Source organism: Natrix helvetica (genome assembly GCF_964273705.1).
Source record: "Natrix helvetica genome assembly, chromosome: 1".
Classification (NCBI taxonomy): domain Eukaryota; kingdom Metazoa; phylum Chordata; class Lepidosauria; order Squamata; family Natricidae; genus Natrix; species Natrix helvetica.
The window spans coordinates 270,881,413-271,025,591 of record NC_138548.1 but is presented as its reverse complement, the minus strand read 5'-3'; the positions used below and the strand labels follow the sequence as shown (position 1 = coordinate 271,025,591).

The window sequence follows — 144,179 nt, the reverse complement described above, 5'->3', positions numbered from 1 at the left end:
TATCCTGAGATGAGTAGAAATATAACCTCTTAGACCAGCTCTTTGGTAAAAACGGTACAAAGCTGTTATGGACTAATTTCTCTCTGGTGTATATTCTTGTCATCTGTGCCCAATATGGGCTAGTATTTGTTGATGGATATAAGCTGTGAGCAGGTATAGTGCAAGCTAAAGTGCAGTGCATTTGAACTGGCGCCTCTCATCCTCTAAAGTGTTAAGAAGCCAGGAGCAATGTCAACAAGACCATTTTCTCTGCTAGTTCTGCAGTTAAGAAAGGGGGAGGAAGCCCAGGCAGAGGAAGCAGGAGGAAATCTGCAAAGATTTACTCAAGGAACTGCTAATAGCCTGTTGCTGGAATCCTAGCTCTTAATACACCCACAACACTTGAAGTGCTAGTGCTCAATTAGTGCTAAGGTATCAGAAACTCAAAGTTTATAAACAGAGACCTTGGGCAGATTGCTCATGGTTCCAGAACATAGCTAGCAATCTTTCTCCCATGGGGAATTAAATCAATCATCTGAAAACAAAGTGTAGTTTTAAGTTTTCCTTTTCAAGAAAAAAAAATCTTTTAAATAATGTTTTAAGTATTGCATTCAATCTGCAATATCTATGTATATTCAAGTATATTCCGCATAAATCAGCGCAAGTTAGTTTATTTTACTAAATCTGCCTAGGACTAAATTGCTGCAGTTGTCCATAACTTTTGCTAAGGTTCATAAACATATTTTAAAAGTAATTAATCATGATCTTATAATTTATTTATATTTATATATAGCAAATATTTCTGGCACCAATAGTTGTTTAAGAACATCACTTTATAAACAATAGTGTAAATAGTACTTAATAGCTTCAGTTGTTACAGGCAGTCATACATATTTACAAATAAATATATAAATCTGCTACTGAATTAATTAGGGAATCTTCAAATGAAACCATTTCATCTTTTAATCTATTATTAAATGTTGCAATAAATTTGACAAAAACTCAACCTATTGTCATTTGAACTTTAAATACAAATTAATATGAATCTTGACATAATTTTCAGTTTTTCAAAAACCTATCAATAAGTTCATGCATGTTTCAATATTGAATAAGTTTTAGAAATAAATTTAAAACAACTGATCTTGTTTTTGCCTATAAAATACAAAATACTTCCCAAAGCTACTTAAAGTAGACATGTCTACTTAAACATGCCTAGCACTTGTGGGAAAGCTAAATTAGAGTGTTTATAGATCCTCTGATTACTTAAGAAAAGCATCAGTGTATAAATTAGCACAGAAATAAAAGCTAGAAAATCAGATTTTAAAAGTTTTCTTCTGCATTCTATTCCCTATCTTAAATCAAAGAGATGTTTAAGTTTTTTTTCCTCCCCATGGGCTCCTATAAAAGAGCAAAAAAGAGTAACTAAATTCTTTAAAGTTAAAACGGTTAAATTCTTTAAAATTGATAACCAATATAAATTGGTCCATTGTAGGTATAGTTCCTTCCCCCACCCCTCCACCATAATTCTGAGATGCGCTGCTAGAGAGCTTAGAGAGCATTCTATCTATTATCATACCACTTCGTTATTTTCCTTAACGATTAGTTATCCCAATTGTTTCCCCTCACTTTCTCTCTCCTCACACAACTATATCTACAGCATCTTTAGAAGATCCTTAAAGAGGCCTGTTCTTCCATTCTCGCCACATTTTTAAAATATTATATTTGTAAGGACACTAGGAATGGCAACTCCAATCCAGCCCAACCAGTCTTTACTATCTTCCAGTTGCAGTATCTGCTTTTTTCATTTCCCCCGTTTTCCACTGTTGTTTTTTGATTTCGTGAGGAGACAGAAAACGCTCCCCCCCTTTTTTTTTGCGCAGATTAGGAGGGGGGGGGGTGAAATAGTGCTGGAAAGAAAGCCTGCGTGTTCCGCAAAAAAACGGGAGTAGGAAAAAGATGGCAGACTGGGGGCGGATGGCTGGAGGGCAAAGGCCTTGTGGATACGTATTTGACAGACTGCCTCCCCGCCCATCTGCCTCCCCTGCACCCTCACGGGGAGGGCCCAAGCGCGAAGACGTCCTGCCACTTTCCAGCGCCCCCCACCCCGAGACTCCGTCTCCCAGCCCGAAGCAGCCAAACGGCCGGCGGTCCCCTTCTCCGTCTTTCCACCGCCCTGCGGTGCGCCGTGCAAGGCCAGGCCCCGAGCTGCAGCCTGTCAGGCTTGGCTCATCCATCAGGCGGACACAGAGCAGACGCGCTCGATCTGGCCGGCCGAGTGTTTGCTTTTCCCGCCATTATTGCAGCCCGGCAGTTCCTTTTTGTTGATACAGGAGTGCGAAAAAGTGCTAATGTCAATTCATCAGGGGGGCGTCCGCCGAAGCGGGCTGTAAACAGGGCGAGGCGAAAGCGGCCATTTGGAGTATTAGCAGAGGGAGCTCAATGGGAGATAAAGCGCCGGATAACGAGCGGTGGCTCCCGGCTGCATTAAACGGAGGCCGGCAGGAACAGCTTCGCCTTAGCGGCCCATTAATCATCGGCGCTCCGCTCCCGCCTGCATGCCCCCCCCCCCCGCCACCACCACCCCGGACTGAGCGGGGATTCCCGTCGACGCCGCGGAGCATTAATAATGGCTTTATGGGCGCGAGCTCGGGCAGATTCAGCGACACGCCCCGGACCAAAGGGGAGGGAAATCCGTGGCAGCCATCCGCCGGCCGCCCAAATGGCCTTTGGGTGCAGCAGCTCCCACATTGTTGTTGTTAATCCGCGCTGGAGGTGCCTGGTGTTATATAAATAAATGTGCTGTGTAGAGACGCTTGTTCAATTCCTGGCCTTATGGACGTTTCTTACGCTGAGTTTTGCTATGCTGTGAAGCGTTGGCCCGTCCAACAGCAGAGCCAGCGCCGCCGAAAGCAGCAGCGCCCAACTTCTGAGCACAGTAGATCAGATTACACGCATCTCCCGGTCATTTGAAGAATCGAGGCTCGTCTCTCTGGGTGGTTCTTTTTATTTTCCACTCTCCCTAAACAGTGACTGCTTGGAAATCACAACACGGTGGCTTAATTGAAGTTGTAATTAAGCAATTACCACAGTGTCTTAGAGGATGGCTTGGCAAGAAATAATGAAGGGAGCCAGAATTATATACAAAGGCAATCCTTTGTCAGGCAATCCTCTATTATATTACAAAGAGCTAATAATGTTTTCTGAGGTTCCTGAGCATTTTCATAGGAGTTACATTAAACAGAAGTGAACAAAATTCAGACTAGTGTAGCGGGGTTTAAAGTTGTGGCCTCAGCCTCCAGATAGTGTGTCTTTAAATCAGGGGTGTCCAAACTTGGCAACTTTAAGACTTGTGGACTTCAACTCCCAGAATTTCCCAGCCAGCAATTGAAGTTGAAGTCCACAAGTCTTAAAGTTGCCAAGTTTGGACACCCCTGCTTTAAATCTAGGAGTCAACTTTTGGAAGTATGTCAGGTGCAGCTTGCTTCTGAGAAATGATTTGTTGTTATAAATAATACATAACGCAGCATTGATTTGCTAATAAAAACCAAAAGCTATAGAACACATAATGGGGGTGGTCTGAGTTAAAATCCATTCTCAGAATGGGATAATTATGACAATTTTTCCAATTTCATTTCCAGATCAATTTTCAAATAATTTAAATTATTGTACGACATCCTGCCTTTCATTTTGTGAGAACAAGTATGTTAACTATTACAAAGTTTACTGTACAAAATATAATTATATTATCATAATCAACAACAACCATTTCTTAACACAGGCCTATCATTGGATACAAGGATAGGTCTTTCTATCATTTTTTCACTTAGGTGTAATTAATAGTTTCAGACCATCATTAAAGTTGATTCCCACCTTGGACTATTACTATACTCTTGCTTTTCTCTCCTTGCAATTAATCCACAGCAGATGACACTTTCAAGTTTAAACTGCACTCAGGGAGAAGCAGGGATTGGAATATGAAACAGGCAAACTTGGGAATGCTGAAATAAATGGATCTCCTAGATATGCCACCCACCTATTTAAATGGATGTTAATTTTAAAAAATGCCCATTCATGTGCCAGTTTTGCCCGACTGTTGTACAACCAACTTTTCCATTTTGAAAGCACAAAAGGCTCCTTACCTTCTAAAACTTTGATATCAAACCACATTTCAGGTAATTATTTCATTCTTGAACACTACAACTGAGGAATAGGTTGCTTCAAGTAAGCAAAATATCACACTTAACTTTCTTCAGCACGAGGTGGGGGGAGGGGAGAAGTGGCACAGATCCTGACCACAGGGTGTGCTTTGGCTACCAGCAAAAATAGATCTTTTTGCTCAGTCTTTTAGTGTCTGACATTCCTAGGATTCACATCTGATTACACATAAATATACAAAAATACCACTATTTGCATTATCTCAGAAAGAGAGGTTCACCCAATTAAACACATTTTATTAAAGGCATAGATTTTAGCCAAAAATTGATTATTGCATTCTGCTTATATAAATTGGGATATAGATTAACATGATACTTTGGAAGCAAAAATAACTTCTTGTTATTAGAGGCCCAAAGATATCACAGCAAATGCATTAAAACAAGCATTCAGAGAAAAAAAATTCTAAGATACCAAAATATTTTATATTCATTGTCCCAATAAAAGCTGTTTCTGCCCATATTTGGCTTGGAATACAGTAAAAATGCTATTGAATTTGCTCTACTTGGGATCTAATCTGACACAAGAAAATAGTTAATAGTTAGTTTCAATAATTAAATTATTGAAATACAATGTCAAAGGAAGAAAGGGAGCTCAAACAGTAAAGAGGCTGATCCACTAATTCCCCTCCTCTTCTTTTTTTGCCTCAGCTTTATATTTTGGGTTTCTGTATACAGACTAATCTCTCAAACTGTCATCACGGAGTTTGGATCTGATATACCATCCCCAAAAACCTTCCTAGGGCAAGAATTTTAATTGAATCGGATGTTGCCACTTCCATTTTCTTGTGAGATAAAATGAATTCCATACTTAGGGAGGTGAGGTTGGGGAGAGGACAGGAGAGAGAGAGATATTTGACTAGACCACCTACAACCTAACTGGTCAAAGTTTCCTTCCTTCCTTCCTTCCTTCCTTCCTTCCTTCCCCAGAGAATCACTTTTCGGCAGGGACTTATACATTGCAGATCAAAAACCAGTCTTTATATACAACTGGGAGTCATGGATGGCTGTGGGGGAGGTGGGGACTGGGGCAGGAGAAATGGATAGAGAGGAAGGAGGAGTGAGATAATGTCCAAAGCCATAACCCTTCTGGAAACAATTAGTCTCAGATAAGGCTGAGGATCCCTGCTCAATTGCTCCTGTTGCATGTCTAAGGGAGAAGGTCAAATAGCAACAACAGAATAAACAAGCAAAAAGGTGGGATGATTTACACAGCACGAAGGTCCCCCAAGATGGAGAGATGGTCAATTTAGTTCTAGGAGAAAAATAATCTTACCCTGCTTCATAATTTTATCTGCTTATTAATGCCCCTGGAATTTGAGTAAACTTTCACCACCCTCTTCAGTTCCTTATATTCCTGGCCCTGTGTCTTTCCCAAATTTCTGAAATAATAGTTTTTAAAAACAATAGAACCTGCAATCGGTTAAAAGGTATTGTAATCATCAAGGTGCGCCCCCATCACCTTGTGAAGAGACCGGCAGCAAATAAATTTAATAAATAAATAATCATATAGAACTGAAGGATATACATTAGTGAAGTGAGGCACAGATACACACTTAGGATCAAGGTGTTTATTGAAATAAACAGAACCTGCAGCTACAGATATTATCTACAAGACTGCAGAGTGCTCAATTGTGTTCAATCAATAGAATGTGGAGGGAAAAGTGTCTGGACAGCCACATTAAGAAAAAAGGGGACTATAAAGCAGAAGGCTGGCCCTGCCCTCCGTTGCACCCCAGCTTTCATCTGTGTATGTGGGGGTGGCTAAAGAGGGTCCAGCCTAGTTAGTACCAGGAAATCCCAGTGCTGTAAACTACAATAGGACATGGTGTGTGTGTGTGTGTGTAGTCACAAGGCACCAATAATCAGTACTTTCTGTACTGCTACAAAAAAAAGAGCCCTCAGCAAGAACATGATCTAGAAACTAGGACCTAAGACTGACTGAAAGGAGAATGAACTTCACCTACCATTGCACAATATATTTTTTTCCAGGCAACTGAGATGCACCCCTTTTACAATGTGCTACATGGAAGTTTGAGACATAGAAAACTAGCATACTTTATAAAACTAGAGGCAATATATGCCCAATATATTAAATCTAGTTAGTTTTAATCTAATTTCATGTGTGTTAATTGTTAACTGGTTAAGTGTATAAGTGTGTGCATGTGAGGGGGAGAGAGCGGGGAGGGATGTGGATCCAGGTGTGTTATGCCTCCAGAATATTTGTTGAAATAGAAGATTTACTTCTACTTCAATCCCACTTCTGAAGTAGTCGTGTGATTTACTTCGAAATTAGAGTGCAAATATAACTCAGTAAGCCGGAAGACATTTTCTTCCAACCAAAGGCATCAGCGGTCTTCCACCTTGTTCAGGGAGAATAATCTTGAAATGTGCAAAGAAGCTGCGCTCAGTTGGCGGCGGCTGAAGGCTCCAGGGTAACTGCGAAGTCGAGAGATGCCAGGAAGAGCGTGGGAGCTGCATCACGCCGGATCGCTGCCCACCCGGCCGCTTTAGCTGTCGCGAAAAGACCAGCCTCTCCCCACCCCGCGGCCTTAGCATGAGAACCGGCAAGTCCCGGGTCTTCCTTCCCAAAAGAAGCAGGCGCCCGGGGGAAACGGTCTAGCGGGCGGCACGAGTTATTGGTCCCTCTGAGAGAGAGACCCTTGAAAAGAAAGAAGCCTCTTTCCACCTGGGGAAGAGGCTCTTAAGGGAACGTTGAGCGAAAATCTCCCCCACCCAAAAGATGCGCCCGCGCTGACCCTCGACCGTCTGGATGGAGTCTGCTCCGGCCCCCCTGCTTCCCCTCCGCTAGAAGGACCGGGAGCATGCAGCTCTCTTCCACCGCTGGCCGGCCCTGCTCTTATCAGGGCTCCCCGCGTTAAGGAGGGAATGGAAGACCCGGCCTCCCCCCAGCCCCTGGATGGCGCTGGTCCATCTCCCTTCTCTCAATTGGTCCAGTCCGGATTGAGGACTAGGGAGGCGAGGTTTTCCATGGCCCTGCTTTCTTTCCAGCAAAAACCCGACTTCAGCCAGAGCCCGACCAAGTGGGGCGGGCGGGTGGGGGGCTGCAGCAGTCTTATTGTTGGGGTTCTTGAGTGTCCAAGCTTTACTGTTCTTAGTTGCGAAGTCGTGTCCGATCCCTCGGGACCCCATGGACAATGTTCTTCCAGGCCTTCCTGTCCTCTACCATCCTCTGGAGTCCATTTAAGTTCACGCTGACTGCTTAGGTGACTCCATTCAGCCACCTCATTCTCTGTTGTCCCCTTCTTCTTTTGCCCTCAATCTTTCCCAGCATTAGGCTCTTCTCCAGTGAGTCCTTCCTTCCCATTAGGTGGCCAGAGTACTTGAGTTTCCTCTTCAGGATCTGGCCTTCCAAAGAGCAGCCAGGGTTGATCTCCTCCAGGACTGACCGGTTTAGTTCAAGCTTAGCGGGACCAATTTTTCTGTCTGTCCTAAGTCAAAACTCCAACTCTACGCGGCTCAGAGATTTAGCCTGCGTCTTTTTCGGTAAGCGACAGGGTGTCCTCGAGAAAGAGCGGACCCAGACCCTGGGCGAGCCGGATTGCTTCAGCTAAGAGGAGTCTGGCCTAAGGCTTCCTGAAGGGCTTAGCTGAGTTGAAGTTGAACGCACCGGCCAAGTCGTGCGCCCCGAGCGAGGAAGCGCTTGTGAGCTTCGAGGGTGCGGGAGTGTCTGTGTTTCCGAGGCTGATGAACAGAATTGGTACCGCGCCTTCCCATTTGACGTTCAAGGAGGCTAATCGTAAATACAAATCTTTTTAAAAATAAATAAAGGGACTGATTACTATGTTGATGATGATGAACGTAAAGGAAAATGCAGCCTTTCCAAAGCCTTCCTCCTCGGAGAAACTTAAGTCACCTCACGGAGTGGGCCCAGTGGCGGATTAAGGCTCACTGGGTGCCCTAAGCACTGACAAATCTAGGTGCCCCCCTCCTTTGTACAAACTGTACAAATCTTCATTGTTTTTTTTCTTTCTCAACTTTGCTGTGCCCCCTTTCGGCCTAGTGCCCTAAGCACGTGCTTAGTCTGCTTAATGGTTAATACACCACTGAGCTGGCCTTCTCGGCACAGCCGGCTTCCTTCCAGCTCTTCCGCAGAGGAAGAGAAAGGCGGCAAAGCTTGCAGGGCAGGGCAGGGCAGGCCACCTCCGGAGGCTGCTTTGGGGCGAGGGGCGAGTGAGAGGAGCTGGTCCTAGAGGCTCCGGCCAGCCTCCGCCCTCCAGAATCTCTCTTGACATTCGGGCCACCGCCTTCGCCTGAGGCTTGTTTATCCAGCCTGACGGCGTGATGGATGGCGGAACGCGGAGTTTTCGTACACAAGAGGCCTCTCCATCGACAGAAGACGCGACCAAGGCCGGCGCTCCTGCCTTTTCCCTTCGGCGGCGCTTCGCGGAGCTCCATGCCTATATTAGGTGGGTCGGGCAAGCTGCCCCTCGCCGGCCGTGGCGCCCGGGCTGACCAATGAGAAGGTTCCCCAAGGGCAGGGTCCCTCCTCCTCCTCGGGGTCCCGCCTCCCTACCTGCCTCCAGACCACAAGCCAAGGCTGGGCGCTTGGCCGGCGCGGCGCCCTTCGGAAGCCGGCGCTTGCGGGGGGCACCGGCCGCAGCTCCGCTGCAGCGCCCACCATGTTCCCGAGCCCTGTGACCAGCACGCCTTTCTCCGTTAAGGATATCTTGAGTCTGGAGCAGCATCCCAGCGGCCTGGCGTCCCTGGAGCTCTCGGCCTTGGGCTCGCCTTCCTCCTGCATGCTGGCCACCTTCAAGCAAGAGTCCTACCCGGCAGAGGACGCCCCTCTCGCCGAGGCCCCGGCCGGCCTGGCCAAAGGCCCCGGCAGCACTTTCCCCGGCCCTTTCTTCGCCAAGAGCTACGTGGAGATAGAACCGAGCAAGGAGCCGAAAGAGAGTAAAAAAGGTAACCGCGGGGGGGTGGTATTGGTCAGCGCGGGTCCTCCGCCCGTGTTGCGGGGCCGAAGCATCCTCTGCCAAGCCGGATCCCTGGGCAAGAAGGGCTCTTCCGAGGAGGGCATGTCCGAGGAGGTGTCTACGGGCTAGGCAAGCAAGTGGGTGGGAGCCCTGAACCCGCCTCTGCCTTCGTGGGCCGTTCCGTGTTGCCGCTCTGGACGAGGAGAGACTATAGGAAGGTTAGGAGGGAACAGTAATCCAACGTGGATGGCAGTCGACTTCTGGTGACTGGGAGGGATTTAAGTGGAGCATTGAAGAAGACGCCTCGATTGTGTTCGGTCCTGTATAGTCTGTTTAGTGGGGTCATGGCAACCTCTTACCCCTCTTAGAGAAGATACCCCCCCCCCCATATCAATATCCTTAGATTCCTATGTGGGTGACTTGCTGTTTTTGTGACAAGTAACTGGTGACAATCCAAGTAGACAGTTAATCCCGCTGATGCGGAAAAAATATACTTAATTAGGACAGTACCTAATACTACCATAGCTCTTGAAAATGGCTTTCATCTCTCTCCTTTGTTGCAGTCCTTACAACAACCCTTAAGAGTAGCTCAGTCTTACCATATTTACTTGAAAGGAAGATTATCCGGAATTTGGAATGACTGCCCAAGAAAATTTTAGACAGAAAAAAATCTCTTCTGACATTATTTTAATCTCAGTGGAACTAAGATAAACTCCTTCCCCCATTTTAAAGGTTAATTATCCAAGAATAAATTAGTCTTTCATTCCCTTGAAGTCAGAATATTTGGAGACAAAATGTCTTCCCTTAAATTACCTTCTTGAGTCCTTCCTGAGTCCTTGTTCATAAATTCTGATCCTACTACAACAACATCTACTCAGTTACAATGGGACGGGCATTCAAAGATGTGTAGGCAAAGCCCAAGTATTTAGAAACTACAGGGACACCTCACCACCTCCAGATCCCTTCATCTCATTTTAGGCAAGGCCCCCACAAATAGTTGAAGGGCTAATATTAATATTTTAAGCAACTGTGATTTTTCATTCTTCAAAATTCAATGAAAGCTACTTTTTGTTTTGATTAAGCATGAACCAATTTAAACAGCTGAGTTTAGTTATGATGTTAGTTACTAAATGTTTACTGCTAAGCTCTCCTTTCAGAGTAGGATATACAGTATACTCAGGGTTCACAATAGATCCATCAAAACAGTTGTAGTACAAAACTGGTTATTTCTACTGAGAAGCAAATCTATTGAATTATTTGGATTCACTCAAGACTGAAAATGTCTTAAGTTTGTATCCTAAAACTGTTGAGAATATGCTCTATTTTCTAACCTGGGGAAAGTCCCATTGATCCCAATGGGGTTTGCTTCTGAATACACAGAAATGGGTTTGCAAATTGAACCACTGCCTTGCTTTGATCATGGTTCCCACTTTGTTCTCTGGCCTCTAAAGACATCTTGAGACTTTGGAGACAGATTTTCTCTCCCCACTGCTACAATAAATACAAGAGAGGGAGAAAGAATTTTCATGAACTAGATTTTCCTGGAACAGATTCCTGGGTAAATATGTTAAGTACCTCCACCTGAGATGCTGTGAAATTTTGAGGTCATCAAGCCAGGAGAATGACAGTACATACAATGTTAAGTTCTTTTGGAGCACTTCTTTTCTGGCATTAATCTTGCTCCCAAGGTTATTGGAGTCAAGCTGAACTTCGATCCCATTTTTTGATCTCTTAAACCACCACCTTCTACACACTCACTTGGGACCCCAACCTCTCCCCAAGTAAGTTGGGGAGAGACCAGTAGCATTCCAATGGAATGTACGGAGGTGGGTGTCAACCTCCCAGAATTACTAGGGATGTTCATTTAAACTCTATTGGAAAATGAATCAAGGATTCTTCCTATTGGACATTTCAGGGTGTTTAACCTTTCCAAATTGAGAATATTCAACCATCAGAGCATTGCCTTGTTCTGTTGGCAGGAGATAATTTGTTCAGGAGGAATTAGAGCTGGTCCGATCTTTCAATGATGGCCCCAAACACCTAGCTAGAATGCCCCTTTTCAGTGACCCTTAAACAAATCAACTGAATTGTCTATGAACTTTTTAATTAGCAATCTCCTGTACCATGGAGTACAATAGAAAAAAGACTACATGACATTCAGGGTCCTCAGTCTGCACTCCTCTATTTCCAGTTTAAGGTAGTTACCAACTTTCTCTTCACTAATTTACTTGCAGTCTGCATTGAAATAGCACCCATTGAGCTGATAGATGGTGAAAGGAATATCCTTGTTCAGGTGACCTATCTCTTGGTTGGAAGGAAGGAAATTCTTAATTCCTTCACTCTCATTTCATTTCTCAGGAAGGAATCAGAATGCAATTAATGGTGTGACTTTGCTTCTGGAAAACACCCAGCATCTTGACTTTGTATATTTATCTGGATATAAACCCTAGGTTTTGGCAAACATAAACCTAGGTGGGTCCCATTATACATATACTTTAAACTACAGAAATTAACAAAACAGGAAAAAACCCATGATGGGCCTATATACAATTAAAAATAATTTAATATTTAGTAGTCCTTTATTTGCATTGTTTTCAAACCATTTTACTCTCAAGTAAATGCTCACAAGACTGGGGATTGAAAGGTCCTTAGATCTACCCCCCCCCCATTATCTGTAATTTCATTTCATTTATATCTGAAGTGGAAAAAAGTTCTGCTAATTTCAGTTTGTTTGGGGGGGGGGGGAGAGAATGCAAATTACAATCCATGCCTATGTCCAATTCACATATTGGACAAAGTGAGTTGGATAGTTTAATTTTAGCTAATTATTTGTTAGCTACAATTGGCTGGATACACACAGCATGGAGCAAAAGTATCCTTCAAGTATAAATATTAATAGGGAAATGGAATCCTGGTCTTTTTCATTGACTAAATTATTTAATGGAGCTGGTTGAATTTGATAGGGTTTGTTACTTATAATCACAATAACAACTAATGGTTGTAGTTGCAAATAACCTTAGGCATCTATGGTCTGGAAGGAATTACAAATATTTCAGTTCTCAGCCTTGCTTCGAAGAGGGAACAAATCATTTTTCTCCCTTATTTTTGCTCAAATCATTTTTATTTGGTTGAATAAATCCTAGGGATTTCCATAGAGGTTGTTTCCAGAATTTTTCTAGATTGAAGGGTTATTTTCCTGACCCACACAGGCCAGTTTCTGTGGGAGCAAACCAGCCAAAGTTAGGCACTTGAAACTCTCAGTTTTCTTCAGCTGGGAAAGTTAGAAATTATCTCTCACTTCATTTACTCTCTTACTTTGTTTGATCTGTGGCTCTCATATTAAATAGACCTCTTATCGGTAGGATTACATAGTGCAATTTCTATTGAACTTCCAAGGATGTTGGTACTTTCCAGGCACACATGCCTCAATATTTCTGTGTTAATTGAATTGGCTCCAAAACACATCTAAGGGACACCTATAGCCAAAGGGGGAACGTGTGGAGGGGAAGGGAGGAGGTCTCCTTTCTGTTTTAACCAACCCTATCGACTCAAATCAGGCTAGCTTTATTGACTTATAATTGTCTTTGGAGCTGCAATCTTAGGGGAGGAATGTATGCCATTTATTTTGGAGTCGTACTGGAATAATTTAGACTTCCTTTTAAACATCTCTAGTTTCGACAGCTCAGGGGAGATAGAACAGAACAAAAGCGATCAAAGCAAAGGGAGAAATCGTCAGAGTTCCGTAAGGAAGGTTAGACTAGGAATGCTCAGTGATGGGTGGCGGCCACGGCGAGCCTGAGATGTAAGATTAGGGTCTCTTGGTGCCGATTATTATCCATCCAGAGAGCGTTAAATGCCATCAAACCAAAGCCTCACCGGGCCCGGCAGGGGACAAAAGCGGCCGCGGGCCGGCGAAGGTTGCTTCCTAAAGCTACTGTCGCCTCCACCCTCTGATCGCCGGTTCGGTGTCTCTGTTTTTGCCTCCCCGCAGAGCTCTGCGTCCTCTCGAAGTCGCTGGAGCAGGAGAAGCGGGACGCCGAAGAGGCGGAGCGGCCCCGGCAGAGGAAGAGGCGGAAACCCCGCGTGCTTTTCTCGCAAGCGCAAGTCTACGAGCTGGAGCGCCGCTTCAAGCAGCAGAAATACCTCTCGGCACCGGAGAGGGACCACTTGGCCAACGTGCTGAAGCTTACCTCCACCCAGGTGAAAATCTGGTTCCAGAACCGCCGCTACAAGTGCAAGAGGCAAAGGCAGGATCAGAGCCTGGAGCTGGTGGGCAGCATCCCGCCGCCTCGCCGGATAGCCGTGCCGGTCCTGGTCCGCGACGGGAAGCCCTGCCTGGGAGACTCATCCCCCTACAGCTCGCCCTACAACGTCAGCCTCAACCCCTACAGCTACAACTCCTACCCGGCCTACGGCAGCTACGGCGGCGGCGGCGGCGGCGGCACCGGGGCCTGCAACGCCAGCTATAGCTGCAGTTATCCGGCCGTGCAGAGCGTCCAGCCTTCGGCTGCCGCCGCCAACTTCATGAACTTCAGCGTGGGGGACTTGAACCCGGTGCAGACGTCCATCCCGCAAGGGAACGGCGGCCTTTCCGCGTTGCATGGCATCCGAGCTTGGTAGAGTCAGAGGGCCAAAGGCCTCCCGGGGATAGACACGGCTGCAGCTCGGCGCCTCTTTCGGAGAAGCGCCCCGCACGATTGTCCCGGACATCAGAAGCCGAGAGAGAGCGCGCCCTTTTCCGGGCTAGGTGGGGCCGAGGAGGTTCCACAGGTCTTTGGACGCGGAGGGGAGGTAGGGCCGCCAACTACCAGCTTTCGACAGGTCACTTCGGGTTTCCGTAGAACCGAAGCATCATGGAGGCCCGGGTTCTGGATAGATCGCACCTCGGTCCAAAGACAGGAGGTGGCCGGACCTGTGTCCCTTCGCTCCCGCTTCGCAGTTACGTCTACAAAGACTCCCGTAGCCGCAGAGCGCTTGGCGTTAACAGGGAAAGAGTTTCGTTTACCAATCTGCCCCTATTTCCCACTTTTAAAAATAAAACAGCTAAATCTGCCTATAAACCGCGAAGGACCTTTGTCGCATCGACTTCCTTTTCTTTTCGATACCAGCAGAGAACACGGGCGCACTCCACTTCTTTTCACCGTTTCTTCAAAAACCCAGGTTGCCAGTAGGCTTTTGCCTTGCGGGAACTATTCCTGGTTGGTTGAGTTTTCTTTGAAAGGCGGCCCTACTTGCTTTCAGATGCGGTGCGAAGCCGAAGGTCGGCCCACCCAGGAGAAGGCACAGGCTGTTGTGATCCCCGTAGAATTCTGCACTAAATCGGTTTGCTGAGAGTATGAAATGCACTGCCCGGCCGTGGCGTTGATATAGGTGACTTCTTTCGGGATGGGGGAGGGGATGTTGGTTTCTGTACCCCAACAAAAAAAGAACTGATGTCTTGTCATTAAAAAGAGTGGCTTGAATTTGGGCTGCTTTATGTGTTTCCTTGCGCTCTTTTGCAAATCAGTTTGCTTTTAGTTGGAAGGAAAGTGGGAGAAACCCCCGCTTCGGGAGATGCCGCGATGGAAGGACGATTCCCACGAGTCTACTATCCCACCCTCCAGTTCGAAGGGTAGTTCTTGTAACTCGCAAAGCCTGTGAAGTCCCGCTGAATTTCTTGGGATGCAATTACTCCTTTTGCTTACTGTAGATAGGTAGACCCGCAAGGCCTCCCGCTGCTGGAATTTCCAAAGAATTTGCAATGAAATAGAGTCAAAACAACAGTAGCACAGAGGCTTAAGCCGCGCGGGTGGCCGTGTGTCCTCTATCTGAAACCGCAGGCATAAAAGCATTGACTGCATTAATGTAGAAGTAGGCCCTAAATATCAGTATGCGGAGAGACCTATTTGCATGGTCGATGGCACTCTGCTCGAAAGGCCTGTACACAAAAGTGATTTTAGTCCTATACTTGCGTATATAAGCAGGGCCTTGGAATGGGGATTGCAATCCGATGCACTTTTTCTCGAAAATTATTCAGACTTTTATTAACCAACGGCTAGTTTAATGCAATCAGCACCTTAATCACCATAATATGCGGAGCACGGCCATCCTAAGCGAAACAATGGCCTCAACTGGCACATTTTGAGCGAAACCACCCAAAGCCCATAGGGCCGCCCTGACAGGTACAGACAGGCAACAAGCCTCCCTCCCCTTGTTAGAGCACCAACAATGATCCTTAGATCATTAGTGATGAAATAACTCGGATGACACTATTCAGACGTGATCTACTCTTTGGGCTACTAACCCATTTTAATGTGTAGTAGTTTTAATGTTTGTAAGCCAAACCAGAGTCGTCTCTGGACAAGACGGGCGGCACATAAATTTAATAAATAACCCACCCAGAAGCTCAGGCCCCGCCTGAGGAGCGACGGGAAGGATGACGCTGTTTCGAGGCGGCCTTTGCAGATCAGGACCCTTCCAAAAGAATCGAGATTTTTGCTCCAATCGCAGCATTTCCAATTAACCCAATCGTGTTCGCTGAGCATGCTGGGAGCTGCAGTCCCAAGGCAACCGACGAGAAGCTAGCGAGAGAACGTCGCCTGTCCGTGAAGGACGCTCTGTTCTGTAATTTAAGGCAAGTCATACCCCCCCCCCCATGTCTCTTGGGTCTCTCTTATATCCGACGAGCCAAAGGAACTGATTGCTCCGCCCCATTCTTCCTTTTAGAACAGGGGTGTCCAAACTTGGGAACTTTAAGACTTGTGGATTTCAACTCCCAGAATTCCCCAGCCAGCATGGCTGGCTGGGGAATTCTGGGAGTTGAAGTCCACAAGTCTTACAGTTCCCAAGTTTGGACACCCCTGTTTTAGAACAAGACAATAAAGTCAAACTTCTTGTAATCACACTCGCCTTCCGGGATTTGTCATATAGCCCTGAGATTTCCTGGTGGCGTTTCATCCACGTTTTAGCCAGATCTGGTTGTGTTTGATTCCTGACAGCAGAAAAGCTGGCGAGCTGCTGTCCCCCTGTCAAGTTGCTTTTACCATCCAGTAGTATCTTTATGACTTACTGTGACTCTTAAACAGCTGCCTTCGAGAGGTATCGAATTAGTTTCCATGCTTTATGGCCACTGAGGAAGTGGATGATGGGACAGGTAAGCCCTGAAGGGTACTAACTTTAGTGAAATTTGTATGATATTCTGAGGAAGCGAAACTGGGCGATCAACCGGCTTCTTTAAGGCTGTTCTCCTAATACTGGCTGCCCGAGACTGGCGGGGACAACCCCATTTCCTTGGAATACTAAGCAAGCATTGCAACATTAACAGCCAAAAACCAAGATTGGCAGCTTTGACCCTACGACTCCAGAGTTCCTGCGGGAGACAGTCCCATCGGCTTCAAGGACCTTCCGCACCACGGTACGCGGGGAAAAGGCGAAGCGGGGTTAGTCAAGCACGTTTAATCTTCCCAATGAAAGAGGATGGCCGCCACGGAGCGTACAAAGCAATGCCGGTCACCGCAGGCAGGCGCTGTCCCCACGCCGGAGCAGGACCCATGTACTACGCCTGGGAAGCGCCGCGCCTTAAATTCACGCAGCGGTGCCACCGGCCGCACAGTTCTCGAAAAGTTCTCTCGAAAGAAGACTCCACGAGAGGAACCGGACGCCTCCCCACAGTTGTGCGGGTGAGCCCCCAACCATCTCCTGTCCCTTCCGGCTTTGGCTTCGGGAGGCGGCTGCAGCAGTCGAGAAGGCGATGGGAGATTCTTGGCGGCTTTCTTTTCCGAGAAGAGCTCCAGGAACAGCCGAAAGAGGCTATGGTAGGAGCTGTCTTCCATACACAGGTAGTCCTCGACCTACGACCACAATTGAACCCCAAATTTCTTTTGTTGAGTGAAACGTTTGTTAAGTGACCTTTACGACCTTTCTTGCCAAAGTTGTTAAATGAATGACTGCAGTTAATAAGTTAATAACCGGATTGTTAAATGAATCTGCCTTCCCCATTGACTTTGCTTGTCAGAATATCGCAAAGGGGGATCACATGATCTTGGGACACAGCAACAGGCATAAGTATGAAACAGTTGCCAAGCGTCTGAATTTTGATCACATGATCCGGGGGGGGGGTGCTACATGGGTTGTAAGTGTGAAAAATGGTCATAATTCACTTTTTTCAGTGAGTGTGTAGTCAAGGACTACCTCTTCTTGGAAGGCATTAAGTGGATTTTTTGAGAGGGAGGGGGGGATAGGGGATATTTGGGTGGACCAGTTGAGCAGTAGCAAGGGGGAAGTTGCTACAGTCCAGTGGAGGGTCTCCTTCGGAGAGTAGCCCTCCCTTCCGATTCCCATCCAACTCCTTCTTGGCTGTGCGTCTCCATCCTTGTTTACTGATGGGTTCGATAGCAAGCAGGATCCCCTCTCCTCCTAATGGCGCTCTGAAGTGCCGACACAATGCGCCTCGGAGCCCCCCAGGATGTTTTGACTGCCTCGGATTGTTCTGTTTGTTGTTGGTGTACTCTCTCGTTCCTATCCCTGACATCCGAGAAGGGGATTTGGTCATCAGCAACCCCACGCTCAGGACTGCCATCCAGATTTTTTATCTCTCCCACCGCTCCCTCTTCCCCACCCTGCCATTCTAGCAAGTTTTATGAGATTGAGGCTGCAAAACAAGGAAAACTCATTTGGATTGTTTTCAGTTTTGGCAAGTTTTCCCAAATAAGCAATTTGCCCCAACTAGGCATTTCTCTGTTCTTCCTTATATTAAGGTGACCTTTTCTTTTAAAAAAGGAAGGAAGGAAGGAAAGATAAGATAAGATGGTAGAAGAAGTGAATTAAATCAGCCCTAGAATGGAGAAAGTGGGTAAAGTTATCTTCCCTGGAACTATCTTTTGAAGATAAACTTGGAGCAGGCAAAAGATCCTATTTATTCAAACAGCATATCTGGAGTGGAATTCAGTACCTCAGAATGAAGCAATAGCTTAGATAGAATCTTGGTCACTGAGAAGAGCACAATAGTTTTTCAAGAGAGTCAAATTCCTATGGCCCGGTTAAAAAACAGTGAAAAGTGCTGGTCTACAACTGATCAAATGTCTCTCTGCCTAACTTTGTATTCTTATTTTCACTTGTGATTCCCCAACATCTGCAACTGAAAGGCAGATGGTCACAAGTACAGGGAAATAATATAGATGGAGTAGCCATTGAGATCTTCTCTATGAATTCATCTGTAAGGGTGAAGGTGAAGGAAGAAACCTTGCCACTGAATACAGTTTGCCTAATTGTTTCACGCAAAATATGGTAATTGGAGGCTGGTCTTTTGTATCTCAAGGAAGAATTCTGGATTGATTTGTTCTATGATGTGTTTTCTTGACTGTCCCTGGTATTCTCCAGAGTCTTCTCTGATATCCAAGTTCAAAAGCACGAATACTTTCCCTACCCTGCTTCTTCCTACTCCATCTTTCACTCCCACTCTATGTCCCAGGGAAAAGAATTGCCTCCACAATTCTTATTAGATATAAACATATCACAGTATTGGGTATCTTTTCCAAGACCCTCATTGCCAAGACCCTCAGATCAAGTGTTTGTCTGTGATGTATTTCATGATAGTAGATGATTTACTCATGATAGTTGATCTTGAAAGGAAGAAGGTATCTACCACTTCGGTACTGTATCCTCATTGTCAGATCTGAGATGGATTTCCACCGTCTGTTATCATTGGTTTTGGTATCTGTTATAATTACATACTCTGATCTTTATACTTAGCTTAGTCCCTTTGCCTTCATTGCTAGAGCTTGCAAATCATTTTTATATATCAGAGCAGTGACATCAGCATAACACATGTTACTGATGCTTTTTCTTCCAATTTTAAAATCATGCTTGTCTTTCAATTCAGCCACTCTCAAAATATATTCAACACACAGGTTGACTAAATAAGGGGATAGTATAAAGCATTATCTCACTCCTTTGCTGATCTGGGGGCTGGTCTGTTTTGCCATGGTCTATCTAGATTGTGGTCTCCTTCTCCTATACATATAAGTTTTACATGTAAACCAAACAGAGTTTTTGCTAGTCAGAGAATCACATAATGGCTTCTTTTTGTGTTCTTTGGCTCTTTTGATTATTCAGAGTGCATCAGCAATAATATTTCCCATTCACCAACCTTTATTAAAATCAGCTTGAACACCTGGCATCTCCCAATTTTCTGATTTAATTTGATTAGAACTTTACTTTTTCATCTTCTATTGCTTGCCATGTTTCTATAATATTCTATCAATTCCTGAAGCTTCTGACTTTGCAATGATTGGGGTGCTTCATCCTTGAACACTAGATGTTCTTATAAATATGGCATATAGACTAAAATATCTTGGTTTTGACATCCCTATGGTACAGAATTTTAAAACAGTTTTTTTAGCTCGGTTCAATCTTCTTTGGAAGATCTTTTGGAAGACTTTTTATTTTTTTTTATATCAGTTTCTATTTTCAGTGTCTTATAGATATTGTTGTAATACTGTTCCTTATCTCTTCTAACAGCTCACTGAAGTTTCTGGTTACGTTTCTTTTTGACATCTTTGTGTGTCCTAGGTTTGGCTCCCCCCCCCCCAACAATTTCTACCATTTCACTGACATCCTGTTTGTTTTCTTCTCTTTCTCAATCTTTTCCATATTAATTCCTAACAAATTCTTTGATTTTATTCTACAGTTCCTATGGTTTCTTGCTAATGAGATCCAGATCTTCAAAGCAATTCTTGATGTGCTTCTTGAAAATTGTGGTTATATATTAAGAACGTATCATGGAAACTAACTGGCTTTCTTTTTCCAATTTAGCTTCGCTTCAAACTTACACACAAGTATGATTTCTTTCATAATTGACTCCTGGTCACAACCTTATCATAAAGTTGAGCTCTTTCACTTTCTTGTTCCACTAATATAGTCTATATGGCTTCTGTATGTCCCATCTAGTGTTGTCCATGTACACAGGCAACAGTCTGGTTGTTTGAAGAATGTTTTAGAACTGAAGAATTCATCAGCAGAAACTGATAAGTCATTCTCCAATTCTGTTTTCTAGCCTGTAAAGTGCATCTACATTTTCTTCTTTGCTCTTTCCAGCTTTGGCATTCTAGTTTCATGATTTTTACTTGTGTGCTCTATTTATTTTAAATTGTAGTTGATCGTAAAATATTTATATTTAAAAATATTTAATATTTTTATTTATTCCTACCAGTGAGAACAATTAACCAGTGGAAAAAGAGGTTGCCTTCATAAGTTGTGGATGCTTCATCACTGGAGGTTTTTAAGAAGAGACTGAACAGCCTCTTGTCTGAAATGGTATAGGGTCTCCTGTTTGAGCAGGAGATTGGAATAGAAGACCTCCAATATCCTTTCCAGCTCTATTCTGATAAAATTTCCTCTTAAAAATAAACTATGCTTTAAATGGCCAAGCTCCATGGTGGTTGGAGCTTAAAGTTGGATAACTATGATAATTCATGGCTGGGGGGGGGGGGCAAAATTGAGCAAAAATGTTCTGACTGAGTGTCCAATTCCAGTCCACTCGAATTCAATGATGACTATGATATCAATGTGCAGTCAACTATTTCATCTTTCACTTGAACTGTTGATCTATCCCACATTCATGCTTCATGTATTCCATACTCCCATTGTAATTCTTCCTTTGTACATTTGGATTGGTTTTTTTTTTCCTGCACAGCAACAGTAACTGGATTTCCCAAAGGTTTTAATTTATGTCATATATAACACATTTCATACAAAAATCCTCAGCTGTTCCTCGGTATTTCTGGACATATCTAGTGTTGGAAAAACCAAAAGGAAAGAGAAAAGAATGACCAGCTGCAAGGTGGATGGACTGAGTTACCTACTTTACTGGTCAGCAAGGTGTTACTGAGTATCTATTGGAAGACCTGAAAGACCAGGTGAGAGACACGGATCACGATCCAGCTGTGTAGTCACTGAGAGTCAACAATAATTCAATGGCATATATTCAGCCAATCAATTGACTTTCCCAGTAGCACGTTGAATGTCATCTGATCTGAGGGGACCAATCTGAATGCCATCTGATCTGAGTGATCCATATTGTCAATCATTTTCTTGAGGCAGGACAGCAAGACTTGTGGGGAGGGGTGTCCTCACTAATAAAAGGGTATAAAGCTCTAGAAAAAATTCAGATTCCCTAATTTTTCATTTAAAAAAAGATCCAGATAATCCCATGTTATTTTATCCAAAGTATTTGTGATTATTATTTATTTAAATGTTGAAATTACCTGCTACAGAGAGAAGCTAATAACATATTTATGCCCCGCTCAGCATAATGGTCTAGATCACCTAATACAGGAAGCCATTAGCTACATGACAATTTTGAATTAAAAAAAAAGAAATGAGTAATTCACAATTATCTGGCATCATGGAACACATTGAATTATGGTAGACAAATCACAGTAGCAAGCTTCATATCAATCCATTACCCCAAAGTGACATATGAACCCAAACAGGCTAGCTTAGTGCCAAGTTAATATGCCAAAGATATAGTAGCTCTGTATGAAATCCGCAGTGTCCTGGAGGGAAATGGGATTGGATGGAAGGCTTCTTACCTATTCCTAGAGATTCTTAAGGGAAATGTCTTTTCCTCCCTACCCCAAAATATTTTACTTCCCATCACAGCAGGGTTGGGTATTGGAGTCTCCTTAGATAATGACTGGAGGTGAGATCTGCAGCTGACAAACTGATAAGAACAACTTCAGCCTAGCAGTGGGTCACGGAGGAGGAGACCTCAGCAGGACTTTGTCTGCAAGGCTTAGGTAGAGGACACAAGCAAGGGGGGATTGCAGCGAGCCTCAGAACAAGGTGGGCATTTGTTCAGGAGCTGGCATTTAATTCACTTTATCTATTCACATCTTCAAACGATCCATGAGAAGATGGATGAGCATAGGTTCTACAGTTCTGGTACTGTTGTGGTCTGCTGGCGGCCTACGGAGCTAGCAACAGAGTCGGACAGCGAGGGAGTTGGGGAGGAACATGGGCCAGTCCTGGAGTCTGGGGAAGGCTCTGCGTCAGAGGCAGAGATGGAGCCACGCAAGGGCCATCTGGGAGTTATGTGCTGCCAGTTATGTGCTGCCTCCAACTCCAGAGTTGGACAGCAGCAAAGCAGAGGAATAGGCTCCCCCTGTTCCCAGTGCATGCATGCGCAGAGTTGCCAGAACAGTTAAGACTGAAGGGACGACTCGGGAGTAAGGCTTGGAGGTGATTGGCCCCAATTAGCCTTGCCAAGCTAATTGCCAATTAAGTCTTTGGCAGTGTTCCAAGGTGGGTGATTGTCAGTTTTATCCCAAAGGACTTTGGCAGCCTACTGTAGGACTCTTTACAACTATTTGGGACTCATTACGGGCTGTGAATGAACATAATTCACAGCCTTCGAAATAAAAAGAGAGGTTTTGGGACTAAGCATGTGCTTTTTACTGTATCAGGAAGCCTAGGTCAGAACAGGTAGATCTTCAGGTGGTTCTAAGTAGAATAAAATTTGGAAATAATTAAAAACAAAAGAGAAACATTTTTAATGCTCTCTGCCTCTCTAAAAAGATGCGGCAAGAACTCTTGGATGGGAATGGAAACCAAGTGAGAATTTTGCAGACACTTTATTCCTCGATTCTAACTCCTTTCTAAACTCCTTTAGTTTACTTTATTGTCATTGCATATTGTACAAACGAAATTATAACTATAAAAATAAAAACACAACCACACATCCTTCACATGCTATATAATTGAAATCGAAAACCCGATATTGCATGAATATTGCACTATACCATAGAATTCAATATACACTATATTGCCAAAAGTATTTGCTCACAACTGATACTGATTATGTGGATGGGTGAGCGAATACTTTTGGCAATATAGTGTAGTTACTGCCCTGGGATAGAAGCTGCTTTTCAGCCTATTTGTCCTTGCTTTTATTATCCTGTACCATCTGCCATATGGTAATAGTTATTGTTTTCCATAACTCTCTTTCTTGGTTAGTCAGTACAGATTGTAAACCATAGGCGTCCGACCTTGGCAGTTTTAAGACTTGTGGACTTCAACTCCCAGAATTCCCCAGCTAGTTACACTGGCTGGGGAATTCTGGGAGTTGAAATCCGCAAATCTTAAAAGTTGCCAGGATTGGACACCTCTGCTCTAGACAGTATAACCCATGGTTCTCACAGAGACATGGGTGCTTGTATGAAAGTTTCTGAAGGCTCTTCAGATATTAGTTGGAAAGAAGGAACGATCACAGCTAGGAACAGACAAAAGACTGAAAAAGCAATGTAACAAAGGACAACACTCACCAGGAAATCCACAGAAGGTGCTTGAGCAGTGGATCCTGCTAGAAATAGTTTATTGTCAGGATTTTTTTTTTCTTTTGCTGAAGAAAACACCTATATAGGCCTATCGTATCATATAAGGCAGTGATGGCAAACCTTTTCAGCACTGAGTGCCCAAACCGGAATGCACATGCATGCACACCAGAGCACCGGGCAGTAGAAGACCAGCTGACCGGTGCACGCATGCCTGGTTTTTGGCTGGGGTTTTGTTTTTTTTTGGCTGTTTCCAGGATATTTTTTGGTCCAAAAACTTTCATGCCTGAAAAAAAGCCTGAAAAACAGCCTGAAAATGTCCTGAAGAACCACCTGAAACTGCCCTGAAAAATGCCCTGTTTTGGGGGGCTTTTTCAGGCTGTTTTCTGACACTCCAGTGCCCATGAAGACCAGCTGGCCGGCGCTCATGTGCATACCGGAAAGCAGAAGAGCAGCTGGCGACAGCGCACGTGCCCACAGACGGGGCTCTGCGTGCCACCTCTGGCGTGTATGCTATAGGTTCGCCATCACGAATATAAGGCATACCTCCTAGGCCTGATACAGTTTGAAATGGCATGGCATTTATTTTCTACTTCCAGAATGTTATTATTTTATTAAATTATTTGTTTAGCTCTAATTTCTCCTATTTGTATGCTTTTAATTGTTCCTTCTTCATGGTTTGTTGGTTATGTTTTATTTATAATCCATCTTGGATATTCCTGATGGCAACTCACAAAATTCTTGTAATATAATTAAGAAGTTCCTTGACATATTTCCTTGCATCCAATTATAATTATTGTATCCCAATATGCATTGATCCAACAGCTGTCCAACAGCCGTCATTTCTATTTCTATTATTCTGAAAGAAGATACAAAATAGTAATACAGTACCAGGCCACAGAGGGATCCTGAATTTGTAGAAGTAGTTTATTATAATGTTCTTCTGATGAATCTTGAACCTTATAAAGCACCAGCACCAGCAACTGCATGAAATTGAAATTAAATCAAAATACATTAGGCCACCCTCAATCCATGCAATTACTTATGCATGTTTTTCAATTGCCTTTCATCTCTATTATAAGATACATTATACACGATCTCAGATTTAAGACACCCAAGGCATTACTTCAGGCTGTAAAAATGGATGCAGAGATTTTGTAAATGTTTGACAAATGAATGGAAGTTCCAAACCAGATTTGCTCATTGATTAACAATGAATCCTGAAACAATCACATGGCATATGCATGTTTGGCTAATACCAACATTTGTTGGCATATATATTCTTATGAGACATGAACTTTATATCATGGGATATTACTTCTACAGTTACTAGAGTTGCATATTCAGCTTCTCTAAGTGTTAAATTTCTGTGTGGAAATTTGCACAAGCCTCATACAGCACCTGGCAACATCTGTTGACACATCAAGGAACAGCTGAGCTTTTGAAACACTCTTGTTTTGAAATATAACCAGCTGGCAGACTTCATTCTTCTTTTTATTCCTCTATGCTTCCTTCTGCTCTCCTTCCCTTGCTTGGTTTATTTTAAGGCAGCATTTTTCTTCTGAAGCATCTCCTGGCTTTCAAAGTCCAGTCCTGGGAACCAGAAACGCAACATGTTCTCCACAAAAGCTAAAGGACTTTGGCTTCCTTTTTTTTGGCTTGCACTTTCCTTTTTTCCTCTATGGCTCTTTCTTTGGAAGCAGATAGAATTAGAAAACTAGAATATACTATATCTTTCTTCCTACTAAGATCTTCACGCCCAAGATCTGTTTCTTCCAACTCTCTTATGGACAGCTGTTTCCAACAATGCATTGGGATCAAGTTTAGAATTTTGTTGTGCAGAGATCAAGGTCACGTTTAACAGAGGGACAGATGTCAAGGGCTGGAGAGAATGCAAACAATTAGCTCCCACTTATATCATCATGTTCATTTTAGATTCATCTAAAGCATTTATAGCAGACACACCACAGATTTCCTTGCCATCCAAAAGCAAGTATGGGCTTTGTCACAGGTGCAAAGGGCAGGGATGTGTCTATACTTACTACTGATACCATCAGAATGGTGGGAAATTAAGCTGGAAGATGATACTTTGGCCACAAATCCGTCAAGTCAGACCAATATTTCATCATTTGCTGTTATGCAAAATCATTGGGTGCTCATGAATGATTCTACCTTTGGGTAGTTTTGTGCAGGTTCCAGCAGAAGCAACCTACTCAAAGGTAATCATTAAATCCCCGCAGAACAAGTACGAAAAGGTACGGCTACCATGTGGTTGCCTCTACTTTTACACTGCAATCCATGGTTGCCCTTTGCCACAGGGTCCCTTGGAAAGCTTTGACAAATAAAAATAGTAATTATAAGGCATCCATCTACACAGCTTTTGAAACAATGGCAAATCCACAATTCCCTTTATTGGCAGTTAATCCTTTCCCCAGCAAGAAGATGATATGATTCTAGCATAGACTATGCGATGGATCACAAAATTTTTAAAAAGACCAAACCATTAAAAAAAAAAAACAACCTCAAATAGAACAAATCATGACAGAATTATCATCGGAAGCACATATGACCAGACTCAAATTATAATATTGTGGACACATAAAGAAAATACCCAGCTCTCTTGAGGAGTTCATGATGCTGGGAATGGTGGAAGAAAAAAGAGGACAACCACAATAAGGTGGGTGAAACCAAGTGCACCATTGGAAGATCCAGATTGGAAACTAATCACCCTGAACCATATGGATGATTTATCTTGGGATCATTAAGCATTATAATCAATCACTCAAAAAGGAATGAATCTCATTATTCTTATCGAGCTATTGATCATACCGCTAATGTTTCTTTTCTAGAAAGTAAGTCTTGTAGTTTAGTGATGAGGTAGGCTGCTGCTGTACACAGACTTGTTCACCTCAAAAAACAGGACAATGACACCTCTCCTGCATCCCCGTTTTGTGACAACCTGGACACGACTGGAATGAACATGAATGCCTCAGTTGCTCTGAGCCACAGGAGACCATTGTTAGAGCAGTGGGTGAATGAGACCAAAGTTGCTATCTTTGTCCTCATCTGAAGGAGCTGATGAACAGGCAGAGCCACTTGGTAGAACGATTCTCCCACAAATCCAGTGGAAGAAGGACCTGTAGATTTATATGAAGTCCCCCACTTGCCACATAAGCCAAAAGCAGCTTGGTACTTTCAAACACAGATCCGCAGTCTGTGTGTTCTGACTCATAATTTGGTGCTCCTGCAGGGTTGCAAGGATTCAGTCCTTAGTCTGATTCATTGTCTCCTCTACAATGAAGCCTGTGCACCTTGTCTGAGGAGTCCCAAGCATCAATCTCTACCTTTGGTGACAGATCACCCACAGCATCAGGTCACATGCTCGACAGCCCTAGAGGAGCCAGGCCACATTGGAGCTCTTTGAGGTATGAAAAAGCAGCATCTCCAAATACTCACCAGCTTTCTTCTGCTGGTGAGGGATCCTCATATAGGGGATCCTATAGTTTGACAATCCAGTCTCCACCCACTGCACTCACATGCAGTTAATAGAAATAACAATGGCATTTAGACTTATATACCGCTTCACAGTGCTTTACAGCCCTCTCTATGCAGTTTACAGAGTCAGCCTATTAACCCCCAACAATCTGGGTCCTCATTTTACCCTCCTTGGAAAAGTGGAAGGCTGAGCCAACCTTGAGCCTGGTGAGGTTCGATCTGCCAAACTGCAGGCAGCTGGTGATCAGCAGTAGCCGCCTGCAGTACTGCATTCTAACCACTGCACCACCATGGCTATAATTCCCCCATTGGCCTAATTCAGGTAATAGCAATGTTACAGCCCTCTGAGAATTGGTGCATTCATTAATAGTTTCAAACAGAATCAAAAGCACTCATATCCAAAACCATCTTTATGTTGTGCAGCAGGGCAATAATAGAGGAAGGCTAAATGAATGAGGGCAGGTTCACCAGCTCCAGAGCATATCCCTCATATCTCTAGTGTGTCACATCAGGACTTCCCTCTGGAGAACATAGATGCCTGTTCTCTGAAACAGTACACATGTCCCATTTTCATTATAATTGGTTTAATTCATTCATGCACACAGATGAATGAAAGCAGATGAGGGGGATCATCAACCCTGGATTTGCCCCTTCAGGTCTTAGCCTATAAAAATAGGCCAGAAGCATGTTTTCCAGTTTGCTAAATGAAGGTAAGTAGACAACAGTACTTTCATGTCAAAAGCAATGAGGCAACGAAAGGGAAGGGGTAGTGGGAAACAAATATCAGTCCTCTGGGAAGGCATGAGATGAAAAGACATGACAAGAGTTACAGGCACGACACATTAAGAGGCCTCAAGTTTGGGAAGATGAAAAGAATCATCAAAGGCTGACATAACAATAGGACACTACATCTTTAATCTGAGAAGATTGGACTTTGAGCATCCTGCAAAGTAACATGTTGCAAAATATGTAGATAAATAGGTAAGTTTTATTAGAGGCTGTCCTTATTCAGGTTTAATTCGTCAGATTTCAGAAGTCTAACAGTCTGTGCTATTTGTGTGGAGTGTGAGTTAGTCAAAACTGCATAGGAAACACTCATGAAGCATTCAAGAACAGAATAGAATTAGAATAGAATTCTTCATTGGCCAAGTGTGATTGGACACACAAGGAAGCTCTCAGTGTACATACAAGCAATAAGTGATCAATCATGATCATAGTCACCGTAAAAATATTTTCATCATAAATCATTAGATACAACACTTAGTGATAGTCATAGGATATAACATACATAAGCAATATATATAACACATACATGAAATTCCAAATTAAATTACCAAAGTTAGCAATGGGTGATGTGACTTCTCATTTTGCTTTTTCTCCACAGTGAGAGTTACATGCTGGTCCCTAGAGGTACAAATCTAGAGACTCTGCGTTTTAGTGGAAAGCCACAGAAGACCAATTTACTCTAACCAGGACCACCCACTTTTTTCTCTGAAGAAAAATAACATGTACTTCTATTCACTTATCTATCAGAAATGATTTCAAAACATCAGGAAAGAAAACCTCTTATCTTCTCATTCATAAGTAGAATCACTTGAATTCCCTTTGTATAGGATTACACAACATCCCAGAAGTCAGTATATAGGGGAAAAGGCATACGGGTTACTTTCAATGAATGGCAGATTGAACACATTAAGTTCTTACTTTGCATTTAACAAAACATTGCTAGGTGAAATACGTGTTCCCACTAAAAACAGTGAGCCTCTGCCATTCAAATCAATAATAACAACTTTACACTTAAGAACCAATGATTCAAAGCAGATGGTTATGTTATCGTACCACTCCGAAATGACTACTTAGCTACCTCCAGAATGACTACCATTTCCTTGTCCTTCAAAGAACTCCTTCTGGTGATGGATCAGCTGGGAATAGAGGTCAAGTTTAGGTCTAGTTCCAGGTGCTGGTGGTTTATTGATGTAAGCCAGTTGACGGTCCTCAGGGATCTTCAGGGAGGTACTAACTTCCAGCAGATGTTATACAAATAACCAGGTTAAAGTGAGTGCTTGTAAAAGTAGGTGTGAACTGATGCTAGTACTCTAGAGCAGCAAATAATGCTATAGTGGTCTAATTCAGAGACAATTTCAAGGATCCTTGTTCATGGCCACACTCAGCAACAGGTAAATACCAGATTTATCACATTTTAAAGTGAAAAAAATAAAAGAGACCATCCCTTCCTTAAGCCAATTAAGTCCAAAGATACAGCGATAGATCTGCACCTTTGATTATCAAAATATAATCTGTACATTGTTTTAAGGTAACAAAGCAAGCTCTGTTGGATTTAAATTTGAAAACCTGAACAGACAAAGAATGTAAAGGCATGAGATAAGGTTCAGACTACATCCTACTGAGACATCAGCTGAGTTCCTAAGGCTGTAAAACTCCAGAGCTGCAATTGGTAGGTTCCATATGTCTCCGCTGTCATCTAGTGTCAGTATAGAGATTTACAATCCAGATCTGGTCACTTTAGAAATCTGTCCTATGTATTTAGAGAAATAAATGGGATTTAGGATGAATTAAAAGCAAGATTTTACCCAAACAGGGAAATACTTTTCTGAGTTATTAAGTGATCTCCTATTGTACTATATTACAGAATTTAGTACAATAGGAAATCAGTCAAGAATTACAGAAACCAAGAAATCTTTTTTTCCCAAGACCCCAGGAAATTCCAAGAGTTCTGTTTGGAGAGTCCAATCTGGCTCTCAACCCCCATTTAAGGTGTATTATCCACCTCAGTGGGAATCAGCATCTTGGCCATTGACCTTTAATTCAACCATCCAAATTCAGCTGTAATGCCAGGTATTGCAACCTCATTTCCTTCATACCTGAGAAAAGTTGCAGTTAATGTTCAATATTAGTAGTTTTTCACCTTAATTTTGTTAGCTACTCTGAATGCTCATCAATGTAGAAAGAAGAGTATAAGTCAAATAGATAAATAAGCAAACCAATATTTTCTGTCCAGTATCTGTTCTTAAAACAAGACAGGATATCAAGAAGGTCAGATTTTAACAGTGTTTCCTTCTTTGAAAAGTCTCTGTGGATTTTCTGCATTCTCTTTATACAACATCTTAAGAGACACAGTGAGTTGCCAGTCAACACAGGGACTATAAACTTAAATCAAACTCTTTCAAAGAACCCTTCTGTTGTAGCAGGGGATCCTGAACTGGTATCCTAATTAGTTGTCCAAAGTAAAGGGAATTAAACTCATAACATTAAATTGCATTCTACGTTTTATACTTCCTAAGATTATTGTTTGTGAACACCCCCCACCCCCACCCCCCTACATTTTGATCCAAGGAACTTCACTAGCATGGATATAGCCAGATGAGAAGCCCCAAGGAGATTTGTAAGTTTGGATCATTTTATCCTCTCATGGCAACAGGAAACTTTGCAAATGAGACCCTCACCTGATGAGCCTACAAGTTTACTCAAAAATCAAAAATTGCATTGAATTACATGGAAGTTGTAAAAGGACTCAGAAGGAACTGTGCCACCAAAAAACATAAAACACTAACCCCAGCTCGCTTTGAACAAGAACAGGCTTGATTTGAAGGTTATATTGCCCTGCCACCTAGTGATGGAAAGTTTCTGAGTCAGATCTCATAAATGTATGCAATATTGTACTGCAACAAGCATCGGAACCCTCTTCAAGGAGCCACAAGGCAAGATCTAACAAAGGTTGGTACTTCCTTCAGATATTGTCAAACTATGCAACTTGAACAGTTCCAACAAATTCCAGGAGTTGTAATCCAGGCAAAGTGCCGATTGTCACCCTACTGTGATATGACCACCTTCCCCCACTTCACCTAGCACATTTATAGGCAGCACCAAATTAGGAAAATCTGGGATGCAGAATCAGACAAAAGCTGAACAATTCCAATGTCCACATGGCCAATATGGACTACTGGTGATGGGAGGAGAAATTGCACACATAACATTTTGCTGTGCCTAAATGAAGGTGAAGGGAAATGGTAATAAAGATATACCAGAATATATATATATATATACTGCAATTCTAGAATTAGTAGAAACTTGTTGTTTCCTGTAACTAACATTACGCCTTTGGATTTGTAACCCAAATATGCTACATCAGATTTGTAACTTCCTGCAACAACATGGGCATAGAACATATCTCTCGGAATGGAGCTGGAAAAACCCACCCCTTTGATCTGTGAGAATTCCCTTCCTTGCAACACAAAGAAGATGATCAGGAAGAGATAACACTAATGATGCTAATTAAGAGGTTCTATCTTATTCCAGGGGATACACAAATCAAAGATGCCAGAATTGGAGATTTAACGGATGGTTTATAACCGTTACATCTTCTCTGAAGTTTGTAGTTCTTCCCTGCCTATCCTTGGTTACAGAAGTGGGTTGCTCCTGGTTCCACCCGGTTCAACTGAACCAGTAGTGGAATTGTGATCTGGGTCACAGAACCGGCAGCAACCCAGGGTGGCCACGCCCCCAAACCAGTTCCTCAATTTCTTATGCTGTTGCTGGCATGTTTCTGCGCATGTGTAGAAAAATATTTAATCAACTGCACATGCGCCAGCAACGCGTGGCCGGTGCGTGTGCAGCTAACTGGTACCGACCGGTATAGGAACCTATCCCTGCTTGGGTAAGTTTGGAACAACTGACCATCATGTCTTTAAACTTTGATCAAAGATTAAATGCTGATTGTTATTCAAGCCTCTGTTTAAGTCGTCTTCTTTTTGGGCTCACTGTGGCTTAAGAGTTTCATGGAATCTAGCAAAGGTACAATGCTTGTCTTTTCCACCATTCTGTATTCCACAGTTGTACTGCAATCCCCCCCACCTCAGATGACTTCCTTGGAAAAAAATGGAATCTTGAGCCAGGAAAGCAGAGTGAAGGATTCACCCATTTCGTCTGCAAAAGTACTGCCTTCTTTCATGGAACTGCACTTGGGAGCTTGGAGTGTTGTGTTGCTGCCTTCCATGATTTCCTGTTATCATACATGGAGTGGTTTAGCATCTTTGACTAGAATCATCATCAATCAGCCCTACTTAGCATAGGGCCTGGTTACTTGAGGGACCAGCTGTATCTGCCTGACCAATTCAACTTGGCAGGGTAGGCCCACTCCAGGTTCCTTTGACTTACAATGCCATTCTGGAAGTGCATATTTTCTTTAGCAGCACCTGCCCGCTTGAACGAGGTTGTTCCTGAGATCCAAACAGCCGCCACTCTGCTAATGTTTTGAAGACCTTGAAGACCTGGCTCTTAACTCAGGAATATGGTAATGGTGGTTGAGGGCCCCTCTAACTATGTAGAAGATATTCCTTTCTTCTCTGCCATCCTGCCACCTTTGCCCTTCTTACCGCTAGTTATTCTTCTTATTTTAATATTTTAAACACTTTGTAAATCAGAGAGGTAAGAGTCAGCTGGCATATAAATCATCATCATCACCACCACCACCACCAGTTCTGATAGCCCCCAGAGAATGGAATCTGGTGCATGTTCTTAGTTGCAAGCATGTTCTTTCCATTTTCTGCCATTCTTCAGCATTTCTGAGAAAGGAATCTCCTTTCTTAGACAAAATAATTCTTCCCCTTTAACTTCAATGGTCAGAATGTAACTATCCTCAAGCAAAGTCCAGATGGCCCACTGGCAGGGACTCTTGGGAAAAGCAATGCGGTAGCTCAAGCAAATAAATCAAACAACACACACTCATACCCCACAGGTCACTTTCCCTTCTAACTCACATTGTGCTAACAGCCTAAGTAAATAAACTAGGAAATAACATTTCTTTCCTTCTTTTCCTAAGGGCACGGATTCAGAAGCAGTGTGGGCAAAATGAAGAGGAAGGCTACTCTTTCTTTCAATAATGTAATAATTTAGCCTTTTTAAAGAAAGTTGCAACTGCGATCCTAACTATTGAAGAAGTCATCTCACCCATTTACTTTTGTGGGACTGATGTACAGTTCTAGATGGGGAAAGTATTGGTGGGTTGGACTTCTACCTGTGTTTCTGCAGTTGAGACTGTTCAGTGGGCAGCATGATCTTGTCTTGGCCTCTCCAAATGGTGGGGTACACCCACCTTCCTGCTGCCAAGCACATCTGGAGCCCAGGCTAGCCAGTAAATGGAAGAAAGCTTCTCATGTCTGGAGTGCACGGAGCTTAGGCCAAGTAGAGAGCCTCTTTGTTTATTTAGAGGAACGTTCTTCCCCTTTTGAGTCCCAGACAAGGTATCTCCACGGAGGGAGAGGAGCTGCATTCCCATATTTCAATGGGCAATAAACATGTCTGGTTATTGTTAGACCGACACTTGAAAAATAACCAATATGTCAAGATGGAGGATTGTGGGTCTATGGCAAAAGGGTTGTTAATGTCTACTGGCTTTTGGCTGCACAAGAGGAAAAAAAAAATCCCTAAGCTCCTTTCTTTGGCCTCCACAGTGACAGGGGCTCATTAAAAAAAAAAAGCACCATTTTGCTGAGTGTTTTCTGCCTATTGTCCCTCTGTTGCTTCTCTTGTGCTATTTTGGAAGAAGCCTTCTCAATCTAAATCAGGCTTTAGAAGAAGCCAGGACTCAGAGGATGGCCCAGTCTGGGGAGAATTCTTAGGGGGAGCGATTCAATGAAAAGGGAAAGAAACTGCTTGCGATGGCCTTACTGTGGAAAGGAGGATCCCTTCTGCAGACTGGCAGGGCACGCTTGCACTTCTATAATGGTCAATAGTAATGCCATTTTTGGCGTCATGAATAAGGGTGGTTGCTGAATATCCAGGGCTAATGTGGTAACTCTAGGATTTCAATGGACCTGTAAAGACCACTGGATCTTATTAGTGAAAGGAGAAAAAAAGGTCTTCAAGGCATATGTTAGAACCATGAGTAAGCTCTTCATATTGCCATCCATATGCTATAACTGGGCCCTATCTGTTGGTTTGCTATTCACCGCGCTTTGACTCGTTTCACACACTCATAGACACAGACTCTCCGAAATATGCTGTTCCTTTAGCCAATCTCCATCCTTCCCTCTCCAGAATGTTCTAAGTCAGTGTGGTATGGAATCTTCCTGGTGTATGGGTTTGGCCACATGAAAAAAAAAGCAAAGGATTGGTCTTCTTCTTTGGCTGTCAAGCATCAGGGGAATCAGGAGATTTAGGCAGTTCATATGGATATAAAGATTTACTGCAAGCTTAAGCTCTCTACAAGAATCTGAACTACTAATGGCCCAAGCAATTTGACGGTAGATAAGAGTCACAGGAATTCAAGGTAGCCTGGACTTAGATCTCATGTGGACTTCAAGGAACTCATGACTGATGATGCATTTGACTCCTCCTTTGGGCTCAGCCTAGTCATCTCCTACATTGGCTTTGTTACCATTCCCTTTACAAAGTCATCAGCCAGGAGGAAACATCAACCAGGTAACTCTGGGTTCTCTAGGGCAGTAGTCCTCAACCTTTTGGACATATTCCGTGCCCACAGACCACAGCGGGCGTGGTTTTGCATGCTACTTGCATCCCGCGGATGGGGCTTTGCTTGTTTGTGCAGCCCAGTTGATGGCATGCCATGTCCCAGTGCCGGTCGACAGACTGGGGGTTGGGGACCTCTGCTCTAGGGGCTTCTCTAGATGGCTTTGGTTGCCCTTCTTCCCACACCCAACCTGGGGTTCTCTCAATTAGATCAATCCTATATAGCATGAAACCTGAAACAGACTAGCTGCTGAGCAATCACCTCTTGCTTTTTGGGAAGGGGAAAGCAGGGTGTGACTGAATCCAGTAAATATAAACTGACAAAGAAGAAACAATCCACCCACCCCCAACCTCCATTTTGACATTCGTTATTATTTTCAAGACACTGCAGTGTGGGGGAAAATGGGAATATTGCCCAAAATTTGACTTTAAGCATACACTCTGGAAGGCTCGGATAACTAAATCATCTATGCGCAAGGCTAAATCCACTACTAATCCCACATTTTCATAGTGAAAGCTAAGAGTTACATTAATTCTGATCTGAAGAAACCAGCAGCACACTAAAGTCCAGAGAGAAAAAGGGGAATGCCATAGGTTCTGAAGAAGAGACATTGAGCATCATCAGTTCTGTACGAAAAGCAGGAGAAAGTTTTTAAAGACTTTCCTTATGGAGAGGAGGACCTCCATAGACAAGAAAGTCTTCAATAAATAAAACCGAGCAATCTAAAGAAGAAAGGCTGCTAGCTGTAAGGCTTTCCCCCCAAACCCAGTAAAAGTGCTGTTTACTTGTTCTTGTACCAACAGAACTGGCATAGCATTTGCTGAACCCACTGCTGATTCCTATCCTGACTGTGCTTTGGATTGCTCTCAAGTAATGATGTTCTGGTTTTGTGTATGCAATGCATGTTCTGCAAGGCCAGTTTGTTTGGAGTGTCACAGCAGAGGGAATTCTTCTGCCAATCATGGCACTGTTGATGCATAGGATTGCTACCTAGCACCAGCAAGGGTAGCAAAAATTTCAGCAAAAATTTCACCAAAATGTTGGAAATGTGAATTAACACACGGAATATATTATCACATATGGTGGACGTGTGAGGAAGCCAAAAATCCCTCTGCTGTGGCTCCCTGTCACCAGTCTGCTCCACAACTGATAGGGCTTTCAATTAGGACAGGTAGAGGAAAAAGGATGCCCCGCTAGGAGGAGACTCTATGGTGGAGGAACCAGTCTTCCGGTTGGCTCCAGAATTGAACGGGTGGCTTCTGGTAAGGACTTTTGTGGCTCTTTGAGTTTTTAAGGTTGCTGACTCCTGGTATAGGTGGATGGAGGAAAGAAACAAGGAGCAATGAAAGAAGCCAATAAAGCCCAAAAATAAAAGTTAAGGAGAATTAACATACATATATGCACTCAAGAGATTTTAAACTTATTAGAGGCAATCACCCAATATATCAGATAGAGGAGTAAAATAAGGGGGTTAAAAATGGTGAAATTCAAATGAAATATATTAGAAGGGGAAATAACATAAGGAGAATTTGAAACTCCTATTAGAAGGAACAGGAAGTTCCAAAGTACTGTGTAAATGTAGTGTTCTGTGTGTATGCATTTTGTATGTTTGTAAATTATCTATCTATCATCTATCATCTATCATCTATCTATCTATCTATCATCTATCAATCTATCTATCTATCTATCATCTATCTATCTATCATCTATCTATCTATCTATCTATCTATCTATCTATCATCATCTATCATCATCTATCTATCATCTATCTATCATCTATCTATCTATCTATCTATCTATCTATCTATCTATCATCTATCTATCATCTATCATCTATCTATCTATCTATCTATCTATCTATCTATCTATCTATCTATCTATTATCTATCTATCATCTATCTATCTATCTATCTATCTATCTATCTATCATCTATCTATCTATCTATCATCTATCTATCTATCTATCTATCTATCTATCTATCATCTATCAATCAATCAATCAATCAATCAATCTATCTATCTATCTATCATCTATCTATCATCTATCTATCTATCTATCTATCTATCTATCTATCTATCTATCTATCATCTATCTATCTATCATCTATCTATCTATCTATCATCTATCTATCATCATCTATCATCATCTATCTATCATCTATCTATCTATCTATCTATCTATCTATCTATCTATCATCTATCTATCTATCTATCTATCTATCTATCTATCTATCATCTATCGCTATTTGTATTAGGAAATGTGGGTGTATTTGCTCCACTAATATTGCTCTACTTTGCCTGTACAAGCCTGCAGATGGATCTAACCATCTTTGAAAATTGGGCAGTTCGCTTATAACAGCTGATAAGAGATTGAGAGGTATGGGTCTTGTCATCTTTCAGAAGAGCCACCCAGCTGAGAACAGCTGATGAACATGGGATCCCTCTGTCAAAGCCAGGTTTCTAAGCTTAGGATCAACTAGTCCACAGGATCTGAGACCAGGCAACTAAAGAGTCAGGTGTCTCCCTTTAGCTACCAGGTCTCCAAGCCCGAGGAACAGCTGATCAGTGGGACTGAAGAGATAAGTCTTTCAAAGTGCCTTGGAAAATAGCTTGATCCCTTCTCTGTGGCAGACCCTCAATATTGGAACACTGCTGTCATGTCTCCCCTATCATGTCCTTCTCTTCACTAGACTAACCAGGAACTGGGCATAGCTAGTCTAGTGAGAGAAGGACCAAGGGAGACATGATAGCAGTGTTCCAATATTTGAGGAGGAGGCCAAGCTATTTTCCAAGGCATTCGAAGGATAGACAAGAAATAATGGATGGAAACTGATCAAGAACAGATTCAACCTAGAAATAAGGAGAAATTTTCTGACAGTGACAGTAATCAACCAATGGAACAGCGTGCTTCATCTTCAGAAGTTGTGGGAGCTGCATCACTGGAATCTTTCAAGAGACCGGACTGCCATTTGTCAGAAATGGTGTAGGGGCTCCTGCTTGGCCATGGGGTTGGACTAGATGACCTACAGGATCTCTTCTGTTAATCTGTTAATGTCTGTTAAAGCCACATCTCTGGTCCCAAAGATCAGCTGATCCCTGCGAGGAGTCTTGACTAACAAATCTGGCTAACACATCTACAGATATATATATATGAGCCTGGATTAAAAGGGATGGTCCCTCCCACTGCCTAAACCAGAACAGCTCTAAAAATCAGAGGCAGGGAACCAGAAGGGAGGGTATGTATCCAGGTTAGCCTAAAGTAGCTAATAGGTGCCTATCTGATTTCATTCTTACAAATCTCTTGAAGGGTCACCACTAGAATGAGTGAATTTAATTTACACCACTTGATAAATAACACAGACTGCTCTTTGCTTCATATAAGAGAATCCCACTGAAACAAGGCTCCTTCAAATATGTATGTTGGGGAAAATGAAGGCAACACCATGGAGCATAGGAGAAAAAGAAAAGAAATGGTGGTGCCAGGAAGCAGAGGCCACATGGGTCAGAAACACTAAGAGTCATGCAGTGCATGAGGAGCAGGAGGAAGCCTAAGGATGCATTTCAAGGACTTCAGATCAAGGATTCTAACTACCCAGCTGTGATGAGGATATTGAAAACAATCCAGTAAATTATTGGTAAGTAAAGCTCCTATTCTAAATAGGAGAACTGATGTCCTCTCTGTGTAATGGTTTGTGGTCATCTGCACAATTGCCACGTTTAAACAAACACAGTTGATCAGCAAAGGCAACCCAGGTTGATTTTATCCATCACACTAAATATACTTTTTTGTGATATACGTGAACCTGATTATTATAAACTATATTGCTTAGAAGATTATATGAACCATGGTAATTGGGATTTCCTCAGTAAACCATGGTTAAAATTAATGTTGGCTTAGTGTCATGTCCAGACTAGAACTGGATCTCCTGGTCTTTCATGTCATTAAAAGCATAGCTGCCCTGGTACTTCTGGCTAAGTGAGGAAATTACAGGAAACTTACCTACTGCCATTTATCTCTCCTTTGTGGCTGAAGCCCTTTTATCATCACTATAAACTAATCCCAATTGCTACACGTGTCCATGTCACTTACATGATTTCCTCAGTCTGGATTAGCATGCCGAGTGGCAAAGATTGAGGGCAAGAAAAGATAAAATCCCTGAAAAAGCGTCCCTATTTGTGATGTGCCTGAAAAGAGAAAGGCAGCCTGCTTTCATCTTACTTAAGAGATTTATCCCCGTGGATCGATCGGAGGGGGCTGGTGTGTCCTGATTCCTTCAGGACCTGTCTCCCTGCTTTCCCTCTGGGCCCTTATCGCAGGGAATACACCAAGCAGGAGCATTATCGCCCTGAAAAGCTCTGAATGGCATTTGCCTTTCATGTAGAAAGTGACAACAAACATGGAGCAAATCACAAGGTGGAGGCAGCCATTTGGATCTGGCAGGGTCGGAAAGGTGGAGATAACAGGGATGGGAATGGGCCTTTCGTTGGCCATTAGAAAAGCCGACAGCAATCCTACTTGATCAACCTCACAGTCAGCAGCTAAAAATGTGTGTGTGTGTGTGTGTGTACACACACACACACACACACACACACACACACATAAAGGACAGACTGAGTGGCTGAACACATCTCACCTGCACTGTTTAGACATTGTACACATTCACTCTACCCCCTTTCCCCCTCCCTGTGTGTGTGTGTGTGTGTGAGAGAGAGAGAGAGAGAGAGAGACAGACAGACAGACAGACAGACAGACAGACAGACAGAGACAGAGAAATATTCATCCTGAACAGCACAACATGCTGATTAGAGATAATAATGTTAGTTACAATCTAACGTGCATAGGAGAAAACAAAGAAGTTTTTAACACAAACTTTTAGGTCCATAGTTTAGGGTCTAGGACCGTGATGGCGAACCTATGGCACACGTTCTGCAGACATGTCAGCCGTTGCCCCAGCCCAGCTCCACCACGCATATATGTGCGCCTCCCGCTGGCTAGCTGGTCTTTGGTCTCTGCCATGCAAGCACAGGGAGCGGGGAGCATGCGGAGGACACACGTGCGCATGCACAGAGGCCGGGGCTCATACATGGGGGCACTCGTATTGTATTTTGGGCCTTGTGCAGTGTCCCCATACCCCATTTTGGCTTCCAGGTTGGTGCAGAAGGCCTTCCAGGCCCAAAATGGAGTGCAAGGGCACCACACAAGGTGTGTCCCCCCCCCCCACCGTGCCCTGTTTTGGGGCTGGAAAGCCTCCTGCATCAACCTGAAAGCCAAAAATGGGTGAAAGGGGGGGCACATGTGCGGGGCGCAGGGCACAGGGTGGTTGCACGTGCATTGCATTATGTATGCTGGCACGTGCAGGTGCTTTCGGCACGCGACAACAAAAAGATTAGCTATTACTGGTCTAGATTTCCACAAATAAGGAACTGCGGGTCAACAATAACCAAATTCAGCACTGTATTTTCATTGATGTTCTCGTAGCATGCCTCATTAACTTGCTTCTCCTAAATTAAGGGAAGTAATTGACTATCTCTCCCTCCTGCCACACCAGCTCCTCCATCCCATAAAGGTATTCAGAGCAAAACCACAACTGAAGAAGTTAAAATGTAAATAATAGGCCTGGGATCACAAGAATTATTATTCTTTATTATTCAGAGTTAGTATTCACCACACTCCAAGCGTCTGGGTTTGGTCCCTCTTAGCCGCAAACCTCAGTAAGGAATGGGGCTGTCTCCAAGTCCCCTCACTGATCTATCTCCTCCCCATCCCTGGCCTTCGGCTGCCCTGCACTTGGCCTTGTGGGGCGACATGCAGCCTAAGAACTGCATGGTTCTGGGGCTGTTTGGAGTACCCTAGGAAGCCACAATCACCTCAGCCCAGCCGGCAATTGTCCTTGCCACCCTGCTCTCTGAAACGCCTGCCACTGTCCCAGCTGACCTTCAGCATCTTTTTACTATTGCTGTTGACCAGGTGTGTCCAGCCTGGGGACAGGGCTGGGCTAGATTTTGCCACAGGAAAACATAAGCTTATGTCTACAAAGAACATTTTCTATAATGTTATCCATTTCTTTAACAAACAGAACTGATGCATTAAAAGCATGACACATTAAATGTAATATGAACCCTGGCTTTGAGTGAGACAATATTGTTTTAGAGCTTCCTCTATATTAATTAAAACGGCCTTTTTTTTTCCCCTTTAAAAATTGGAACCCATTTCATTGGTATAAAATTCGGCATTTCAAGTAACGTTTTACTGTACATTTACAAATGTTAAATATCTGCCTGTGAACAGTCAGCTTTATTATTGAAAAGCCAGATGCTTTAAAAGAGGGCAACCTGCTTTTAGCAGCGAGCAGATTTGATGCTTTAAACTAAATATTAATTCTAGCCTCACTAAGGTCACTTTAAATCTGTTTTCATTCAGCTGGAGCCACTCCCTGTATTTTGCCTTGCGGTTTTAAGTTTGTTTTCACGCTGGAATTGTGTTGGTTTTATTCTAAGGCTGTAAAGAGCATCCTTGTGTCTAAGTGCATTCATTCCAATTCCATCTGCCATGTGGGTTTCATTGACGGTGACCAATGCTTCCAGAAACCACTCTGGTCAACCACCACGATAGCCCACCCCAGAGGTCGAGGTTTTCAATCCAGACCCCAGTTCAAAGCAGATTCCCATATGTATAAAAGTGGACTGTCAGGTAAAACCCAATACCTGGCTATAAAATCACTTAAAAGATCGGGGACCGATAAGTTGACAAGTTTTAAGTACATCATTTGGGTGGTGGAATACAAGGGATAATGCTGACCTTTGGTTGATCCCTGTGAATTGATCCTTAGCCCTACGGCATGGCAGCATCCCACTGCCACACATAAAGTCTGTGTGCTGAGGCGTAGTTATCTCCTTTAACTCAAACAGCAACTCTTATCTATCTTTTATCTCAACAAGCATTAGAAGAGACTTGGTTAAGCCTGCCAATATGGCGAAGAAATAGAAAGAGTTGCACGAATCTGTTCAGTCATTAGCAATTGAACAAGAGGCAGGAATATAGTGTCTCTGTGTTAATCTGCTAAATGGATCCAAGAGCCTACATTATAATCCATTGAAAGATAAGCACTTTTTAAAAGTCTTAATGAGTTCAGCAACAAAGAATGCGGCAAGACACATTTCTCCATGCACATCAATGAGATCCACTCTATTAGTTGTATTGAGATTGCACCTTCCTCAATGGCAGCTGTGCTCAAGCTGGTATTTTCCAGATTGACTGTGGAAATGATGGGAGTTAAAAGTCCATCATTGAACTGAGACATTTGAGACATCACAAAGTCCCCCATGTTCTCTAATAAGAGTCATGATAGATGTAGCTCAGATAGAAAGACTGGATCAGCCAATCAGCTTCTAGGCAAAGACAGGATTTGAATCTCTATTTCCTAGGCTGACATTGCTGCAACTCTAAAGTAAATATACTTAACTTAAAATGGATTGATCAATTTGATCAAAACCCTCTAATTCAGTAGCTTTAAAACAGGTTCACCCAACATACGGTAATCATTGAGAATCTATTTGTATTTATTCACATATCAAGCCCTTCTATTTTTAGAGACTAAAGGTGAATTATATTAAAATAAGAAAGGGATAGAGGGAAGTGGTAACTCAGTTCTATGCATGTTTGCTCCAAACTACCGGTATGTTTTGTGGTTCACTAAGGTAAATAAGCACTCATCAAACAATACTACTCCTGAACATATTTATTTATGGAGAAATTCCTTGTAATCCAGTAGAAGTTCTGAATAAGACAGTAATGAGCAGACTGAACGATGGTTAGTAATTCCTGAGAATTGCTGGCAAGTCTGCAATTCTCTTCCTAATAAAAATTATATTATGTATTCTGCTAGCAGAGGCAGATTTTGTATGTAATAGACAGAATCGTCTATTGATCTGGTCAAAATTCCCTGGAAAACAGAATGAACATGGTCTGAGATCTTCCCTTTTCCATGAATGAGAATGGGATCAAACTGTAAAAGAAATCACCCTAAGCAAACTCCAAAATGGGTATGTACTATTGTGTTTAAATCTAAATAGAAAAAAAATAATTTCACATTGCTTGTAAAATATGCATAGGTTTTGGCAAATCTTCTGGAGATGTTTCTCTCTCTCTCTCTCGATAATCTTGGCAAATGGTAGTTAGTAAAAACAGCCAAGGCAAGAAAGGTGGTGGTCCACCTGGCCTCTGGCTCTGCTCTAGAGAGGAGCTACGTTTACTTACAAGCAGGCTTGCATCTGGAGCTTAGCTATTCTCAACCCAGATGGATTCCAGCCAGCCGTGCCCAGTCCTCTCCCAGCTGGCATACACGGCTGCGCCACTTGGCAAGCGACAGCCACTGCATGCATCTGGGGGTGGCATTTTTAGAAACACTCCAGCAGTGAATTCATCCAGCCATTTGGGAGAAGTTTCTTAATGTGGAAAGCATTTCTCTGCCGTAAGCACATTCTCCCTACCTCAACTCAAGTCAGCACTGCAGATTTCCCCCTCCCCACCCTTTCTCTTTGCTTACGTTGTTTGGTGGTTTCTCAAACTTGGCAAACTGTGAACAATCAGACCGCCGATTGGCCATGCTGGTGGGGCAGTGAAAGCTGCAATTCAACAAAATCTGGAGAATCAAATTTTCATCCTTCATTTAGTATTACTGACATGTTACAAACTAGGCTGAGAAATAATTTAGAATCTCACTAGCAGGAATCCTTTGAGAAGGATTTCCAGTAAAACGCACTAATAATAGGCTATACCTGTGGTCTTGATACATTCTCATTTGTCTGTGGAATCCTGATTCATTCAATGAAATTTTAGTCCACTCATTTTATGTATTGGTAATATTTCAAGGCCACCCAACTCTGAAATTACTCTGGTGACATCGCCAGTTAAAAAAAGCAGCATTTCATAAAAATAAAATAAAATAAACCTTTGTATTTCCAACTTAAAATCACCCAGCCCCCCTTAGCCCTTTTACCAAGGATTTCTCCCTTTGGATCAGTTTTAAGAAAAGTAAAACAGAAACATTTTTGGACCGTTCCCTCCAAAACCCCAAGTAACAACCGTTACTAAATGTTGTACCATTCATGAAATACAAATAGTAGTTCCATAACTGCTGGCACATGGAGATTTTAATAAGCAATCAACTTATTAAGTCAAAGCAGCAAAATATCTAGGCATAAAAATAGAATTTATTGGATAATGAGAAATATACAAACAAAAGGAGAGAACTTACTAATTAATCACAGAGATATCCAAATAAAACCAAACAGAACCGACATAGTTGAATTAGTCAACTGTGCTTTCATTAAATAAGATTTTTGGTTTCAGCTCATTGCCAGGGCTCACTGCAGGTGTGCAGGTGGAGACATCCTTTGAGCCTCGGGCTCAACTGTTTTTAGTCAGGGCCTCCTTGCTCTGCTTTCTTTTGTTGTTGATGTTCAATTTCATAAATTATAGAATGTAATTGAAAGCCAGCGTCTTGGAAAAAGTTTTTTAGTCAAAGAAAATGTCTCCCAGATTTGACATTCAGGCATTTGTGGTTAAAGTGGCTAATCCAATTGATGAAAACTAGACTGCAGTTTATCAATTGGACCACTATTATTATGGGTTTTTAAAGAAAACCAGCCTCTCAGCATGGGTCAATTTACTGGATGTTTTGGGCCACACCACAAAGTAGGGGGCTGTCAGCCACACTACTGCATAAGACTATAGCTCATCCCATCTCCACTGAGGTTTATCTGTATGTTGGGATCTCAACTGAATTCTACACACTCACGGCATATTTTACCCTCTGACAGTATGCCAGATAACTCTTTCAGAAGTTGGTTTTTAAACATAATAAAAAAAGTTAATCTAGTCGTATAACATGTAAACATGTAACAATGTTTATAGTTCTTTTGCTTTTTAAGATTGAAATAAATACTAATTTAATAAGAGAGCTAAAGACAAATATAAGCATTAGTGCAAAATATACCAGAACTCGATCAGTAATTTCTTTTTAAGTGCAGTTTGTTTCTTTGACTCCTCTCTGTCTAGCATTTTATGCTTTAAGGCAACACTATTATTTTGAATAGTTGTCTATTCAAAGCTGCAAATTAAAGAAGAGTCTGTTATTTTTAAAAATATGGTCCTTCAGTGCCATCTTGTGGCATACACACAAAACCAGTCTCTGTTTCTCAATGTGTGTGTTTGTGCGCGCACAGCTAAGTGTGCACACACAGGGCTTCCAGTCAGTGTTGAGTCCGGCAATTACCAGTACAACTCGGAAGTAATCTAGATCTGAGAGAGATTAATTGGCCCAGTCATCCAATTTAGTCATTCCCTACATAGGGGAGAACTAGAATCTGGGATGAAGCAAAGAAATCTATCTAAATAATACTGGCAGGAGAAACATATAAATGAATAATATAGAACCATCAACTAAAAAGGCATTTGGGAATTTGCCTCCTTGCTTTTTCTGGAGATAATCTGAGGAAACGGTCATTTTTTTATAATTCAAAAAGAACCAGTAATAAGGCTTCTTATACACCTTGCTTCCTTTAATTTGTAAGATTTTCACAGTACTGGCATTCACATCTACTTTACCAAAGGTATAATATACAATATATTTATACATGTTTATTAATATTCTTTTAGTCCTCTCAGTTCTGTACTGAACTGAGAAAAAGGGGTAGAAATGGCCAAAGACGAGGGATATAGGAATATGTCTCATAGAATATGACAAGTGGTACGGCCTTCCAGCCTCAGAGCAAACAAGCACACTTTTTCCTCTTGTTCTAACCTGCTGCTCATTTGGCTCACTAGTTCAATGTAAACTTTTGCCTAATGGAAGTTTCTTCTGTCAGGAGCCTTTTTGCAATACACTGCCTTACTTTTTTCCTCAGTCATGCCACCTAAAAAGATCACAAAAATGGAAATAGTCTTTTCTTCAAGATGTAAAGCACAGTGGCCAAAAACAAGGCAAGGGCAAGAAAGATGAGCAATTTATCAGTCAGCTCTCTGCGGTTATACTTTGTAATAAGCTTTCGCCCCAGCTGAATTGTTCCAGACATGGACTTAAACTCCTCATTGGCATCCAAGATAGTTCGCGAAGAACTAACTGAAAGATAAAATGTACATTTCAGTGGATTGTTCCCAAAGCATCGAACAAAATCATATATTGTGGAAGGATCTGTTTGTGTCCCATGAAAGAAAACATACCACATGCGGTTCACTGGGTAAATTGGCTTAAAGCTTCATGTTTTTAAATCTGGAGCCAGATGAAATCAATTCAAATGGCTCTCTTGTTATCTGATGACCATCTGATTGATATGTTACCTTCTTGAAGAGGCCCATTCATAAAAGACTGAGATCAGAGTTGGCTCAAGTTCCAGAACCATTAAAACTTTCACCTCAGCCAAACTCTGCATCCCAACAGACCGTACTCTCTCCCTTAAGGCTGTTCACAAACATTTTAAAAAGGCAGATGTAAATAATTAAAACAGCAATGTATAAACATTCATAAGCATTTAGTTAAAGCAATTTGATCCATCTAAAATCAGATAAAAGCATTAAGTCTTTTAGGCCTACAGTTAAAAACTAAGAGGGAAAGAGCCAACATAAACATATAGTGGAAGAGTTTGCTCAATAAAACCACAGAGTTTTCCAAAGCACATGAGAGTTATCTGAATTCCTCACATCTTCTGCTGAAGCAAATAAAAATACTTTTTCCCCTAGTTGCCACTGTTAGGCGGCAAAAACTGGATGTACACACACATAACTCTTTATCACAAAACAAAATGACAAAGCATTAACCAGACAATCATTTTCTAGTATACCCAATGGCAAATCCAGATCTACTGGATATACAGCATATTCAAATAATCTCAAAGGGATCCTAAGGAAAGTGAGCAAGTGGTCCACAGCAATAATTTTTGTACAGTCAGTCTGCTTTGTGCTATACATATTCCTTGTAATATGCATTTTCTACCTCTGAGATTTTCAGGTGGTCTCCCATTCAAGTGCTAGCCAGATCCAATTCTCTTTGGAATTAGCAAGATAGACTAGGTGCTGCCTTCTTTTGAGGTCATCATCATAAACCAAGGTATTAAAATAACAGATAGAATTGGGGGGAGGGGGAAGAAAGGTGTGAATCCCCCAAATGGAAAGGCAACTTGCCCCTTAAATCTAAAGGCAAGACATTTTTCTCTCCAGTACGTGCCTGATCGAATGGAATTGAAGAGAGGAGAGGAGACTTTATTTGGACAAGTGTGATTAGACACACAAATAATTTGTCTCTGGTGCAGAAGGATTCATTTCTATTTAAACCAAGTGGCTTTAAAAATTCAATTGCCAAGAAAAGAAATGCTTGAATCTGACAGAATAAAAATACATCTTCTCAAAACCTCTTGGTTACACCAAATGACATTACTCCTTTAATCCTTGATCAAATATTCCTATACATGACAGGTTACTTAGGCCTTAATGAGAAAGTGGCAATGATTCTCCCACATAGAAAGCTGAATTCATAAACATCTCCAGTGAGAGGAAGGTACACAAGGCCTAATTCTCCTTGTTTCTTCCTCTCATCAAAGCACCATATAAATAAGTAAAGGTAAATGGCTCTGGGGAGGATATAGAGGTGGGGTGGGAAGAACCTGTTGCATCTGAAGACCAACTGTCCATCTTGAATGTAAATCCAGATTATTTAATTACCTAGAGATTGCATGGTTTCCTCACTTTGCTGAACCTGCTGAGACATCATTCTGCTAATTCCCATCAGGCTCTCTGTGATGTTACTTGCCCCCTCTGCCAGACTTTCCTTAGTAGACTTTCTAAGAGAGAAGAGAAAAAGAAATCTAGCATGGAGCTTCAAATTATATCCCTTTCTAGTTTCTTCTTTCAGGAGAACCATAGAAAAAATGGCATCATGATTGCATTCCAGTACAATTGCAAACATGCTTTAAATTATATCCCTGGAATGATGCAGATAATTTGCCACTCCATTTTGCTAAGATATTTTGTTCAATTATTCAGTCTAGATTATGATTCTAAGCTATGTGGTTTCTGCATCAATGAGATGTAATAAATGATAACTGAATCCATAATAATGAACAAACATTAGCTACTACTGCAAGAATCCAGGATCTTCCCTTTGCAACATTATACAGCTTCTGACTATGTGGATGAGTGAGCGAATACTTTTAGTAATATAGTGTAGCTTGACTAGAAAGTTAATTACATATGTTGTAATCCTCACTTAATGTCCATTTGTTCAGCCACCATTTGAAACTTTGAAGGTGCTGAATGGATGGTGTTATGACACATGCCTGAAGTTATGGTCACTGCAGCATCCCCATGGTCGCATGATTGTAATCATCTGATCGCCATTTGCAATCTTCTCTGCTGGCTTCCCCAGCATGGCAATAGAGGAATTATTTCCCCAGCAGGAAATGTTGCATGCCTCTGCCACCTGATAGGACGACTCCCTCTGGTTTCTAGGGGCTGGCTGAAAAAGAACTATCCCAAAATCCAAGCAAGATTTTTGCACAGAGACTCCCTCTTATTTCTGGGGACTGATTGCAAATACCTTGTACTTTCTGCATATCAAAATTCTGCTTTTGGGACAGACCCTTTTCAGGTAAAGTCTTTAAGAGCAAAAAAGCTGCCCCTACTTATTCCTATTACTACTGATCAACATTTTAATATTCAAGAATACTTTATAAATTAGCCCAAATGTATTCAAGCCAATGTAAAGCCATTCTTAGTACTGCACAATTATTTAACTTTCTTAGAAGCAAGATCTATCAAATCTAGTAGGAATTATTTCAAAGGATTGAATTAAAAAAAAAGATATAGGTACCAATATATGCACCAAGATATATATATCCATTCCCCAAATAGATAAGATGCAAAGGAAGCCATAAGCATGCATTAAGGGCAGGGGCTGAAATCAGCAAGAGAGAACTTCAGCTGTCTGGCTTCCCAGCAGCATATCACAAAACTCATTGCAAATGAGAACAGCATTGATTTATAATGGTTCACATGAATGAATTTCTGAAATGGTATTTAGCAGGAGGTTGGGAATTTCTGTGCCAATTTTTGATAAAAATGAAAAAGAATAATTACATACCTTTGTCGTAAAGGATCTCCTCCTCGCAGCAATTCATCTTTCTCAGAATTGTCAATTGCAATTTTGCAAGCTAGGTTTGCCTTACGCCAGGCTGTCTGATTGCTGAAATTATTAATACACACTTTTGTATGACATACAAAGTTCCTGAGATATCTGAATCCATAAAACTAAAGCATTCAATTTGCCATTGGCTTAATTAACATTTTATAAATTTTATAAAATGTTATATTTTACATTTTACATTTCTGTTATATTAAAAACTACATTGTACATTTATTTTCCTATTTCTTTATATCTTATCACGACATAAATAATGTTCTTTAGTGGTCCGTTTAACAGTGAAAGTATCTTGATACTTACAGAAATCAATGACTATTATCCAAACGTTTGGCAATCTTTATCATGATGTTTCTAGCACTGGATGGATGGCCTGAATCAAACTATTATTTTTCCATCAACTGATTGAAAGTCATAGCTAATTGAAATAACAGAGTATTGAAGGGAATTATTTTTTTCCATGAAAAGAAGGAAGAACGCACATTATTGGAAGAAAGCCCCACTAAATTTAATGGAGATGTCTAGATACTGCTTTCTAGAGATCCCTATGCATAACAGGTTGAGTATCAGCTGAAACAAAAGTCCTGTTATCATAAAGCTGCACTTTTAAACTTGAAAGGCACATCCTTTATTTATCTGAGAAAGGAACACTAGGATACTTGACAGGGAAACAAACCAACAAAAACTGTTCTGGTCCATTATTACTTCAAGTGGTTCTCCAATCCCATCATTTTATCTCATTTTACAGAGCTGAATTTTACCTTGATGTTTAATTGATAAATTGCTATGTGTATGGCAACAGAGTAGAGATTCTTCCCCTGAACAAACATGCACAAGGTATTATTTACTTTTAAAACTTTTCTCCCCTCATGAGTCCTTCTTGGATTGTGTCCAACTGAACTCCTCCTTCCTATCCATATGCCTTCCAAATCTGCTCTACAGGGTTGAAGAAGCTTTTTGAGTAAATCTGGGAGTACAGAAGAAAAGTAAAAAATCAATGAAGGCACATGATTACCTTCTTGCATAATAACCACTAATGATTAATTAAGGGCTTTGATTAATTTAAAAAGAAGTAGGGAGTTGCTTACAGAAAGTGAAGTATAGAACTGAAATATACAATCAATCAAATCATGAGTGAGGGATAACTACAGGGCTTCCTATATTCCAAACTTCCTATTCTCCAGGCCAGTTAATAAGACGTATTACATCATTGGTTTTGGTAACCTGAAATTTTTAACTGACCTGAGTATTTGCTTTTTATGATTCTCTACTTCTTGGAGTAACACTTGTTTTTCTGATTCTTTATCTTGCTCCTTAGCCATCTGTTCAAGTTCCTAAAAAGAACCATAAACACACATTATTTATGAACACGTCTATGTACAAAAAGGAAATATGCTAGTAAATGCACAAATACAAAATGCCTTGGTTGCAAATAAAATGTGATACATTAGGGCTTTCAAAATTTTTCAGTGTTGCTATTTACCCACTTTCAAATGAAGGACCTATACTAACATCTCTCTCAGTAGTAGTGTGCAGTCTGAATCACCTTTTGAATATCTAGATGGGATATCTCACCTTTATACCAATGATCAAGAGCCATAGAATGTTGTAATCTCTCTCCTTATCTTATCCAGGAAACAAGTCAGTACACATTTTTGATTCTTAGATTATTTACAGAGCAGGAACAGAGCACCTGGTGTCCTTTAGTAGAGTTTGGGGGTAAGACAACTTGCTTACTTAGTAAATAGAATAAAACTAAAGGCCATATTTTATGCAGTCGTAGGTGAATTGACATGACAATTATGATGCAGAACCAGCTGACATGAAGAAAATATATACACATCCCCAATGGAAAACGATTACTAGCAAAACCAGATTCTACATGATGTTCCTCTAATTAAAGGACATTAACTTTTCCCATCCCTGCCCCCCCCCCCCAACTATTTTTGTTACTGTATTTTAATTGATTAAATCATTGTTCAGTATTGTTGGACTTTACAACATTGTCCCTACATATGAAAAAAGGAGCCAACATTCGGTTAGATTTCCAGCATGTTTTTTAAAAAAAGAAATCAGCAACTAATAGTAATGCTCCAATATTCGAACATCTTACATCAATTCTAAGTATGTTTGAGGTAAATTTGTTTATTCTTTGAAATTTCCACTCTTCCCTCTCTATAACTGTTTTCCAAATTCTGCATCCACTACATCATATGTCTTTAACATATTGAGACTATGAATCATACTTTTATATTATACTATAGTAATGCATAGATCGTATCTAAGAGATATTCAGCATTATGCATTATAAGATTTTCAAATGCACATAACTGAAAGAGCAGTAAAATAAATTCATGACATTTTCAACATCCTTACTATGAGCTCTAGTGAAACAAAGCTGTGTAACTTGTGCCTTTGACCATTGCTGACAGATATAAATACAAGAATGTTAAACACCTTAAAAACATTTTTACAACAGTGTTCAAGCAACAAGGAATTACATGCAGGTGAGTGCAAACCTGTGAGAGCTGGAAGCTAGTAAAAACATCTATGAGTTTATTTTCAAAACATCACTAGTATTTTGTCAATATTCCTCACTTGTATTCTGAGGCGTAAATGCTGGAATTTTTCTTTTACTTTGGCATTCAATTCTGCAAGCGCACTTACAGGCCCTGTACAATCCCGGATATCCTGAAAAACAAGAAAATTCTAATGTCAGCCTATGACTGGAAAGATTCTTAATATATGGATTCTACTCCACCCCCTGGGTGACTTTGACCTAGTCACCCTCTCAACTCAGCCTATTACCCAGAGTTGTTTGTTGTGGGAATACAGTAAGAGGAAGGAGTGTAATGTAAATCACTGTGAATTCTCAGGGAGAAGACAAAAAACTTAAATTTAACCAACACAACCAACACTTTTTGCACTGATGTTCTCTTGGAACACACACACATAAACACCTTCAAAATGCAGCAATTTCAGGAAGGCTGGATGATATATCAATGGGATACTTTAAGTCAAGTATTATTTTTTTTAAAAAAAATAACCATTTGAAGGAGGGATGCCAGGTGACATTACCATCACCCATCAGAGTAGGAAAAACAAACAGCTGACAAATTACAGCGTCCAAAGAAGCAGTTGGCCAAATCTGAGGCCGCCGAAACGGTCAAGTGACCTGCAACATTTATAACAGCACAGATCTTCATTAAGTTGAGCCAAACTGACCCGCCCAGCTACTACAAGGCTGGCTGGAGGATGCAGTTGAACCAACCTGTACCGGAGGGAAATGTAAAGAGAAAATGTAATATAAATAAAATGCCCAGCGATCACACCATGAGTGGTTGAGCAACGGCGGCGGGAACTATACCTGCACGGCGGCTTTAATCTCCAGGTCGAATTTGACAATCTCCTGATTGCAAACCCGGACCGGCACGTCACCGGCCGCCGCCATCTTGGGGATGACTACGGCGGGCGAGAAGGAAGGCAAGCCAATTTGGAACGCAAGAGGACTTCTAGATCGGACGTCCATAAAGAGAAGTCATTGGCTGGCGTAGGCATGACGTATTCCTTTCTCACGAAACACCCGCCCCCCAGGTCTTCCAGCTGCGGAGGTTGGGCGGAGTGGTGCTGGACGGAAAGAGGAATTTCTTGTGCCTCGAATTCTGCCACGTTTTTCCCGACAGCCTCGCTTACCGGAGATTTTGCGGGCCAGGAGGGAGAACAGCGTCTACTACAGTATGTTTAAGATTGCGGTGCCGGAATTACTTGGAAACGACTGTTAATTCAGATTTCCCTTGCTGTAGCACCTTTATTTATTGGGGTTTATATTTGTACCATTATTGTTGCTGTCCTCCAGAGAAAAACTCGATATTTGAGTATGTGCTTTTTTGTTTTTTTTGCAGAAAGTTAGGCTAATTCCCCAGTATTTCCAGATGAAGTCATCCTAGATAGGAAAGGAGAACTCGACTGCAGGATTGCTGCGCAAATTGCTTTGAATGAGCCATTAGTTTGAAATTATTTAATGGGCTCTTATACTTTTAAGATATCTTCTTTACAGAAAGCCTACAATAAATAGCGTTACTTGATAATTTCTGAAGTTTTGAAATGTTTTACTCAAAGTCAGACTTGATATAGAATAGACTAACATATATAATATAGGTTCAGTTTATTTGTCGTTTTCATTACTGTTATAATTGTATCCTACAGAATTACATTCTTTAGGTTAATGCTAGGGTTTATTTCTTTTGGTTGTTGTTTTTGGCTACTGATGCATTTAAATACCCTTGTGCTTTTCCTTTTTGTGATAAGCAAAGTTATGTTAAAAAAATAAGCCAAAGAAATTGAAGACATGAGATGAGAAAAGTGGGTAAAACTATTCCATCATCACCCACTTACAAAACACTTTTTGCCCATTAAAATACTGTATACTAAGAAACTATTGAAGTTAAAACAAGCCTCTAAATATTCCATATTTCATCAAGTATCAGGCACTCCTTCAAAAAAGAAAAAGGCATATGGCTAGAAACAAGAGCAGAATATACAGGTTTCCAATTATACTTCGTGTTTAACTAATTTTCTTGTAATAAAAAATAGCAAAACAGGGTTATATTATAAATACCCATATATTTATTCTTCAATTAAGTTTTCTTACACCTGCATACTTTATTTTTATCCCCAGAGCAGATAAGTGATTTTCATCAGCTTGGGAGTCACGTCAGCTCATCAGGCAGGTAGAATTTGTTTTCTTCAAGGCTATTGCCAATAGTTTCTGCTACAGTCTGTTTAATGTTTGCTTTATATTTTTATTTTATTAAGATTCCCCCCATAATATGTATGAATAAATCTTTACCTAAATCAAGCAGATGAGTCATTCTTCTTTCAGGGATCACCAAATATCCCCAAAACTTTCATTGTATTCTGCATCTTGTTCCCATTTATTGATTCATGTTACCTGACTAAATTTCCCCCTGAATTTGGTTTACTAAATGTTGTATGGGATTCATAAGTCATGAACTACTATGCATAATCTATAATAGTTTGATGTTTCTATGAGGTGGTCCAGTAGATACCCATCCTCACAATTGCCAATTATGGCACTGGTCAACATAATACTTTTAGTAAGAAAAAGTGTAGTCTAAACCTAACTCATCACATGCAGCATGCCTGACTCACAGTAAAGAAAATATCAGTCACTTCTGACATACTTTGGCTTATAATGTGGAACTAAAGACCAGTTTTTAAGTTCACTCATGCATTTCTAGGCTCTCTAATCCAGATTGTAAATCAACATAATGCTGCCCACATCCTACAAAGTAGGAGATACATGCAATGTACCAAAATATATTCAGAATGTCTCTTTTTGGCCATGTGTGTGTTCATCTGTGTAAGCAATATATGTTCATAAGAAGGTCAACTACTTGACCTAGATGTATTAAGGATACTAAGGGGAAAAATAATGCTGGTGTTTTTGTGACAGTAATCTGTGGGTAAAAATCACAAACATAAACACTAAACGTACCACAATGTCAGAACTTCTCTTCACAATTTATTTTCAATTACAAAGGATGTTGCATACATTGATGAGTTTGTATGTGAATAGAAATGCTTGGGCTCAAGGATGACAGGAAAAAAAACAAACCAATATTTTAATTGTGTCTTTGTTTTTTAGAAAAGGAAAAAATACACAACATTAAACATTATAAAAGTTGCAAACAGATCATGCTTTGAACAGGATATTTTTCTAAACAGAGACAAGACCTTCAATACATATCTCTGAGCTCCAGCTGGAAATGGACCACAGAACATTAACAGCATTACAAACATAATCTGGTAGAGGAAGGTCACAATAATTTTTAATGTACTTTTTTTACCTTTCAAAAACTTTGCTGTGTTTGCATATACTATCACATTTGCTCCCCAATCTTAAACAGATTTACAGAGGCATCCCATAATACAGTGAAACCTACTTCCAAGTAAGAATGCCTAAGACTGCAGCCTTAATTTTTAATCAGATTTTCAGTATATTTTAGGAAGGACAACTTAATTTGTAGAATATACTACATTAACCAATGGTAAATATGGTATTATTTTGCATCTGTGAACAGTATTGCAGCAGCAGAAATTTCCATTATTTTTAGAAGCTGGAAATGATTTTTTAAAAATGTTTTTGAAGTTAGAAATAATTTCAGTCTTTCCATATTGAAACTTTCATGGCTAGCACAAATGTTTGAATCTGAGCTTAAGGCAGATCCAATGAAATCAACAGGAAATCAAAATAATGTACTTTTAACTTTTAAGCAATAGATATTTAACATCTTTTATAGCCTGTTAAATTTTAAAATCATGTTTAAAAGAAATATATGTTTAATACGCAAAAAATGGCAACAGTACCTGACTGTACTAGATTAGAAGCTTGATACCAAGAAGCATTTCAAAACATTGGGATGGTCGGGATGATCTTTATAGGACTGGAATTAGTTCCTGATAAAATGGTAGACTAGAAGATCAGTTGACCTAAATATAACATACTTAGATTTAATTTAGGGTCAAACTTTCTATTTTAGAAAAAGTTAAGGCTACAGCCCTATATGCAACAATGTAGTAAATTCCATGTAAAATGGGATATTTAAAGCATGTTTGCTTAGGATTAGGGAGTGACCAGTATATTCTTATGGAAGTTCCTAACATCTTAAGAGGCTAAGCATTTCACTGCATGAACACTCGTATCATCCAAAATAATGGAGGAAAATTAAACAGTAAATACCTCTGAGATCCAATCGAGTTAGAATGCTTTGAAGGAAGTATATGCTAAAGTGCCATTTGTCAAAGCATTCAGTTTACTCTGGAAATAACCTAAGTATTATTGTGTAATGCCCTTACATGTCATGATTTATTAAAGAAATTGGATTAGTAATTGACTAAAATATAATTTGCTCTCAGATAAAAACAAAATAAAAATAAAAAGCTGAAGACACTGCATTTTAGTGCAGTTTTCAGTTATACAAAATAGAACTTTCCATCTGATAGACTAAAATACATGATTTTACACCTAAAGCCTTACTTAAAAAAAAAACTGAGTAGACAGGAGTGAAATTCAGGCCTCAAAACCTAAACGTTTGTAAAATGTCTTGTGACTGCGCCTCAACAGAATTCAACAGGAAGACTGCTAAATGTCAAGGAACCGACTGGCTGCTATTTGTGCTGAAGGCACAAACTTGTAAGAAAACCCATGAAAAACAAGTAGGAGAATATTAATGCTTTAAAACTAGTCATATTTATAAGACTTACGTAAGAGAAACCATACATCAGTTATTGACATTTGTGAATAAACAAGCAGATTTATTAACAAAGGCAAACATCAGAAAAGTGGTACAGACTTAAGTGAAACTCACACTGACAGTACGGTATTTGAGAAATGTCTGTTGCTTTTAAGTTTAAGAGACTTTTAATCTGTTATAGAAGTTTTTGCTCTTTCTGCAGTACATTTCAACTTAAATTTAAAAATAAATTACCAACCAGACTACTGAAGTATGTATATCTTTGCCCAAGTCCTACAACAGTTTCACTGTTTGCACTGATGCCACAGTAACATGAAAGAACCAGTTCTCAACTAGTCCAAAGACTAGTACTAATGAGCCCCAGAAAATTAAATACCAAGATTTACTCAATAAAAGAGGCAGAGAAGCTGTTGTTAAAGAGATGTAGTGGAATTATTATAAAAACCCTATTTTCCAAGACCACTAAAAATTGGTCACTCTATGCCAGTACAAACTATTAATATAATTTTAAATCAGATCTATTTGAAGTTCCTTTATTATACTTTAATTGTTGTTTGCTTCTAAAAGGGTTTAAGGAATCCTGGGGAATGAAAAATAAACTTGGTTCTAATATACAAGTAAGGCACAATATAAAGCCACATCATAATCTGTCAATGGAGTAAGTGGATAAAGGACAATAACCATACATGGTACAGAGCAAGTAGTTCATCATAGCCATTCAAAAAATAGAAGTGTGGCACTCAGTTTCAGACTGACAATTTTTTAGCAAGAGCATGCTTTCAATGGAAATGAACTCTAAAATATCCAGTGTATGAAAGAGAATTTAGGACCTTTTAAAAAAATGGATAATTGATTTTGAGGGACATTAGAATATCCACAACATCTATGCTTAGAAAATGATCAAAGACTTCAATAAGATCCACATTCCATGTATGAAGTTTGAAAACCTTTAGAACTCTTCTAAAGATAATCAGCCAAAAATGCATGCCACAATTTCCCCAAACAAAACATGAATATTTGGGTTTTAAAAATCTTTGTGATAATTATACACTAAACGTATATTTAATGACACTAGAGGAAGCAGATTGTTACTGGCATTAAAAAGTACAACCATTTCTAGACTGTTTTAAATGCCACAGAGTCTCCTGGTTAAAATGTAAAGCTGCACAGCTTGCCTATGTCATCTTTACAATAAGATTAAACCAGCAAAGGTCTTAACTTTACTCTACATTTTACTGCCAGGTTTTATTTAGATCAAGTATCGCTGCAGCATCCTGACCAGCCCAGAGTTAGCAGCAAATGGCAGGAATCATATAAAATGAAATATCTTTTTTTCTTTTTTTAAACAAAGTGCTTTTCTAAGATATACATACATATATAAATAGATACAAAATAAAGTGTCACCATTAAAAAGCTCAACTATTTAAAAGCTTTTTGACTATAACTTAATACATAGAAAACACTGAAATGCAAGGGCATGGAATCCACTAAAAAGGATCAAAGTCTCTTTTCATTGCTAGAACAAAATCATACCAGTTTTCAGACATGCACGCACGCACGCATACACACGCCCACACACATACAAGCTGCAAAAGCAGTATTAGCTCAGAGAAGACTGAGCTACAAAGGGGATATCATATCTTACTGTCAGTATAATCTTGCTAAATAAGTCCTGATTAAAAAATAGCTGTATTTTATTGTAGAATATATCTTTTTCATGCTATTCTGATTCAGAATTAGAATCTTAGCATGAATGGTATTTAAATGCCATTTACCAATGAAACTCAACACTATTCCAGTATATCACGGTAGATGGATATAAAATACTCAGAAGACAAAAGCTCCACACAAGTGTTAAGTCAGGCACATTACTGAGCTACCAGTGTTATTTCGGCTGCAGTTTATCTTAAAAATCCTTCTGCTCCATCAAGACATGCAAATTTCTAGTGACTTCTTACAAATACTTCAGATGTTTTTTTTAAACAAAGCAAATGGCAATAAACAGTGATTTGAGAGACATAAAAAGAAAAAAGCTGTAGGATGGTACAACTCTGTAGTGGTATATTGGCATTTTCCAATCTTTCAAACTTAAAAAAATGAGTATTGGGTTCCATTTAGGAATAATCCATTGAGATGCAACAACTGCATTACAAAATGTATGTAAAGAATTGGGGGGGGGGGGAGGGAAATCCATGAGCTTTTTGCATTTTCTTGGAGCTACATCTAAATTATTTGGTATTTTAGTAAACAGTGTTACGTAGTCATCTATATCAAAAAAAGGGGGAGGAAAGGCAATCATGAAACCATATAATGATTCTGTCTTAACATAAATAACTCTCTCCTTAAGAGATAAAGCTTTTCATTGGTACTTTAACACTGACTAAAAGCAAACTCTTGTGAGGCAAACTGCACACACATTTGTATTCCCCCAATCATAGAAACTATGAGTTAACAATAAGTCACGTATAAGTTTGAAGAAGCTAGTTCAAATATCTGTACAAAAATATAAAATCTAGAAATTCTTTTTTTCTGCCTGTGTTGATTCTTGGAAACATCACATGCACAATAATACAATTGGAAAAGTGGCAACTAAGGAATTAAATATTTGTAGCTTTTTTTTTTTTTTACATATGTACATATTACAATAAAAATAATTTTATTTTGGTTGGTTGGAAGTATACTACAAGCTAAATTTTCTAATTCCCAAAGTTGAAATCTGTTTTATCAATAGCTTACTAAAATCCAAATATATTAAAATTTCTACGATAAGTGCAGAAAAAAAAAGGATTTACAGTCTTCTAAATGGCCAATTTATCTACTATGAACAAACTAGAGGATCAGCAAAATAATAATGTATGAATGCTCTTTCTGTAGATAATTGGACCCAAAGAGAGAAAGAAATTCACAGTTCAGTAAGATCCCTAACCCTGACCTTTAAGTTATTTTTCTTTTTATACATTCAGTACAGTATCATGTAAGCTGTGCAAAACTTTACTTAAACTGGCAGTTTGCCATTTCAGTTGCATTTGTCTTTGGTACAAAAATAAACAATCGCATTAATGTGCAAGTATTTGTTTTCTTCCGGCCAAGTACCGAAAATTATTTTTCTAGAGCCATCTTTTATACAATACATAGACTCTGTGGCATATCTACATTTTCAACATATTCCTATATACATTCAAAAATTTGTAAGAGCTGGAACAAATACATTAAAACCCATGAGACCATCTATATATCTTCTCTCCCATAGGAGTTTCTTCATCCTACAAAATGTTTACTATTCCATATTTATTCTTCCCCTTCCCTCCCTCCCTATTCAATACAAGGCACAAAGAGTATACGTTATTTCTTACTTGCACAGACATTTAAATACCGTATCAAGCTCAGAAAATTATATATTTTTTTATATGGCACACTAGCTTTATTGCCAAGTGTGCTATTTACAAGTTAGGTTACAAAGAAAACTTATTGTTTAATTTAAAAGAAAAAAAGCAACAATTTTTGAAAAAAAATCATTTTGAGTTTACATTTTTTAAAACTTAAGAGCATAAACCTGCCAAAATGTTTGGCATTTTACTAATTTTTTTTTTTGCAAAAAACATTTTGCTCCTACATAAGTTATATAATCTGGTCCTAGATAAACTTAATTTTAAAATAAACATGTAGCCATTACATTTATGCCAGAAGCAGATTTAGATCTACAAGGTTTATGCTCCAAAATGCATTAAGCATTTTATATCATGCTTTCACTTACCTTACTACATTGTTATAAAAAAAAAATAAAAAAAAATAATGGAACTTAAAACTGTGTTTTATACAGCACTAAACTCACATGCAGACCAGAATTAATTCTACAATGTAGTAATTCATGATGCAGGCAGAGCTCTGATCAGTGTGATGGGATAAAATGATGTCTGTTAAATTTTTGATGTTGGTATTCGCAGCCCAACAAGTCCTCCTGTAGGATCTCCTTCTGCTGTTTTTTCTAAAACCTGGTTCACAAATTCTGAAGTTTGTCCAGATACCGGCTGACCTAGAGAAATGAGTAAAAACACATCTTCAGAATATTACTAAGAATTTATGTGTCCCTTGTTCTTTATTCCTTACAAATTTAAGTTGTACCAGTGTGTGTGTGTTATGATTCCAGCAGTGGCATGGGGTCTGAATGGGGAACAACAGGCTTATCTGAACCCTAACAAAACTGACTCATTTAGAGTTTGGTGCCTGCCAGTTCTAGGATTATGCCTTTGTAGCTTCATGCTTTGACCAGTTACATCCATTCCTGGATCATGCAGGGGGAGGCAATGCTCACGGTTACTCATGCCCTAATCACTTCCGGATTGGATTACTGTAATGAGCTATACATGGGTGGGACTACCCTCGAAGAGCTTCAGAAGCTTCAGCTGGTGCAAAGTGCAGTAATGTGGGCAGTTATGTGTACTAAAACAAATGTTACATATCTGTTCTGTGAGCTGCATTGTTGGCAGTCTGCTTTCATATCCAATTCAAGATGCTGTACTTTGATCTTTAAAACTCTTTATGACATAGGGCCAGGTTATTTGAGGGACTGCCTCTACCAATTACATCTGCTCATCCCATCAAATCTGGCAAAGGCAGACATCCTGCAGGTTCTGTTACTCAGGGAACTATATCTGGCAGGCCTGAGCAGCCAAGCCTTCTCTGCTATGGCTCCCTCCTTATGGAATGTTCTTTCCCCTGAAGTGATTCAGCTCCATCCTTCCTTTATTTTCTGGAAGTCCCTCAAGACCGGGCTTTATCATCAGGTCTAGGGGGTCTCAAGGGACCAGTGAGGTTTTGAAGTTTCCATTGCTAAGTGAATCTCTTGGGGTTTTTTTATGACTATGCTTGACATGTTTATTGTTTTAATACTTTGTTTTGCTATATGCTACCCAGAGTCCCCTTTTATGAGATGGATGACCATATAAATTTCATAAACTAGATAACTGTATTTTCAAAATTTAGAAATACTTAAAGTAAGAGCACTATTTTGATTTTTTACTGCTTATAAATAGTACTGAACAAATAGTACTTGTTCACTTACCAAGGGTGTCTTTAATAAGTACATCAAACTTCTGACTCATATTTGTTACTCTCTCATCTTTAGGACTCTGTACTCTGTTCACAATTTCTTGTTTGATAGAATTGATCATAAACAGTAAGTTATCTGCAAAGAGATCAAACAACAATATAAGTCCTCCTTACTGCAAGTTTTCTGAAAAGGAAGAATACATCTATTATGTAAAAGCAATTTTATATCATTCTTCCACCTGAAATTTCCATATTGATATAAAATAACTAATAAAACCGAACTCCTAAAGTAACACAGAAAAAGGGTAAACTACAGATTGAAAGGTAGAAAAAAACATTTAAAGAAAAAAATCTTTGTATGAAACAAACAAATGGATGCCAGACAAGACTCTGGGGGACACCCTAAACTACAATGCCCCCTTCTCCCTCGTTTTCCCATTAAGCAATGTAGCAAACATTTCAGATTGTCAAACCTTTTTAACCTCTTTACAAAACACAATAACTTTACCTTGTGAATTACCCATATAAGACCACCTTTCAGATAATTATCATACTTCAAAACGGACAGTTTCATCAATCAGCATACTTGAAAGATTTAATAAGGTATCCTAATTTTGATAAATTGAAACCGGGCATGTGTAGTACTTTCAAATACAAGACAGCTGTTTTTTCCTCCTATAAAAGCTTACCATATTCAGTATTGAGTCCCCAAAGTTTAACTTTGTTGGCTTCATACTGAGCTTTCTTTTTCAGTCGGCAGGCCCTGTGATGTTGAGAAGGAAAAGAACTGAACGTGAGATTTTGTTCCTGTTGTTCGGACTGTTCGTCACACAAATAACCAGAGGTTCAAAATATTAGATGTTACCAAGCAGTACACCCAGACTATAATTTCTGATTCCAGCTCTCATTTCTCCTTTCACTAACAAAATAATTCCTCTGTGATTATTTATTTATTAAACATATTTCTATCCCAATCAAGAGACTCAAGCTTTTACATTTAGCAAATAATACAATTTAAAACATAACCGACTATCATAAATAGGAATAAAAATGACATTAAAACAAAAATGATACTATAAAAAAAACCCAAAATTGGTAACGTCTTGGCATTCCAGAATATTATAAGTTTCAGTAATACAGTTAAATGTAAATATACTATATTGCCAAAAGTATTCGCTCACCTGCCTTTACTCACATATGAACTTACTGTAAGTGACCTCCTGTTGCTAATCCATAGGGTTCAATATGACGTCGGTCCACCCTTTGCAGCTATAACAGCTTCAACACTTCTGGGAAGGCTGTCCACAATGTTTAGGAGTGTGTTAATGGGAAATTTTGACTATTCTTCCAGAAGCGCATTTGTGAGGTCACACACTGATGTTGGATGAGTTTACGTGGCCTACCACTTCGTGGCTGAGTTGCTGTCGTTCCCAAACACTTCCACGTTCTTATAATACAGCTGACAGTGGACTGTGGAATATTTAGGAGCGAGGAAATTTCACGACTGGATTTGTTGCACAGGTGGCATCCTATCATAGTTCCACGCTGGAATTCACTGAGCTCCTGAGAGCGACCCATTCTTTCACAAATGTTGGTAAAAGCAGTCTGCATGCCTAGGTACTTGATTTTATACACCTGTGGCCATGGAAGTAATTGGAACACCTGATTCTGATTATTTGGATGGGTGAGCGAATACTTTTGGCAATATAGTGTATGCTGGCTATGCACAAGAAGCAATTATCATCAGAGACTCTTCCAATGTGCTATGAGAGGTGTGAGGCAAGAGAGTAAATGAGAATTTTAATTAAGGAAGTAAGGAAGAATTTAATGCCCTTAGTCACCATGAGTTGGGCTGCCATATAAATTTGTTAAATAATAAACAACCTTTCACATATGATTAGACTTAACCAAGTCTAGAAACACACACACACATACATACACACACACACACATACATGCATACACCCAAGCATACAAACACAAAACATAAACAGGGAACAAACAGAATTGCTAATGCTATATTTATTCAGGAAATTGTTACCTAGAGGCAAGTTTATTTTTTTCTTTCCTTGATCTTGGTCTTGCTGTTAAGGGAAGTTCACTGACAGGGGTCAAATCGCTAATTACTTTATTCAGTTTCCTAAGTTCATTTCCAATTTGTAGCAGTTTTTTAGGGTTAGGTGTCAGATCTTCTACATCAGTCCTTCGTGACTTTTTAACAGCATATTTTCCTGTTTAAATATACACAATCATAATCAATAGGTTGCAAATTTTCATTCAAATTGAAGATGCACATTTAAGTTATAATGCTTATTGTACATTGGTGTTTTTTGCCAGCACTGTATCTCATATAATACAACTAAGAAGTCTATGTGGACTTTAAACAATCTACAAAACATGTTAGAAGTAATACTAGGCAAAAACAAATAAATACCATGCTGCAGGTGCATGACGTATAGTCAGAAAATCAGTAATACATATTTTAGATTAATATGCATTTAATTTAAAGCATTTTTAATAAATGTTGATGTAACTAATGACAACCGCTCTCACCAATAACATAAAAAGTATCATTTTCATTTCTTTCACCAAGTTTAATGTCTACAAATGCAGACTATTACAAGTAGTCCTTGACTTACAACTTTTCATTTAATGGCCGTTCAAAGTTACAACAGCACTGAAAAAAGGGACTTATCACCCTTTTTCACACTTATAACTATTGCAGCATTCCCATGGTCACAATTCAGACACTTGGCAACTGGCTCATATTTATATGTTGCATGTTCACTTTTTGCAACCTTCTGATAAGCAAAATCAATGGGGAAGATAGATTCACTTTACCAACCATGTTACTAATGTAACAAATGTGATGATACACTTAACAAGTGAGGCAAGAAGCATTGTAAAATGGATAAAACTCACTTAACAATTGTCTCAGTTACCAACAGAAAGTTTGGGCTAGATTATAGTTGTAAGTTGAGGACTACCCATAATGGATTTCCTGGAAAGAGGAAGATGAAAATAAATTTTGGCGAAGTGTCACAAATGATACACAAAATAGGGAAGAAGTGTTTCTAAGTTGCAAAAGCAAATTGTTTTATGACTCCTTCCTCCTACTCCTCCAATTACTTCAATAAATTAATGGAATGTGTGAATGAAAGTTGCATATTTTATTTAAAAGAAAGTTACGGTGAAGAAAATTTAGAATATTACCAACATGTATTCATGCACATTTCAATACCTTCAAATCGCAACACAATGTTAACTCAACACCTATTAAACAGATTTGAAATTCCTATACACTTTATTTAAATGATACAGGAAATTCTGTAAACTGCAAATCTTACCATGATGTAATCCATTCTTCTGATACATGTTGCTTGGTAAGGTTTCTCGATTCCACTCAGAAGGCCTTAACATTCTCTCCTGCTGTGATGGCGTCAGTTGTTCACTATATTCCCAGAAGTATCTCCGTTTGCCTCTTTTTCGACAAGATATTGCAGTCATTTCTTTCAAATCTTCTACAGAATCATTTTCAAAACCTAAACATTTATAAAGTTGTACTTTTATAGAGCCTGTCCAGAGCAAATGGACCAGAGATAGGTAGAAGATAGTATATCAAAAGTAAGGGTAAAAAGGATTGGAATAAAGGGGAAATGAGACTTTAAATTTTGATAATTTCTGGCAGTGTTCAATTTTTTTCTCCCAATTGACGACAGAGAATTTATCAGATGACTAAGGGACAAAATTGGGCTGATGGAATAGAACTTTTCCAGAGTATCTTTAAACCATTTTATTTTAAGCAGAGCCTGGAAGTTCTTTACCGAATTGTCTCCTCAACTAATGGTCTCTTCAAATCAGCATTCTACCTCTTTGATTTTAGAAAGTCAAAGTATTCACTGATTCATTACAGATATACAGTGCAGTGTCAGATACAGATAAAAGTATGCACTAGAGTTACAGAGTAATATTATATTACATTATATGCATATATTTTTTTAGCTTCTGTATTATGCTTTAAACCAGTGGTCCCCAACCTTTCTGGCTCTAAGGACCATTTTTTCGGAAGATAAATTGTCTTCCATGGATCAGAGGGAGGGAGGGGGGGGGGAAATAGCTTCACACATGCAACCTATATCCTTCGCATGTGCAGATGAAGCTTCACTCGCCTGGTCACCACTTGTTTACTATTCCGAATCATCCCAAATAGGCATTTTAAAAATCTTGTATTAAAATAGGCACTGGCTTCCCAGACCAGATATTATTATTTTTTCCACATAAGTCATTTGTACTTGTGTCTGTTTATGCTTATAGGAAATGAATGTTAGATAGAATGTTAAATAGATACACCCATGAATTTTTTATATTAGGCTATGCAACGGAAAGAATAATAAATCACTTGGACAACAAGAAGCAGTGGCATTTATTCATTAGAATGATCAACACTATTTCCGGAAAAACTTCTATATAGATCATACAGCATGGCCATCAAATTTTCATATAAGACCACAACATTCCCAAAATGTAAAAAATCCTACACCTCTAAATGGATGCTTGACAGGCTGTTATATATATTGCTGATGATTTACAGCTTATCTTAAAAGCAACCTACACTGCTCAGAGCCTCCCTCTTTGTGGGAGGTGGGCGGTTTAGAAATATGAAATATAAACAAACAAACCTCATCAGTGTTGTATAAGACATTAATAAAATACAACACTGTTGCAGTCTAGACCAGTGATGGTGAACCTTTTTTGGCTTGCGTGCCACAAGTGGGGGGAGCGCAGGGGGGTCGAGTGCGGGCGTGCCGCACCCATAATGCAATGCGCAACCCCCCAGTGCGCATGTGCGCACAACGCCCCCCCATTTTTACATGCTTTTTTCGCCCTCCCCAGGCTCCAGGGGCTTTATAGGAGCCTGGGGAGGGCGAAAGGAACCTCCCCCGACCCCCCGGAGGCCCTCCGGGGGCTTCAGGGACCACTTAAAATGACCCTCCGAGCAACCCGGAAGTCACTTCCGGTTTGCTCGGAGGGTGGTTTTAAGCGTTCCGAAGGCTTCAGGGACGGTCCCTGACCCCTCCGGGCTGGGGGGAGGCTCTTTTCGCCCTCCCCAGGCTCCTATAAAGCCTCTGGAGCCTGGGGAAGGCGAAAAATAGCTTTTAAAAAGGTGAACTCAGCTGGCCAGCACGCACATGCGCGCTGGCCAGCTGACAGGGCAGCGCCTCGCGTGCCCTGACAAATGGCTCCGCGTGCCACTTGTGGCATGCGTGCCATAGGTTCACCATCACTGGTCTAGACTGTGTTTCCTTTGGTTACATTAAGCAAGAAGCTATTTGGCTCAAAACTCATTTTTAATTTGAGAATGTTTTTCAAGAGCATCAAGCATCACCAAGAAGAGAGGTTTAATAGTTTGTATCTAGATTGCATGAGTTTAATTACCTGGTTCAGAAAATGTATCACTGATGTCATCATCCTTATCGTCCTCATAATCCTCCTCCTCATCGTTTTCAGATAGTTCGTGCTCACTTCCAAAGCCTTCATCGTGATCTTCATCTTCCACCTCTTCCTCATCATCTTCATCCTCATCAGGATCAGCTGTGCCTGCATGATCAGCTGAGCCATCACTGACAAAAAGAGAATAATTATGCTCTTCTTTTTTCTGTGAAGGATCTGACACCGAGGTGCTAGCAGAGAGGTTGCTCTTCTCAGCAATAAGTCCTGGAGCTTCCTGGGGTGGCGTGAGGAGCAGAGCCTGAGTCTCTTTGAAAGGCAATACAGGAGCACTGTGATTCTGAAGGGGGTCAATTCCTTTCTGCTCTTGTCTCTTTGCTACAGCTCCACAGTAGCAAGTGTTTTCTTTTGCAGCATCAGCATTTGCCTGGCTCAGAGCGGACCTGTTCTGGTGCATTGGATTTATCTTCACTTTTGCCTTTTTAACATAATCCTTACATTCAATGTGAATATTCGCTTTCTCATTATTGTACGTATTGGTCTTAACCATGATTTGTGTGCTTGAATTGGCCTTGCTTGCTTTGTGAGCAAACTCAGATAAAGGTGCTTCAGCCTGAGCAGTTTTTGATGAACAAACTGGGGCGACTGCTCTTGTAATTTTCTTGGTTGGCATAGACGTTAATTGGGTTTGTTTTGCATTGAACAGCAACTCTGAATAGCATAGTGGATCTGAGACAGGCTGAGAGTCCTCACTGTTGAGCTGAGCCAGAGTTGGAGTTTTACTTATTACCTCTTCATCTTGATACGGGCTTGAAAAATCATCAAGACCCAAATAGTCCACCTCTTTTGTTCCCCAAATGTCACAGCTGGTTAATTTTGTATACTTTGTTAAATCTTCACAGTAAGTATCCCACTGATCCCAATTAGCAGGGAAAGACATTTCAGTATCCAGAATGTCAGTAAGGGTCTCTAAGTTCTCAAATTCTTTACAGTCCTCCACAGAAAGGAGATTGTCCCTGGAACTCTGTTGGCAATCCATTCCTCTGTCCTATTAAAGTAAATAGACACAAGCATATCAATAACAGTTAATGCATTTTCTATCCAGAGTCTTACCCCATCAGCCAACTAAGACCAAAAGAAATTAATAATTAATATCAGGTGCACCTTGAAGGACATATTATATAAAGCATGTTATTTAAATAAAATTTTTATTTTTAAATAAACATAAACAAACAAACATATAACATAAAAACATTTTCAATTACGTACAGTGTGTCGATTGGTTACAAGGTTTTTGTGTGTCCTTTCCATAGTCAACAGCTTAAACTTTATCTAAAGTCACATATTATCAAATATATTTGTATACATTATTATTATAGTAATTCATTTTTTGATTATCACTATTGTTTCTTCATTTTAAACAAGGCATTCTAAATATAAATTCATTATATCATCTTCAATATATCCAATAGTAAAGTATTTTTTATATCCTATTCTAAGTCATTCTATTATTTTAGTATTGGTAACTTTCTCTAATAATTTCCAATTCCATGTTTTTTTCCCATTATTATCAATCTAATATATATGTATACAATGATTATAATTATTAAACATTCATTGAGTATAGCTATTATTACATTCTTTTTATGTGAAACATAACTAAATTTAAGGTAAATTTATATTATGATGTTTCATTACATCGTCCTAAAACATCCAATGATGTCTATATAAAATTGTTTATCTTTTATAAAAAGCTTTTCAACCTCATCTCCATAGTCCCACTTGCAATTTTATATAAAATTTCATATTATCAATCTGGCATATATAAGTGCATTATTATCATTGTTAATCATTTATTTGACTATAACTATTATTACTTTCATCTTATACATAATACTCAGTTTAACTAAGTGCCAGAGTGGAAGATGAAGATTGGACCATGTGATGAATTATGGGGTGTGGGGATAGATGATGAACTTTTAACTTGGGGAATTCACCGGATGTACCTTAGAGTTGAAATTTCACCAGCTTAATGCCAACATGCCTGTCTTATTAAATTGGAGTTTTAAGGACTACTTTGCCTTGGACAATGATTTAATTCTGCATGATATTTGGAACGCTGACATTATTTCAACTCTCCCATAAATTTTTTTTCTTTCATCGGGGTACTGAATCCCAGTTCTGACCCAACCCTGGGCAGGACGAAATTTCAGTGAAGATGGAGGAGGGAAAGAATGCAGCAGAGAAAGCTAAGGATGATGGATCGCTTAATTTTGTCGAGACTATCTATGCACCTTCTAAAGAAATAGTTCAACAGGCAGAGGCGAGGGAAAAGGAACCGAAACCAAGATTTTCCTCACAGACGGAGTTAGACCTGCGAGAGGAAGTTTCGGGATTTATTGCTTCTCAGGAATGCCTGCTGGAAGGAGGGGGGCCCCCCAAGGGAACTCTGACAGACGGCTGGAGCATGGGGAGAAGAGCAAATGAATGGACGCAGCCAGTCTTTGATGGGCCTTCAGGACCAGTTCCGACGCCTAAATGTGAGTGAACAAAAACCCCTGGGGCCCCCAGAACCACCCGGGTGGAGGCTAGCAAAGCCCACATTATCCTTCCCCAGCAGAGAAACTGCTGCGCAGTGGAGCGGAGACCTTGGGTCTTTCCACACAGCCATCAGCGAATCAGCACCCTCCCCTCCTGGAGTGAAAAAAAGTTGGGAAGTAAAACTTAACCAGCCGAAAGGGGCCTGGAACACTTTCACCTCCCCCCCTCTGCAAAGCGATGGCTCTGGACCCATCAATCAAGCCAATTCAGGTTGGGCTTTCTTCCCGGGTCATGGATGGGCTCAACGCCAGTGGACGCCTGCCCCTTCCCAACCAATGGCGCCACCCCAAATAGCTGCTCAGAGGCAGAGCCAAGGAATGGGACCACCACAGGGCCCAGCCCCCCCACCAATGCCTCAGCAGGCTTTTGCCCAACCGATGGGTGTGGCCCCACAAAGAAGCTTACCACCCCAAGCAGCAGGCCAACAGGTTGCTCCGGTTCAACCACCAGCACCCCCTCCTCCTCCCACACCCCCAAGGTTCCGTGCAACCTATGATGGCAGCCGAGACAAACTAGCTTACTTTATGAATCGAGTGTTGGCATACGTTGACCAAGTAGGCCCACAATACCTGACGGATCGAGAACTGATCCAAGAAATAGCAGAGGGGATGAATGAAGGAGAGGCAGCACAATGGATAGCGGAACTCCATGAAGAAGCAGCTCCTGAGTTAGATGACATAACGGGGTTCATCCAACTGATGCGGGCCCGATTTTACGATGTGGCCCAACAGGTAGATGCTGAAGACCAGATCCAGGAATTACGACAGGGGGGTCGGCTGGTCAAAGAATTAGTTTGGGAATTCCGGAGAATAGCTGGAAGACTACGTTACTGGCCAGAGAGACTATTGGTCTATACGTTCAAAAAGGCCTTAGATCCCAAACTGAAACAAGCTTGTGCCGTAAGGGGGACCCCAGATCGTATCCAAGAATGGTACACCACTGCAATCATACTGGACCACGAGATTAATACCTATCCAAAGCCTGGTACCAGAACCCCTGAAAAAAAACCGTTAGCCCACCGAACGCAGAGGCAGCAAACTGAAAAGCTCCCGCCAACCCCTCGTTCCTGGGGCCCCAAAATAAAGTGCTACCGTTGTGGTCAGCTTGGCCACCGGGCATCTACATGCTGGGCTCCAGCCCCAGTTCCACAACCACGCCAACCACCTGCCAGCACAGTCAAGAAAACCCCCAGAAAACCCCCAGAAAAAAGTCGTCTGGCACAACAGCCAGCAGGGGCAGAGAGCGGAGCCACTGAAAACGCCCTGGACACTTCAGAGGAGGAAGAGGAAGGAAACCCAGAAGACGACCCAATGGTGAGTGCACCTATCCGCCCCTTCCAAATAAAAGCCAAACTCCAAATACCGAAAACGGGGGTAGAAGGGGAAGTTGGGGTGATTATAGATACCGGCTGCACCCGATGCTTAATCAGCATGTCAATAGTGGAGCAACTAGGTATACGCACCAGACCCCTGAAACAACCCATTCCGTTTGAGCAAGTGGATGGAACCCTAATTGGGGGAGCTCCGGCTACAAAGATCACTGAGTTAGTAAAACTGGTGATAGGCCGCCACTATGAGTTCCTCAGATTCATCGTGGCCCCTGGAATGCAGGAGTCAGTTATCCTAGGGCTTGCATAGTTGGACAAGTGGGAACCTACCATAAAGTGGGAGGATGGCGTTAGAAAGGTGACTATTGGACTTGGGCCGTTACCACCAGTGGAACCAAAAGGCCACCCAGGAACATTGGAACCTAACAGCCCAACCCATCCAGAACCTGCAGCAACCGCAGCAGACACTAAACTTCCGGGAATCCAACGAGTCCCAAAGATCTATTGGGATCTGGCGGAGGTGTTCAGTGAGGAAGACGGAAACTACCTTCCACCTCACCGCGCCACAGATTGTGCCATAGAGTTCAAACCTGGGGTAACCTTACCAAAGCCCAAAATGTACTCTATGACGCCTAAAGAGATGATAGAATTGAGGAAGTACATCGACACCAATTTGAAAAGAGGGTTTATTGAACCAGCAAAATCAAAAGTAGCAGCCCCAGTGCTCTTCAGGGAAAAGAAAGATGGGGGGGTTCGCCTCTGTGTGGACTTACGAGCTTTGAATGCGGTATGCGAAAAGAATACCTATCCCCTCCCTCTCATGAAAGATATGTTGAACCACTTGGCTAAGGGCAAGATCTTCACCAAGCTGGATTTGAGAGAGGCGTATTACCGTATACGAATCCGGAAAGGGGATGAGTGGAAGACCGCTTTTAATACTCCCTTAGGCAGCTTCCAATATAAAGCCATGCCTTTCGGACTACAAGGAGCACCCGCAGTATTCATGCAGTACATAAATGAAGTGCTACATGACCACCTGTACCGCGGAGTACTCGTTTATTTAGATGACATCTTGATCTTCTCTGAGACCATGGAAGAACATGTGAAACTGGTACGGCAAGTCCTGAAAAAACTTCTAGCTGCCAAACTTTATGCAAAATTGTCAAAGTGTGAATTCCACAAGACCTCGCTAGATTATCTGGGATATCGTATCTCCAATGAAGGAGTAGAAATGGACCCAGAAAAAGTGAAAGTGGTGTTAGATTGGAAACCTCCAAGCACTCGCAAACAATTACAAAGCTTCCTTGGATTTGCAAACTTTTATAGGCAGTTTATTCCAACCTTTGCTGAAATTGCCCTACCATTGACTGACCTATTAAGAACGGGGCCTTCCCCTACTAAACCAAAAGCAAACCAACCATTAAAATGGACAATCGACTGTCAAAAGGCTTTTGAGAAATTAAAACGGCTCTTTGCCCAAGAACCCATATTGCAACACCCCGATCCAGAGCGACCTTTCATAATCCAAACGGATGCCAGTGATGTCGCGATAGCTGCGGTGCTACTACAAAAGAATAAAGAAGGCCACCTCTTACCATGCGCTTACATCTCCAAGAAACTCACCACTACGGAAAGAAGGTGGCCCATTTGGGAGAAGGAGGCATTCGCGATCAGATGGAGCATGCTCACCTGGAGGCATCTCCTGGAAGGGGGGGATATACCGTTCGAGGTATGGACTGATCATAAAAACCTCGAAACTCTCCTTGCCCATCGAAAGTTATCCCCCAAACAGGTCCGTTGGGCCCAATATTTCCAAAGGTTCAAATTTGAAATTAAACACATCCCCGCAGGGAAGAACTTATTAGCAGATGCACTGTCGAGAAAACCCCAGTTTGACAGTAAAAAGGAAGAAATTTTCCACCCCATCATATCTCCTTCTCACCAAAAGGCAGCTCAAGTCACCAGTCGAAGCCAAGATAAACTGAGAACCGAACTGAAAGCAGCCCTCCAGACAGACCCATGGTTCAACAACAACAAAGACATCCTAACGATTAATGATGGCGTAGCCTGGAAGGGATCCAAACTGTACGTCCCTGCAGAAATGAGATTGCAAGTGCTACAGCGGAGTCATGATGCGAAACTAGGAGGTCATTTCGGATTCCTGAAAACTCTCCACCTCGCTAGACGTCAATTTTGGTGGCCAAAGATGAGGTCGGAGGTGGAAGATTATGTAAAAAGCTGTGCTACTTGTGCAACAATGAAAACCCGTCCGGGAAAGCCCCCTGGACTACTACAACAAGTGGCCAACCCTAGCTGACCATGGGAAGAGATAGCAATGGACTTCATTGTCGAACTTCCAGATAGCAGTGGTAATAAAGTAATCTGGACAGTTATTGATTTGTTTTCCAAGCAAGCACACTTTATCGCTTGTTCAAGCCTACCATCCGCAAAGAAATTAGCGAAAATGTTTGTGAAACACATTTATCGCCTACATGGAGTTCCAAAAAGGATCATTTCAGATCGCGGAGTTCAATTCACCGCCAAGTTCTGGAGAGAATTCCTAAAATCGATCGGGTCCACGCAGGGACTCAGCTCAGCATTTCATCCCAGCACAAATGGGGCAGCAGAGAGGGCCAATGCGATGGTGGAACAGTATATCCGGTGTTATGTGGACTATCAGCAAGACAATTGGTCGGACTTGCTACCTTTCGCTGAAGTAGCATATAATAATACGGTTCACAGCAGTACCGGATTAACTCCTTTCCAGATTACCAGTGGCATGGAATTCGTTCCCATGCCTGAACTACCTAAGGAACCTCCCTCCTCCATGTCCCTGAATGAATGGCTGGAGGCACTAAAGAAGGGATGGGAGAATACCAAAAAGGCGCTAACAGATGCGGCAGAAGCCTACAAGAAGCAAGCTGATAAACATCGTTCCCTACAACCCCCCTTTCGAGTGGGGGACAAAGTTTTTTTGTCTACTAAATACATAAGATTAAAGATGCCTAGTAAGAAATTAGGTCCAAAATTTCTAGGTCCTTTCCCAATAGAAAAGATAATTAACCCAGTTACAGTTCGACTCAGCCTACCCAGACTCTTAGGGAAAATTTACCCGGTATTCCATTGTAGCTTATTGAAGCCGGTAAGGGAGTCTAGCACGAGACCATCCACCCAAACTCCACCTCCTCCCGTAGTGGTAGAAGGGGAAACACATTATGAAGTGAAAAAAATATTAGATTCCAGGCTGTATAGAGGTCGTTTACAATATTTAGTGCATTGGAAGGGATACCCTTTGTCAGAAGCTACGTGGGTGAAAAGTTGGGATCTGAAAGCAGATAAATTAGTGAAGCAATTCCATGAGAAATTCCCTGATAAGCCAAAGGGTCCCCCTGGGGGAGGAAGAGGTGGTTAAATTTTGATAGTTAACATTTATGTTATTCTCTTTTCAGGAAACGGTTTTCTCTTGAGGAGAGGCCGCCTGTCAGGCCTGTAATTCTGTTCCTTTTAGGATCTTTGGCCTGCCACATAATTAAAACATACATATTATGCTGTTTCATTGGTATAGTAGTTGGGAGGGGGGAATAGAAAGGAGTAGGATTGTGGAATGTATTGTTATGGATTTCTTAGAAGCTCAAGGTCGTCTTTTGTCTCCGCACCTCGACACCTGGCCGGAAGAAGAGGGGTGTACATGCCAGAGTGGAAGATGAAGATTGGACCATGTGATGAATTATGGGGTGTGGGGATAGATGATGAACTTTTAACTTGGGGAATTCACCGGATGTACCTTAGAGTTGAAATTTCACCAGCTTAATGCCAACATGCCTGTCTTATTAAATTGGAGTTTTAAGGACTACTTTGCCTTGGACAATGATTTAATTCTGCATGATATTTGGAACGCTGACACTAAGTTTAACTTGATTTTATTGTAACATTTCATTTCATCATCCTGTATCCTTCCAGTAGTAGTGCAGTCCAATATCTCTTGCCATTTGTAGAATCTGTATTCTAAGTGTTTTCTTGATAAGTCTTACGTGGACTTCTTAGCAACTTGTTGTTCATTCCATATCTTATAGAGAGTTGAAACCCTCCATCTGTTCCTTCCATCATCTTGCCTTTGGTTATCACTGGTGCTTTTACCAAAATTACTCTTATTGTTTCTGCCAAATTTTCTCCCCTTTCTTCATCTATATTTTGAAGACTGGGATAGAGTTCGAATTCGTCAATATCTCCTTTCAGTAATTCACACATATCATTTCCCTCCACTCTCGGTTTGCTGTCATTGTCAACAATTTTCTTATCACTTAGTTCATATTTCTCTGCAGTTTTTTGAACTCTGTCCTCAAATTTCATCATTGTTTTGTAAATATTCTCAACTCTTCCCTCAATTCTTTCTATTTTTTGTTCTATAATCTCAAATCTCTTATCAGTTCTCTCTGTGCTTATTAGAACTTTTTGAATTTCTAACATAATTATTTGCAATGTTAATTCCTTTTCTTCTTCAAGTTGCACCATTTTTCCAGATTGTAAGCACTGCCACTAAACCACCCAAGGCTTATTGTTAAATTTCAAACAATTCACTATAATCTTTCAAGTCCAGGCTTTCTTTTTACTCCAGTCCAGCTACTGATAATACTCCAAAAGCGCACTTGTATAAACAAATTGTGTGTGAAGTTTCCAAGAGTTGCCCTAATTAATTTACAAACCCCGAGACAAGGTTCAAAAAAACCCCATAAGGGGTAGCCCTTCCACTTGATTAAGTATGGGAGTTGTCTCCTGTGCCACCTTGAATCAATGATACGCTGAACTTCATAATGGGTTTTTCCCCCTATGATCATAGGGCCTGGGGGCTCCCGGGGTAGTGGTCTCAGAGTGGATCCAATCACGTGTTTTAAGAGGCTGCTATGGAATGCTGGGTGTATCTTCCCCAACAATCGAGGCAGTTTCAATTGCACTGTGACTGGGTTGATGATGTTTACTATTGGGAATGGTCCCATAAACTTTGGCCCGAGTTTCTTGCTAGGCAGTTTTAATCTCAAATATTTTGTGGAGAAGTAAACCTTCTCTCCCACTGGAATAGCCGTTGCGGAGCCCAGTGTTTGTCTGCCTGTTTCTTATAGGTGTTAGGGTTCTAAATACCATGCAGAAATAAATCATTGTCCAAGGCAAAACATCCTTTAAGGTGCAATTTATTCCGCAGGCATGTTAGTACTGCTATGGAAATTTCAACTCTGGAAGTACATGCTCTGGGTTCACCCAGTTAAAGTTCATGATCTCTCCCCACACCCACAAATCCATCACATGTTCCAATCATCATCTTCCACTCTGGCATGTACACCCATCTTCTTCCGGCCAGGTGTCGAGGTGCTGAGACAAAAGATGACCTTGGCTTCTACAAAAGAATGTCAACAATCCATGCTACAATCCTACTCCTTTCTATTCCCCCCTCCCAACTACTACACTATTGAAACAGCATAGAAAATTATAAGAAAGTGTGGCAGGCCAAAGATCCTAAAAAGAATATAATTACAGGCCTGACAATAGGTTTGTGCCGCTTTAGCCAGTGCCTTTTTGACATTTTCCCAGGTCGCTTTCAGCATCGACATCCAGTCAGCCAAGCTGACTGAGGAGGGAGGATCCCTTGAATACTCAGGCATTGGAACGAAGTCCATACCGCTCACTATTTTGAATGGCGTGAGTCCTGTGCTACTGTGGACAGTATTATTGTACGCGACCTTAGCAAAAGATAAAAGGTCTGCCCAATTGGACTGCTGATAGTTCATGTAACATCTCAGGTACTGCTCTACCATGGCGTTCAGTCTCTCTGCTGCCCCGTTGGTGCTCGGATGAAAAGCTGAACTAAGACCCTGAGATGATCTAATGGACCGCAGGAACTCCCTCCAGAACTTAGCCGTGAACTGGACCTCTCTCTCTGAGATAATTCTTCAAGGTACTCCATGCAGTCGGTAGATATGCTTCACGAACAGTTTAGCCAGCTTGTGAGCCGAGGGTAGTCCGCTACAGGATATGAAGTGTGCCTGTTTGGAGAACAGGTCTATTACAGTCCAAATCACTGCGTTTCCCCCACTTTTTGGCAACTCTACTATAAAGTCCATGGTGATCTCCTCCCACGATCTCGTTTGCTCTGCTACTGTTTTCAGTAGTCCAGGGGGTTTTCCTGGTCATCTCTTCATTGTAGTGCAAATAGTACAACTTTTCACGTAACTATCTACATCTTTCTTCATGCCAGGCCACCAGAATTGCCTCCGGGCTAAGTGTAAAGTCTTTAGGAACCCAAAGTGGCCTGCTAGTTTGGCATCATGCCTCCTCTGGAGAACTAGGGTACGTAGGGATTCTAGGATGTAGAGTTTTGTCCCCTTCCATGCAAGGTCATCTCTCTTTGTCAAGATGTGTTGGTTGGTTTGGAACCAGGGGTCTGCTAGCAGTTCAGTTTTGAGCCTTGTGGTTAGGTCGCTTGCAAGTTGGTCTTGCTGGTCACGGCATTGCCGTCTGGTGGTCACTTGGGCAGCGGTTTGGGTAGAGGGAATGATGGCGTCCACTACGTGCTCCTGTTCGCATGTGTACTGAGGCATGCGGTAGAGGGCGTCAGCTAGAAAGTTCCTCCCACCTGGAATGTGCTTTAAGAGAAAATCAAAACGGTTGAAGTCCTAAGCGCCTCCAGATTTTTGTGGTCGGTCCAGACTTCAAAGAGTTTCTGGCTCCCTTCCAACAGGTGTCTCCAGGTTAGCAGTGCCCATCTCACTGCGAAAGCCTCCTTTTCCCATGCGGCCCATCGTCTCTCTGTGTCTGTGAGCTTGCGGGAAGTGTAGGCGCAGGGGTGCAAGTTTCCTTGGTTGTTTCTTTGGAGTACCACCGCTCCCACTGCCACATCACTGGCGCCTAGTTTGGAGAGAGGGAGGGGGTATCCTGCTCTTGGCAGCCTGCCTGCTGCGTGGGAGAGGCACTGGTTGCCGTTCCGGGCTCCTTCTCCTTCCATCGGGATGGGGAGGGGGGCAGTGCTCCAGTCAGCATCTCTTCCCTTCAACAAGATCAGATGTCCCTCCCCTCACTTCCTCCCTCCGTTGCTCTTTTGCACTCCCTCGGGATTCCATCTGGGGCTTTGGACTAGGGCAAGGGAATTTCCACCAGTACTTATCTTCTCTTGCTTCTGCTTCTGAGTTTTGCCGCATACTTCCAGCTGCAATCTTGGTGCCTGATTTTCCCTCCAAGCAACCCAAACATTGGGGGAGGGGGTGCTCGGAGAGTCCGGGCTTCAGGGAGCCCGGAAAAAAAATTATTTTAAAAGTTAGTTTCAGCTATCTGTGAAGTTTCCAAGAGTTGCCCTAATTAATTTACGAGCCCCGAGACAAGGTTAAAACAACAACAACATTCATTTATAAGGACTAACATCTTGGCATGGACTTCTGTGTAGCTGAAACTAAATCACACTTAATGGCCTCTGACCTTTACCCCTGTGCCCCCTCCCCTCTGGCTGAGGTCATCAATCACATTCTCCAACAGGACGTTATGGCAGGGTTCTGGACATGCGCATTCACATCCCAGTACAGAAATATGAGACTTTTACTCTGGCCAAAAGTATGCATGGCATTCCCCCCCCCCTCTCAAGTTGATAGTAGTCATGGAAACACCTTAGGTGTTGACATTGTGCTCTTCCCACTGTTCCTTTCAGTAAACAAAGTCATGGACTTTGAGATATATAATATAAATCAAATGGCCTGGCTCAATTTTGATCTAACCATATCGCTCCTGACGGGCTTTTACTGGGTATTTTAATTATATTTAATTATCTAGGGGTTTTTAAATATTGTATTTTAATTGTTTTATTTATCAGCCGACCTCCTCCTTGTGTATGTCTCGGTATATGTCTCTGTTATATGTTTGTTTTGTCCATATTTATTTCATATGTTTCATTGTACGCCGCCCAGAGTCCTTGGGGAGAGGGTGCGGCTAAGAAATAAATATTTATTATTATTATTATTATGTTCATAGGAATTAGTGTTTCCAAGCCTCCAGCCTCTAGGTGGCAGTGTTACTTCTTTTTCTCCTGCTTTTAGCCCTTTCTTTGTTCCGAGCTTGAGAGAAATTTTTTTTAAAGGTAAAATCCACCCGAACGTTACAAAAAGAAAGAGATTCTTGCTCCACAAAGACAAAAGTGAGGAAAAATAGAAGAAGAAGGTAGAAAGAGACCAGTCCAATTTAAAAAGTAAGAGACATTTGAAGAATTCCATCCAAAAAAAGAAAACAAAGTTAAGGAAAAAAAGATAACACTCTAATTTTAATACAGGCTTAATCCGCTGCTTACTGTCTTTTGTCTTCAATTTTAATTTTGCTCTAAGTCTTTTGGGGTATTCTCTTCTCCAATAGTAAAATTTTTCGCACCAGTTTCGACATTCTCTCCCCCCTGCTCTGCTTCCATTGCAGGGGACTGTCCCAACGTTGTGCAGCTTCAATGGCTGCTTCTCTTGTAGCTGGAAAAAAGAGCTTCTCCTGGATCAATCAGGGGCTTTGTGATGCCCCGGAGATCAGCAGGACGTGCCCTTCTCTATCACGGTCTCTGCGGGATGGTTTAGGTCCAAAAAGGACTGTCCAGCACCAGAGATATCGACAGCAATCCTGGAGCCCCAAGATTGCATGTCGTGTTGTAGTGACGTCAGCCCCACCTCTCTCATTATATAAAGCATGTTAAAGCAGTACCTAAAGTAATTTGCATTGAATCCAGTGGATTTACCAAATGATCATACATAGTCCTATGCTCTGTATTGGTTCTGAACATTTTGGGAGTTTGGGGAGTCAATGATTCCTATGCTTATCTCAGTGCTTACCCTGCCAATAGGAACACCCCATCGGTTCTAGTATCTTATAGACTATTCCTTTTTTAAAAAAACTCAATACAACATGGTCAATGACACTGAATGAATCAGAACAAGAGACAAAGTGGTAAGAAGTCCGTTCTTTCTCAAATTAATTCCATACCATTCATATTCTGAAGTGTTTTATTTTAATTATATATTAAATATATCAGAATATGTTTAAAATGGGCATCATCCCAAATGATCAAAAGTCTGAATTAATCTTCGAACCAGGAAAGACTACAAGTTTGGAACTATGTGGTTTAGAAAAAACTGAATAAAACCTTATATGATATAATTTAAAAATGTACACATGACAGAGGTAACAGGTAAGGCTTTTGGTCTGATCTAAAGGAATCTTCTCATGAATTTTTAATATCCACCATATAAAAGTCTAATACACATACATACACTCACTCACTCACTCACAGATACACATACATATTATATCACCTCCATTATAATACAGCTCAAGCACTTAAGAAATGCCAGAATTAGAACAGTTTTTACAGAAGTATAAAAATTAAGTTATATGATATACATATACATATGATTTCAAAGGGTAGCTTCACCTAAATTTCTTTAGGAACAAGAAATATGCTTCATGCAATAAAAAGAGTAATGAATGCAGCTTACCAATTCATACATGAAATCTGGGTCAGAATTATTAGCCAAGAGATCTGTGCTGATCAGAGTCTGTTCCGAAAACATGTGGCTTTGAAAGGCATCTCCAAATGGAGGATCCATTCCACTCACACTGGGCTATAATAAATTCATATTAGTTTGGAACTTAAAACACCTCTATTTTATTATAAAACAAAACAAAAATATCAATCTTTCAAACACCCTATATTTTATGTTTCTTTTTCATTCTTACAATTGCATTAAAAATAAATATTTCAACTTAACCTTTTAGTATTTTTTACATATATGGTATGATGATTCTGGCTGACTTCATGAGATGTGCTAAGCCAATTTGGTTTAGCATTTTTCTGAATCCATCATTATTTATGTCTGTGAATTCAGATACTGTCATTTATTCAATAAAAATGATTAAAACAAATGATGGGTTTGCAGAAGGCGCAATCTCTAGTCTTTCTGTCCTATCTACAATATTTGAAACTAAATAAATGTCTACTATAGCCATTCCTACTTTTATTGGTAATAAAAATTATCTTTTCATAACATAATGGTCAGAAGAGGTAGCAAGTTCTACATGCCTTCTTGCTTGTTCTACTTTGGAGTTCTTTCCCAAGAACATATATTCCTGTTATAAGCAATCAACCAAAGTATATTGTTTTTTGGAAGAATAATGATACTACACTGGTAGATACCAAATTAGATACAATTCTTTTAAGCTGTTATTTTGCTTTTGAAACAGTATTAAAATTGCTTAGATAAGTATAGTGGGCGTTTACCTGAGGCATTTCCAGGCCCAGATCCACCAAATTCAACTCCAACTTTTTTGTTTTTCTTGCTTGCAAATTCTGTTCCAGGTTTTTTTCTGGGTTTGTAGGCAGCATATAACTCATACAAGGTGAGTTGCAGATTTTTTGCTAGGAAAATGTTTACTTTGATTACTTGGAATATTTTTTTCTCTGGGGAATTTGTGCCTGAAATGAAAGGAAACCCATTAAGTGATTTTACATTAAATGCATGCTTAGTATCTTAGTCCTCATTTTTTGCTGCAATTATTTTTACATGCATCTCCTCTACATACTCTTTCACACATTTTCTCTTTTTCTCTATTGTCATATCTGAGTTATGTTTGGAAACAAAGAAATGGTCTGTGTAGCTGTTTTAAGATATGTTTCCTTCATCTAGTCTGCTCTAAAACACAATTTTGTATTCAGAACATTTCCAATGACTGTTTCTCAATTGTTTTCAATGTAAACTGAACAATGTTACCGGGATGTGGAATTGGTTCAGGAATCCTCATTTCAATATTCTAATGAGTATCAAAGCACAACCAGAACATGGAACTGCTTCAGCCTAATGTTAATATTCAGATGAATTATTCTAACATGGGCCAAATGCTTATGCTTCTATAGTAATTGGTACTTTCTATGCTATATCACAAAGTAGATGGCCCTATGGATTCAGAAGAATTCATATTCATACACAAGAGAAGCTGCTTCTTATGACTTTACAGAGGCAACTATTTTGCTGATGATTGGCTATTTTGTCATTATGAAAGAGAATACTTTAGTCCTACTTGTATAATTGTTCCTAATATAATAGAATTACTTTCGGGCACATATCCTAAATCAAAAGCATACCCATATCTTTTTATAATGCGGAAAGCTATTTTTTCAAATGTAAGAAAACTTATATTTCCAAATGTAATTCAAATAAAATATGAAAATGATCTTAAAATGCATATCAAGTTTCCAAAGTCTGAATAGTTTCCATCCCAGTCTGTATTTGATTATGCAGAAATAAGTGATTTAACTACTGCTGCTATTATTTAATGTTTTATTACTCCTGATTTCAACTTCATTTGTCAATGTTTTTAATCTCCCTTGTTATGATTATGGTATTTTTGTGAAGCCTTTATTGTTCTACTACTGCTTATTATTGAAAAAAATATTTCATAGTCTAAAATCCCTTAAAATAAGCACACAAAAATTAAGCATATTAAAGCAGGGTGACTACTTTACATGCTAGGAACAATTTTACATATCAATTCAGTGAAACATTAGCAGGTTAAGATATACCAGAATAAGGAAACAAAACAAATCCTAATAACTCTTATTTCTTTTATAAAAAAAATCTGTTATACAAAAGATCAGACTTTTTATAAAGAATTAAACTTTCTCAGAATTTCCATGTAAAGTAGCTGCATTTTGATAAACTGATGTTTGGGCAGACTGTTGCAAGGTATCAACTAAACTAACCACATTCAGTGTACTAAACACAGCAGATAACATTAGCAAAATAACTTACACGGCGCTGTGCCACTTTCTACTATACAGAAACGACATTGTTCATTGTCTCTCTTTGCAAGTATAATCAAATATTGTGTTTAAACCTAAGGATACTGCAGATCAGCTTGAAATTTTATATGAATGTGCGGGAATAATTAAATTTGGTTCCATTGCAATAATAAACAAAACAAAACAAGGATGTGTAAAATAGTCGCCTCTAGCACCAAAGTTCAAAGGTGTTCACCCTTCTCCTATCTGCCTTTTTTAGAGTCCAGAGTTCGCAGCCACAAGCAGCAATTGGAAAAATAATTGCGTTGACTAATCTGCATTTGGTTGTGAGGCTGATGTCTTTAGTCTTCCAGTAGCTATTCATGCCAGACATGGCAGTTCTTCCAATTGCTATATGCCTTCTGATCTGAGGGCTGCAGACACCAGTTTGGTCGATTTTAGAGCCCAGGAAGATGAATTTCTTTACCTTTTTGATGGTCTCACTAATCTGCATTCTGACTTGTGTGTTCTCTGCAGTTGTCATTATCTTTGTTTTCTTGATGTTAAGGTGCAGTCTAAATTTTTCTCTTTCATCTCTGACTGTCAGGATTAGCCACTCCGGATCGTCCTTGCTTTCCGCGAGCAATGTTATATCATCTGATATTGGAGGTTGTTGATATTCATATCATTGATTTCAACTCCAATGGTAGATTCTCCGAATGTGCATTTCTCATAACTATTGGTATGTACATGTTGAATAAGATAGATGACAAGATTCAACCTTGTCAAGTGTCTTTTCCAATTCTGAATCATTTTGTGTCCTCATATTCCATTTCTACTGCAGCTTCCTGATCAGAGTACAATGACTGGGGCTGAATATGGTGTGATATTCCAGTTCTTTGAGGCAGATCCAAAGCTTATCATGGTCAACACAGTCGAAGGCTTTTGTGTAATCAATGAATACTGCACCTGTCTGCAACTCTGTATCTCTTCTTGGGACTGTCCAGTTGGTTTAAAGATGTAGGCCTTTAAAAAACAGAGAGGTGCTGTGTTCATAGTTCCCAATCCCCATTTCATCACCTAGAGGAGGATAAAGACTCCTGAGCAATACTGTATGTATTGCTTGTAATGTAAAAAGAGAGAGCAACATCTGAATTTTATGCTATGAGGAAAAATGAAAGATATAGGTCACTTCAATGTCCATTCACAGTACTTATTGCACGGAAAAACAACTAATTGTAGCACAGATTTAAGTCAAATACAGTCCATCACTCTTTGTTCTGACTGTTCAAATCATCCTGCTTGAATCCTGTAAACTGCTTCAGACAGCATCCTCAGCCATCTAATTTTTCAGTTTGCTTTCTATTTCTGCCTTCAATAGAAAAGCAACAATTGCAAACTACACCTAGATAATTTAGATTTGGAAAATGTTCTTTTTCTTTTTGAAAGTTTAAAGCTCAAAACAATAAGGTTTTAAAAAAAAGAATAAGAGGGAAGTTTTCATTTTTCTAGTTCCGGAGTTCTTGCTTCCTTGATTTTTTAAAACTTACTTCCAGAAAGTGGCCTTTCACACTCGAGTACAGTATTTATAGAAAGATTTTTTCCTGTGTACAGAACACAACACAAAGCAGACTTCAAATGCACACACACAAAATAATGATCTGTGTTAATAGCTTGGATAAACAACTTTGGCATTCATGACAATTATGCCAGATTACAAAAAGTATGCATTATGCTATGTATCCTTATGCACAATAAATCTTTTATTACAGAATGATAACATTGATTCTGCTTGTGCATAATACTACTGTTGATCAATTATCATAACTGACAATGAAAGGTTCATTTTTATGCCTTCCTTTCTCAACTTGTGGAGGGTCTCCACATTATGACATTGTTCTAGCTGCGGTGGCACAAAAAATCCCTACAATCTCCTCAATCAATACACCCAGTGAACAAACATGACAGGAATTGTATCAAATACATCTAAAAGTCACCTAGATAAATTCCATGTTCAAGCAGAAATATTCCAATTTTTAAAAAACCCTTCTTAACTAAACTGAGAATTTATTGATAAGTAGCAGACTGGAAAACACAAGTGCAGTGTTGCTGAGATACAGATGTTGTGAAAATACTCTGAAAAACAGAAGTACGGTAGCAATAAAACTGTGCAGAAAGACTAATTATGAATTTACCCTTGTTCTAAGAAAAAGCACTAGCCATTTGCTCTGAAATATTTGGAAGTTGGGATAGAAAGCAAAATAAAAACATGATCTGAAAATGAAAGGCTGATATAGACTTCTTTAAACAAAAACCTTGGACTTTTGTGTTATTGACTTTATTGACTTATCTACTTCTGCAGGCTTCTCAAGACATACCTAAGAAATTTAGCATCCATCAACTTAAGGGATCCAATCTTTACAGATAAATATTTAAAGGAATTTTTCCCTAACCCAAGTAACTCAACCTACTCTGTAAATTGTTTCTTGCCATCCAATTGTATCCTGCTGTATCCAAGATTCAATTTTTTAAGAAAAGCTCCAGTGCTACTGACATGAACATGTCAATGTAGTTTATTTGATGATTTATTTGCCAATGCCATCATCTGGTAATTTTCTATTTATTTTCCAGTTGAGCCTTCGGGTCTCAGATTTCTGGTAACTTATCATGTACTAACCACATCTACCCTATCAGCTTTTTTGCAAAATCAACTCAATGCTTTATGATCAGGCTAGTAGCTTTGAGGATAGAGTATTAGAGGAAAGATCACAGTATTCCCCTTTCAGCTTTATGAATTGACAATTCTGAATGTTTCTTGGCTTTGGAAAGTTTCCTCTGAGTTTAGTTACCTTTACTCTAGTTATTCCTCAACTTGTTTTATCACCCCATCCTTCTAATAAATCAAACTACAAATGGAAGAAAAGTTAGAGCAAGCTTAATGTAAAACTCAGTACCTGCATTAATTCTGTGGCTAAATGATGGCATTTTGGAAGTTATACTGCTTTATTGAGTTTGCATACCAACATACTTTTTTGGAGTAATTTGAAATAAAATTACAAGTTGCATGTAGCTTTGGAACCCAACATTTAAAATTTAATATAAAGGTCATTTATGGTAGTCTATTAAATATACAATGAATTGAAGATCTCTGGACATTGTTCTTATGACTTTTATAATTCATATCAATAATGAGGGATGTTTGAAACTGTAATTTCAATGCAATGTCTAAAAGATCACTTTGCCCAATCTACATGACTATGCCAGAATAGTTCAATTTTTTCTTTTTCCCCGCCAAGCAAAGTAATACAAATGCTTTAATTGATAAAGAATCATGAGGCACAATAATTCCTGCATACAACACTGCTGACAGAAGCACAAATATTTTGTATTATATGAAGCATTTGAGGTTCTGATACATAAATGTTAGGTCTTCTGAAGACAGATAGAACTGTCTTCAATTGCTACTGAACAATTATCTTATAATAATTCGTACAATACCAATTGGAATATACATAACTCTCAGAATAGGATAGCTGTGATTTTTTCCTAAAACTAATACAAAGGTTTAGCTTATTTACTATTCTAAGTGCATCACAATTCCCAGCGAAACACAGCAATCTCTTCACTACAGTATAGTGAAAACTATAGCAATTTTGTAAGAAAATCAAGTCAATTCTGAGAAAAATTTACATTCAGTGTGATACAAATTTACTTTCAAAATATAATACTTGTGATATGGGATTTCTTTTGGGTTGTAATGGCAATGCTCAGAGTTGCTTTCTTTTCTTCACAGGAATTTTAAAATTTTAACTGCCTTAGCTTCTCCAGTGTAAACACTGTTTACTACATGGGGCACAAATTTTTGTGGGAAAGGGGAAAGAGAACTAAGTGCATGTATAGAACACTCATCACAGGTATTGTTAAGTTAAAAGCTGAATGACATAGGCGTGTCAATATTCCATTACTGAAAAGCCTGACTGGTATATAAGGCAGGACACAGATTTCTCCTCAGAATAAGTAACTATATTGTAGGTACTTGTGCTTAGGTCTGAAGAGCTAGTCAACAGCTGCTGCAAAATTAAATAAACAGTCATAAAATACATGGAAAGTAACATCATTTAATTATATTGCAATTTTATCTGCCTTTATCAATGTCTTGGTCCTGTTCAGTTTTTGAAGTGCTGCCCTAAGCACACTACTTAAAAACAAGCTGTAATCTTTGGACCCCAGAGTTTGTGCATCCCTGAAATAAAACAAAAAGTTGAGGGAAAATATTTTTAAAAGAAAAAATGGTTTTTTAAAAGAAAAATCAAAGTAAAAGTACATATTTTTCAATTCATAACACAGATTGTTAAAGCAGCTTGCAATTTACAGTGCAAATATTTTGTTTCATTCTATTCCTGCTTGACAGCCCTATACAGCAATTAAAATAAAAGGGTGCTCATGTAATTTTTATCCTCAGCAAATAACTTTTCTTGTATCAGTTCTTAATTTTCAATTCTAAATTAGGATACTTGAGATCTTTCATCTAAGAAACAATGAATGAACTGATTTTTCATAAACTGATTCTCCCTAGTTGCATCATAGACTTCTATTTCCAAGCTCAGGATAAGTTTGTTGTTATAGGCATAAAAGATATCAACCAAAAGAGATTATTTTATCATGAAAAACTGCCTAGTACAGCCTCACAATACAAACGTAACATTATAGATACACCATATAATGAATTTATCAATAAAATTTTCTGTAAATATAAGGGTGTATCACAGGTGAAGCAGGAGATTCATCAATAAAGCATCCTTTAGTTTATGAGGTCTGGCATTTGTATAGTTCAAATTTATATCCTGCTCTGGTTATGTGTACTGAAGCATCCTTATATCCGTGCTATTACAAGATAAAGTTCTAGCAGAGGAAAATTTCTCCTGCAGTCTTCCAGACCACAAAGAGTAAAAGAACTGAAAGTCCTACTACATTGGTTCTTCAAAAATACAGAATTGTCTATGATCAGCACTCTAAAAGGGTTTTTCTGCTTTCAAAAGTAATTGTTAATATAACTAGCTTAATCTCTGATTCATCAAATCTCATGTAGCCTGCTTATGTTTGAAGCTGAAGATTGCACCTGAGGTTTCAAGCCTTTGAAAGGTCAGAACACATAATAGCCTGCATTAATGGATCGTAATTGGCTTAAATGAGCCAAGAAAACATACAAATTTGATATAGCAGTTGGACAGTTACCCACCTTATAATAAATTAAAGTTTTAGGAGAAACTTCCTAACAGTGAGGACAATTAATCAGTGGAATAGCTTGCCTTCAGAAGTTGTGGGTGCTCCATCACTGGAGATTTTTAAGAAGAGACTAGAGTCTAGACAGTCACTTATCTGAAATAGTATAGGTTTTCTTGCTTGAACAGGGACCTGGACTAGAAGACCTCCAAGGTCCCTTCCAGTTCTATCCTATCCTATCCTATCCTATCCTATCCTATCCTATCCTATCCCTGCAATGAATACTATAGTACATTCTTTTATTACTAATATTTTAAATAGCATTTAAAAAAAAATGTTACGTTGGAAATTTAAATTGGAAAAATACCAACACTACATAAATGTGTATTCTTGGAAACTGTCAATGCTTAATTGAACATACAAGAAGGAAAAGCGGGGACTTAAATTAAGCAAAATCAATCAGTAAGGTTTCATAGTGCAAAGGAAGAGTTTGATTTTCATGTCTTGTTTTTGATTTAGATTTAGAAACTGTATACCATATGCAACAATCATTGTCTATTTTGTAGAGTTGACAATAAAAATATCAATGCAATTAAAAATTGATTAGCTTTGAATAATTTCTCTGATTTTGCACTACAAATATAAAACATAATTTAGACTTCATTAAATGAAAGTTTGTAAATTGAGGACTACTGTATACAGTACTGTATTTATTTCAATTATTTATTGGTGGAAATGTTTCGATTGTATTAGTTTAAAATTTACAAAAGAAATTGGATAATGGAAGTGTAGCCCTGTTAATTCTTCCGGATGCTTAGGGGTTTTTGTATTATAGTATTAGTTAAGATATCTATCTTGATCACCTAGCAAAGGCAGATCTTTCAAAAGCTATACAGCAGTAACTGTTTCAGTCCTACTGAAAAAAGTTTGGCATACTAGAAAATTGTTTGATACCATATCCTTTGACATCCTACAGGTTTGTCCCAATTATTATTTAAAATCTGAGCCTGTTAGATAAATAATTGGGAACTGTAGAATGAGATGGCACCAATGTATTGATGATACTGGATTGCATACCTTAAAGTTCAGTGTATAAGTTTCAACCTTTTCTATACTCAGCTGACCATCATCCCATCCATAGTAACATATTTAGAAGTTTGCAATACATGTTAATAACTACCATTTAAAGAGCCCCTGGAAACTTCAATTAATACAAAATGCAGCTGGATTTATATTACTGAGATTATAATCCAATAACAATGGGAAATATGTGCTGGTTGGTAATTATTTTCTAGTTCAATTCAAGATTTAAATCTTTAAAAGCTGAATAGTGTAGGGCCTGAATGAGAGCATGCTTGTTTTAGGATGAATGTGTCGGATTTAAATCTATAGCAAAATCATAACCTTTAAAAAAAAATTTCACACGCTGCAATCAAAACACAATATCAAGCAGTTAAAATGCAATTAGACCAATCTATTGTTTATCTAGAATAGTTATATTTCTTCCATTCAAAATTCCACAACTAGCTCCTGCTTGCAAAGAGGTCCAAGTATCCCTTAACCCATCTTCAGTGACCAGCTGAACAAAATGTCCTGTTAATGAAGGACACCCATTCAAAGGGCAGCCTGCGTTTACTTTAATCCTCACCGTCACTTCTCAAAGATGGACAGCCTGCTATTTCTCAGCTAGTTATTTATATTATCTACCTGGTAATAGTTATAAATCTGGCATTGTATTTGAAGTGCACCCATTAACCCAGGGAAGGAAATTATACACACAGCACAAAACAAAAGCATGTCCTGCCTACTTTTTATTTAGTCTTCTTGCATTTTGGTGGTAATGATGGAGCTTACAACTTTTTCCTCTCTGCTATGAAAAAGGTGCCCAGCTTACTGCCTCCCAGTTCTACAAAGCTATATGCCCATAGAGAGTTGTTTCTCAGCTATAGCTTTTTTCTTATTACCCTTCAATTCTAATTGTATGATTTTAAAAAAATATTCCAGTACTCGAAACTCGTCAATTCATATCACTAAGCTGAACCACTAACACACCTCCCATCCAATATGGCCGCTCCACCAAACAGGACCGAAACACACTCTAACTAATTGTCGTTTCGCTCCGCCCTAGCTGTAATCCTATTGGCTCGCTCTGTTCCAAACTCTGCCGCCATTGGCCGCGCCCGGCGTCGTTCTTTCTGACTAGCGGCCTCTCTCAAGTTAGAATGACACGACATGTAAACAAATCACTTTCTGGATGTTCCAAACTAATCGGAACTCCGCCGGCCCACGCCAGCCCCCGAAGCCAACGAGAGGAATAGATCTGGGCAGACCTCTGCATCCCATCGTGGAAGTTAGAAAAAAAATTGTGCTGCAAAGTGTTTTTTTTTCTTTAAAAAAAGGGGGGAGAATAAGATACCTGTAGCCTATCAATGTGGGATGGGTGGGGTTTCTTCTTATTTTATTACAAACATCCGTATGCAGCCTAGGAGCATCTGAGAGAAGAGAAGTCCGCACTAATGGTGGATAGCGAGGGTGAATCTCAGATGCCTCCCTTTCCCTCCTTAGGGCTACAACTGAACGTTGCCAACTCCTAGAAATTGCAATGCATACAAGGACTCCTCACACGCCCCATCCAGTCACATTCAGCATTGCAAAACCGAAAGGAAAGGTTTTCTCCTTTCCCCATCAATGTCTGCTCTGTGTGAAGCACTTTTGGGGGTTGGGGGAATCCCACCGCCGATTACTTTCTCCACTCGCCGGGAGTACTGCCCAACATGACAACTAACGAGGGTCGAGCCAGATAACCTTGTTTCGCTTCCTTCCCCTGCAGATTAAGCGGGAAATAATATTGGGGTGAGAACGTCGGGTCGACCTGTGCAAGCCTTAGGTTGTGAACGCGATTTGAAACCTATGAGAATCTTCGAACACTTGGCTCTCTCACCATTTCGTCAGCTTATACTCAACAGTGTTTACAGTTTTTTTCATTAACAATAAACAAACCTACAAACCGAGAGCATATTTTTGTGGGTACACCTAAGGCAGGCAAACTCTTCAGAAATGGAAAATGTTGAATCGAACCAGACCGAATGGACCTCGCAAGACTGGAGCGTCCTCTTTGTAATAGGTGAAAGAGTTTTCCTTCAAATGTCCAACTAGTACAGGAACCATGCAGAAGTCTGCACAAAAACAGAATAGCTAGGTCTCCTCCCCACCCATCCCCGTCTCTCCTTCCTACGGTTAATAAACGAGTTAAATCAGGGGTTTTTTGGGGGTGGGGGGAGGTAAAAAAAAGTTCCTTACGAAAACGAAGCACTAAATTCATTCCAAGGACTCAAACTGCCGATGTCTGAAGAAACGCGTAGCCTTAAAGTCCCTTCCTCCAGTTTACACGGAAAAGGAGACTAAAAGAACCCTCCGGGCTCCTCTGCAGTCTGAGGAGAAAGGCAAGCAAGCACACGCCCCCTTCCACCCAGGGCGAGCGCTCGAAGAACACGGGGCTTGCTCTCTCTCCCCACCCTACGTGACACTTCCAGGATTGAAAAAACGGGGAGAAAGAAAAAAACCCCTTTTATGTTAACTTTAAAACCAACGCGGCCCCCATTTGCCTAAAAACTCTCCCTTCCACCGATAGTTCTCAATGCGGTGGCCCCGATCGCCTTTTCCCCAAGCCACGCTGCGGAAGGAGAGCACCTTTCGCTGCCTCCACGAAAACGACCTCGACCAGCAGCCTCCATCCTAAATCGCCCTTTCTCCCTCTTCCTCCCGCTGCCCCAGGCAGCAAGGACCATCGGCGCCTGCCTCCTGCCTGAGCCGCCGCATCCTTCCGCCCGCCGAAAAGGCTTCCCGGCTCCTGCAAGAACCTGCTGGGACCGTCGCTCTGCCCGTCCTCGCCCCCCCCTTCCCGCTGCCGCTCTCTTCCGCCCCGCTTCGGGGCCACGGAGCCCCCCAAACTTCTCCCTCCCCCTCCCCCCCACCTCCTTTTCGGTCGGCGCTTCAACGGCTTCCCGTCTCCCTTGGTGGCTCCTCACCTGGGGCCCCGACCCAGCGGGGGTATAGAGGATGTCTCACTTCTGGTCCCAGCTTCTGCTGGGGCTACAGCTCTGGCCCGGCCCCTCCATGCCGCTCTGGGGTTTGTTTTGTTTATGTCCCTTCCTGACGGATTCCCGGAAATCGCGTGACTCGCCCCCATCACGTGGCCTTTAAAAACGGGGAGGGAGGGGGGAAGGGCGAGCATGGCCAAGTCGAGGCAGAAAGCAAGGCGCCGAGGCCTCCAATCAGAAAGCGCGCGGTCGAGGACCAATCAGCGGCCGCAGAACGGTGGGTCTCCCCTCTCATGTGACGGAGCGAAGGGCGAGGGCGGGCAGAAGGAAAGGTTTGTCGCTCAGCTGACGGGGACGGCGGCGGGAATTCAACGGGGGAGGTGGAGGGAGGAAGGAGAGGTAGCAGAGCTTTTAATTGCAAAGGAGTTGCATTGGCCGTTCGTTCCATGGGGTGTGAACCAAAGGGCCCGGTTTTAATCGATCCCAGCTGATTTCCAGGGATCTTTAAATTGTCTCCAGTCTTGCCAGACTCTTGCAGGAGGAGGAGAGCTGCAATCCTGACCACTCTTGTGTGGGGGCCCACTGAGCCCATCATGCAACCTTACTTAATTCAGAATGAATTAGGATGAGGTGTCATCCTAGAAATTGACACTAATCCTTTAAAATAGAGAGATGCGGAAGGATGCATAGTCCTGCTACTTTGCAGGTGTTTGGTGAGGGTCAGGATGATAGTCCCCAGGGCCTGCTTCTTTCTTGTGCAAGTATCTTATCTTCAACTGCACAAATACCGGCTGCAGGATTGAGGGGCTAAAATGTCTAGCCTAGGGGATCTGAACTACTGAAAGCAAATTACTGCTCAGTGGTTGCAAAATTGTTTAATTCTAATTTTTTAAAAATCTACAAATAGATTCCAAGTAGGCATTTTCTTCTCCAAATGATTCTCTAAATCCTATCTAACATGGGATTGAGTCATTTGTATTTGACTAAAGTTGCTACATTCAAATATAAGGAGTCCTCAATTTACAGCCATTTGTTTAGTGAAGGTTTGAAGTTACAACAGCACTGAAAATGTGACAACTGGACCTCACACTTACAACCATTGCAGCATCTCTGCAGTCATGTGATCAAAATCTGGATGCTTGGCAGCTCGCATGCATTTATAATAATTGCAGCATTCCAGGGTCATGTGAGCACAATTTGTGACCTTCCCAGATGACTTCTCAGAAGCAAAGTCAATGGGGGAAGCTGGATTCACTAAACAACTGTTTGGTTCACTTAACAACTGTAGCGACAAAATCATAAAATCGGGCACAATTTACTTGAACAAGCAACTTGCTAGCAATGGAAATTCTGGTCCCAATTGTGGTTGCAAGTCAAGGATTATCTGTTTGTGTAAATAAACCTTTAGAAGTCAAAATACTGGACCAAAATTTTCTTATTAGCTCTAACAATGTTCTTCAATGTAGTTCGTTCATACACGCTAGTGCAAACATTTAGAGGAGGCGGGGGAGGGGAGAGAAGTATGTACATGTATGGATTCAACCTAGGATTTGGATCACGATTGTCTTCAGAAAGCTGAGTTATCCCCTTGCAGTATTTCCAGATAAGCATATGCTTTTCAAAATGTATCCATGGTTACTTACCATTTACACTGAATAATCTTTTGTACCTGACATAATTTATTAATATTTCCCTTCAAATTAGATATACATGGCATTCAGCTCAGACCAATCAACCATCCACTAGTGTTTGCAGTAAATTCTGATCTGACCTGAACAACAATTTTAGCTATTTAATGAATAGAACACTCTCTACAATTTAATTTTGAATATAATAAATTCTGGTAACCTCAACTAATTCTATACATAAATACTGAAATTCCTGACCAAATACATTTATTTGTAACTTAGACATTATTACACCGGACTTTAGGGCAGTTTTACAGGTCTCTGCTGTACTTCTTTACAAATCCAATGTAGGTATTCATATTTTCGTATCTTATGTTATTTAGGCCCTGGAATTAGTTAAATTAAATCTGAGAAAATAAAATTGAGAAGATATTGGACATGAGATCTAGGTTTTCTGAATGTGCATGTATATCTGCAAGAGGAAGTATATCATCAATAAAATTACAAGGAAATAGCCTAGATAAGCGTCACTAAACAGAGAGAGATTTGAATAAAACTAATAGCACTCTAAAAGTCATGAATTCATAAATGTGTGATTCAAAACTTATGTTTCTATATATTAATGCATAAATAACATCCCGAGTCAAGCCAGAAAAGTAAGCAGAATAGAAATTTATTCCAAGTTTTCTTGGTGAGATATAGGGTATTGTCAATAAACCTAGCCATCATAGGAATGATAGAACATTTTGTAACACTTGAAATTCAAGCAAAATTTTTACAGAAATCAGGTACAAAATACCCTTTAGGCACTTCAGGAGTATGAAAAATGTCTGAGTTAAATATTCTTCATAATGGAACAGAGGCATTAAGGTAGACATGGATTGATTCAAAATACAGTAAAGGCATCATTCAATGAAAGGAACTTTATCATAACCTATAAAGAAAGAAAAACAATTTATTTCAGAAGCATTTTAATCCAAAAGTCAAGCAATTATAAGATTCCAGAGGGAGGGACTGATATAAAACTTCAATATTCAAGATACTGCAACAGTTCAAATAAAATTTTACATTAATGTACAGTATCATTTGGGTCTTGAAATACTAGTTTTTGTTTCAATACAATTGCTAGTCCGGCTAATAATGCGGCAATATATGAATATTAATTAACAGTCAGGTGCCAGCTGACTTTTTTTAAAAAAGAAGCTGTCTAAAATGAAAACTGAACCTAGCTTTGACTAATAAGACTGAGACCCTAGTTAATCTTTTGTTGACACTCCCTTATTTCCAAGTCAAAGTTATTTGGCAAGAGCAAATTCACCATAACAAATATGACAAAGATCATTGCTTCATCGTGTAAGATTTCTCTTTGCAAAGCACAGTATGATCCCTGACTTTTATGAACTACTAAAATTTTAAATAGGAAATAAATCTACACCCCCAATCCTGAGTCATCACCCAAATTCATTCCATGTCTGATTTGAAAACACCAAAGCTTTGTCTCAAGGGGGTGGGAGAATAATTAAAAGCATAACATCTCTCCTCAGCTTGTTTCCAACAGAGCAAATAATAGATATTTGAGGAAATCAGTAAAAGGCAAAATAGCTTTCTAAACTAAACTGGTTATAACAGGAACCAGATTCATGGTTTGGTATAATCCTTTCTGTAATCATATTTGTGTGGCAAACTTCACCATTCCACACCCAAAATCATTTCTGCTCAAATGATCAACAATATTACCCAGCTCCCAATTTCCCCATGAAGTACTCCCTAACTTCTAGACCTGAAAAACTTGCTCATATCCCATACAATGCACTTTAGGTACAGGTGATATGGCTGCTTTTCTATTCTGTCTCGTATTTAAAAGGCAAATAAAATGAATACTGTAGTCTTGCTAATAGCAATGAATAAAAGTACTTGTGAATTAATAACATATGGTGGCTTTAGAAAGGGGACTGATTTGCCTGTGGCTTAGAATAATTAGAATACAGCTCAATAAACAACCTAATTAAATTGGGTTGCCTGTTTTTTGAAGTTCTCTTTGATAACTCTGTAAGTATGTAGTAAAGGTCTTCTACGGTATGTCAATATGACATTTAGAATTCAGTTTACACAGATATTGCCAACAATCAAAAAGGACCCATGCTATTAATAGTTTTCAGTAATGTAAAAGAAAATATCCATTATTTTTCATATGAAAAGTAATAATATTAAGGAAGAATCAAAGAAAAATTAAATATGAAAAATTAACCATTACTAAATTCTCTAAGTGGAAATCTATTTTATTGTGGCTATGAAACAGGTACAAAAAAGTTTTAGTTTAGTCCATGAGCTGCACATAAACATCAATCTTAGTTTATATTATACAGTCGCTATGTTCGTATAGCACACTATTTTGGGGTCATCTGTCAACAGATCTAAAGAAAAACTGTTCTATCTGTTGACCAGAATACCAATTCCTCTAGTTAGTTCCATTAGTCCTCTCCTTTACCTTCTATAATTAACCTTTTATCACTGGACGATTCTCCAACCTCTTTTAATCAGTGACCAATTCTATTCCAGTTTCTAAGTCTGATGAACTTTAATCAAAATTAGAAGGAGCCTGAAAAGCTAAGTCTTTTCACTTACATAATAATGTTGTTAGGAAAAACAAGGTTTATGATTATTATTTTTTTCAGCAAAGTGAGTTGGTTTCATCTTATGCAATAACTATCCTAACTCGGCAAGATTATTGCTTTGAGCTCCCAGTTTATGTTCTGTCATCTCAGATATGCTGCACACATACACAAAAGTAATCACAAAACTATATAATAATAACGATGGAACATGGAGAACAATATTCACTCCTTGAACAAAAAGAGATATATAAATATAGTGAAAACCAACAAGAACAAAATGGCATTTACCTAGCTCATATACTGCCATAGGAAAAGACGTAATGGTTAAGGCCACTGTTCCTTCAGATACAGGATTGTGTCACTTTTTAACTGTGGTCCAAAGAGTGGGTTCAATTGAGCCAGAATGGCAATCAGCCAGCTGCAAAATAAGAGCAGATTTATTAAAGAATTGGCTAAAAATTGACAAGGCAGAAATAGAATAAGTCTAGCATCTACACAAATACTAACAGAACTATAATTTCAAAAGAAAAGGTCTATAATAGTCGTAGGATTTACTTAGAAGTCCAGGATATATTTCTTAGAAAATGCCCCTTTTCATTTCAAGGAATAGATAATCCTATCAATTATCCTTTTGTTACTATTTTCTTAAAAGGGATAAAATGTTATATAACTAAAGATGTATCGCATTCAACATCCCAACAACTTTCCCCTACCAAATTTTCAAGTTTTATATTCTGAATTATGTTTTGTAGCCAAATGACTTCATCGCACATGCTTGGAAAAATTGCTGAAGTACAAGGAAAAAGAAAAAAGTCTTCCCTGTTCTGCTTCTGAAAATAGCCAATAAGTATCTCAAGCAGCCACAGAATGCTCAGACAAAAAATACAAAATGAGAACCTCAGAGGAATTTGAAAGGAATGCTACCGAGAGGGACACAGTTGGCAAGAGGACTCTAAACTGCAATATTTTGTTGTAGACCTCTTTAATTTCTTCTAATGAAATACGGTTCTGTTTTAGCATCACAGCAGTTACATATATGACCTGTGTATACCTATTAATCAAATTATAAGTTATCTTGTATTTGTTTTCTAAGTAAATGTGTTCTGCCTTGAGAACATATACATTTATTTTCCTTTATATAGAGACTTTATATGTAGATTTTTTTTCTGAAAATGGAAATAATGAAGCGGGTTTGGGATTGATTACAAAGGTTTGTTTATGGAAAGAAGGAAACTATGATAAGTAATATGAGAGGCTGGAAATGGTAATTACCATATCTATGACTGTTACACAGATGATCAGAATTCGCTTTTTAAGGTATCTTTCCTTTATAGCTTTCTTGCTGAGAATGGGGAAAAAAATGAAATGATTTTGGGAGCGCTCAGTAAATAAATAAATAAATAATAAATTGATTACAAAGGTTTGTTTATGGAAAGAAGGAAACTATGATATGTAAATGAGAAGGTGGAGATGGTAATTACCATGTCTATAATTGCTACAAAGATGATCAGAATTTGCTTTTTAAAATATCTTTCTTTTTTGTTATTCATTTTTTCTTTTATCTTTTTTTACCCTTTCTTTTTCTAGTTTTTCTGTTTCTATAGTTTAAAAAAAATCTTTTCAAGATCTTCTTTTAATATTTTAAGAGAGAATCTGTATATATCTGTATGCCACCTTTCTACTGGTGATTTTTTTGCCTTAGATACAAAAAAAAAAACACAAGAGAAAAATTAATTATTTTTATCATATATCTCTTGCAAAGAAAAAACTTATACTCACATATTTTAATAACGTTATGCAAAATTGCTCTTAAGAACTTTTGAAATTACAGCAGCATATTACAATATACATGACCTTCCTTCTCAAAGCAGTGGTCACATTAGCCAAACAGAAGTCATGGTTAAGACACAAACATTTTTCACAATGGAAAGCACAGAGGAAAATGCAATACATTTGTTTTTGAATCACTCCATTTAACAATTCAGATTTGAAAATGGACTTTAAAATCTCTTTAAACTGTAGAGAATTATTGCTGAACTATTGTTCAGTATACAAAACAGGTTTGTGAACACAAAGGTACATCTAACTGCTATTTCTAGAATGCTTTTGAAGGAGGAGAAACAGCAAAGCAGCTTTGTAATGGGAGCTGCTATAAATGCAGAGAGCTTTGGCAGTCATGGAAAATTCCACACAAACCTGGATGCTTGCACCAGAAAATAAAATACTGATCAGATGGGGGATAAAATAACAGCAACCATAGACAGATACAAAGATCAATTATTTTTAGATTTTGTTAATTAATTTCCCCCTCTAATGTTAATGTTAAACAACTAAACAAAAATGAGTCTAACCTTTAAAACAAAATATAGGACCTTAAGAGACATTAGCATTTTCCTTATTTTACTGCTAGTCAGCAGGGACACCAGGATAGACAGCTACATTATAGATATATTTACCTACATCAAATTGGTAGGACCTCTAGTAGCACAATATTATAGGTGGTCCTTTATAGAAAAAAAAAACCCTCATGTTTTCTTATCTTCTTACCATATAATGTGCAAGTACCACCGTAAATATTTACTTATGGCTGCCTAAGTCAGTATTTCGATCAATTTATATTTTTTTAAAAATTGAGAGGGTCCTTCAGAAGTTGTTGATAAAGACAATGTTTTCTACAGGGTATGGTCTCTGCTCTTAGCAATATTTATTTCCTATCAGTTGCTGTAGTGCAGCATCAAAAAGCTTGGAATGCACTCTATGGTCTATGCTTAGTTCATAAGCAAACACAGGGCTTTAATTCCTATCCATAGTTAATTATAATTCTTCTTTCCAACCAACTGTGGAATGTAATCTTTGAAACTAACAGAGATTCTATGACAAAAATGTAGGAAATGTTTTCCGAAAATTGATTATTTTGAAAATGAAAATGCATTCCTAGCAGCTTACAAAAACAAATGGGATTGCGGGTGGGAGACTGAATAAATGTAAACAGACTCTTTTTGTTGTACTGAATACCGGGACTAGTGTTACTCAAGGCGTTTGGAAAAGCATACTCACAAAAACACAAATATACTGCACAGTACATTATCATGAATTCCCCAATAAAATACCATGACTAATACACAGCTTTCCATGTTATTCAGGGACAAGTTACCCAGTTTCCCAATTACCCTGGATTTCTCACAGCTCTTTTAGGCAAGAGTTCGTTTAATGACTGCAATAACCACTGCGTAGAACAAACAGGCAGAACACTGGCAAAACACATCCGTGAATACCAACTAGCAGACAGAACGTATGACAAAAACTGTTTGATTTCACAACATATGGACAGACTCAACCATAGCTTCAATTGGGAAACTGTGACCATCCTACACCAAGCCAAGTCCAAAAACACTAGGTAATTTCTAGAAGCCTGGCACTCTGACAAATTCCATCAATAGCCACATGGGCATAAAGAATATCTATATACTGTGTAAAAGAGATAATCATTAAGCCACAAAGGGAACAAAAAACCCCAAACACCTTTACACCAGCAATCAGCATCCAGATAAGCATAGATCAACTTCAAGATGAATGTCAGATCAACAATCTAGTAAACAATTAATCAAGGAACTGTTGAAATGAGCCAAGAATAAGCAGCCCAACCAAAGAAACTCTAAAACCATCCTACTAACACTGACAGGGGAGTCACTAGAATAAACAGAGAGTAAACCCCACTCTTTACTAGCACTGAAGATGTTACCTAGTTTGGGTAATAAAATGTCTGCAAGAAAACAAGCAAGCTCCGAGAGCACCAAGGACCCTTCAAGAGTTAGTTTAAATTATTCTGAACATGGAAGATATTATAACTTGAAAAACAGATTTAGTCGCTGGACACAAGAAAAACTGATCCACGCTGCAAATAGAGCAATTCTAGACAATGTCAGTACTGTCTTTTGCAGCTTTCATGTGGGTTCACTTCAGTATATTCCAACAGTCTTTCATTGCCCAAGGCAGGGTATGAAGAAAAGAGGAAGAACTCCTTGTGCCAGTTATGTCGTGTTAAGGCTTTGTTTCCATGAACAATATAAAACAGTTTTAGCAGTTTCAAAAATATGTTGCTGGAATATTATATATAAAATAAAAGCAAGAATTTGTTACCAATATCTGCTTTTTTTGTTTTAATGTAAAATACAGGTCCTAAAGACAAACATCAAAGGGAGATAAAGCTGATTTCTTGATAGCAAGGTAGCTGCTTAACATTTCACTCATCATCTATTGAAATAATTAGTTATAACTGGAACAATAGAAACCTCATTAGTACAGCAATAGTGACATTTGGAGCTGCTGTTTGAATACTGCATTTTTCATTGGAAGCACAAAAATTAGGATTATTAAGTTAAGCAAAGTCATGTATTCGTTATGAACTATAATCAGCATGTAGGAATATTGGGAAAGGGGAAATCTACTACAACCATCTTCTAATGCTATCTGCTAAAACTGAATAACATAATGGAAAACTGGATAAAAGTGAGCTTAACTATGTAGCTGGCAATCTGAAGCAGGAAATGCAGTTAGAAAGACATAAAATTATTGCATGACCATTATATTTCAACTCTTAAGCAGCTCTTCACCCTAAGCTTTATACTTAGACATTGTTTTTACATGTTTTATTAATAATAGAATAACCAAAGATTTAAATTGAGCATCTCATACCTTACTATCACTTGCTAGGGAGAACTTCTATTCACAGTTGTGCTGCAATTCTTCAAATCACACAACTTAAATAAACACATATAGACTGAGATGCTGTTTATGTAAGATGGTTAAGTGTAACATGGCTGTTTAGAAGTATCAGGAAAATTAAAAGAAAGGAATGTGATTTATAAACAGTCAGGGATGATAACTATCCTTTTATTCTCTGAAAGATAAAAATGCTAATTAAAAAGTTCTTGAAGGCATATTACTAAGTTATTATCAAGTGATAGAATTACATACAGGTGAAACTCAAAAAATTAGAATATCGTGCAAAAGTTCATTTATTTCAGTAACACAACTTAAAAGGTGAAACTAATCTATGAGATAGATTCATTACATGCAAAGCAAGATAGTTCAAGCCGTGATTTGTCATAATTGTGATGATTATGGCTTACAGCTCATGAAAACCCCAAATCCACAATCTCAGAAAATTAGAATATTACATGCAATCAATAAAACAAGTATTGTACATAGAACAATATCGGACCTCTGAAAAGTATAAGCATGCGTACGTACTCAGTACTTGGTTTGGGCCCCTTTTGCAGCAATTACTGCCTCAATGCGGCATGGCATGGAAGCTATTAGCCTGTGGCACTGCTGAGGTGTTATGGAAGACCAAGATGCTTCAATAGCGGCCTTCAGCTCTTCTGCATTGTTCGGTCTCATGGCTCTCATCTTTCTCTTGGCAATGTCCCATAAATTCTCTATGGGGTTCAGGTTAGGCGAGTTTGCTGGCCAATCAAGCACAGTAATCCCATGGTCATTGAACCAGGTTTTGGTGCTTTTGGCAGTGAAGCAGGTGCCAAGTCCTGCTGGAAAATGAACTCAGCATCACCATAAAGCTCGTTTACGGAAGAAAGCATGAAGTGCTCCAAAATCTCCTGGTAGACGGCTGTGTTGACCCTGGACTTAATGAAGCACAGTGGACCAACACCAGCAGATGACATGCCTCCCCAAATCAGCACAGACTGTGGAAACTTCACTCTGGACTTCAAGCATCTTGCAGTGTGTGCCTCTCCATTCTTCCTCTATACTCTGAGTCCTTGGTTTCCAAAGGAGATGCAAAAGTTGCTCTCATCAGAAAAGAGGACTTTGGACCACTGAGCAACAGACCAGGTCTGTTTTTCTTTAGCCCAGGTAAAATGCTTCTGACGTTTTTTGTTGTTCAGGAGCGGCTTGACAAGGAATACGACATTTGAAGCCCATGTCCAGGATCCGTCTGTGTGTGGTGGCTCTTGATGCACTGACTCCAGCCTTAGTCCACTCCTTGTGAAAGTCCCCAACACTTTTGAATGGCCTTTTCCTGACAATCCTCTCCAGGCTGCGGTCATCCCTGCTGCTTGTGCATCTTTTTCTTCCACACTTTTCCCTTCCACATAGCTTTCTATTAATGTGCTTTGATACAGCACTTTGGGAACATCCAAATTCTTTTGCAATTACCTTTTGAGGCTTTCCCCCCTTATGGAGGATGTCAATGATGGTTTTCTGCACAACTGTTAGGTCAGCAGTCTTTCCTATGATTGTGATTCCTACTGAACCAGACTGAGAGACCATTTAAAGGCTCAGGAACCCTTTGCAGGTGTTATGTTAATCAGCTGATTAGCTGATTTGAGCCTAGAATATTGCACTTTTTCACAATATTCTAATTTTCTGAGATTGTGGATTTGGGGTTTTCATGAGCTGTAAGCCATAATCATCACAATTATGACAAATCACGGCTTGAACTATCTGGCTTTGCATGTAATGAGTCTATCTCATATATTAGTTTCACCTTTTAAGTTGCATTACTGAAATAAATGAACTTTTGCACGATATTCTAATTTTTCACCTATACAATAACTCCATAGCATTAAAAATTAGGTTTCCAGTCACACAAAGAGTTGTAATCCTGTTCTATACTAGAAGACAGTATTTGGCTTCCTCTATGCCAGTTTTCTCAATGTGGTGGCTTCTAGATCTGGTGTCTGAGAATTTGGGGAGTTGTACTCCAAAACACATCTGGAAGATGTCAGGTTGGGCAAGCATGCTCTCTATTGTGAATGAGCAATCATTACTTTGCAGATACTTCAAGCCAGTGAAGTACTACAGCCTGCCCTGCTTTCATAAACTGTAGAAAACTATCTGAAATTATATTTGTGTAAATGAGCTGTACCCATCATAAATATACCATGTTAAATGATATTTGTTTAATAAAGATACCTCTACTTCAAATGTAACACCTGCTTTCAATTCAGCTTGACTCCAGTGTCTGCATGAGCAAACCTGGGTTAGTAGCAATGAATTATACAGCAGGCACTACTGCTTTCCTCTGAGAAAAATGTTGGTCTCCCCAAGCTAGCCAAGCTTTGCCTTTTTTCTTGGTTTCACGACTTCTATTTCTAAAATTATAAAGTATAAAATTAATGTACAGAACACACTGATGAAATGTAAAAAAGCAGGTGATGTGGTAGAAAAAAGAAGAGCTTTAATCTGAAAAACTTCAGCATGTTTTCCATCAATGTAACTTCTCCTTTTTTTTACTATTAAAGTCTTATTTCTATTTGTTGTTTGTCATTAATAGTTGTTTATAATTGTTTCAAATATTTGTAGTGGTTTGCTGCCTAGTGTCTCATTTGTGAGATGGGCAGCATTTGCAAAATAAACATTTGCTAAATAAATACAATAAATAAATTACTACCTTGGGCAAGTAACTTATGCTGCAGAATCACTATATGATATGGTATTGTTTTGTAGATCTTGAAATTTTTCAATAGATAACACAATTACCATATACCGAAAAATTCTGCTCAAAGCACTGAGTTGATGTAGGCGAAAGGTTCATACATAGTTAAATATAGAAGGTTCCATTCATAGCATTTTGAAGTTTTATTTTAAATAAATACAAACAAGTTGTTGCCTGCCAATATCAATAATAGTATCAGTTGGCTATATCAATAGTCTGAGTCACAATAGACGGCTGCAGAGGGTGGGTAACTAACAAAAATGCCTTGTGATAATACAACACACACACTGTGATATATGTACTTGCATGCAATATTGAAATCAAATTATGAATAGTGACAGGTTTGTGTTTTATCATTTCGCTATCACTGTAGTTTAAAGCAGATGCTTAGGCTCAGTATAATATAAAGGCAACTTTTTGCATTCAAGGACCTACTTGGTTTACCGCTTACTACAGTCAAGTTCAAATAACAGACCTGGCTCCAGATGTTTTTGATGGGTAACTGAATACTCTCACTGACATATTGGACACTGCCATTGTTACAGATACGGTAAGTACAATTTTTGGGGAATTAAATGGGGGTGGGTGGATGGTCATTTCCCCCTCATACATACTGGATTCTACCAGACCAGGAATGCAACAGCCCCTTCGTTCCAGTCTATTGCAATGGATAAGCCACTGGGTAAATTCATTTGCAAGCAAAAAGAGAGGCTGACAATCTCAGGGTTCTCATACTCACTAGCTTAACTAATAGGGAAGAGGGGAAATATCATATGTTAGCTTTGGTGTTCCTACCAAGATAGATGGGTGTAAACTATGCTGAATTCACACATATCTTCTGAAACTTACATTTCCTATCATGTTTCCAAGTCTATTAAATCCGTATTTATTACCAACACAATCTCTCAACACTGTATTGGCTGTACACAAAATATTTTAAATATTATCTGATAGATTGGTAGCCAAGAACTTAGGATATTATAACTTCTTCTTTTGCTAATAGGCTTGCCTAAAAGAAAAAAAATCTATAAAAATGGCTAATATTACTATAGGTGTATGTTGTGTGAATATGTGTATGCATGTATGTATGTAGGTAGGTAGGTAAGTAGATTGGTAGGTAGGTAGATCCGGAAATCTCTTGAGTACTTCAAAAATGGTGGCCGATGATCCTTCATACGTTAATCTACAATTGTTAAGAGTGAATGATAAGGAATACAGGGACTTTCTTTCAATGCAATATTAAAACAGAGAAATCATGATGCAGAGCATTTTTAAAAGTCATTGGGGTCATAGCTTCATATTTATGAGTCTTTGGGTTTGTTGAACCATAAATAAGTACAACGTGTGTATAAAAAACAAGTTATGTAGGACTTCTATCTCCTAGGCTACTTCAAGCTACAGCAAGTTAAATCTTGTTGAGGAATAAACACGACTCATAGTTTATAAAGGCAAGATGAAGGCCAATGCTTAGAAAAACTTGCTATACACAATAATATTTCAGGTTATTTGCTTGTTTTTACTCTTTTCATTATCACAGTATTCAGGAATATCACTTCTGCAACTATTCAGAGAATTTAAAGAATAGCAGAAGATATAGCTTATTAAAATGCACAGATTGTTGCAAAGTATTTAACACCATAGAACAAAAAAGCACTTAGCCTTCATTCCTACTACATAATCTAGATATAGAATCCTACTAAAATAGTTAAACTTAACAAATAAAGATATGTAGAAATAATACTAAAGTAGGTAATATTAAAAAATGAACAAGTTGCATTAATAAGTATATATTTGCCATCAATGTTATGCTGCCTTTTTTATAACTAAAACACTGAATGACAAAAAATACATGTCTCAACATGTACAGATCAATACTTAATGTCATATACACATTTTCTTGCATTATCCACTACGATGCAAGTCTTCCCATTCCACAATCAAAACACTAAACTCAAAATATGGTATGTTGTAGTTAAAGCATAGATTTTATCACATATAGAATAAAACATTAATACTTACAATAGGTAGCAGCACACAGCAGTAATCACCAGCATTGTATTAATAACACTGTGGAAAGAAGAAAGATGGCTAATAAAATAGAAGTCGTGTTTACAAACTGGCATTAGAAAAAAAAAAGGGAAAAAGATATTTCTCTAATCTTATTACACACAAGTGAGATACTGATATAATCATTAAATAATTTTCCAAAGTGTTCCTAAATGTTAAAATATGTAGGGTACTGTAGATTACATTAGGTTATTTCAGGATAAATCAATACCATAATCATAGCTCAGAGTAAACAAGGCCATGTTTATGGTAAATTTACAGTAAGTGAATCGTTAGGATTCAGCCAACTTCTATGAAATGTACAATGAAAGTTTGGAATTCGAGAGTCTTTCCAAACTCTCTAATTCAGATCACTGGGAAAGAATGGGAAACCTGTTCCAACAGTACCGTAGTTTTCATTCTGCTGTGAGGAACTTTTAGATCCACAACTCAATCTTTCAGCCATTACCATGTTTTCAAAGAATGAAATGCCACCATTCCAAATTTGGGATTTGCTTCTCTTCTGCCTCTCCTCATTCTCATTAAAAAAAAAAACTACCTTGCATATATGCCTACCTGCCATGAGAGGCCAAAGGCATCCATATCGTATGGCTGATAAATTCTCAGCAACTATAGCAGGTATATTTATCAGAGTTAGCTGCCTAACCTTCCCAACTAGAGCAAAATAAGTTATCCAAAATAATAAAATATTGTCCATTCATATAAGCCGAAGAATTTATACATTTTTAAAACATGAAATCTTCAGACATTATCATATATAATCCAGTGATTACAGATGTCTTTGAGTCACCATTGATTCCTGACAACTTGCAGTTTTATAATATTTCAAAAGTGCTTTGTCACTGTCTGAGAGTGTCTAGGCCAAGGTCACGCAGCTGGTTTTGTGATTAAGGTGGGACTAAAACTTATGGTCTCCCAGTTTTATCCATTGCACCAAAATGGATTTGGCTGTTGTTCCAGTAGTTTTCCTGAAACAGATTTTTTTTTACAAAAAAATCAATACTCCAATTACATTAAAAAGGACTGCTTGCAAAGCCTTATGAATAAGAGTTTGTTTAGAATAGAGGGCATCAAAATATGTCCTGAGAATTTTTAGTCATTCTTTTCCAAGACTGATGAAGCTTATGCAAATATTATTCAACATCTGGCACTTGGAGATAAAAATATTTTTCTAAATAGAAATTGCAAAGTCAGTATTTTCATTATAGGCCAGTAATTATTTATGCAATTTTAACGGAAAGCTATTCTTGCCATAGAGATCAGGACCAACCTAATTATCTCCTTGTTATTTGTGGGGTTTATAAGAGATTGAGTACCCTATATGAAAGGTGCCATGGCAATGGTAAGAACAACGTTTTCAGGAAAAGTTTCAGTTCAAATTATACTTCCTACGAGGGAATAAAAATGATATTTTTTTTGCTGATTTCCATAAGTAAAAGACCGGGGAACCACTAGTATGGCTAGGTAAGCTTGCTTTCCTTTAAAAAAAATTCATCTTAATATTTCTGCCAAGCATCTAAACCAGTGATGGCTAACCTTTTTTGGCTTGCGTGCCAAAAGCAGGGGGAGTGCATGGGGGTCGTGTGTGGGCGTGCCATACCCATAATGCTATGCGTGTGACCCCAGCATGCATGCACGTGTGCTCTCCCCCCCTGCTTTTGGCACGCTTTTTTCACCCTCCCCAGGCTCCAGAGCCTTTCTAGGAGCCTGGGGAGGGCAAAAACAGCCTTCCCCCCTCCACCTCCGGAGGCTTCAGGAGCTTCCCTGAAGCCTCCGGAGGGCGTTGTTCAAAAGAAGGCCGAAGTTAGCTGGTGCGCTGGAGCTGACAGGGCAACGCCTCGTCTGCCCTAACAAATGGTTCTGCGTGCCACCTGTGGCACGTGTGCCATAGGTTCGCCATCATGGATCTAAACAATCATTCTCACATTGAATTAGGTTACAGTTAGAACAGATGACAGTTGATTCAGCTACAGAATTCAAATTCTATTCAAGACAAAAAGAAAATACTGTACACTGAAATAATTATTTTAATCCGTTAACTATGATTATTGTTTTCTAGTGAATTTTATGAAGGCCTGTGCATTGATAGAAAAGTAGTTATGACCATTTTGGAAGCTTATATATTTTCTGTGCCAAAAAGGAAATCCTATAAAGAACTGTTACAGGAAATGGGTATGTCTAGTTTAATGAAAGAAAGAACTAGAGATGACATGATAGCAGTGTTCCGATATCTCAGGGGTTGCCACAAAGAAGAGGGAGTCAACCTATTCTCCAAAGTACCTGAAGGCAGGACAAGAAGCAATGGATGGAAACTAACCAAGAAAGAAGCAACCTAGAACTAAGGAGAAATTTCCTGACAGTTAAATCAATTAATCAGTGGAATGACTTGTCTCCAGAAGTTGTGAATGCTCCAACACTGGAATTTTTAAAGAAGAAACTGAATAATTATTTTTCTGAAATGGTATATGATTTCCTGCCTGAGTAGGGGATTGGACTAGAAGACCTCCAAGGTCCCTTCCAACTTTGTTATTCTGTTATACTTTGGATTATTTTCTTAAATTCATTGTGTTATCTATTATTAATAAAATATAGTCACAGATTGAACCGATATGTTTATTAAAAGTGATCAGTCACAATATACCTATCTATGATATGACAGTCATGTGGCAATTTAGCATACAAAGACTTCTGTTCTACAAATTCAAGGAAATAAAACCCACTTAAGAACAATGTAATTAAATCCAATGCAACACATGAAGTGCAAGACTTTACGCCACAGACCAGCTAAGATATTCCTTGGAGAAGGCAAATCAGGGCATTTACTCATCCCTTCCTCAAACATCAATTGGAGAAGTAGATTGGGTGGCCTTCAGGAACTGCAACTGTGTTAAGAAGTATACAACTCTATATTGGTTCATCTACAGTACATTTCTCAACTGAAGTTACTGCAAAAGCTCCAAGTAATTTTGGGCCAGAATGCCTCAGAACCTGTTTCTTCTTTGACAACTGCCAAGGAGTTCTTGCTCCAAATGTTATCTTCTTTTTAAGTCTACACGTAGAATAGTGGTGTCTTCTTATCCAAAGCAGCCTAATTTTGAACCTACCTTTCTCAGAAGCCTGCCTTCTAGTGGCAAAAAATAGCTTCCTAATTTGCACATTAATTTTATTTTGCTCTACTGCAAATGGTGCTCTTTTTTTTCTGCTTTAATTGTAGGGAGCAGCAATCTCTTACCTTCAAGATCCTTTGAACTACAACCTCTCCTGATACTACTACTACTACTACTACTACTACTACTACTACTAACACCACCATCAACCACCTCCTGGGCAAGGATTATGACAATTGAAGTTCAAATCATCTACGCAGCACTCAGTTTTCCCTTTTTTTGTTGTTGTTCCATTCCTTCCATCCATCTCCACTTAGCAATTTTTTAAAACAAAAAGCGCTTTGTAGATTTAAAATAAATGAAAAGCGATAATCACGTTTTGACTTAATGCTGTCAAAGGAAAACGAAGAATTCAGAACAACGATAAAAGGGAAGTTACCTACAATGCCATTCATATTCAACGATTAGCCTTACAGAAGTAGGCTATAGAAATGACAGAACTAACCGGAACATTTGTCTCATGCCCCTTGGAGTAAGAACAGGAACTTAAAATTAAAGAGCAGCCTGAAAAAATAATAAACCATCACAAGATGCTGACAGTCTTGTGGTGGTTTATGATTTGCCCCTTTCTCTGCCCCTTTCAGCCAGCCTCGCAGAAGCCCATGTTCCGAGGAAGGGCCTCGTCACGTACAGGATTCCTTCCCCTACCCCAAAGTCCAAGTGGTCCGCCGAGAGAGCGGGGTACCCTCGGGGTAGTGGTGGTGGTTATCGTGATTAAGAGGCAACCCACAAACACCCACCCCGGGACCTGCTGACAACATTGGGGGGAAACGGCGGGGGGGGGGGAGGGGAGAGAGAAGGAAAGGCAGCTGCGTTGCGGTGATTCTCCAAGCAAGAGGAAGCCCCGGTCGTTTCTTGCCCCCCGGGACGGCACCGGAACCGTAACAAGCGTTCTCCGGGCAGGCAAACCAGGCCAAAGCGGGGGAAGGGAAGCCGGGGTCTTCTTCTCTTCGCCCTCCTTCTCCGCGGCGCGCCCTGACGTCCTCCTTTCCCCCCCCGGCCACTTACCCCCGGTTAGGGCCCTTGGGGACCAACCACGGCAAAACTCCGCCGATCAACCCCCAGAAAACGCTCATGACGATGATGGGCACCAGTAGGCCGCCGTACGCCATCGCTGCCTCCTTTCACCGACTCTGGCTCTAAAACCAGCGCTACGGCCGATCGACACCCCGTTTTCGATAGCCACGCCTGCCTCGGCTTCCTGGCCAATCGGAGGTGCCGTAGGACGGGCCTGCGGAAGGCATCTTTTCGCGCCTCCTTGGTGGGGGGCGAGGGTCTTTCTGGTTGGGAGCTTTTCTAGTAGTCTATTATATATTCTGTTTGTTGCGTAGTGACCTTCTTAGGCCAAACGCAGGACGGTCTTTCCTTCAACTGCCCCGGTGGCTTGCAACTCGCCACCTAGCTTTGTGGTTCCTCTTACTGTCACAGCTCCCTCCCCCCACGTGATCATGGCTGTATCGTTTGTGGCTGCTAACTACTCTATCTTAACGTTTGACGTTTCATCGCGAAATACACTTGCTAATTAAGATTTCTTTCCCTCCCTCATGCCAGAGTTGAAAAACTGCTTTTGCTTTAAAGGCTATTTCCCACGTTCCTTTCCCGCTTAAGACAGGAACTGCAGCAAAATGGGCAGAAAATGAAACACGGAAATGAGGTTCGCCTGAGCATCTGAGTGGTAGAGATTCGTAATGCACAGTAATATCCACAAGTCTGTGATCTACAAATCTAAGGTAATAGGTACAGATGAAGGATGGGCAATGCTGAACAGAGGGGAGATGTTTCAAATTCAATTGTTAAAGCAGAACATCTGGATATGAGACTTTGGCCCTTAACCAACAAGGAATGCAGGTCTGTATTCAACTTGTAACTAGGATTTTGCCAATGAAAATAATCAGTCACCATTATGTTCTCTGCTCACATATTATAAAGGATGCTGTAGATTTCTCCTTGTAGAAGCACTATCCCTACTAGATTTTCAATATTGTTAATTATTTATTTATGAACTAAGGATGTTAGCATAGTAGCTCTCTTAATTTCTTAGCTTAATTTAAATGATTTGAAAAATAACACTGGAAGTTAATGTCTAATAACATTGTTTTCACTTTCAAGCATGAATTCCCTCCTACAAATTTTCTGCATCCATGTATTATCTTTTCGTAAAAGGAAAAACTTTTTCTCCCTAATTTGCAATTTTTTTTGTTATTATGCTAAAGTTATAAAAGCTATAAATAAGAACACTGATACAATATAATTTACTGAATTTTTAATGGATCTGACAAAAAAGTCCATTTTATTCTTGCATCTTCTCAATTGTTTCTTCCTTGTATTTTCCTTTCTCTTTTCCAACCTGGCGAGATTTTGCTTTGCGTTCCAAAATCTTTTTACGATCCTTGTCCAGCTTTAATCTTGTGATCACCACCTATAGAATCAAAGCAAATAATTTATATTTTCCTTACATATTTCAAGTATGAATGATTCACTACATAAGTTATTTATAGAATAAATAACTGGTTCATATTTATAGATTTCTTGCTCATTTTAAAAAATGTTGCATTAGCTTGTCTTGGAGGTAGTTTGTAACCCCCCCCTCCTCCCCCAGCTTAACAACACTAACTAGCACCAGAATTGCCACTGTTAATCAAAACAGTTGTTAGGTAAAACATCACTAAACTGCTTAGCAATAGCAGTTCTGGTTACCCCAATTGCAGTCATTAAGCAAAAACTTCTCTTCCATCCTGCTGTTCCCTCAACTTCCCCCATCCTCTGCCCTTTTGGCCACCCTGCATTCTACTGCCTATGCTGACTTTTACTGTCTTCTTTCTCCTACTGAGGTGGCACGATAGGTATTTGGTAGTGTATTTTGTTAAGGCACTTGATAGTCTTTCGTGATACCTGCCTTTCTCCCCTTTTGATTGCCCTGCCTTTTGCTGCCACCACCTATCATGCCACCCATACCAATCTATACCATCTTCTCCCAATGCCAAGATAGCACATCCGGCCAAGCTTTTAAGAACTGAAAATAATGCACTTGATGGGAACAATGAAAATAATGAATTCAAACAAAGTCGCATAAAAGACCCAAACACAATATTCCCTTTGGAGAATCTTATGCGTGTTATAGTCTGGAACTACGGTAACAAATTTTTCAATTATGAATTTCTAGAGGAATATAGGAAATGATTATTTTCAACCTCTGAGGTCCATATAAGAGATTTATTCCAAATCTTTATTATAAAGTATGATTCCAAGAACGTAAAAAATAAAAAAGCAAAATTACACATACCATGTAAACTGACAATTCACTTAAACAAGTCATAACTATTTTAAACAATGGTAACATTTTTAGAATATAGCAGTTCTTAAAATGTTAGGCTTGCACAGATCCTGGAATACTGCAGTAAGAAATTTACGATTTACTCTTGTTATTTTATCATAAAACATCAAAAATAATGATATTCTTTGGAAGCCTATTGTTACTCTCTCAGTTATTTGAATCATATATTCAGTTTCATATCATGGGATTCAAATCAGATGGCATTATTTTATAGAGATCCAGAAAAATTTAGGAATTACAATGATTTGGTTAAAAATGTGTCAGTGCATTGGTGGCACTATAATTTCTATAAACAGAAATAAATTAACAAAAATGTATTCTTGCTGCCTTTTCTCATCTACACAAACATTATGTAGACAGATTAGTCAATTTCTTCTTGTAGTAGAAATTATGTTTGAATTCAGTCTCATCTTATCTTATTCTTACTAACTACATTTTCTAGGAATAATACTTGCTAATAAAGTAAGTCAACAAAACACATCAGCATGTCATTCAAAACACATTCAACATAAAGAGAAACCTGGAGATATAAAATGTAATCATCACCCCACCCCACCCTTTAGAGGAAATCTCAAATTTCTGGTGACTTCACAGGCATGTCTTGGCAGCAGTACAGGACTGATTTTGTCACTGCCTTCTTTTGGAATGTTTTTTTTTAACTTCTAGGTCTAACACCCCTGGACTTTCCTTAAGGTCCACCATCCAAGTACTACCCAGGACTTACTTGAGGACTAGTTAATTTCAGAACTTAGTATGTACAGTCATAAATCCCAAGTAGAATAACTGTTTGACTAATACTAAAAAAATAGTTTCAGAGAAATTAACTATTTTTCTACACCAACTTTGTGAAAGATGGATGCCCTAATGCCCACACATGAACTTCAAAAATTCAGAATTGCTAGGCAGCAAACCCTTGATGAAAATAGAGGGGAAGACTAATTTATCCTGTATCATGGTTTATTATGCTTTTGTACAACTATTTCAATGCATTTTTGAAATTAGTAATAATTGACATTATATAATTATAAAATATGTGTGTAAATAATCATCTGACTAAAACTCACCTTACTAGGATGAATGCCCACGTGTACAGTTGTGCCATTAGCTTTCTCACGTTGTACACGCTCAATGTAGATAACATACTTCTTTCTATATACCTGGACTACCTTGCCAATCTGCTGTCCTTTATAATGGCCCCGAACAACCTAGAAATAAAGATATCTGTTATTCTTTAATAAATTACATTTTAATATATTACTTAAAATGTTAATAATTTTAGTAGCAGGAAGTGCAAGAATGATTTGTAAATGATCCTAGTGTTCTAACATGATTTCATACACTCGTAATATAGTAACCACACTAGTTGTAGTGAACCCCTGCAGACTTGAAGGCAATAGTGTATGCTTTAGATCACGGGTGTCAAACTCATGGTGTCACGTTGCTGTCATGTGACGTTTTCCCCCTTCATGGAGCCGGGGGTGAGCATGGCCTGTATGTGATATACAGTGGGGCAAAAAAGTATTTAGTCAGCCACCAATTGTGCAAGTTCTCCCACTTAAAAAGATGAGAGGCCTGTAATTGGCATCATAGGTAGACCTCAACTATGAGAGACAAAATGAGAAAACAAATTCAGATAATCACATTGGCTGATTTGGAAAGAATTTATTTGCAAATTATGGTGGAAAATAAGTATTTGGTCACCTACAAACAAGCAAGATTTCTGGCTCTCACAGACCTGCACCTTCTTCTTTAAGAGGCTCCTCTGTCCTGCACTCATTACCTGTATCAATGGCACCTGTTTGAACTTGTTATCAGTATAAAAGACACTTGTCCACAACCTCAAACAGTCACACTCCAAACTCCACTATGGTGAAGACCAAAGAGCTGTCGAAGGACACCAGAAACAAAATTGTAGACCTGCACCAGGCTGGGAAGACTAAATCTGCAATAGGCAAGCAGCTTGGTGTGAACAAATCAACTGTGGGAGCAATAATTAGAAAATGGAAGACATACAAGACCACTGATAATCTCCCTCCACCTGGGGCTCCATGCAAGATCTCACCCCGTGGGGTCAAAATGATCACAAGAACAGTGAACAAAAATCCCAGGACCACACGCGGGGACCTAGTGAATGACCTGCAGAGAGCTGGGACCAACGTAACAAAGGCTACCATCAATAACACACTACGCCGCCAGGGACTCAGATCCTGCAGTGCCAGACGTGTCCCCCTGCTTAAGCCAGTACATGTCCGGGCCCATCTGAAGTTTGCTAGAGAGCATTTGGATGATCCAGAACAGGATTGGGAGAAAGTCATATGGTCAGATGAAACCAAAATAGAACTGTTTGGTAGAAACACAACTCATCGTGTTTGGAGGAGAGAGAATGCTGAGTTGCATCCAAAGAACACCATACCTACTGTGAAGCATGGGGGTGGCAACATCATGCTTTGGGGCTGTTTCTCTGCAAAGGGACCAGGACAACTGATCCGTGTACAGGACAGAATGAATGGGGCCATGTAAGATTTTGAGTGCAAACCTCCTTCCATCAGCAAGGGCATTGAAGGTGAAACGTGGCTGGGTCTTTCAACATGACAATGATCCCGAACATACCGCCAGGGCAATGAAGGAATGGCTTCGTAAGAAGCATTTCAAGGGCCTGGAGTGGTCTAGCCAGTCTCCAGATCTCAACCCCATAGAAAACCTTTGGAGGGAGTTGAAAGTCCGTGTTGCCCAGAGACAGCCCCAAAACATCACTGCTCTAGAGGAGATCTGCATGGAGGAATGGGCCAACATACCAGCAACAGTGTGTGCCAACCTTATGAAGACTTACAGGAAACGTTTGACCTCTGTCATTGCCAACAAAGGATATATAACTAAGTATTGAGATGAACTTTTGATATTGACCAAATACTTATTTTCCACCATAATTTGCAAATAAATTCTTTCCAAATCAGCCAATGTGATTGTCTGGATTTGTTTTCTCATTTTGTCTCTCATAGTTGAGGTCTACCTATGATGCCAATTACAGGCCTCTCTCATCTTTTTGAGTGGGAGAACTTGCACAATTGGTGGCTGACTAAATACTTTTTTGCCCCGCTGTATGTAGCCTGTATTGGGCTGCCAGTTTGACACCCCTGCTTTAGATGGAACTAATGTTATCACCTGTTTACTATTCCTTAAAGCAGCTGTGACTGAGAGAAATTGTGAAAGCTGGGAATGGAGTGGAAGAAAGAGCAGGTATAAATAATAACGATACAAGGGTTGAGTCCATTGGCAGTCTTAACATAAATAGCAAGTTAACCTCAAGCAACAAAAAACCTGGGAAGGTAGGTTTTTAACTCAGAGACTCTGCTTTAATGAGCTCACTATAAATGAATGTATAATGCTTTATCTGCTGCTGTATCTGCCCTACGGAACATTCAGATAGCCCAAATCACCTTAGCCTTCCAGAAGGCTGTTAAAACTTGTGTCTTCCACAAGTAGTATGGCAGCTCAATTTATGTGATTTATGGACCTGTTATGTAGTGCTTAGTTATTTTCCCCCTTGTATCGTACTATTTGAATTGCTTATGGATTTCATTATTATTCATAGAAGAAATTGAGTTTTACATACTTGAACATCATCATCCTTTCGGATGGGCATAGAGCGAACATTGTACTTCTGCCTCAATTCTTTGGACAGGGGTGAAGACATGATCTTCCTCCGAACATGAGATGGAGCATTGAAGTGCCGTTTGCGATTCTTGCTGCGATCCGAAGTCACAAATGGATTGAACTTCATTTTGACTGGAGAAAACACACATCAAGAAATTAAACATTCACTAAGAAATATATTAAGATTGCAACTTTCAGTTTGCTTCCAGGTGCAAGTCAAGGTGCTGGTTATCACTATTAAAGACCTTCATGGTTTAAGACCATCTTCTCCCAGTTGTTTCTTCCAATCCAATTTGGTCCAGCAGGCTGGACATGTTACAGGCCATATCTACCAAAGAATGTCAGCTGGAGTGAACCAGGACAAGTGCCTTCTTGCCCTATGAACATTTTCCCGTCAGAAATTAAGATGACTCCAATCATTTTGGCTTTTCATATGACCACAAAGACTTGGTTGTGTGCCTAGGCCACAAATGTGTTAAAAGTCTGTTTCTTGGCTGTATTAACATCCATGGCAATAGTTCTAATTGGTGACCATATATATTTATTTTCTTTTGTTACAACATATTTTGTTTCTATATTTTAGGATGTATGCAGTCCAGAGTCACTTGTTGAGATGGAAGGCTATAAAAATCAAGTAAATAAACAAATGGTAACACCAACTGGACTTTGGGCAGATATAATTGTAGTATTTTTAAGACAAGAGTATATTATTGTCAGAATATGTAGGTAACATCACTTGTATCTATGGGAACTTGAAGCTACTTTTGCATCTGGGACATCAGTGTGGGGACATGACAACTGAATGCCAGTTTATAAAACATATGCAAACTATTTCTTTCCTGCTCTAACAATGTCCTACAATATGCTCTCTATATAGGTCTGAGGTTTATGAATCTTCAGTGTAGTATTTCTAATTATCAACATGACCAGCAAAATCATGAAATACCTTATTGTCTTTGGTAAATATTATTCTACCTACAATAATTAACCTTCCTATGTATATTTGCCATTATGTCTCTTAAAAGTAAAAAGTTCAGATGGTGATCTGAAAACAATGAATGTAACTTACAAAAAATCCTAAACAGAAGTATTCATAGGTTCCATTATGTTCACAATACCTTACTTCTTTGCAACTTTATATAAGATGTTAAACACTGAAATATTGCAGGAGTCTTAACGATCTTCAAATAAATAATTTTAAACACTTTCATTGGAGCGACTAGCAGACACATTTTGAAAGGAGCTCATTTCCCAATATCAACCCAGGGGCAGTGGGGCCATAAGTATCGAAATGAAAAACAGCAAGGCACCTCAGAACGATTTGAAGCTACTGTTCTAAGCTCTCGTCTTGTTGAGGCTGAACAACAAAGTCCACACTGAATAGAACAGAATAAAACTTTGTCACCTTAAATGCATACTAATCAGCATACATTAAAATGAAACTTCGTCGCATCCAGCTCTCAAAATATAATCATTACGAATATGCCCACGACACAAGAAACACCAGTGTCTAGTTCCAATGTATACATATACACTGCGAAAATGTACAGTCATTCAAATAAGACCCTAGCAGCAGATTGACGACAACGTGCCCTAGCAACCTCCATCAGGGGACAGATTTTACCGGACCCATCAGGCTCCCAAAGGAGGGAAAGATCGGCGGAAAGAAGGGCCGCCGCAGAAATGCCGTTCTGAAGTTTCTACTGCTTAAAATACAGGAGCGGCAACAAAAGACTATCCGTTTTGTGCATTTCCCCACAAATCACAACAGATAATCTACCGCCAACGAACGGATGACAACGGATTACAAAAACCCATCCCTCCATCTAATCTTTACCTCCAGCTCGGTAGGCTATGGCCGCCCGGAAAGAGCTTGCTCCTACTTCCGCCGGATCTAGTGAGGTTTCTCGAGGTCTCGCGAGAATTGCTTCACCTCTGAGAAGGTTTTGAGTAGAAAGATGTGTGGTTCGGCGCCACCTGGCGTCCAATGCGATGTAATAGCAGGTGGTGCGAAGCGTCTAAATTCCTGTATTGTCAATGCTTTCCCCCCCCCCGCCACGTTCTCTATTCAGACTCATATTCCATTCACACGTTCGTACTTTCTCTTTCCATTCGCAAAATCCGCATCCTATTTATCAGTTCATTCAACGGTCACTCATTCCATTCTTCCGTCGCCCATTTCTTGCGACTGTCCCTTCTGCTCAGCGTCCCCCTTATTTAGGACTCAGGAAAAGTTCTTATGGGAAGGTGTACGCGCGCGGTGGCGGCGGTGGGGTTGGTGACGAAATGGAAAAGGCTGCAAAAGGTAAAGCAACGTTTCTTTCTCTTTCACAAATATGAACGATCCCTCTCAAATTGCGAGGCATTTTTAAGAGATCGAGTTTCAATTGGATCGTATTCACTATGCGCATTTTCCAGTTTGGGAGAGAGAAAAGTTTGAGCTGGATCCAAGGACCCGAGTCCCTTTGGGGAGAGGGGGCGGTATAAAAATCGAAATAAAGGTAAAGGTAAATTGTGGAAAGTTATCACCCAGCCCTCTCCCAGAAAAATGAAATATCCTAGGAAATATTGAAAAGGCAGAATATTACATTTCCCTGGATGTGAAAAGGAAGAAACAAGTTTTAAAGAGAGAATAGCTCCCTGTAGTTTCCTGCCCATCCCCCTTTGTCAATGGGCCATTAAGAAGGCCAAGCCAGTCCCTTTGCATAATAAAGAGTTCTGCCCTTCAGCTCCAGGGGGATGGGATTAAGGCATGATAATATTGGCCCTTTACCCAACTCCCCACATGGCATCTGAGAACTCAACCAAACCTGGATTCAAAACGCAGCCTAGAGAGTTGCCCCTGCATGGCCCCATGGGAGTCTGACAACCAATCAGAAGACAAGCTCAAGATCAAAGGCCAGAGAGGGCATAAAACCAGGGACTCAGAATCTCAGTCCCTCCTTCTCTTCTTCCCAACATTGAAGCATGTGATCACCTTTTCTGTTCAGGACTCAGGCCATGTGGTCCTGTCCTCCATTAAACCATCTTTCCAAGCAGCCTCCATGTCTCCAGTGTCTTTTTCCCCACTTGGAGCCGAACCCAGAAGGACATTTCTTTCAACAAAATAATGTATGATTAGTAAAGGTAAAGGTGCTCATCTCACTTTCAAAGCTGAAGAGCCAGCGCTGTCCAAAGACGTCTCTGTGGTCATGTGGCCGGCATGACTAAACGCCGAAGGTGCATAAAAATTGTTACCTTCCCACCAAAGGTGGTTCCTATTTTTCTACTTGTATTTTTACGTGATTTCGAACTGCTCGGTTGGCAGAAGCTGGGACAAGTAACAGGAGCTCACTCCATTACGCAGCACTAGGGATTCAAACTTCCGACCTTTCTGATCGACAAGCTCACTGTCTTAGCCACTGAGCCACCATGTCCCACAATGTATGATTACTACTGTATAATACAGATTTGGCATGAGCTCTTGCCAAATTCCCAGAAACAGCTCACCTGCATTTTCATACAGATTTTAACCAAGAACTAATTAAAACTGGAATGATTGACAGAGACTTTAACTACATGAGATTTTGAATGTTCATTGATAGTTCTCCCCAGTGGTGTATTAACCATTAAACAAACTAAGCACCTGCTTAGGGCACTAGGCCCAAGGGGACACCCCAAAGAAAAAAAACCCAATGAAGATTTGTATAGTATATACAAAGGAGGGGGGCACCAAGATTTGTCAGTGCTTAGGGCACCCAGTGAGCCTTAATCTGCCACTGATTCCCCTGACTATGCCATAACATAACACATTAAATAAATTAACTTCTTTTAACAGTGGTACTTAAAAACACCACAACATGTAACTAACATTTTCCTGCAGAATTAGCATTGAAATACACATTGTTCTCCCAATATAGGGAAATCTAAAACTCACTGTTGCTCTAATAGATATGTTATTAGACTAAATCACACTACTGCATGAGCTCAAAAACAAAGCTTCCTTGAAATTTAGCAAATAAGAGAAGTCAATGGGTCTTCTTAATATTAGGTGTTCTATTTTTTTTTACTTAAGCCAATGTTCTGTTGATTTAGCTTTTATCTTGCACTTATCTTTTTTCTTAATGATAAGAAACAAAATCTGAAGCAAAACATCACTGTTGACAAACCTTCCACCTCAAAAAGACCCACCTTCATTTCCGCAGAAGAAAGGCGCAGGCAATCAGAAATGACTATGTGTTCATTGTTTTCAGGTTTTTACATATTAAAAAATATATATAAAATCCATGCAAATAGCACAAATCCATCAAAATAAAAATAGTTTCTCAAGAAAAATAGTGGGAAATTCTAAACATTTTATAGAAAAGTCAAGAAAGAAAAGGATGGAGGAAAATCAGCACGAATTTCAAGATAAGAAAAATATCTTTTCTATACCTGCAACAAAGTAAAAATAGACATGTTGGGCAAAGTGGAGGAGTATGCATTTCTCTAAGTTTGTCCCACTAAACTAATGGGACTTACTTCCCCAAAAAGAACCAGAGAACAACAGATAAAGGTTTTCTGGCCCAAAGCAGTTTAATCACAGCATATTGATTTGACACTTTCAAATTTTAAAAGGTCACCCTTAAAAAGACCACATGTTATTTTGACAGCAAATAACAACTGTTTCCAAATTGTAATATCAGTAATCTTACTGTTTCTTTTTAAAGGTACAGAAAAACTAGAGAACACATCATTTGTATCCATCTTAGGTGATATAAAATGTACAAAGCATTCCCAAATTATGAGTCATACTGTATATCAAAAGAGTTGTAGTTATGAAAATCAGTGGGTTCTATTGAAAGCCCCTATAAATCAATGCCAACACCATATAAAAAGTATTAACTTGAATGATATTTGCCTTATCACTTTGTCCCCACATCCTGCAGAATGGAATAAACAATTATTTTATACTCAGAACAGGTACAAAAAAAAATGTTCACACACAAAATGTGTTTCCTTTTATACAGTGTGGTACCTAGCTCTTAACAATCATCAAAGTAAGTGCTTGCCTTTAAGGCAGCCAGTTTGGCAAATGCTTGAAAATTAACATTTTAAAGATGAGCAGGATATTGTCCAATGTCTTGACTTCCTGAAGATAAAGACAACTATATTTCCAGTATTTATGAAAGACACTCCTCTTTTTTTAACATTATACTCTTCTATCCAAATGGAGTATTGACCAAATATTGTCTTCATCGATTTTCCTTTAAATTAAAATTTTTCAGCTGAATAGCTGAATGATCTGTATCATTCAAAAAGTAAGAGAGGTCTCACAAATACAAAAACAAAAAATCTGCCTTATTTACAAATGAGACTTATTTATACTCCTTCATTTTTTTTCCTAATCGTTTCTATTTTTTAGGCCACTTCTATCAATTAAATGATCAAATGTTATTGGAAATAAGTAAAAATATTTTAACCTTCCAGAAGAATAAAATAATTACTGTCATCTTTCGGCTAATTGTGCTAGAGAATCAAATCCCGGTAAGATTAAACCTTTTAAATGGTCACCCAGGGAGGAGTTTCTCAGCTGCCAAAAAGATAACAAGATCATAGCTTCTTGGTTTCTATTCATCTGGAAATACATAATGCAAAAAGATAAATAAGACTGTTCTAAACATCTGGTCTAAGTTTTAAAAAAAAAATTGAAATCAATATTATTATTCAGTAAAAACAGTACAGTAGTCCTCGATTTACTATCATAATGGAGCTTGGTCATCAAGATTGTAAATCCTGAGTTGTAAAACAAATGATGTGGTCATAAAGCGGCCGCTGCGATCATTAAGAGAACACCACGGTCATTAAGCAAACCAATGGTTCACTATCAATGCAATTTTGCCAAAAATTGAAAGTAACTTCCAGGTTTTGGCCAAATTGTCCTAAATGCAGTCACATGACTGTGGATGGCACAAATGGCTGCAAATGTGGCCATGTCACTAAGCGCCCGAAATTTAGCCATGTGACTCCAGGGGAGAACCTATCATTGGAACTTTGAATATGGGTCATAAGCAGTCCTAAGATAGGTCTGTTGTAACTTCAAGCAGTTGCTAAACGACTGGCTATAAGTCAAGGACTACTTGTACTGTATGATTGTTCAGTTCTATAATTCTTGGATAAAATCTGAGTTACGTAACAAATCTTGTCCGAAGTCGCCTTTGAGATTTTAAAATATAATTATACCAATGAGATCTGTCAGATCTAATTGTAAAACATAAATGACAATAAACCCCCCACAAAACATTGAATGAGAATGGTACATATAAAACCACATTCCCTTGCAAATGATGCTCATTTTCAAAGACTATGGTTGTTTGGGAGGTTTATTTATTTTTGCACCCTTATGTTTCCAGCAGCTTGTGTGACATTTGTCAACTGAGATGATATGAAGAAAAATTGATAGCTGTGGGCTCTTTCTTCTATGCTTCTCACAAGATTAGGCGGAAGATTGTTTTGTTACTGCATCTTTCCTAGTTGGATCTTTTTCCAGGCTTCAGAGGCTGTAAAAATGCAGGAGTCAAGAATCCCAGCCACAGTAAATGTTCCACCAATGATGGCACAAATCTGAAATGGATAAAGAAGAAGGAAACGTTAAATACTATTGCCTTCCCTGCCCTGTCCTGCTCTCCAACTTCTTTCCCCACAGCCCTCAAAAAGACCCCAGGCATACAGCTGCTTGGTTTTTATTGTTACTTTTTAGTGAAACATGCTAGATGTATTTAATGTAAGTTTAATCAATGAACTGAATAAAAATTTCAACCTTTTCTTAAATACACTATAAAACACCTTAGTGGTGGTGGTGTGTTTTTCTGAATTCTTTAGATCTTAGGAAACATTCCCCTTAAAAAAATCACCAATGCGTGCTTCTCAATACCATTTCTACCTTTCATCTTGTTCTTCCTGATTACATTAGAACCACATTAGGTTGCGATCATGTCATTTTAGTGCCAAATATAGTACAATATAGCACAGTGATGGTGAACCTTTTTGTAAGTGTGTGCCAAAACTGTGTGCATCCCACGGATAAGCGTGGATGCACGCATGGCCCCCTGTGCCGGGGGGCGGGGAGTTTTCGCCCTCCAGGCTTCAGGAAAGCCTCCGGAGTCTGGGAAGGACAAAAAATGGGCCCAGCGGACCAACCGTAAGTTCGGAAATGATTCTTTCCCAGCTTCTGGAGGGCCTCTGGAGGGCTGGGGGATGGCCATTTTCATCCTCCCCAGGCTTCAAGAAAGCCTCCAGAGCCTGGGGAGGGCAAAAAATGGCCCCAACAGGCCAACTGGAAGTTCAGAAACGATCCGGTTGGCCTGTTGGGCTCGTTTTTTGCCTTCCCCAGGCTCCGGAGGCTTTCCTGAAGCTGGGGAGGGCAAAAACGACCTCCCTCGGGCCTTCAGAAGGCTGAAAATCAGCTGGCCAGCGCGCACATGCACACTCAAGCTTACGGCTCGCACGCCGGCAGATATGGCTCTGTGTGCCACCTGTGGCATGTGTGCCATAGGTTCACCATCACGGATCTAGCATTAAGGATCTTCCCAACTAATCGCCCCATTCATGCACAGAACTATCCTGACATGACATTTGCTGCCCATTCTGCTTTCCTCCATTCCTTTCCTCCCACCATTGTGGCTGCTTCTAGTTATGGCTGTCTAGTGCTGTTCAAGTTATTTTGAGTAGCATTCTTTAATCACTGTTTTAGGAGTATACCTGACTAAACTCAGTGTGCCTCACTCTGGGTATACATGCGTAGGATTCCTGTGATGCAAGACTGTAATCCTATGGAATTTACTTCTGGATAGATATTATAGCAGCCTTCTTCCAACTGGATGCCCTCCAGATACCTGGCTGGTATTATGGCTATTTGGTATTATGGTATTATGGATAACTGGCTGGGTATTATGCTAATTGTAGCCATCAGAACACTACGTTAGGAAGGATGCTTTATCTCTTTGGGTTACATACTTGATAAACATTATTTGATAAACATTATTGTTCTTATACACAGGACTTGTAATACTGAGATTAAAGAATAATTATTCAATTGTGAAGGAAAGTAGGAATAAGGTTACAGATAAGGTTATAGATAAACTACAACAAAATTTATTTAGTGACCATTCGAAGGAACAATTCCACTGAAAATTGTGATTTATGACCATTTTTCACACTTACAAGCATTACAACACCCCGCTTGGTAACGTGATCATAATTCAGACGTTTGGCAATTGACTCATGTTTATGACGGTTGCCCTGTCATGGGATCACCTTTTCCATTTTCTAACAAGCAAAGTCATTAGGGAAGCCAGACTCACTTAACAACCATTTTACTAACTTAACAACTGCAGTGATTTATTTAGCAACTGTGGCAAGAAAGGTTGTAAAATGGGGCAAAACTCACTTAACAAATGTCTCATTTAGCAATATAAATTCTGGACTCAATTATTATTAGAACTTCAATAGCAGTAACAGAAGCAGTGGGACAGAAATTGCTCATTTCTGTGTGTATTTTTCATTCAGGTATTTGTGTCCAGTGAGCTCGGTGAGATGAAAATATCTTTCCGTTAAAAAAAGAAATAAGGTAATGCATTTTTCAAAACACAGCTAAAATTCTGAGAAATAAAAAACCACAGAAAGAAATATAAGAAACAGATCTCTCTACATTTTTTTTTTCTTTTTGCAAAGTAAAATGTTTTCCCCCCAACTACTCCTCTAAGTTCATTTACCCCGCCGTCTACCAAAAGTGATGCACAGTTACTTTTTAGGGAATATAACAGCAGAATGAGTTAGGTAACTTCAACCAACACAAATCAGCTGACACAAGAGGTTTTAAACCACAAGATGGTAGAGGAGAAATACTTGATGCATCAAAGCAGGAAAGTATGACTTCACTTTTTCTAAACATAGGAAAAATATAATTCCACATCTATTTTTTAAAAAAAGAAACACCCTACACACAGAGAATTCTCTGAACACGTAGAAACAACTGGATTTCTTAGGATAGCCACCATTTCACTTCAACAATTAAGGAGCTAGGACATTTATTACATGAAACGTCACTAGCTCATGATTATACAACAATCAATAAACATGATTAGGCCAAAAGAATACTCTGAACTGTGAGCCACCAAAAATGAAAATAATGTCCCCAGTTCCTATTATGTTGAGCCAAACAAAAAAATTTGCCTGGGCCAGAAGCCCTCTCCACAATCATGACAACTCCAACTCCAGGTCAATCATAATGCAGTAGTAGGGACTTGGGACAACAAAAATGATGATGGGCTGGAGAGTAACTCTGCTAGGTTTGAAAGGCCTGGGGTAATAATTTGCCCTATGAGTCTCCTCTAGATTTTGTCCTAGCAAAGAGGCTGGTATTTCAACATAACAGAAATGGAAGGATAGTATTTACAAGAAAAATGTCTAGTAATGATAGAAAAAGGCTGATATCACTAAAGCACATATGAACAGGCATTGTCCCTTCCATCAAGAAATTTACACCTAAAGCTAGAACATGATTGTTTGTTGATGTCATACTCCATTAGCATTAAAAAAAACAAGCCAAGATGTGAGAAGTTCACATCTTGGATCCTGGTGCCAAAGAAGCAGATTCAGAAATGGAAGAATGCTAAAATAGGCAAGCCACTATTATCATATAGAACAGATCAGAAGCCAGGACAAATGGGCAAATGACAAGGCTTATGTTAAGGGATAGGTAAAGAGCACTAAAATTAAAAGCCAATTGCCATCCAAAGACCCCACAAATTATAATAAAGAAAAGATTGAAAACACAAATTTACATTAACTTTTTTGTTTTGTACTGAATGATGTATCAGGGTAGTGTGTAATATGTGGTCCTTCAGATGCCGCCTAACTACAGTTCCATGAAGTCATGATTTCATAATGAATAAACTGCATTTCTCTGTACTACTGTATTAGTATAACGAGATATAATAAAGAAAAAGAACATTCCACTACAATACATACAACCATAATGGAGCCTGACAATTATGGTTATATGTCATCATGATCATAAATTGGGTTGGTCACATGACCGGTCAAATTTTATGACCATTTTTGTGGCTGTTGTTAAGAAAATGACCATTGGCTTACCTGAAGGGTCCTTTTCTGTACACCGCGGGAGAGTCCAAGCAATGGGTTAATTCAGTCTGCTTGCCCTTAGGACTGAGGAACTATTTTTCCTTTAGCCACACCTCCTCCTGGTGTGATCAATCCCCCAGAATTCTTAGAAGGAGTCAGTTCGTGCGGACGGAGCGAAGCGTCCAAGATGATGTACTGTTGACACGAAGAACCCGAATCCCGGCCTTAAGAGCCAGGGTGGGTTGGACTCTCCCGCGGTGTACAGAAAAGGACCCTTCAGGTAAGCCAATGGTCATTTTCCTGTACAGCGCTTGGAGAGTCCAAGCAATGGGACATACCCAAGTTATTGTCCATCTGGGTGGGCAGAAGAAGGCTCCCGGGATTCGGTCTCTGACACAACCGCCTGGAGCACACGTCTGCCGAAGGACGCCTCAGCTGAGGCGAACATGTCCAATTTATAGTGTCGCACAAAAGGAGAAGGAGAGGACCACGTAGCGGCCCTGCAGATGTCCAGGATCGAGGCCTGGGTGGCCCAGGCCGCGGAGGTAGCAGCACTTCGTGTGGAGTGTGCGGTGATGCCGCGCGGAACGGCTTTGGATTGACTTTCATAGGCTGTCGCAATGCAGGCACGAAGCCACCTGCCAATCGTGGAGGAAGAGACCTTCTTCCCTAGGGAGCCAGGCTGGAAGGAGAGGAAAAGAGCCTCTGACTTCCTGAACTCCGCAGTACGAGCAATGTAAACCTTCAGGGCCCTCCTGACATCAAGATTGTGCCAGGAGCGCTCTCTGGGATGCGACGGATGAGGACAAAAATTAGGCAACACAATGTCTTGCGCTCTATGGAACCATGAGTTTACTTTGGGGGTAAAGGTCGGGTCCAGCCTCAAAATGACCCTGTCAGGGTGGATGACGCACAGGTCCTGGCGAACAGAAAGAGCCGCCAGCTCCGAAATCCGGCGAGCTGATGTGATGGCAATCAAGAAGGCCGTCTTCAGCGTCAGGAATCGAAGAGAAGTAGTGCGTAGAGGTTCGAATGGAGGGCCGGAGAGGGCCCGCAGGACAACGGACAGCTGCCAAGTGGGGTAGCGATGAACGGTGGGAGGGCGAAGGTTAGAGGCGCCCTTGAGGAAGAGGCGCACCTTCGGGATTTTGCTGAGAGGCAAAAGATGGTCGCCCGACCAGACGGTGGACAAGGCCACCACTTGGCGTCGAAGGGTGTTCGGGGCCAGGCCCTTGTTGAGTCCCGCTTGAAGAAAGTCAAGGACTCTGGAAACAGGCGCGGTCGTCGGCTCGATGAGCAGCTCCTCACACCACTTTGCGAAGGCGGCCCAGGACGCATCATAAATCCTGGTGGTTGAAGGGCGCCTCGCCGCCTGAATGGTGTTCACTACCTCCTCTGACAGGCCTTGGCCTTTCAGTTGGTCCCCCTCAAGTGCCAGACGGCCAACTGGAGCCACTGGGGCTCTGGATGAACCACGGCCCCCTGGCTGAGGGAGATCTGGTCTGGAGGGATGCGCCACGGAGGAGACACCGACAGGTGGACAAGGTCGGCGAACCACGACCTGCGGGGCCAGTGCGGGGCCACGAGGAGGACTTCCGCTCCCTCTGCGATGACTTTGGAGATGAATTGAGGAAGGAGAGGCAGGGGAGGGAAGGCATACAGTAGCTCGCGGGGCCACTTGCAACGCAGTGCATCTGTCCCCTCCACCCCCGGGGTGAAGAACCGGGAGTAGAAGCGGTCGAGCTGCTTGTTGTCCCTGGACGCAAACAGGTCTACGGTCGGATTTCCGAATCTGTCGGACATCTGGTGGAACAGGCGAGGGTCCAGTTTCCACTCCGCAGGATCTATGGTTGTCCTGCTCAACCAGTCTGCCTGTGTGTTGTCCACTCCGGAGATGTGGTCGGAGCGGAGAGATTCCAGATGGCGCTCCGCCCAGCGGCCCAGGGACTCCGCCTCTCTCATCAGTGCTCTGGATCTGGTGCCGCCCTGGCGGTTGATGTGGGCCTTGGTGGCCACATTGTCCGTCATCAGAAGTACATGTTGACGATGAATGGACCAGCTGAAATGGCGCAGGGCCAGGCGAGCAGCTCTCAGTTCCAGCAGGTTGATGCTGTAGCTGGTTTCCACTTGGGACCACTTGCCCTGGACAACCAGGGAACCCATGTGGGCTCCCCAGCCGGAGAGGCTGGCGTCTGTGGTGATGATTAACCTCTCGGGCTCCTTGAATAGGTGGCCCTTGAGGATGTCCGGAGACACCCACCAGCGGAGAGACCTCCTCACTTCCGGCGTAACTCGAATCGGCCTGGGAGAGTTGCTCCTGGATGCCCTCTGGTGCGGCAGCAGCAGCCACTGAAGCGCCCTGGAATGCAGGCGGGCCCACGGCACGATGGAAATGCAGGAGATCATTTTTCCCAGCAGCTGCGACAGAAGGAGCACTGGAGCCTGCCTCAAGCTCATCACCTTGTGGGTCATGGACCTTAGACCGGCCAACCTGTCTTGGGAGAGGAAAACCCTGCACAAGTTGGTATCTATCACCGCCCCCAGGTGTACAAGTCTGTTTGTTGGAGTGAGATGGCTCTTCTCTAGGTTTAGAGTGAAGCCGTGATTTTTGAGGGATCTCATAGTGATTTGGAGATCCCGCAATGCCTGCTGCCTGGACGACGACTGGATAAGGATGTCGTCCAGGTAGCACTGGAGCCTTATGGGCCTGCGTCTTAGCTGGGCCGCCACTACCGCCAGCACTTTGGTAAACATCCGAGGAGCGGACGAGAGGCCGAATGGGAGAGCTTTGTACTGGAAGTGGCGACCTGCATAATAGAAGCGCAGGAACTTTCTGTGCTGAGGACGGATGGGGATGTGGAGGTATGCCTCTTTGAGATCTATAGATGTGAGTAGATCTCCCTGTCGAATCCCCGCCAGAATGGTTTGCAGTGACTGCATCTTGAACCTCCGGTAGGCGATGTGCCTGTTGAGGTTTTTGAGGTCCAAGATGGCTCTCCACCCCCCTGAGTTCTTTGGCACCAGGAAGAGGATGGAGTAAAAACCCCTCCCCTCTTCGCCCTGGGGAACTGGTTCCACGGCCCTGATGTCTAGGAGATGTCTGACTTCCTGGTCCATACGCTCCCTCTTTTGGGGGCAGGACGGGACTGGGCACCGGATGAAGGTCCGGGGGGGGAGGGACAGGAACTCCAGGGAGAGGCCTTCCCTGACTATCTGCAGGACCCAAGCGTCCTCGGTTGTCTGGGCCCAATGGGGGGCAAACAGCTGGAGGCGACCCCCGATAGGCGCCGAGCCCGGGCAGTCACTTTGACTTACGGAACGGCCTGTTGGAGGCCCCACCGCGGTTATACTTGCGGAAGCCGAACTGCTGCCTGCCTCTGTCCCGAAAGGGCGCCCTGTCCTGGGACCTGTCGCCCTGCTGACCGAAGGACCTATTGGAGGGAGAGAAGGAAGAGGCAGAGGTGGAAGGTTCGGAGGCACGAAAGGACTGCCTCCTAGAATAGGGAGCGGTCTTACGTTCCTGCTTCTTGTTTAGAGAAGGAAGGATCTTCCTCTTGTCCTTGGACTCGATGAGGAGAGGATCCAGGGACTCGCCAAACAATTTGGACCCCTTAAAGGGGGCGGAAGCCAGTTTCCACTTGTTTTTCTGGTCCGCTTGCCAATGTCAGAGCCAGATCAGCCGGCGAGAAGTGATATTAGAGCCAAGTGCCCTGGAGGCGAATTTAGTGGCATTAAGGGATGCGTCAGCGGCATATTGGGAGGCCGCGATTATTTTAGACACGTCCTGGTGGAGGCGGACGTCTCCCGCCGGGATCTTGGTTAGAAGCTCGCGCAGCCAGATCACAGAGGCCCTATTAAAAAAGGAGGTGGAAGAAGAGGCCCTGATGGCCCAGGCAGCCGCCAGGTGGGTCTTGTGGCACGCCTTTTCCACCTTCTTGTCCTCCGCCTTAAGGCCTTCCAGAAGGTCAGCCGGTAGGGAGGAGTTGGAGGTGAGTGCAGCGATGGGCGGGTCGACAGTGGGAAGGGCCAGAAGGTCCTCCAGCACTGGCTCCATAGTATAAAGCTTCCTGTCTACCCCACTGGGAGAGGACTGCGTGGCTGGTTGAGCCCACTGGCGCTGGATTAGGTCGAGAAACAGCCCCGGGACCGGAACCAGCTCTTGTTGGGGTGCTGGGACATCAAACATGACCGCATTGGGATTAGCCGGAGTGGCATCCGCCGCCGGCGCGGCCGGTTTGGGCTTGATCCCCACCCTGGTGGCAGCCTTGACCTTGTGAAGGACAGATTTGAAAAGGCTGGGCTTGAACAGACCCGCAAAGGCGGGCGCTTCAGGGGGGAGGTCCTCGTCGTCCGAGAGACCTAGCACCTCCGGGTCAGGGTCCTCAATGGCAGAGACCTCGCTGACCACCGAGGATTCCAGGGAAGGATGGCGAGCACGCTTGTTTGGAGGGGGAGCTGCCTGATCGGGTTTGGGACCCCTAGGGGCCACTGCAGTGGGACTCTTAAATTTCATGGCCTCCGTGATGCCCTTGGCAATGGCACGGGCCATTAGTTCCTGCATGCGGGGAGATAACTCCTCAGAGTCAGAATCAGGATCCAAGCCCTCCTCTAGGGGGGGGTGAAGCCTCACCCTGCATATCATCTATACTAGCATCCCCAGGGGGAGGGGCCTGCTCACAGGCCCAAGAGGGTGCCGGGGAAGCCGGCTCTGCAAATGACCTATTTGGGGATAGGTCCTGGGACTCCACCTCCTCGGCGAGGACCATCTGGAGATCTTCCCGGGAGGGAGGGATTCCTGAAAGGGACTGCTCCCTGTCTGCCTGGCGTCTGGCCTTCTCAAACTGCTTGTCAAGGGCCCGCTGGCGCCTTTCAGCATCCTTGGCCTCAGCCACAGAAGGGGTTCTGGAACGCTGTTTCCCAGAGCTACCCCCACCACTCTTGCCCGCACCCCCACTCCCCGATGAGGAGGAACCCTTGCTAGGGGCCTGAGAGAGGCTCGGCCTAGTATCTTGGGAATCAGGGGGACTGGGCAGGTTCATAGTCAATGACCACACAAGATGGAGCAAGGCTATGACAAGGCAGAAGTTAGAGAGAGAGACTGGTTGCTGCAAGGGGAACAAAAACGAAAAGATTCGTTAAAATTGCCATATGCACAGTAATTGAGTCAATATGTATGAAAAAACATCCCATGCTTAATACCAGTCAGAGGCCCAGGGGTAGGATTGGGGCCTGCACCGAGGCGCAAGGCTCCGCAGGAGAAGCAGGGAGGAGAATGACTAGAAAAAAGGCTTTGGCCTGCGCTTACTTAGACCTCCTCCCTGAGCCGGTATAATGACCGTTGGTATGGCCCAGGAACCAGCACCGCTCGCAAAAATAGGCAAAAGACGAAGGTGGCGATCCCAGCCTGAGAAACCCTTGCTAGGCCCTGCCACCTCCAGCGGTCTCCTGATAATCGAGGCTGATGCAAAATGGCGGCCATGGCTGGGCACGCTTTTTTTTGCGCCTAAAATGGCCGCCGCAACAGCGTGGGGCTAAGGGAGAGCGAGGAGCGAACGCGCCTCGAATGGCGACGATCGCCCACTCCTCCCTGCGGCAGAGGTCCTCTAGCAGGCCGGGGAACGAAAAATACTACGTCTAAAATAACAAACGAGGGGCCTGGGGACGTAGGAACCTCGCCGCTGCAGCCGTGCCGTTTTAAACGACAAGCGGCAGGCCTCCGAAGCCGTCCCATAAGGATCGGCTGAGGGGCACCCCCCACCACCTTCCAGCTTACCTCCTGGCCTTCAAATGTAGATTCTGCTGGAGAAAAACGCAGCGATGAGAAGAAAAACGTCTCACAAAGTTGGGGAAATGTTAGGAAATAGAAATAAAATGCAAATAGAGAGTCCAAGCCAAAAAAGGATTAATTCAGCTCAGAGCTCTAGCTAATTACGTCCAAACGGGCTGACTGAGGCAGAATTCTGGGGGATTGATCACACCAGGAGGAGGTGTGGCTAAAGGAAAAATAGTTCCTCAGTCCTAAGGGCAAGCAGACTGAATTAACCCATTGCTTGGACTCTCCAAGCGGTGTACAGGAAAACACAATATCTATAAAACAAACGCTAAAAAAACCCTCCCTTTTTTGATTCTGTAGTATTAGAATTCTAGCATTGTGTTGTGAGGGCAGGATTACAATGTGTGATGAAAATAAAATCTTTGCATACTAGAGTTGATATTTGGGAATATTATCTGTGGCAGTATAAGTTTGAGAATCTTTTACAAAATGCTACATTAAAATCAAATTTAAAAAGCCACAATTTAACCTCACTCCCCACTCAATGTCTCAGCCTTTAGACTAAAGCATCCAATACCTTCCCATTGTCCTATCTGAACAATTTTCTGTTTTCTAGATGCATCTGGGAACAAGTTCAGGATAACAGTTCTTTTTTGACTTAAATCACTAGCATATACACTCAGCTTATGAATAAGCAAGGACAAGAAGGTGGCAGTTACTTACCGTCGTGATAAATCTGTACAAAGGCTGTCGCCTTTCTGTGTACTTCACTGTAATAGGGCTCAAATCATATCGAAACCAAATGGCTGGAATAATGCGTCCTGTGTGGCTATATGCTACATATTCCTAAAAAAGGATCAATGGCAGAGAATAAATACACACACACACCTATGAATTCTACATACATCCATCTACTCACTTTCCCTAAGATACTGATAGTCTTTGAGATGTTTATTGGAATCCAAGTTAACTTTAAAGAGCACACCCTTCAAAATCAAATTGGATTTAAACTAGTAATGTTTTTTTAAGATACTGATTTCACAGGGCCTACTCCAAATATGACTACATCTTGATCTAACTCAATTATGGATAGTACAAAATTAGTAGCTCTTATGCAGTAAAATAGCAGTTACAACTTTCTGGGCTATGAGAGAAAATTAATATTTTGAGATCCTGTAATTTTAAAGTAGCATTTTAATTCCTGAAGTTTAAAAGGTTAGAAATGGCAAAATTTCCCAAAACTGGCGGGTAACTGAAGTGCATATTAAAAAGATCTTGAGAAACAATGAAAAGAATGGGAATAATAATTTTAAAAATCCAGAACGTAGCATTATGAAGTCAGGTAGTAGGAAATCTGTGTAAAAGTAAATGTTTTCATATGAGATTAACAGGGTTGAAGCAAACCATATCTGTTTTTAAACATTAGTTTTTGCAAAAGGAAGCAAATGCCCTGGATAGACAAAATCATATCTAACTGATAGGAAGGATCTATCTCAAAATCCATTAATTCAGCCATGCTTCAACTATATAATTTATTTTATTTTTATTTTATTATTCGTATTTATAGACCGCCCCCTCTCCCGAAATTGTATAAGACAATTACTCACAAAGCAGGAAGCAATGATTGGTCAATCAATTTATAGCCCATGTCAGTTTATCTATTCATATATCTAGCCTTTTTCCATGTTAATCTGCAAATAATATTTTCATTGCCATGGCGTTGAAAATATATATTCCAATATTCATGTCCAAGCACTTCATCTATGTGATTATGTTTTTGAGCTGAAAACTTTATTGGACTAAACTGAGAAGTTTGAGAAACATTTTTTTTTCATTCCTATCAGTTTGACTGTACTGAAATTCACACAAGTTAAATGTACTTCAACCTTACTTTTTATTTTCTTTTTTTCCTAGACTTCCAGAAGAGGGTGCTATGTGTACTGTTTAAACAAATGCACATTGAAAGAAGATCAACGGACACAAGACTGGAAAATAGTATTAAATCAAGCCTTTTTAGAAAGGAATGTAATATCTTTACCTTATTGGCTACAGTATATTGGTATGAGTAACGCTGTTTGCCGCTCATGTCTTCATACACAGTAGGAACAATCTTCAGTATATAATCATGAGAAGCAAGGGCTGTGTAAACAGAATATATCTCTTTTTGAGAAACCAAAAAACAACAGAGAGGCTCTGCTGGTGTACAGATTTCAAAGTACAAGTCTTGAACCTGGCTTAATTTGTTCAGAATTAAATTAATTTCTAACTGATACACAATTGTCCTAATTTTTCTCAATGTACAAGAATATATCTAATCTTTTTGTGTGTGTATGGACTGCCAGATGCTCTACCGCACTCAGTAAAACATGAAAAATCTAATTTGACTAAACGTTGAAAGATTATTCTTGTTCGCAATGCTCAATCATACACTAGCAAACTTTCAATACTAACTTAACTTGTCCAATGAATTTGGGGATAGTATATAATTTTACGGATGTTCAGTCTTACCCACTTGAAATTCAAATAATTTTTTTACATTTTTGTCATGGATCATGTTAAAGCCAATGAAAGATCATCATATTTAAAGTCGAAGAAATCATCTGACAGTTTTGATAGGAACCTGGATAGAAGCATGGGGTTTTGAAACATAATCTCATAGCAAAGATAGAAATTCTATAGGACAGGAAATAGTCTTTCAGTAAAAATGGAATTACTATAGTTTCAAACTACAGTTGCCTTAAAGTAGTCTAATTTATTACCTCCTATAAGCAGTGGTGGGATTCGGGCAGTTCTTCCCAGTTAGGGAGAACCGGTTGTTAAATTTCTGGGTGGCCCCACCCCTTCCAGCCCACTCCTTCCAGGAGTCCCCATGAGCCTCATTTTTGCTCCCAGGAGGCTGCAGGGAGGCCCACTAGGCCCAAAATGGGGCATGTGGGGGCAGCACCCTCCTGCAGCCTGTTTTTGCTCCCGGGGGGGTGCAGGAGCACGAGTACTGCCTGTCACACCCCCTAGCTACGCCCACTCAGCCGCTCATTAGAGCAAAGAACCAGTTGTTAAATTATTTGAATGCCACCACTGCCTATAAGTAAATACAGAAGAAGGAATGCCAAGCAGAAAGATGTTGGGTAGGACCAGACTCATTTCCTGATATACATGATTCTTAAAACTTTGCATCTCTGCCCTGGCTCTTTTTTATCTTTGTTTCTTTCCTTCCAACACACATGCACATACATGGAAATTTTTGCAAGGGGAGATCAGTGTAACACTGGTAACAAAATATCAGAAGGCGTCTGACAGCATCTTTTCTGATTAACTGATTTTATTAAAAGACTTAAGCTTTTGTGAACTGCAGCTAATCTATGAAGGTCAATTCCAATAAGTCTTTTGAAGTTGCTCTAAGAGACAAGTTTATAATATCTTCTTCAGGTATCAGACATATCTAAAAAACCACAGTATTCAACAAATCTCTGGTTCCAGAAGCCATCAACAATATAAAATATCAAGAGATCATTTTTTCCCAACCTGGTGCTCTTCAGATGTACTTATGTATAATTCCCAGCATGACCAGTGACTAAGGCCACCTGAGAATTATATACTGTATTTTTTGGAGTATAAGATGCTCCGAAGTATAAGAGGCACCTAGATTTTGGGGAGGAAAACAAGGGAAAAATATCTGCCTCTGCCTCCCAGCAATTTGCCTTCTTGCAACAAACACTACAGACAATATGCACTGTTTGTGGTGTTACATTTCAGACTATACTTGTACAGATGCTGTCAAAAAATTGATGTGCTTTCTGGAAGTAGAGTTATTCTTTGCTATTTAAAAGAATTGCACTTTTAAAAACAATAAGCACTGGGCCTCTTCAGATCAAGCATTTATTTTAAAAAGCTTCTTCATTTTGTTAAGTTATCTAGAATAATAATAAAGCAGTCTTTAAAAAAATAAGTCTAGTAATTTGAACATTTTATAGGCATTTATAGTTGTTGATTTACCTCCTTGCAGCAAACAGCCTGATCATCACAAGAAAAAAAATCTGCCTCCCAGCAATTGCCAGATGGAGCAAACAGCAAGTTTCACTTTCAGTTTCTCCCAATCATCAGCTGTTGAGGCTGCAGGGATTGCTATAGCTCAGTGATGGCGAACCTATGGCATGCGTGCCACAGGTGGAATGTGGAGCCATTTGTCAGGGCACATGAGGCGCTGCCCTGTCAGCTGACCAGCACGCATGTGCTGGCCAGCTGAGTTCATCCTTTTCTAAAGCCATTTTTCACACTCCCCAGGCTCCAGAGCCTTTATAGGAGCCTGGGGAGGGTGAAAAGAACCTCCCACCCGAGGCTTCAAGAGCTTCCCTGAAGCCTCCGGAGTACAAAAAAACGGCCCTATGGGAAAACTGGAAGTTCAGGAACAAACTTCCGGTTTGCTCGCAGGTTCATTTTGACTGCTCCGAAGGCTTCAGGGAAGCGTCCTGAAGGTCCCTGAAGCCTCCGGAGGGCTTCCGGGGGGTCGGGGGAGGCTGTTTTTGTCCTTCGCAGGCTCCTATAAAGCCTGGAGCCTAGGGAGGGCAACAAACGCATGCAAAAAATGGGGGGGGGCAAGCACCTGTAGTGCACGCATGCGCACTGCGGGGTTGCACATTGTATTATGGGTGCGGCATGCCCGCACACTACCCCCTGTGCTCCCCCCCACTTATGGCACGCGAGCCAAAAAAGGTTCGCCATCGCTGCTATAGCTTATTGAGCCTCTGCAAGCCCCACTCCTTTTGCTGCAAAGAGGTAAATTGCTGGGAGACAGAGGCCAAAGGGTTGGGACCAGTGGGTGGGTGAGGCTACATTCAGTGTATAAGACACACCCAAATTTTCACCTTCTTTTAGGGGGAGAAAGGGTGCATCTTACACTCCGAAAAATACAATACTGTAAGGAAGCGGTTATATATAATTGGTCTCTTTTGTGGCCTGGGAAATCAACTCTATTCATCCCAAATTTATTTCATTGCTTAAGACCACCAGTGATACCGATTAATTTTTGTAAGCGTCTCCAATTCTGAACATTATATTAATAAAAAATAAACATCACAAAGTGTACATACGATTTGAACTGAGTTTATTTGTTCTCTCCAGTGCATTGAATGCTCCATGAATGTTGTGGACCTGATGAGAGAAACACCACAAAATATATTTTAGCATTAAGTATGTGTTTTTCTGTTCTCCGAAAAAGAACAAAATAATCCTTAAACAGAGATAAGAAGAAGAGGAAGCAAAAGGGAAGAAACCTCTTCAATTTTCATACTGTTTTGTATTGATGTCATTATTCATCCTTACTTGGGAACAATTTTTTTGAATTTCCAGAGACCTTGTGAACAAAGTATCTTAAAGCAACCGAAGCATCTCAACATAGTTAAATTCTGAGCATACAAAGATAAATAAAATATCAAAAGAATTTCACCAAACTTCAATAAGATTTTTTAAAAATGAAAATGCTTAAATATCAACTTTGATTAATTAAGGTTTCTAAGTCTTGTTTTTTACAAAAGCAACAACTGTCACAAGGGTAACACTTATAAAAGGATGGTGCAGCTGGTTTTCTAAAGAGGCATTCAAATTATTAACACTTTAAAAGATTTGCCCTGAACCAAGTGGCACAACATCTACTGAAAGATTATGCAGAAACATGACCGCAGCTCTGTTTCTGACAGAACTTCATTCATAGATGTGTCATCAGAACAGCTCATTGAGAAGCAGCATTTTTTTTAAAAAAACAGAGCTAATGCCAAGTTATGAGCTCAGCGAATCCATTAAACTACAAAGACAAAACACTTTCATGATCTGAAATACAAAACCAGTGAGATTAACTGAGATTCAGGTTTGAGGATACCGATTTTAAGGCAGCTTCTTTTTTTCAAGACTAACAGCCTGAGGACATTCCAAGAACCCCAGCTAACAATCAGAATGAAAATCCTCGCAACACATGGACAGATTCAACCGCAGTTCCATTTGAAAACTCTGAGCATCCTAGATCATGCTAAATCCAAAAATGTTAGGGAATTTTTGGAAGATTTTTATTCAGACAAATCAACCATCAATAGACACATAGAGTTAAACCATATGTACACACCATTCAAACAGTAAAACCACATGTACACACCAGATAATAAAAATCCAAGAAAGAAATGAAAAGGCCAGTACAATACTCTCTGGCAGTAAAGCAGAGATTGATACAAACAGAAAGAAAACAATACCCTAATCAAGAAATTACAAGGATAAAAACCCACTGACAGGGCAAGTTCCTGTATAAAAATGGAGCAAGCCCATCACTAGCAATGATGAATGTTACCTAATCTAGTAATGGAACATCTGCAAGTAAAAAATCAATTAAGAGAGCACCAAGGACTTCATTGTTGAACCCCGAGCAACATATATTATCTTCTAGTCATATTGATCTATGTTGCAGTAGTCAGACTGCAGCACTTGCAATATGTCCAGTTCCACAATACAGAAATAATGTTGAGGAATTGGAAAGCATGCAGAGAAGAGCAACAAAGTTGGTAAAATTCTTGCAGGCTAAATAGTAGAAAGAGCAACTAAAGGAATTTGGTGTGCTTCATGTAAAGAGGAGAAGGGTAGGGGAAGACATGATAGCAATTTTCCAATACATGAGGGGATGTCACAAAGATTGATTCTCTATAGCAGTGATGACGAACCTTTTTTGGCTCATGTGCCACAAGTGGGGGGAACGCAGGGGGGTCGAGTGCAAGCGTGCCGCACCCATAATGCAACACGCGACCCCCCCAGTACACATGCGCGCAAAACACGCGACCCCCCCATTTTTACATATTTCTTTGCCCTTCCCAGGCTCCAGGGGCTTTATAGGAGCCTGGGGAGGGCGAAAAGAGCCTCCCCCAACCCCTCGGTCGTTTTAAGCGCTCCAAAGGCATCAGGGAAGCCTCGGACGGTCCCTGAAGCCTTCGGAGCGCTTAAAACCACCCTCCGAGCAAACCGGAAGTGATTTCCGGGTTGCTCAGAGGGTCGTTTTAAGCGCTCCAAAGGCATCAGGGAAGCCTCGGACGGTCCCTGAAGCCTTTGGAACGCTTAAAATGACCCTCCGAGCAACCCGGAAATCACTTCCGGTTTGCTCGGAGGGTGGTTTTAAGCGTTCCGAAGGCTTCAGGGACGGTCCCTGAAGCCTCCGGGGGGGCGGAGGAGGCTGTTTTCGCCCTCCCCAGGCTCCTATAAAGCCTCTGGAGCTTGGGGAAGGCGAAAAATAGCTTTTAAAAAGGTGAACTCAGCTGGCCAGCGCACGCATGCACGCTGGCCAGCTGACAGGGCAGTGCCTCGCGTGCCCTGACAAATGGCTCCGCGTGCCACTTGTGGCACGCATGCCATAGGTTCACCATCACGACTCTATAGCATCTGACGATAAGAAACAAGGGATGGAAGAATTATACACAGATATCCAAATTTAAAGTAAGAAGAAATTTCCTGAGAGGCACTAAGCAGTGAAACAGCCTGCCTCCTAAACCTGTTTGTTTGTTTGTTTATTGGATTTATAAACCTATGGATGTTTCATCACTGGATATTTTCATGAAAAGATCTGACAGCCATTTGTCTGAGATAGACTGAAGATTCCTGTCCTGGACAGGGGAGTAGAGTAGAAAACCTCTATGAAACCTCCCTAGCAGTTTAGCTTTAAATTGCATTTTTACCATGTTTACCTCTCTTTCTAGATGTATCCTGATAGTAAGATCCCCAATCCCACACTTTTGTGTTGCAGAATGTACAATGTTTCCCAACTTGTCATTCTCTAGCTATGTTAGGAATTGAACTCCCAAAACTTCGGGAGTTATACTCCCAACAGACCTAGAAGATGCTAGCTTGGGTGAGGCTGAGATAGAACACAAGTGACGATATATTTTGTATTACAGTTAGATATAAGTGCATACCAAATAAAAAAATACTAAATACCCTTTTTATCTTATAGGACACCTTTCATTCAAAGAGAAGACAAAGTGTTAATAAGCCCCCAAATCTATTAGCCACAGCAAAGAAATCAAAACTATTCTTGAAACTATGTGTGAGATAAAACACAGTATCTGTCCAAATCTCTCTCTCTCTCTCTCTCTCTCTCTCTCTCTCTCTCTCTCTCTCACACACACACACACACACACACACACAAACACATGCCAGAAGTACAAAAAACTATAGTGAGCGACCACTGGCCAATGCAATTAAGCAAAGAACTCCCATAAATAAGCAATTCCTGAGGGACAAGAAGAATAGGAATCAATAACCAAGTAAATAATTCCAAACTGGGGCTTTTAAAGTTGAAAGAATAAACCTGACTTAATATTAGCAAGGACTATTTTTAACAGGTTGTAAAATAACATTCAGAAAGCACCCTGTTACATAAAATTATGTTTTTCTCATTGAACTAATTTGTTTAATTTTCATTTCCACCCAATCTTTCTTTTCAATTGTAAACACAAATCACATAATTGCATCAGATATTCCTAACAGTTGTTTCTAGCAGACAAAGGAGACATGCACAGATGAGCTCATTCTTACTGGCTGCATTGCACAAGTTGGCAACTCCTTGCCATTTACAAACAAATGGATTTCCATCTATGTAGTATGCATGTGTTGGTAAGCACCCTTCCCATAGCTTGAAATAAATTGACCATACATAGGCATTTTTCCTGATGCATTCACCTGTCACAACAGAAATAAATCAGTGTATCAGACTGAATAGAAATGTCTTGCATCTTGCTACATACAATTTTTTAACAAGATGCACAACCTTCTTGAGAGCTGTAGCTCTCTGAACTCACCTGCAGCTTGTCACCAAAGGAGAGTTTGTGGATGACATGTGTCATATCAGGATTCTGAGGCTGTGCAGTGGCACTATGGGTTGATACATGAAAATTTCCTGGAACCTAAAAGAAAGCAAAGTTCAATTTCTGTTGTGCTTAAAACCATCAGCAACCAATGTTTGATGTGTAATTTGAAACTTCAAAACACTTATAATCCCTGGAAGATGCAGGATCAGCAACGACAGGAAATGCTTGAAATGCTTATATAATTAAACTCCCCCCACCTCTAAATGTTCATAATTATAATTTAAGAGCAAAAAAAAAAACAAAAAAAAAAAACACCCCTGCAATGGATTATTTTAGGTTTTGCAACTAGTCAACGACGAAACTAAGCTAATATGAAAAGCATGGTAAGGAAAATAATTATCATACTTTAGCAAGAAAAATATTTGCATGGCAAAATGAGCAAGACTGATGGCACACCATTTTTAGGCATATTCTAACATGATAGGCAGTACACTTTCATAGCCTGTGGAGCAAACAGGTGGCATGAGTTGGCTGTACATCTTTATTTTACCAACAACATGCTACACACTCCTTTTCCTCCACCCTATGGAGTCAGAAGTGGCCTTATAAGGCTGGATTATCTAATGCCACCCCGCCCACCCCACGAAGCAGGTCTGGTTTTTCATTGCTGCTAGTAAGTGAAACTGGGGCTCTTCTACTCCCATCCTGAGAAGTGAAGATCCTTGCTCTTTAACATCAGGATGTTTCTTCCCAATAGGATGTCATTCTTTTATTAGCTAAGAGGTCCTTGGAATAGAAGGCAGCATTGTACTACTTTAGGTTACAGCTCTTTGTCCTATGGTGACTCTTATGCCAGAAGATACAATGTTTTGATGAGAAAAGAGAAAAAGCAACATGCAGACTTGTTATGCTCTTTAAAAAGTCAGAATCAACTCTAAAGCACTTTAAAATTCTACAATAACATTACTCCTATCACTGATGAACCAAAAATTGAATATATCAATATAGCATTATTTCCTCTTTCTGTCATATTCTTTGCCTCAGTAAATACTACCATGTTTTCCTTGAAAATAAGACCTGGTCTTATTTGGTGAGCCCCAAAATAAGCACTAGGTCTTATTTTTGGGAGATGTCTTACCGGCTTACCTTACGACCACCGCAGCCAGGCATCTCACACCCCAACACTGGTCGCACCACTGCCTGACTTCTTCTGCGTCCACTTGCAGCCAGACATCACGTAGCTCAGCGCGACAGTGCCACACCTCGTGGAAGGAGGCTTTGTGTGGTGTTGTGCCATTGCATGCACGAGCGGCAGCACCGGCAGGGTGAGCCATGCGGCCTCCTGCCACAAGCAGTGACACTGGAGCAACGCATCTCACAGCATCTTGCCATGAGTGGCAGACCAGTGCGATGTGCCATGCAGTCTCCTGCCATGAGCAGCAGCATTGGCACAATGAGCCATGCAGCTTCCTACAGTGGCGGCACTGGCGCAATGCGCCACATAGCATCTGGCTGCTAGTGGCCGCAGAAGTCAGGTAGTGGCGGTCCTAAAGTAAGTGGGTGCAGGACACGTGGGGTAGCTCCATCCTCCACCCCTGCCCTAGCTTGATTTTTACGCATGTGCCTCGCCCCACCTCGTACAACCAGATGGTGGCCGGGACTTAACTAGAGCTTATTTTGGGGGCAGGGCTTATATTAAGCACATACATGAAAATCAGGCTAGGTCTTCTTTTTGGGGCAGGTCGTATTTTAGGGGAAAAGGGCATTGGTACTTACCTGATATGCCTCTTCTAATAGAGTAGAGATAGCATCCATACATGGGTTGACATTGTTCGCCTTCTGATTGGACTGAGTCTGATTAAAGACAGTTAAGACACGCCCCTTGTTGCTAGCCTTAGACAGCTTTTCGGCGAAGAAGAACTTAGACAGACTCAATGTATCATCGCACAACCATTTAGTAAACAAGAATTCCACAATAAAACAGTTGCAGTATTTACATCAATGTTTTGAAACCCAAGCCTCTTGCAAGGCTAACCAGACTTAATCGTTTGCAAATCAATCAGTCAGAGAAGGGAGGGGATGGATGCTATCTCCATTCTATTAGAAGAGGTGTATCAGGTACAACGCCCTTTCTCAATAGATGTGGAGATAGCATCCGTACATGGGACATACCCAAGCCCAATTGTCCCTACGGAGGGAACCAGATTGATCCGGAAGAGTTGCAGAAGAATGGACCGCTTGTAAGACCCTGCGGCCAAATGTGGCATCCACAGATACAAACTTATCAATTTTATAATTAGAAATGAACAGGGAAGGTGAAGCCCAGGTGGCTGCCCTGCAGATTTCTTCGAGAGACGCCTGAGTGGCCCAGGCTGCTGTAGTGGCTGCACTTCTCGTAGAATGTGCCGTAATGCCTGCAGGTACCGACTGATGTTGGGAAGAATATATGCCCTGGCTATATAGCTGCGGAGCCACCTGCCAATAGTAGAGACAGACACCTTCCTACTAATGGTCTTGGAGCGAAAAGACACAAACAGAGCTTCAGATCTCCTAAACTCAGATGTGCACTGGATATAGACCTTAAGGACCCACCGCACATCCAGCTTGTGCCAACGCCTCCCCAAATGGTGAGTAGGAGAGGGGCAGAAGTTGGGCAGAACAACCTCCTGCGCCCTGCGGAACCAAGAGGAGACCTTCGGCGTGAAGGAAGGATCTAGTCAAAGCACGACTCTGTCAGTGTGGAAAATGCAAAAGTCTCTCCTCACTGACAGAGCCTATAGCTCTGAGATCCTCCTTGCGGAGGTGATCACCACCAGGAAGGCTACCTTCCAAGTAAGGAACTGCAGTTCCACCGAACGAATGGGTTCAAAGGGGGCTTCCGTTAGAGCAGACAAAACCTTTGGCAAATCCCACGTGGGGTAATGGTGAACAACCAGTGGTCTCAAGTTGACTGCCCCCCCCTTTTTTTAATTGAAAAAGTTTTATTCAAACATATTTTCCCCCTTTAAGCCCCCCACCATACAGTGTAAATCCCATACAGATACTATACCCCCTCCCCTCCCCCCAGCCCCCCCTAAAAAAAGGAAATTCAAATATTATACCAATTATTTTACCCCCTCCCCTCCCCCTGTCTAAAAGTAGATTACTCATACGCATATTGTACCCCCTCTCTTCCCAACAATCACAATATAAATTTCTCTTAGAATAATAATAGCCCATCAATCCCTTCTTCTAAACTAATTTAACATATATAAATCATAATATAAATTTCTCTTAAAATAATATTTCATTAATCCCATCTTCTAGTATATTTATACATATATATTACCCCACCCTCCACCCTAACCCACCCCCACCTCCCACTCAACCCCCCCCCCTGACTTCCACTATACACCACTCTAATGATTCCAAGCATCCCATGTATTATTTACTCTAATCAACTATCAGTCTAAACAATCTTAGCTAAAGGCTACATAATACCTCCTAGTCTGGTACTTATTCTGTATATAATCAATCCATTTTGCCCATTCCTGTGTATAATTCTCCTGCTTCTGATCTTTTAAAAAAGCTGAAATTTTTGCCATTTCGGCGAACCCCGCCACTTTCTGAGTCCATTGACCAATTGTCGGTAAAAAATCTTTCTTCCAGTGTTGCGCAATCAGCAGCCTAGCTGCTGTGACCATATACAGAACCAATTTTGTTTCCCCTTTAGTAAGATCCTTAGCTATACCCAGTAAAAACATTTGCGGAGTAAATTGTATTCTTTTTTTCAGTACATTTTGCATGACCCACCATATTTTTATCCAAAAAGCCTTAACCTTATTGCAGGTCCACCATACATGAAAAAAGGTAGCATCTAGGCACCCGCATCTCCAACATTTTGGTTGAATATTTGGGTACATGCATGATAATTTTTTAGGATCTAAATACCACCTGTAAAACATTTTATAAAAATTCTCCCTTAAATTCTGTGACTGTGTAAATTTAACATTCTGAACCCATATTCTTTCCCATGTTTCCAACATAACAACTTCACCAAAATTCTGAGCCCATTTAATCATACAATCCTTAACCAATTCACTTTCTGAATCTCTTTCTAACAGTACATTATATATTCTTTTAACTTGTTTTGGGCCAGTCTCTTTTATCTGCTTAATCAGATCCACTTCTTTGTCCATAAAACCG

The 144,179-nt window shown here is 40.6% G+C and overlaps 6 protein-coding genes across 7 annotated transcripts in view; 1 reads left to right on the top strand and 5 right to left on the bottom strand.

Annotated features, from left to right (window-relative positions):
* Window positions 1-8,790: 8,790 nt before the first annotated feature.
* Window positions 8,791-14,582, top strand: NKX2-5 (NK2 homeobox 5). Its single transcript, XM_081937259.1, has 2 exons — window positions 8,791-9,119; window positions 13,122-14,582. The coding sequence occupies exons 1-2, from the start codon at window positions 8,834-8,836 to the stop codon at window positions 13,748-13,750; spliced, it is 915 nt and encodes a 304-aa protein (XP_081793385.1). The 5' UTR covers window positions 8,791-8,833; the 3' UTR covers window positions 13,751-14,582.
* Window positions 14,583-44,707: 30,125 nt separating this feature from the next.
* On the bottom strand, window positions 44,708-52,175 carry BNIP1 (BCL2 interacting protein 1). Its single transcript, XM_081934233.1, has 6 exons — window positions 51,983-52,175; window positions 51,214-51,306; window positions 49,858-49,949; window positions 48,559-48,660; window positions 47,142-47,260; window positions 44,708-45,546 (listed from the first exon to the last, which is right to left on the bottom strand). Exons 1-6 carry the CDS (start codon window positions 52,142-52,144, stop codon window positions 45,350-45,352), a joined length of 765 nt encoding a protein of 254 aa, XP_081790359.1. The 5' UTR covers window positions 52,145-52,175; the 3' UTR covers window positions 44,708-45,349.
* Window positions 52,176-54,140: 1,965 nt separating this feature from the next.
* On the bottom strand, window positions 54,141-91,489 carry CREBRF (CREB3 regulatory factor). 2 transcript variants are annotated; one of them, XM_081942175.1, is made up of 9 exons: window positions 91,351-91,489; window positions 80,603-80,797; window positions 79,821-79,946; window positions 66,378-67,437; window positions 64,289-64,483; window positions 62,983-63,172; window positions 61,631-61,704; window positions 60,955-61,077; window positions 54,141-59,925 (listed from the first exon to the last, which is right to left on the bottom strand). In XM_081942175.1, exons 2-9 carry the CDS (start codon window positions 80,714-80,716, stop codon window positions 59,810-59,812), a joined length of 1,998 nt encoding a protein of 665 aa, XP_081798301.1. In that variant the 5' UTR covers window positions 80,717-80,797; window positions 91,351-91,489; the 3' UTR covers window positions 54,141-59,809. The 2 variants fall into 2 exon arrangements, with proteins under 2 accessions (XP_081798301.1, XP_081798302.1); XM_081942176.1 differs by lacking the exon at window positions 91,351-91,489 and adding an exon at window positions 90,623-90,756.
* Window positions 91,490-93,647: 2,158 nt separating this feature from the next.
* On the bottom strand, window positions 93,648-109,652 carry ATP6V0E1 (ATPase H+ transporting V0 subunit e1). Its single transcript, XM_081942298.1, has 4 exons — window positions 109,307-109,652; window positions 105,084-105,131; window positions 95,894-96,023; window positions 93,648-93,924 (listed from the first exon to the last, which is right to left on the bottom strand). The coding sequence occupies exons 1-3, from the start codon at window positions 109,408-109,410 to the stop codon at window positions 95,930-95,932; spliced, it is 246 nt and encodes an 81-aa protein (XP_081798424.1). The 5' UTR covers window positions 109,411-109,652; the 3' UTR covers window positions 93,648-93,924; window positions 95,894-95,929.
* An 894-nt stretch (window positions 109,653-110,546) lies between these two features.
* Window positions 110,547-117,255, bottom strand: RPL26L1 (ribosomal protein L26 like 1). Its single transcript, XM_081942283.1, has 4 exons — window positions 117,124-117,255; window positions 115,246-115,418; window positions 112,697-112,837; window positions 110,547-110,717 (listed from the first exon to the last, which is right to left on the bottom strand). The coding sequence occupies exons 2-4, from the start codon at window positions 115,411-115,413 to the stop codon at window positions 110,589-110,591; spliced, it is 438 nt and encodes a 145-aa protein (XP_081798409.1). The 5' UTR covers window positions 115,414-115,418; window positions 117,124-117,255; the 3' UTR covers window positions 110,547-110,588.
* Window positions 117,256-119,821: 2,566 nt separating this feature from the next.
* The window catches only part of ERGIC1 (endoplasmic reticulum-golgi intermediate compartment 1), a 94,064-nt gene continuing 69,706 nt past the window's right edge, over window positions 119,822-144,179 (bottom strand). Inside the window, exons 6-10 of the mRNA XM_081942235.1 lie at window positions 139,986-140,090; window positions 136,251-136,311; window positions 133,202-133,302; window positions 131,887-132,009; window positions 119,822-121,868 (exon numbers count right to left, since the gene is read on the bottom strand). Of these exons, the coding sequence (XP_081798361.1) occupies window positions 121,761-121,868; window positions 131,887-132,009; window positions 133,202-133,302; window positions 136,251-136,311; window positions 139,986-140,090 (498 nt within the window). The 3' untranslated portion in view covers window positions 119,822-121,760. The remainder of the gene's footprint in view (window positions 121,869-131,886; window positions 132,010-133,201; window positions 133,303-136,250; window positions 136,312-139,985; window positions 140,091-144,179) is intronic.

Excerpts from the sequence above, each read along its gene's own strand:
- NKX2-5 (XM_081937259.1), top strand. The coding sequence starts at position 8,834 with ATGTTCCCGAGCCCTGTGACCAGCACGCCTTTCTCCGTTAAGGATATC. Across the intron at positions 9,120-13,121 it reads GCCGAAAGAGAGTAAAAAAG|AGCTCTGCGTCCTCTCGAAG; the intron begins GTAACCGCGGGG and ends GCCTCCCCGCAG.
- BNIP1 (XM_081934233.1), bottom strand. The coding sequence starts at position 52,144 with ATGGACGTCCGATCTAGAAGTCCTCTTGCGTTCCAAATTGGCTTGCCT. Across the intron at positions 51,307-51,982 it reads AGATTAAAGCCGCCGTGCAG|GATATCCGGGATTGTACAGG; the intron begins GTATAGTTCCCG and ends CTTGTTTTTCAG. Across the intron at positions 47,261-48,558 it reads GGAGATCCTTTACGACAAAG|AAAGTCTACTAAGGAAAGTC; the intron begins GTATGTAATTAT and ends CTTCTCTCTTAG.
- CREBRF (XM_081942175.1), bottom strand. The coding sequence starts at position 80,716 with ATGAGTTATATGCTGCCTACAAACCCAGAAAAAAACCTGGAACAGAAT. Across the intron at positions 79,947-80,602 it reads TGGGCCTGGAAATGCCTCAG|CCCAGTGTGAGTGGAATGGA; the intron begins GTAAACGCCCAC and ends AATTTATTATAG. Across the intron at positions 61,078-61,630 it reads GGGACTCAATACTGAATATG|ATAACTTACTGTTTATGATC; the intron begins GTAAGCTTTTAT and ends ATCTCTTTGCAG.
- ATP6V0E1 (XM_081942298.1), bottom strand. The coding sequence starts at position 109,410 with ATGGCGTACGGCGGCCTACTGGTGCCCATCATCGTCATGAGCGTTTTC. Across the intron at positions 105,132-109,306 it reads CCCAAGGGCCCTAACCGGGG|TGTTATTAATACAATGCTGG; the intron begins GTAAGTGGCCGG and ends TTCTTTCCACAG. Across the intron at positions 96,024-105,083 it reads GCTGTGTGCTGCTACCTATT|CTGGCTGATTGCCATTCTGG; the intron begins GTAAGTATTAAT and ends CTTATTTTGCAG.
- RPL26L1 (XM_081942283.1), bottom strand. The coding sequence starts at position 115,413 with ATGAAGTTCAATCCATTTGTGACTTCGGATCGCAGCAAGAATCGCAAA. Across the intron at positions 112,838-115,245 it reads GAAAGGATGATGATGTTCAA|GTTGTTCGGGGCCATTATAA; the intron begins GTATGTAAAACT and ends CTTTATTTCTAG. Across the intron at positions 110,718-112,696 it reads TGGGCATTCATCCTAGTAAG|GTGGTGATCACAAGATTAAA; the intron begins GTGAGTTTTAGT and ends TTGATTCTATAG.